This window comes from Mercenaria mercenaria, chromosome 5 (genome assembly GCF_021730395.1).
Source record: "Mercenaria mercenaria strain notata chromosome 5, MADL_Memer_1, whole genome shotgun sequence".
Taxonomy (NCBI): Eukaryota; Metazoa; Mollusca; class Bivalvia; order Venerida; family Veneridae; genus Mercenaria; species Mercenaria mercenaria.
Window position 1 is genome coordinate 28,565,362 of NC_069365.1, and position 125,108 is coordinate 28,690,469.

General features: G+C 33.5%; 1 protein-coding gene and 2 long non-coding RNA genes across 3 annotated transcripts; all 3 read right to left on the reverse strand.

Moving 5' to 3' along the window:
• Nucleotides 1–15,261: 15,261 nt before the first annotated feature.
• On the reverse strand, nucleotides 15,262–28,199 carry LOC123558244 (gamma-aminobutyric acid receptor alpha-like). Its single transcript, XM_045350122.2, has 7 exons — nucleotides 28,073–28,199; nucleotides 24,140–24,360; nucleotides 21,778–21,860; nucleotides 20,519–20,659; nucleotides 20,012–20,164; nucleotides 17,399–17,637; nucleotides 15,262–15,549 (listed from the first exon to the last, which is right to left on the reverse strand). The coding sequence occupies exons 1-7, from the start codon at nucleotides 28,187–28,189 to the stop codon at nucleotides 15,262–15,264; spliced, it is 1,242 nt and encodes a 413-aa protein (XP_045206057.2). The 5' UTR covers nucleotides 28,190–28,199.
• A 799-nt stretch (nucleotides 28,200–28,998) lies between these two features.
• On the reverse strand, nucleotides 28,999–56,083 carry LOC128556949 (uncharacterized). The gene is made up of 2 exons (XR_008370932.1): nucleotides 55,551–56,083; nucleotides 28,999–29,103 (listed from the first exon to the last, which is right to left on the reverse strand). It is a non-coding gene; the product is annotated as an uncharacterized LOC128556949 (long non-coding RNA).
• Nucleotides 56,084–104,141: 48,058 nt separating this feature from the next.
• On the reverse strand, nucleotides 104,142–105,140 carry LOC128557458 (uncharacterized). Its single transcript, XR_008371165.1, has 3 exons — nucleotides 104,947–105,140; nucleotides 104,630–104,737; nucleotides 104,142–104,346 (listed from the first exon to the last, which is right to left on the reverse strand). It is a non-coding gene; the product is annotated as an uncharacterized LOC128557458 (long non-coding RNA).
• Nucleotides 105,141–125,108: the final 19,968 nt, after the last annotated feature.

Sequence of the window (125,108 nt, forward strand, 5' to 3'; positions counted from 1 at the left end):
GTGGATCATTTAGAAGCATAGAACGCAATCAAGTTAAATGATAGCAGACTCGGTTTGATAGGGTCTTTTCATGAAAGGACTTTGCAATACCCCTAGCACTGACTTAAACACAATTCCATTAGAGTAAAATGAATGTGCTCTATGATCCCAAAAGATCAGATGATCAGAGCAAACACGACGCCTTACTCTATCTATTTAAGCATAAACAATAATCATGTAACCACATGACGATGCTAGAACCCTTTAATAATCAGACTGCTTAAAATATTTGAATTGTACTTACTTTCAGAAATAAGCCTTTGTAAATGTTGGAAAATACTTGCAATCATGGAGAAAGTCCTAATTAGAAACAAACTAGTACCACAGTCTTCTGTAGCTAAAGAATATTTAATTTTATGGTTTCTAATAGTCTACCGAAATGCAGATTTAATTTCGTGTATTTTTCTTTTCCTGTAAACCTGATATTTAGAAGGTGAACTGGTGAGCACGCTTTAAAATCGTTATAAAACAAAAGCAATTATTATTCTGAAAATAAAGAATAATAAATGGCTTTAAACGACGAATTAAACTACATTTGTGATAAACAAAAACCCAAAATTGAATTGAGACCTCAAAAGAGCGCCGATTTCCTCAATTAATATTTACGGCATTCTTATCTGTCAGTGACTCTACTTCTATCTACGTCTGTCGTATATAATATCCCTTATCTGTCAAATTAATTTTACCCAATGGTGAAATATACAAACTGTTTGGCAGCATGCGATGTTTCTTATGTATACATGGTATAATATGGCAGAGGAATCTAGGAAAACAAACATTTAGAGAAACATAACAATTTATTAATATAGTTTTAGCCGTCAACAAATTATTCATATCGATCCATTTAAATCTAGTTTTGTTGACGCTAAATAAAAAACAACTACATGTTTACTTGGCTCTAGTTGCATGTGTAGCTATCATAGAATCATATATCACATAATTTCCTGATAAATTTGAGACCAGAAAACATAGAGATTTTGTTCCGAAAAACAAACATGGAAATTAAAACACACTCTGCGGTTAAGCTAATAGCTTTGATTCCTCTGGGTAATTGATACTGGGCTGTACTACAAATTGCTGTTACCAAAAAGCGCACTAGTGTAACAGTATTGGACGCTGTGTCCATTTTTAGTTAGGACGATGCTTTATGAATTAAAGGCAAATTAAACGTCTTTACTCTCTGAATGACATCAGAGGAATGGTTCGGGATGATCAGATTGGTGGGAGAATTACTAGGGGTAACTCATTCACATGATTGGTAAAATTCCCAGAAAATTGCTACATGCAGGCAGTGTTACAACAAAATTTAAGCAACACACCACATTACTGGAAATTAATCTAGATACAAGACATCATTGTGAGGAATACTGTTGAAAACAAACACACAACATGCTGACTAAAACAGATCTCGCTACAATAATGAGGAAAACTCTGACATCTTTGAAAGTTTCCTGTGATATTATCAGACGAAAGCAATGTGATAGTATTGTTACTTTACCGAAACTCTGAAACTGCGAATAGACAAAATTCAATACTAAAATAAATTATATACTATAATAAAATATTAACTGTCGTTTGTGACCCTGTCAGCATTTAAAAACATATACATTGTTAACGTGAATGACTGGTATTTATAATTTTTCATAGTAAAGGTCAGATATTGAACTGTTCCGACAAATAGGTATCTTTCTCATGGCATGTACACTAGGCGACTGCCATTACAACTGAAAACATACCTGTTTAAAGAAAATCACTTTGATAATACCATTGCCGCTATTAAGATCATTTCATATCTCTGGATGTAAAACCTAACACCAGGCTGACAATATTTCAAAGACAGTATTTTTGTGAACGAAACAGTAAGAATATCTTACATTTTTGTATGGGAATCCTGAATTAACATCAAAATGAGTTATAACAAATGTAAATGAAAAGAACTTAGCATCATTTATTTTTATACACAGATTATCAAACATATTTTGTAATAACATGTGAATAAATGTACAGATAATATATACAAAGGTGGATGTGAATCCATGTTATTCTAGGGGTGGTTATCACATATTGTAAGATACCTGTGATCATTGATTTAGAACAAAACGAAAGATATATTTAATTCAGAATTTTATACATCGGGTTAAGTTCCATTACCTCTCATGAACAGACTCAAAACAAACCGAGTCTGCTATTATTTTGCTTTGTTGCATTCAATGCTTCCAAAGGATCTTCTTACAGATTTTATTAACTGTAACAACAGCAATCTTTAAGTGCCGTGTGGCGGCCATAAAAAGTTATATTTCTAGTCCTTTGGGATCAAGGAGTCCTTCAATATCTATGTCAAAGAGTTCCGCTTATCCGGTGCTAGCGGTCGTGAGGGATGTTGCACTTTTCATTATCTCTCATGAACAGACTCAGTCAAACCGAATCTGTTACCTTGTTTGGTTGCATTCTATGCTTCTAAAGGTTCTTCATATAGATCTTATTAGTTATCTCATCTTGAACATAGTAAATATGACTATTTTTGAGCTAATTTATATCGCACTCACTTTCCAGATGGCATGGCTGCCAGGTGTGTTTGATGGCGTAGTTTAAATCCCTCGTGCTCTTGTAGACAACTATCTATCCATGCACTGATAACATATTTCTATGTAAAAATGGGATAAAAATCAAATACCTTGATGCTTGCTATTGTTCCTTGTAATATATTTCTCGATTAAAAAGGTTGTTTTACGGAAAAATCATAACTATACGTTCATTTGAAGAAACGAAACCCAAACTTTCTTGTTGTGTGTATATGACACGTTATGACATTATTTCTGTCTTCGGACGTTTATTTATCGCGTATTTGTTTAAATACACATCTTTAAGACGTATTGTAAAGAGCGTACTTTATTTCGCTTTATTTATTCTATAATTTGTAAACTGCAGTATCAAGAAAACAATCTTCCACTTGTATGCAATATCAAGACTCCAGATATTAGAAACTGGTAGATAAAAATAAAATAGTTTATCCGCAGTACCCCAGTCTCAACCTCCCGATGTAACTCAGACGCAGTTAAATGCTGATTTTTTCATGTTTCAGATATATTGTATAGGATCGCTGCATCAGACGTTCACTGTAGACATGGTACATAAAAATAAAATAATAATTGATGAAAACTGTAGTGCGACAAACTTTCCGCATGAGGATCCCCACATGAGGATCCTCGCCTTGGTTATCACAAATTCAGGACAAGCCCTTTTTATATTGATAAAGGCAAACTTGAAACCTGACTGAACATTACAAAAGTCAATACCAAAATTCGAAGTATGATTTTCCTGTCACCCTGAGAAGTTGTAATCACAAATAATGTCATCTATAGAACAAACCAGTTTTACTTTATGTAATGATAACAGATAAAATCTAAAATCAGATCATTTCAACCAATTCAAATGCTAGTATGCTCGGTTTGTTTGGAGTCTTTTCGTCACAGATAATGAAATGTGCAACACTCTTATTACCCCACTCCCGACGCCCTTGGCTCCAGCTTAAGTGGATTTTTAACAGTAAAATTGAATGGACTCTACGACCCCAAGTGCAAAAAGCATAAATCAAATTAGACTCTTACAAGGAGCTTTAAATTTCAATGAAAAAGATATTTGCTTTTAAAGATTATCCTACCGCTGCCACGGAAAGCCTCTGTGTAAAGTAATGTTTTACAGACAGAAGGAATGAAGACTTATTACTGTTTGCAAACTTGTCCCAGATAAATTTGAACTGGTCAAAGCAGCATGGCACCACAGTTTATATGTTTATTTCACAAATGTGCACATTTGTAATGCTGTCTAAATTCGTACTTCCAAATGAATTTACTCATCTAACATTTATCGAAATCTAGTTATATTCTATAAGAAAATTCATTTTGAAGTCTGTTGTATGATTTTAGATAGCATTAGAAGTCTGTGAAATAAACAGGGCACTAAATGTTACACAATGGGAACACATGTTTACATAAGTGTTGTCTCTCAGTTTATCACCATTCAGCTAATAATTTATATATACATATGTAAATTGTATGAGTAATAATGATTTCCCGAACAGGTCATCCATACCGGCTTACTTAGATAGAAGTCTAATGGATATATGGACAGCTTCCAGATAGGTACAAATTTCTCTCTTGATTTCATTTTTGTAAAGTTTGAATAACATTTTCCTCGGCAACCGACTGCTTCAAAAGTTGAACTGTTGCTTATTGTGAAGTTTTATTCAATTAGCACAATCTAAATCCATAAATCTCGATGATAGTGATGTCTACAGGGCTTGAAATGGCGTATGTTGTACGAGCTGGAGCTGTAATAATAATTGTGTGGTATGCATCATTTTTAATTGTACGCCTAAGTTGCCTCGTCTACAGCAGCCTTTAGCATTTTACTATAAATTGAATAACAAGTCTGGTGCTTCTTGGCATGCATAATTGAATATTAAGCTAGAAACTTTTTTATTTGATCAATGACAGGATCCTAGAATTAAATTGAGTTTTGCCATAGGGTTGTTTAAATAATTGTATTATACAGGGGACATAATCTTGTTAGGAAGATTCTGCTCATGTGGGTATTTATCTAAGTCTGAAGATATAAATGATGTGTATTATTTTTCAGTGCTATTCGCCTTCTATGACAAACACATCTAAGCTCAAATACTTATACACAGCTGATGGATTGTTTTGTAAACAAGTGGCATACGTTACAAATTACCAAATATAGTATTTAACAAGAAAACAGATTTTGGGAATGAAATTTCAAAACTTAAATTACTAATGATGAAATTCTGTATTGCATTAATTCTTAAATGTGCATTGTTACCAATTAAAGCAAAACTGACAAATCAGTAGGCACGGTCCGTCACTCTGTCCACAGCTTCATAGAGAATAGTTATTCTGAAACAATCGATGTCATTCCATGATCATAAAGCTATCTTGACGTTGAATTAAAAAAAAGCATTTTTGTGCCTCTCTAAAAGCCTAGTGATTCTAAATGTCTACATTTTCAGACAATACCAGCAGAAATGACCCAACGTAAACCAGCAGCCTTTAAAACAGTTTAGATCCAAAGATTAAGCTTAATGTTTCTCTCATTATGACATCTCTCTTAAACTTCATAAAGTAAAATTTATGTTGTATATATATTTTTTTTAATTTGTATTGTTACAGCCATTTGGTATTTTGTCAGTATTTTATAATTACTTAAAAATACTGGTTGAAAATTAAGTGTACACTCAGAACAATATGTTGTTAATGAAAGCTCATTTCAGAAAAAAAACTGTGCCGTCATACGAATTGAATCATTATATAACCTATGACTTTGAACAAAACGGTTACTGTCCAATCTGAAAAGAACATTTAATATTTGCACAATCTTTAACCATTTTCTAGCAAAATGCAGTAAGTACACATCTGTATTCTCATAAAAATGGAATTCAATCTTCTAAATTAGAAAAAGTGGACAATCTACAGGTCGCTCAACACGACAAAAATGAAAAGGTTACAGGCTCGGTTTGATTGAGCTGTGGAAATGTATGCTACCGTCCATGCCTTCACCTTTACGTATTTGTGTGACTTTTTAAAAATGGGGAGTGGCAGTAAAATGAACAAAATAATATCTTTGCGTGATTCTAATTTGATTTGCTATTAATTGCATATTGATCTGAATGTGTGCATGATTTGCAAAAAGGCTGTTGTCAGTAAGTTTTGAGATATTTGCAAAATAGACACCGGGGTGTTAGCTGCTTTGTTCAGTATATGAAGGCTTTTCTAAGCGATCTAATTAGTCAGAAATATACAGTTTGTCTTGGCGTACAAGTGTTTAGATGTTATAACGGGAAAATGCATAAAACAACTTTCTGTTGGTGACACTATTTTAAAATCGTTCTAAACATCAAGAAAATGCAATCATTTCAATCTGAAAACGGTTCTCTGCTGTATCGTCTAAAAATTAAAGACATTAAAACAAAGCGAGTTAATGCCTTTATGGCACTGGTCCGTTTTAACATGATTATGTACATGTAAAATCCAAGTAGAAGGTAGTTCTGGACGTTTGAAAACAGGAAAAGATGGCGTAATGTCAATTACGAGTAATCAAAGTTTGTGCTTACGGCAGCATAATTCAAATGAAGAATAAATAACGACCTGTATGCTACAACAAACGGTAACGTTTCTATCTTTCTTTATATTAAATATATAGACAAAAAAGTTAAAACGTGAAAAAACACAAAATGGTTATATAATTAAATGAAATTTCTCTAAATTGAGCACTTTTCTATATATTTCCTTCCATCAAAAGAAAACCGATATGTTGTTTCTGTACACAAAACATGTCATAGAAATTATCATTCGCCCAATATGAAAACTTTATTAAGGTTAATATTTTAAAATAAATCTGGCAAAGAATCGAGCACACGACCTTATCTTCCGAAATGTCCATTAAAAAAGTTTGATTTAATTAAGTTCCAAACTGCCGAAAAAATATTGATCTCAACATGAGACGTTAAATCTCAAAACGAAATCCTTGAAACTAAAAAACGCGCATACTGTAAAAACATATAGCAGAAGCTATGCATACAGCTGCGTTAAAATGTATAAATATATTGAAATAATTGTCACACATTTATACCAAGATTTATAGGTTACTTTATACTAATTTATTTTAGGTCGATTATAAAACAAATTCTTGAAAATATATTAACCACTCTAAACACTTCATTCCTGACGGAATCTGTTGTCATGTGGGGACGAGAGAAGAGAAGCCAGTTTCAATTTCAATGCTACTGGTATCATTTTTCACGTTTTTGGTATGATGCGGCTTGGGATCGCGATCGAATCCACGACTTAAGCACCCGAAGCGGACGCTCTACCACTAGGCTATCGAGGCGATAAAATATAAAGTGATTTCATAGAGTACAGTCTGGCAATACGCCATGTAAATAAGGAAAGGTAAATGCCACAATGTGTTAATGACATAAAGGTTTATCTTTTGAATTTTAAAAACAAATATTCATTCATTATTACTAAAATTCAATTGTTCAGGTTCATCTGGTAATGTATCAATTGAATTATTCGATTATTAAACTGAAAATCGACAGTCTCACACAATACTGTTCTTCCCAGGAATGACGTCTTCGCATGTATCGGTACCGATATACACCGGGCACACTCGTTTAAAAAGAACCAGACTGCCTATTGGCAAAGAGCTAGGCTTAGTTTTATGGCCAGGCCTTAATTGCTGGATTTCTCTATCTGTTCTGGGAACTTTCTCTACCTCTGTCCCTCTGGTAGGTCACTCTGTGTCTGTACTAGTAGCAAATGAACTGGCGCCCTGAGTGGCTGCATATGTACTTTGCTAAGATCATTTGAACATGTTTATCACGAAAAGGGCACTATATAAAGCTGGTATAATAATTATAAATATAAATGCATGAAGCTTCTTTTGAGCTGTGTAAATGCATGTTTGTAAAGAAGACAAGTTGTCAATTTTGACGTGACCTTAATAGTGTTAATATTGGACCTCAATTAATTTGATTTGATCCATGAAATGTTATATATCGCTAGGTTGCCAATCATTACATTGCTGGTAACTCTGCTCTCACCAACACTGGCGTTTAATCAATGGAACGTTTTCCTTGATTATATAATGACGTGAGTTTTTCATTTTCTCGACATTTCATTTCTGTTACAAGAAATTTCCTAAAAGACTCGATCAAATCAAGTGTGCTTTTATTTGTTTATGTTTCAGTCTATGCTTCCAAAGTTGACTAATGCAAGTAAAGTATTGAACCCACATCGACACGGTGTTAACTCTTTGTAAAAACGAAGCCCTAATCAATCTAACTGTTGCTTTAAAACAAGACCCCGCCCCCAAAGAACCCCACGTACTGTCACTGTATGGTCTTATATTACTCGTTGTTCTTTCAATCTTTAAACTTATGTTCATTGTAAAGAAAATCAAAACTGGACAACTTAGATCTAGAAAAAAAAATCACCAGTGATAAAAGAGCAAGAAAATGGAAGTAAAAAATCCCAACAAATTACCTTAGGGAGGGGATACTGTTTTGGATACAAAGCAATATTAATAAAAACACAAAATATGAGAAACTGACTAAATTCCAAATTTAACCTCAAAATGAAAAATAAGACATGTGCATTACATTCATATAAAGTTTCATGACGCCACGCCAACTAAGTTCTGAAATAGGTGCTACACAAACTTAAAGGCCATATATGTATGTTTTTTAGTAAATCAGGTATCATACCCTGGTCTAACTGAATAAACCCCCAGCCAAAACCCTGGGTGTACAAATTCCCATGCAGAATAACATTCCTATAAAGTTTCACCACTCTACGTCAAAAACGTTCTGATGTTCATTCCGAACAAACATTTAGTCCAAAATATATGCATATTTTAAGTCAATGACTATAATTCTGGTCTTACTGTGTGAAATACGAACAAAACAAAATGTGCATAATATCATATGCTGAATAGCATTCCAATAAAGTTTGATGGATCTATGTCTATACTTTTAGTAATATCCACGACATAAATTTTGTCGGACGGACAGACGAGCGGACAGGGGCATATTTAAGTGCTACACCCTCTTCCCCCAATATTTTTCTTTGAGGGGAACAAAATATAGATAAAAAATTCAGATAACACTGATTTACCTGATACTCATTGCGTCACGTGATAGGTGGATATCAATTACTGAAAAGACTTTAACAGCAGGCAGACTTTTAGTGGCGTCTATACTTCCCAAGTACAGAGTTGTAAATAACAAATATTAAATCCAGCATCACAAGTTAACGTTAAGTTTACTTTAATGTTTCAGAACAAAGCACAGTTTACCCAATAACTTTTAAATTGTAGTTGTATTTTTCATCTTATTAATATATGTAAACCTGTTTACTTTCCAAGCTGAAACAAATATTCCTATTTTACATATATTTTTTATCATACTTAAATATTAAAATCCAGTCTCTCATCAAGTTTAGTTTTGGAGAAATAAATTGTTGAAGTTTCAACTGTCTGTATAGAATATTAGTAATCAACGGATGGGCTATCGCTTTACCTACAGGGTATAAGGATAACGTTTATTTACACTATTCTGTGACTTGGAAACACGGTGGTGGTTAAGATTGAGGTGTGATGCGCACCATAATCCGGGTTAAGGTCCACAGTGTTGTTTTTGTCACTGACCGTTGATTGTCTGAAACCTGCCACGGTAATAATAACGAGTGCGTATGCTCACCAAATATGCGGAAGGCAATAAAGCAGAGGTTTGTATAGGGATTAACGAACTTTTGATAGATGAGGGCGATGAAGAGGGAAATGACACGTAGACTGGATCGACAAATAGCTTGGGTCGACTTGAATGACGACAGGTTAACTGGGTTGACCTACAGACTGTTACACAGAGACGTTCAGGAGGACTGTTGAAACTACTAACACCCGCTTGTTTCGATTTGAACGGAACTCACGTACGTATACAGTTACAATATTGAATAGAATCCATGATTCTAAATGACCAGAAATGAAATAATGTCAACACTGACTTGAAGTACTGGGCGACATTTTATGGCCGCCGCATAACACATAAGGCTGTTGTTGTATCAACTATTCAAATTTATAAAGAATATCCTTTGAAAACATAGCACTCATCAAATCAAATTATTCTAATGCCATGTGCAATCCCATTTACATACTTAGCATGACCTTGAGCAAATGTTTATGATATTTGTGACTTTTTCTCGTAAATTTATTGTTGATTCAGGCAAGTTTACGCCTTTTTCAAATGATAGTACGCTTAAATGAATTCTTCGAAAGTTGAAAAGCACAGTGTACGTTTGGTGACTTACCTCTCTACAAGTAGTCGCTACACTTGCCTTGTTGATTGTGCGATGACTTATAACGTTTAAGACTCCATTGTGCTTTTCTCCTAAATCATACAAAAACAAACGGAGGAAGTAGAACTTTGCCCTAAAAGTTAGGCACTTACTTCGGACAATTGTTGAGAACATTGGTGTTCTAATACCTCAGGTTGACTCTATTCATATGTTTTACTTAGTACAATCAGCGAGTAGTTATTACCACCGTCATGTTTAACTTTTGAACTTGCTTTTGTCCGTTTCGTAATATATATTATATATACTGTCTTGTATGTTGATGGTGTTACCTTCTGTATCCCCAACCCCACTTTTACGCCCCATCTCAGTTTCCTCAATGTATGAGGTTAGGTACTGATCATATTCCGGTTGGAGCTCACAAAAATTGGTGAGTATGTCATGGGCCGTTCCTGGGTGGTGCCTCTGTGTTTCATTGTTTGTTTGTTTTATCCTATTTGTCAGTTTGTTTTGCTTCGTCTACGTGTGTGCTCGTGTACGTGCGTGTGTTCATGCGTGAGCATTCGTGCATGCGTTTCGTGTTTGCGTTTTAGCGTGTGTACGTGTGTATTCGTCTAGTGCGCGTCCAATCTTACACTGCTGTGGTTTGTGGCCAAAGGAGGCTGTGTGTTTGGAACCAAGCTTTAAATACTGAATATTCATCCTTGCTTTACCCCTTCCCTTTCTCTACCCAATGTCCATTTTGATATTTTGCATACAATTAAAATGTACTTGCTGGAGTTTTAAAGCAATCCGTCTGCTACATCTTTCCACTACACTTTCTATTTGAGCTACTTTGCAATGTGTAGCTCTGTTTACTCTGTGTTTCCAGGGAATCTATACTTACCTTTTAATTGTATTAGTAAACATATGATTTGAGCAGTTTGCTTTAACTCTGATAAGCAAACGCTTGTCTGCTTGATTAAGACTTACCCTGCTTAATTTCTATAATGGACTAGTTCATCTTTCAATTCGGACAGTACCATTAACTGTTGAAAGGGGCGCTTACCAAAAAGATACTGACTGAATGGTGAACAGTGCAGACCAAGATCAGCCTGTCTAGTCGCAAAGGTAGAATTATTTGCCGCCAGCAGGCTCAGGGGGTTAATATACTTATACTCTCTTTCTTTGTAGTTGGTCGTCATGAAAAAGGCAAGATATAAGGCGAATTTTTGTAATTTCTTTATTCTGTAAATGCATACAACCATGGTGTGTTTCATTCAAGTTTATACTTCTGCATAATAACCCATGTTAGATTCATCGAATGTCTCTGTCCAGATTTAAATGTGTTGTTTAAACAAAATTACAAGAGGTTAAAGAAAAAAGGGGAGTTTAATGCCTTGACGTGTAAACAGATCTGCAGCTTAAGAATTTATTATTATTTATCCTCAGTGCGTGATATAGTACTTCATGCGGTAAGATTTATGTCATTTTTTTTGGATAAAAAGTAGTTTCTGGGCCGAAGTAATAACGGATAAAATACTAAGTATTCAGTAAAATACTTTTTGAAATTATAGTAATGTGTTAATTCCACTGTAAATGATTGCTACTAAACAGAAGGAGTTTTGTTCTTATTTTTTAAAGGTACTAAAAATAACACAGAAAATATTGCTGATCTATGGTTTTTATTGTGTTTCAGCTTTTTAAGCTTAAAATATAAATTTGAATCTAACGTATGTTTTTTTAAAGAAATACAACTGAAAGGAAATATGTAGATGATTAAATACCATATTTTACTATCAAATCAATGAAATATGACAACCTTGTGATACTAGCGGAATCAGTCGATTTTTACATTCGTTATTAACAGTAAAAACTGATACAACAACGTAATACCGTAAATCTTGATAATGTCATTTAGTGATTTAAAGGGTTTGCTAAATGGATGTAATCTGACAAAACGTTGACAGCTAGAAAACAATGTGTCCAAGTGTATCTTGATTGATGTCTTCCGTTCAATACAGCATCAGAGATAATCGAATTTATGAATAGCCGATCTTTCTATAATAGAGAGATATTTATATGCTGCTTCTATTTGGTTCCCGAAAAAGTAATACTATTGATGAGAATTTCTGTTTTCAAGGAAAACTACTGAGAAACTAGTTACCAAATGTTTCTTTGATGCATTTAAAGATTTAAAGGCAATGGCCTCCAGGTTTTGGCTAAAATGATATTTCTTTTAAATTGATGTTTGGTCATATTATGAACATTAGAACATGAGTTTTGTTAAATGCCAAAAAAAAAAAAAAAAAAAAAAAAAAAAAAACCCCGACCGCCACGGCAATAAGATTTTAATGCGTTCTTGACCGATCACCACAGAGGAGTATGTTCCTAACAGACGTTAAAGGTATAATGGTTCGAATTTTCATGTTTAAACAATACCCAGTCTTTTAGTGATAGAACACATTTAGACTGTGCTATCCGCACATGTATACAATGTGTAACTATTTTAAATTTAATGTGAATACTGTTGATACACATAAACTTGTTAATCTTATGTTTACATAAACTATATGAAGTAACTGTTAATGCTTTTAAATATAACATTTATCTAACATAACTTAACATTACTAAAATAAACATTTATAATTAAGACTTAGCCTTACAGTTTGAGGAAAAAAATCAAACAACACCAAATCATAGAAAGAAAAAGGTTGTTTCACATGAAAATTGAACAGCATATAAAACGTGTATATTACTCTACACAACAACTGTCTGTTTATTGATATATACATTGAATTCCGAAGAAAGGCTGCATAAAAGGGCTGCTCTTTCGGACAGTTCAGCGCCTTTAAAACTCACCATTTTCAAAGAACTCTTACATATCTCCGTTTCGATGCATTAGCAATAATGTACCAGTGCTGAAATTTCACATAACTCGGTTGAACGTAGTTTTCAGCAATTGTTTAGTTTTATTTCTTTACAAATGGAATTCATTTTAAAGGGGGAAACATTTTGAGAATATTTCAAGTATCCGTCGTACGGGACCGTACGGCAGAACATGTAATGGTCAGGTAGATTGTTGGTAAAGATGTTGTTCGTTTATCAAATATGATATACTCCTAAACCTTAAGGCAGTTTAACTCCGGTACCAGGTTACAAACACGTTTCAATTTTGAATAGAAAAATCAATAAAAACAACTATTTCTTACGTGTTTCTGTAACATATAATCTGTCAGTAACTAAGCCCTCATAAGAATCATATTTATAATTTTCTGATATCTAAAAATCTTCTTTTGCTTTGTATTCGTTCAATCTGGAGGTCAGTGACTTCAAACATGAGGTAAAAATGTTTTGAAATGTCAAGTAATAGTACTACTTCATAAGGCTTTTACATTTATTTTATTCGATATTTTAGAAATTGTATTACTTGTTTTCCATATTTCCTTACAAGACATTTTATTGTACAAATAGGTCGTATCTGCTATATCTACATTAAAACGCATGTTTCAATAACTAGTAATGGAATGCGTCTTCTTTGATACTTTGTTACAGTTGACCGTCTACCTAGCCGGTTTAATCATTGATAATTGACCGCTTAGCTATCGTACCTGACAAATGAACTCTCTCATTGAGTGAGGATTTTACAAATCCCTTAAATAGTTTCATACTAACGTTTTCCGGACGGATGGACGCACGCCCGGACGGACGAACACATCCAAATTTGTATCCCTACCGCATAGCGGTGGCATAACAAGCCAGGCCTTATCACCGTTATAAGCATTTGTCCTACCGCATATAATATAACCAAACTATGTTGAGATGGCCCACATGAAATATTTTTCGTCCAAGGTGTTCACACTCCACTTCGTCTAACTTCGCAAATGCCGAATAGCTCAAAGTCCGTAAGTTTTAATACGTTTAGCTTTCCTTATACCGAGGCCGAAAGGCGAAGGGGGACTGGAAATGGCATTCATCCGTCCATGCATGCGTCTGTCCGTCAGAGAAAATTTGTATTACACATATCGCAAAAGGTATTAAACGACCGTCTTTGAATTGTATGGAAATGTTATTCAGCCATAAGAATTGCGAACCCTAGGTTTTAGTGCATCTGAGCACAAAATGCTCACAGTGAGCTATTGTGGTAGCACTGTCTATCGTCCGTCTTCGCCCGTCGTTCACAATTTTGCTGTTAACACTTCAGAAGTTAACATTTTAGCCCTATCATATTGAAACTTAGTCTGAATTGTTGTGTTCAGAAAATCTTGGCAATTTTAAATTGGGTCATCTTGGCTCAAACACTAGGTGTCTAGGTAGAGTCATAGACACATCTTGTTAACACTAAAATTTGATTTTGACTACTGGATCTATATTAGACCTGATCAGAATATTTGTCTTTATAGCATCTACATCAAGTTAGTTTGAAACTGGATTCAAAGTGAAATCGTTTATATCGGACGACGAACGACGGACACTTGGCAATCATACTAGCTCACCTTGACCACTTTATCTCAGATGCATAGCTTATAATGTTGAAGAACGTTTTAGTAAAGTGTAATGACGGTAGGTCTCAAACTATAATTCCGGCCTAATAAGCCAGACCTTATAATCATTATAAGGTACATGTATATTCCCTACAACACATTATGTAATTTAATAATGTTAAGATGGTCCCCTTGAAAATCGATCGTTTCAGGTTCGTCATAATTCGCAAATGTCTTTTATCAAATCTTCAGAGTAATTGTTGCCTCTTGTTGGGTATCTTCGAGTATTTCAAGTCTGTGTCTTAAATCCAATATTTTTATTAGTTGTACTATTTTGAATGTACATAATGTAAGTTAATGTCTACTGCAGAAAGGGAATTCTATGCCAGCTATATACATATACATGTATATCATAATGTGTGGGTCGATTATTTAAGAAATGGAATTTAGCAGAATCATGTTTTAATATATCCGTGCAGTCTGATCATGATCTGCATGTTCGCTATTCAGCCAGTATATTTTTGGTAAGCATCCCTTTTAAAAGTTAATGGTACTGTCCAAACTGAAAGATGGACAAGTTCATTATAGAAATCTAGCAGAGTAAGGGTTAATATATGACAGAATAATTTCACATAGTTCTGCTATATTAATCAAACCTAGTAGCACTATTCTTGGCGCCAAATAGTATGTTGGTAAGTGGGGCTCGTTTTGATTTTAGGCTGATTACGATTGTTCTCTTTGTACTTGTAATACATGTATCGACGTTTGGCCAATCATATATTTCGTAAATCCAATTAGTTGCAGTCAGTAGATTTGGCCAACTCAGAAATATGAGCAGGACTTGGAAAATGCAAAATAACAATACAATTTTGATATATTTTATCAATTTGCTATAACAATTGTGACGTATCTGATAGATATATACACCAATATAATATGTTAAATGCAAGGAAAACCACAGGAAATATAATTCTTGACATTTTATCTATTTTACTAACACTGTTCAGACCTAGCACATTGCCTAACATGCTGGAATGAGGTACGTTTTTCGTTCCAAAGAAACAGTTCCAACACTTAAATAAAGCTGATTGGTTTGGTGTACCGTTTTTAATATAAACATGTCTTTTATGACCATTCTCTCTGGTTGTTTCTGTACTGCTGTGTGCTTCCTCGCCAGACTAAAGAAAAAAAGAGATAAAGGAATTAACAAAACCTTTATCATACCTTTATGTACATAATAGTTATGTAAATGTATCATTACTGTAGTTCACATTGGATTCTGTAATTTTCGGAACTGTCAAAACCTCTCACAGAATTAAGATGAAATATTATAATTTTATCAAAATATATCAGTATGTCTAACAAATAAAACAACTGAACTACTCATAGCTTAATAGGCAGAGCGCACATATACGCACCGCAGTTCGATCCCTGGACGTATGTTCTCCGTTACTATTTTGTGAAAGAAATTTTATCTGAAGCATTTCGTCCACTACGTCTGATTCATGTGGAGAAGTTGGCAGTTACTTGCTGGGAACATATTAATACTGGTGTAGAATCCAAGAACACTGGTTAGGTTAACTGGCCGCTTCATGTTACATAACTGAAATGCTGTTGGTAAACAGCTCTAAAACTTGGACTAAGATATAAAACTCCACCTTTTTTTGTACCGTTGGAATACGAGGAGTGTTCGAAAAGTATTGTGTACTGTGGTGAAACGCCATTTCCACGAGGAATTTCACGTCGATGTTTATACAGCTGATTACCTCTATTTAATATTTACACAATGGTATATACATGTATCTATTCAATAACTACTTTACCAAGTTGTCGCTATTTCAGTTTAGACAGTCGTTGACCACTGTAGCAAAAATGGTTGGAAAACGAATAACAAATACTGAAGAAATGCAGTAATATATAAAAGTTCGCAGTAAACTCGGTTGTTCTTTGAAAGAGCTTTTTGCCGAAATAACCCGTGTTTATGGGTCTAGTAAGGTGTCTTATAAGACGGTTCGCAGGTGAAAAAAGAAATTTGATTGTGGTGTAGAGTCTGTTGAAAATGACCCAAAATCATGTCGGCCAAAGACAGCAACGTGTGACCAAAATGTTCTGAAAATCAAAAAATTATTCAAAATGATGCTCGGTATATTGTACGCGATATTGCACGCATTGTTGACATTTCACTATCAACAGTTCATTTTATTTTAAAGAAAATCTTGAAAGTTAGAAAGATTTCTGCTAGGTGGGTACCCCATCTTTTGACTGACGACCAAAAACAAAAAGGCTACGTGTTGAAACTGCCTAAAGATTGCTAAAAATGTTCCCAAAATACGACAAAAAGGTTTTTGCAAATGTTTTTACAGGTGATGAAACCTGGATGCATTATTTTGAAACTGTCAGAAAGGTTGGGAACAAAATATGGGCCACCAAACATAGCCAAAGGCCAATAATTGCAAAACGCACTTTGAGTGCAAAGAAAGTTTTGTATGGCATATACTTCTCCAGCGAATGTGTAGCAGTACAGATTCCAGTAAAAAAGGGTAGAAGTGTGACTGGTAGGTACTACCGTGACGTTATCTTGAAAAAAATAAAGAAGTACTACAAGAAACGTCAAAAAGGTGTCAAAAAAGGTTCGACTGTTGCCAGACAATGCTCCAGCGCACACCTCTAGTACAGTAACACAGTTTTTGAAGTCGGAGAGAGTTACTGTGCTACCACATCCACCTTATTCCCCAGATCTGGCGCCATGCGACTTCTTTCTGTTTCCAAAACTGAAAAACTTCCTTTCTGGTCGTAGATATCAATCGCGACCAGCTCTCGGTTCTACTGTCCATCAGTACCCCGTAGTATACCAATATCAGCCTATCGTTACGCTTTCCGAAAATGAATCCATAGACTAAAATTATGCATTTCTCACCACGGGGAATATTTTGAGGGCATGAAATGACATCATACACGTTTCCATCAGTTTTCAAGGTTTCAGACCACAATACACAATACTTTTCGAACACTCCTCGAATATGATACCTGTTCTTCCAAAATTTCCTCAAGTTCCACTTCTTTAGCTATATATCTTGCAAGCTGTGGTCCCTCACCACATCCGAACTTTGTGTAATAATGGACCGCAGCAAATTGGATGATTGTAGCCAGGACAAATACAAAACAAATGGCAACGTAGATGTCAAGAGCCGTTGAGTATGATACCCTGGGCAGATCGTTCCGGTTGTCCAAACCTATAAACGTCATCGTCAGAACTGTCATTGTACCTTCGTTTCGGAAATAAAATTGAGTTATAAAAGTCCAAATTGTAAATCTTTGCGTGAGGGTCGTTTGCGTGGTAACTGTGTTCGGCTAGACGCACTTGTTTGTATACCCAGAGATACGTTCAATTTACGTGCAGTTTGAAGTATTGACACAGTGTTTGCAGTTTACACTTTGACAGAAGATTTATGCATTTATTTATCTATTTATTTATGCATTATCGTGTCATTAATGTACACTAGTCAAATATACATACTAAAACAGTGTGAAGTGCACTTACATGAGACACTTTCTAAAATAAACCAATCTATCACCTTTTAAAACAATATTCTTGTTGCAAAAATATAAACATGAGGTATTTGAAGGAGCATGGAATCTAAAATATTCATGCTCAGTAAAAAACAGAGCAATCATAAAACAACGTAACTTGAAAATATAGAGGATATTTGTTAATTTCAGTGTATGATTGAAATATCTTTCACGAGTGAACAACAGAGGCACTATTTTCACGAGTTGTATAGCCAAGAGTTAAAATATAATTGATAGTGTCAGGAGTGAAAGATTTTTTAATCTAACATGCAAAACAAACAATTTTTATATCATTTTTTGACGAAATTTAACAATTTTATAGTTTCCCACCAGTGAAAAATACATTTGATATTTTTCACTGTAAAATACAAGATATACTTCACTCTAATATTTCGATAATTAACTAAAAAACATGTAATAAAATATAAGAGCCGCGCCATGGGAAAACCAACATAGTGGCTTTGCGACCAGCATGGATCCAGACCAGCCTGCGCATCCGCGCAGTCTGGTCAGGATCCATGCTGTTCGCTTTTAAAGCCTATTGGAATTGGAGAGACTGTTAGCGAACAGCATGGATCCTGACCAGACTGCGCGGATGCGCAGGCTGGTCTGGATCCATGCTGGTCGCAAAGCCACTATGTTGGTTTTCTCATGGCACGGCTCATAATATTAAACCAGGTCCCCTACACAACCATTCTACTAAAATTAAAGGAACATTAACTTATCAATGAGAAAATACTCGCAAAAAGCACTGGCACCAACCCAGAAAGACAAAACCACTAGACTGTAAACCCTACTTCAAGGTATACTATAAGAACCTCGACCATGAACGGAAAAATATACTAAACCATTTCAATCGTGCATTTCTCACCTAGAATGCGTAGTTCGGTGAATGTGTACAATGAATTTTAGTTATTATAGTATACCTAGGGTTAGGGTATTACATATACAGTGGCATTTTTCCTGTCTGGTGCCAGTGGCTATAAGCAATGCAATAATAACGTTTTTAATATGTAAGTTGTACGTAAGTATTCTTCACAGTTTGTTAAAATGAGACATATAAATTTTATATTATCTTATCTCCTAAATTAACTTTTCCAACAGTGTTTGAAAAGCCTTTGCAAAAATATTTTGTTAACTTTTTCATTTACCATTTGTTTCACAATATATTCAACCAATTACAATTTAATTAAGGTAGTTCTGCACGTTTGGATCAAAATTTTTTCTACAATGTAGATTTTGATTAAACTCCAATTTTTCAAAACTTCATCATATACCTAGAAAATTCAGCAAATAAAAAAGATAGGGTCGTGTGCTTGATTTTTTGCTAGGCTGGTTTGAAAAAATTTGGACCTCACGCAATATTTCATAATGGGAGTCTATGGGAAAATCATAACTTTCATAACATTTTCGCGAATAGAATTTTTTCTACAATGTAGATTTTGATGAAACTTCTCACAATTGTAAATAAACACATTGCCTATAATTTGGTGAAATAAAACGTATAGGACCGTGTGCTTACTTTTGAGATATTTTACCATGATTAAAGGGAACCGGGCATTTCACGTTAATTTTAAGAAATTATTTTGATTTTTTTAACGTGTCATATGTTTTAATATCATATTTTGACTTTAGAAATATAGCAACAGTGCCATTATAACAAATTTACTCACATGTTTCGATTAATTCATAAATTGAGCCGCGCCATGGGAAAACCAACATAGTGGGTTTGCGACCAGCATGGATCGAGACCAGCCTGCGCATCCGCGCAGTCTGGTCAGGATCCATGCTGTTCGCTAACAGTTTCTCCAATTCCAGTAGGCTTTAAAAGCGAACAGCATGGAGCCTGACCAGACTGCGCGGATGCGCAGGCTGGTCTGGATCCATGCTGGTCGCAAAGCCACTATGTTGGTTTTCTCATGGCGCGGCTCAATTGATTTTCATTTCCGTACGCCGAATCCAGGCTTTATTCTACGTTTTCCGGATAAATGACGTTACGCCATCACTTCCGGTTTTTCAAACGTGCAGAACTACCTTAACTACAAACATTGTCATTTTCAATGAACTCACCAAGCGCGATTCTGTCTGATGTTGCCTCTCTGTTTATCCAGAAAGAAACCCATGATAGCACAACAAGAAGGCAGCATGGTACATACACATTAATTAAAAAGAACCCCATATGTCGCCGTAGATAGAAGTGTATGGACAAAACGGAATGCGGAGCTGAAAATCAAACACGAATAGCATTTATTATCACGTAAAGTGTGAATTATTCCAAGTATCATGCGTTTGCCAAGATATTGTCTTTTCTTTTTTAACATACGAATATCTCTTAAAGAATTTTCTCAACAAAAACGATGACATTTTCGTGCAACGTCTAATAACGCGGTATTCATAATTAATGTTCAAATGCAACTTAAATTTTCCATGCAATTCTTATTTTTAAAGAATTTCATACATAGTATAATATCATGATGCAATCAATAGTAGCTAATACGACATTTAAGAATAGACTGCGTGACCAAATACTAACAACATAACTGTTAATACAGACGTTTGCGCAAACGAAAACTATACCTCCTCTGAGTATTGAAGTTGAGTTAAAGCACGGTGCTTGGAGCAAGTCAAACTGAGACAAAGTCATATCAGCTGCTATTTCAACCGACTTCTGTCGACCAAATCGCCATTCGTATACTACTTCTTCTATGGAATAGGCAACTGAAATAAATACATCTCTCTTTATATCCGCCTTAATATTAATACTTAATAAAATTACTATTAAAGTATACAATATTCCTTTTAATATGTATTTTTGTATATACATTTGGAACACACATACATGTTTCGGTATAAGGGGCTCTACATTTAGAAGTGGCTTCTATCACCGAATCTCTGTCTTTGGTTCTGTTCTGAATTACCTGCAAACACACGATCTGCGTACAAGATCATTAGCGAATTTAGTGATTATAGCTTTGAATTCAAGTTTATGCTTTGACATCATATGTGAGCTTAATCATGTGGGTCTTTTTATTGTGTTAATAGAACTGTTTAGGTTTTAACTTGAACATTTCGATTTGGGTTATTCTAATACTCCCGCTTTCATAGCTTTGGGAAGTGTTTAATCTCCCTTACAATGCAACATAGCTGTTAATTTGCCATAACTATGAAATAAAAAAGGGCAAATAAGAGTTATCAAAAGTTAACAGATTCCGAAAAGTTACATTTAGAAATTATATTATTTTTATAATTGCTTTAGGATTTGCCTGAGTAATTTCTCAGACTTCTATTCTTATTCTTATCATTGACGTCTGTATCACCTAAATTTGCAGAAGCGTAATCTCTCGAGACAAACAAGCACACTTTTGGCTTGCTTCTAGCTTATTCAATTCACGGCAAACTATGTCTTGGCAGATCAAACTGCTTACACGGGCTCGGACGGCCGCTCATATAAGCAACAAAATTTCAATGTGAGGCATGACAATTTGTGCACTGACATAGTCGTAAATATAATTTGATAACAGTCAAATTTCAAAATCATTTAGATTTTGACTAGCTTTAAAGTACAACTGAAGAGACTGTATCATTGTAGATTGTATAGCTAAAACTGGTCTGATCTTATAAATTTACTCGGTTCTATCAAAGCATGCAAAATGTTCATTTGTGCAGTGTTGGATGACCAGTGGTTTTACACTTTCTTTATTTTTGCTGGCACATTCGCAGATAAACTATGTAAGGAAAGAAGCATTCTTTTTTTAAAATGATATTTTGTATATAAAAAACCCCTATTTTCTATTCTATTCTTTAATAGAGCAAGGATATTACCAAGAGAGACTTACAGCTTCCCACGTAAAGTTGGCACCGTTGCGAATCTAATGGATACTTCTCAAGTCGCATTTTGCATGTTGCTTTAATGGTCAGTCTGAAACTCACAGAAACAAAAAATCTATAAGAAAATTTCTTGGGAACATAGAACACAACCAAATAAAAATAACAGGAGTCTCGATTTGATTGAGTTTGTTCATAACAGGTAATAGAAGGTGCAACACACTTCACGACCTCTTTCACCGGATTAAATTCAATGTACACCATGACCCTAAAAGACAAGAAAGATAAAAACACCGAACTCAAGATTAGAAGACTTTTTGCAGTCACCATATGGCATCTTAAGACTGCTGTTATAATAGTCAATAAAGTTGCAAGACGATGTTTTGGAAGCATCGAACGCAACCAAGCAAAACGATTTGATTGACAGGCAATTAAAATGTGCAACACGCGTAACTCCATTAATGTAATAAAATCTATAAAAATATCTTTGGAAGCATAGGACACAACCGTAGCACCCCTCAAGCCCCCTATTACCGCTTGAGTGAATTTCTACTATAGTAAAATAGGATGAACTCTATGAAATCCCAAAGAACTAGAAATATAACAATACGTACAAAAAAACGGAGGACTTTTACAGTCACCACACAGTAATTAAAAACTTGTGTTATGATTGTTTATAAATCTATAAAAACATCCTATGTAAGCATAGAACACAGCCAAGTATAATAATACCACTCTCGGTTGGAATGTACAGTACCCCTAACACCTATAGCACCGGCTAAATCGGAAAACAATTATTTTAAACCGGAGTGTAATCCACGATCCGAAAGGGCCAGCTAATGAAAACATTGTAAAAGGTTTGTTTGCACAACAGAAGCAGGAAAACTAAGAATAAGCACATATATATACAAGTTGCTTTGCGCTAAGTAAAATGTTTGATAAAAGTAAATGATGAAAAGAAGATTAAAATTACACTGTATGTCAATGTCAATGACTAGTCTATTCATTAACTGAAACCACATGTCTTTAATACATCTCGGTCATTTTTTATGACTTATATGTTATGGCCCTGATAGGGGAAATCCCTATTTACCTTTGACTTCAAAGTGTGACCATGATCTTTGAGCTAGAGGTATAGGTGTTGTGCATGACAACTGTCTCATTCTGGAAAACGTATGTGCGGAAAATATTAAATAATAAATATGGAGTTATGGACCACACGGATTTAACTTTGACCCCCAAGTGTGACATAGACCTTTGAGTTAGGGATCTGGATGTTGCGCATGCCACATCGTCTCATTATTGGGAACCATTGTGTCAAGTAATATTTAAATCCCTTGATGGATGACAGAGTTATGGACCGGACATGAAATAATACACTACTGACCTGTGGCCACCAAGTATGAACTTGACCTTTAACCTAGGGTATGGGTGTCGTTCATGACAAGCTGTCTCATTCTGGAAAACATTTACAAAACTATTAAAATTCCATTGTGTATGTCAGATCAAAAAACCGGACAGGCAAAATAACATATGCATATGGAAAATATGACCTCTAAGTGAGACCTTGACCTTTAGATTATGGGTCTGGATATTGCATATAACAAAACATCACATTATGGATACATTTGTGCCATGTAATATTAGAATCCCTTCATTGATGACAGAGTTATGGACCGGACAGGAAAAACACTACTGACCGTTGACCTATGAGTGTGACCATGACCTTTGAGCTACATGCACGTTTTTTGCGCATAAGACATTGCCTGATTAACGGGAACAGTTTTGTAAAGTAATATTAAATACCCGTGAACGACAAAATAACAGACCGGATACGAATTCGGGACGACCAAACGAACGGATGGACAGGACGAACGGATGCTGCAATTACTATTTATCGCACCCAAATTGGTTGGGGTTGGGGGATAGGTGGGGGAGGGGGGTGTTAGGGGACATCGTATGTTTGAATATTGGCTGATATAATTTTAAATATAAGACCAAAATAATTTTTTATTATGGAAGTCTGTGCGAAAATAACTCTTCTGGCGACATGTTAGATATTCTAAGATGTCTTATTTAACTTCTTACTGTTTTAATCTTAATAATGCCTATTATACGAAGAAGTAAAATATAAACCCCCATGTACTCATTTTTAGCTATTTGCCAATGGTTAAATATTCATTACAAATCAAGTTAGATTTATGAGATAATTTGGAATTATCTTTATGCGTTTATTATATAATATTATACGACAAAAATGTTGTTAATATATAATGTAGTCAGTGATTTTCTAATTCAATAGAATAAATTGTGTATTGGCCTTTGAAACATGCAGAAGTGCTTTAAACCGAAATTAAGTCATTGTATCTTTACCTTTGTGAGTATAAAACAGAACCGTCTTTGTTAATGCGGAAGAACTTATTTGGCATTGGAACCATGTGAACAAAAGATTTTCCGCCATTCAGGAAGACAGTATCAGGGTACCACAGACGTTCTAGGAATTTAATGTTGAGCGAAATATTTGGAAGTGACACATTCAAAGCAAGCCTTTCGTCCACCCAGAGTTGCCGAAAATAGCAATCCATGGAGTAGTCCTGAAAAACATTTGTGTAGGAAACGTGACATTTGTGCCAAAAAAATTAGCTTTAACCTATACTTTTCAGTAAAGAGTTTCTTCCTGGTAAACTGCTGCACAAAAGCATATTTTGGTTTTTTCTTTTCCTTTAATATGTGGCCTGGCGAGGACACTTTTAAAGATCGTTAAGAAACAAAAACAAATCTGAAAATATAAAAGAATTATAAATATTTTGAAACCGTAAAGATCACTTGAATTACACTATGAGCATTTAGCGCTATTTGAGAACAAAAGAAACCCTGATTGAACTGAGATCTCAAAAGAACGCGCTGGTTTCTTTCATTAATAAGTACGGCATTCTAATCAATCAGTGAATCGACTTCAATCTTCGTCTGTCGTTTATCTCTTGACTGTCAAATTAATTTTACCCAAGGGTGAAATATATAAATTGTTTCTAGAGTGAACAGGCAGCATGTGATTTTACTCATAAACGGTGTAACATTGTAGAGGAGGCTGAGAAAACACATTTAAAGAAACATTACACACTTGATCCGTCCAGAAATGATGCCATTTAAATATAGATTTGTTGACGCTAAATAAAGTTCTAGTCGGTTTACTTGGCTCAAGTTGCATGTTTAGCTTCCATGAAACCGTACAACACGAATTTCCTGATAAATTTGAGACGAGAAAACATAGAGAGATTTTGTTTCCCAGCAAAGACATGGATATAAATTAAAGCATAATCTTTGGCTGATAGGTTAGATCCCTCTGGGTAATTGATACTGTGATGTGCGAGCAAATCTATTCCGAAGTTGCCAATAAGGGCATTACAGTGTTTTGATACTATATATCCATTTCTAGTAAGGAAGATGCTCTTTGTATTTAAGAAAACTTAGTACTTATCTACACACCAAGTAAGCCTTACCTTTGCTCGAAAGAAGAAAACCTTGCAACACACTTAATGTTTGTGTATAAGATATATACAGAGAAAATATATGAAACCATATGATTTTGATGTAAACTCCTATATAGTATTTTGTAGAAACTGCAATTGAACTTAGTGCAATACACCATTGATGTATACCCCTTGTTAACTTACTATATATTATTGTTTTCTCAAGTGGATATTGTGTATCATTTTTTACAAAAAAAGTGTAAGGTTAATTACTCAATAGTTACACACATATTATGGTCCAAAGATAAATAAAAAAGAAATTTAAGGTATAATCAAATAAGCTGCTTTTTTCAATGAACATTTCATGTGATAATGCTAGATATAAAATTCCAGTACAGAAGCGGGTACAATTAATTATTAATGTAGCTCATATCCAACATTATGATATGACACATCATTAAAATAGAATTAGTAAAAATATTAGTAAGTGTACTTTTGTAAATTTATTGGCCGCCCTGACAAGGTGGATCTTAGACAAATAGTTATTAAAAAGCAATAATGCATGTCATTATAGGAAGTAGAACGTCTTATTAAAGATCATAAAAAGGAGCTACGCTTTATAGCGCAGCGTTTAGATTTGTAAATACAGGGCGGAACGGCGTACTTGGAATTTAGACAAGCTTAAAACTGCCACCTCAAGCACGCGAAAACCTATTTTTTTAGCCCAGAAATACGAAAACAATGGATTACTTTCGTTTTTCCCCGCCGCCTTCCTCTACTTATTATTTTGTGAATAACAGGAGATGCAAAAGTAACATTTTTTTTTTCATGTCATTTCAAAACCTTTTCCTGAACTTGATTTTGAATGATATCTCCGACAAATCCTTCATATTTTGGTAGATTTTAAACATCTGTATTCACTGATTAGTTTTTATCAATTATTTTTGCTTTAATGTTTATATATTTTTATCTTCTGACATGTTTTATAGATAACAAGTTAACTCATGACCATTCAACAAGTAGAGCATTGTGTTCTCTCTTCTAGTAAGGGTAATAAAATGTGTTTACTCATTATCAGAGACATACTGTGTGTTTATTCATCTTGCTTTTTTTCACTTTCCCCAGCACCCCTACCCTTTTATCTACACCTTGCCATTTTGGTGCATATAATTAAAATGCATTTGTCCTTTTGTTAGATTTTTGAAGCAACCCGTCTGCTATGTTTTTCTTTTTGTTTCGGGCCTATTTTGCGATGCATGGTTCTATGGCTGCGTTTGGACGGGAAATCTACCCTTAACTTTTATATGTATGTATCTTAACAAAAAATAAGTTGATGTCTTTTAAATATCCGTACTTAATATGCCAGCATTATTTATATCAAATTCTAATTCAGACACTCAAAATTCGAGATAACATATACTTAGTTTTAGAATGAAAATCCCCATTATTATGAAGAAAAAAAGAAAAGCCATGTTTAATATCACATTTCATTCTCTAACAAATTGGAAAACACGTGTTGGGTTTTGTTTTTCTATATAATAGAATAAGAAATAAGACCTGCTTCACTATGTTTAAAAGAATTCAGTGTATATTTAACGAATGTACTTATTATTATATTGAAAATGTATATTAGACGGGACGGTCAGATTGGCAGGTGAATTGGTAGAGGTTCCTCATTTAATCTTGGAAAAATACCTACACGCAGATAGTGTTAGAACCATATTCTTATTCGTAGTCTTTGAAATGTCATTAAGTGTTTTCTGCCTACGGACATTAATTTCTAAATAAGCTACTTTAAGAAGTACTTCAAAGAAATTACTTGGGTTCGCTTGATTTATTTTATAATTTGTAAAATATGGTATGCAAGAAAAATGATCTGTTTTACCATCAGTTAGGAATATCTGACTGTCGGGTAACTGCTTTGGTGGTAACTCAACCAACAGAACCGTGTTACCGCCAAAACATTTTCCCAATATGACTAAAGTACTTGATCTTCTAAATGAAGATCTGAGAAAGACCCATTCACATTCTTCTTCTGTATATTTTGGATTTCCAATATTGCTTTTTTTATTTTCGCAAATCTATTTTTATTTGAACCAATCAGACGACTTGTTCGAATGTCAAAGAGTAAGAAAAGTGTGCAGTCAATCTAGGGCTCGAACCCGGGATATCGTTTACAGAGCACGTGGCTTACCGACTGAGCTAACCGGCTACCTAACATATTACGACATAAGAATTGTTAATATCAAAAATCAAGGCTAACTATTGATTTGCAAAATGTTGTATGTTAAGCTCTGATTGGCTAGCGAAAGGGTCGTGATAACGAGGCTATCAATAGCTCGTTCTCAGATCCAAAGCGTAGCGTAATAGGAGAAGTACTTTAGTCAGATTGAACATTTTCCTATCCGCAACTACAATACGCCTTATTTCCACGATGCCGTAAGTACATTTTTGGCAAAATTGAGATTTTAGTGTCACAAGTTATGTCTCTATGGTCTCTGTATGATGGTGAATTTGTGGCCTTGTAGAACTAATGTAAACTGGCTAAATTTTAGTTCAACAAGTCTGTATGTAGTGCAAAGTCATTGACACTCAATTCTTTAAACGTCGTTTTCTAAAAACTATCAAAAAGCTAGTTACGGCAATGTGGAAATAAGACGACATATTATTTAAAAAAAAATTAAGTGAATTGTAATAAGTATGTACAATATCTGAGAAATGGATCACAGAATACACAGCATTCCAAATGATTGGATCAATCCCTGCCTATAACAGCTAAATATTGTGTATGCAGTTAGGTTGACATACTTGTCATAAATAAAGCGTAAACACTTACCATGCTTCTTTCACTAACGGGACCCATTGAACGCACCAAAATATCTGTTTTAATCACCAAAGGTTTTTCTAGAAATAAAATTGACTGTATATTTGGACATGGAATTATTAATATCATACATGAAACACAAGTCTGATTGCATAGTTCTTTTTCCCCAGCAGTGGTTAGATTAAGAACAGTACGACGAGATTCAGACTTTGAATACCGCTCGAATGCCGCATTACCCGCTAATAAAATTAGTCTTTGATGTACATGTAAATAAGCGTCTTGATTATCACATGTTTTGTTATACAGATTCTCAACATGCATCACCTTTTCTTGTAAAGATTTTGAAACAACATCCTGAAGTTACAATCACGAAATATCGCTGCGCATGCATCTGGCCTTGCATTTTGTTATAAAAGTAAAATGTATTTAAACTGTGTTAAAATGCATATAACGGAAGTGGTCCTTAACTTGCCATAATGAAGTTTCATTGTATAGTATAAATAAATATGAAAAAAAACTACATTTTTGAATGATGTTAAAAAAGAACAATATTCCAGTGTGCTGCAAATGTCTGAAAACGGTTTAAACGTATATATATACATATTTTAATGTCAGATATTTTTAATAACAAACTAATAAAGATTTACAAATATTTTACATCAACTTTGTGAGAGAAACATTAAACATCTATATTTTTCTAAATTATTAATTCTCCATATAATATGTACACTCAGTTATAAGATTACAAAACAATCAATAAAAATAATAGTAGACTCGGTATGATTTAAGTTAATGAAATGTGCTGTACCTCTCGCGTATCCTAGCCCCGTCTTGAGCAAACTTCCATCGTACTATGCAGTATCAAGACTGCGTCCAGATATTAAAAAGTAGGTGATAAAAACAAAATTCTATTTCACAATACAGTCTTACCGCCGTACCCTGGTCTCAGCCTCCTGTCATAACCAAGAAGCAATCTGTCCAGTTCGAGGCTGATATTTTCATGCTTCAGATATGTTGTACAGGATACCTGCATCAGTCGTATACTGTAGACATGAAATATAGAAATAAAATCAATTAATTACCACCACGTTTCCTATGAGGAGGACCTCGTTTCCTTCCTCCTCATGATGCAATGAGCCTTCGCTTTCTTTATCATATATTCATGACATTCGTATGTTCTGAAGCAGCTCAGCTTGGGTACAAAGTGTACAAGTCGGATCCCGTTTAGTTAAACAATGACAAGATTGATTGAAGCCTATTTAAACTACAATGTCAAAATTCGAAGTTTTTAATACGTATGGCTCTGAGAAGTTTCAGTCACAAATAAAATACGTCATATACAGAACAAACCAACTTTTACTTCACCCCATGAAATGTAACAAATGAAAACTTTAGCCAATTCAAATAATTGCAGACTCGGTTTGTTTGGAGTCTGTTCATCACAGGCATAAGGGCCTAAGCGGAATGCTATTATAAAAATGAATAAACGCCACGATCCACGATCCCACGATCCCAAGTATAAAAAGCATTCTTAAAAGAATTCATTATTTTTGTTCGTTAATTTGAAGTAAAATAAGACATTTGCATTTCCCGTCGCTTACAATTAAGTACTGCTTCATTTTGAAATCCGTTGCATAAATCAAGATTACATTAGAAATTTGCACCTCTGTGAAATAAACAGAAAAACTTCATGACTCACTACATTTTGCATTGTACATAAAGAGAAAATATACGTTGTCTGGCTGTCAGTATATCGCCATTCACCTAATAGTTTATTTGTATATATGCAAGTTGTATGATTAATGATGATTTCCTTATCACCACATCAGGTTACTTCGGCAGACTTAGAAAGGAGTATTATTTTCTCAAAGGTGTAATGAATATATGAACATTTTCCAGATAGATACAATTCTGCCTTGTTTAACATTATATTCATTTTACTAAACATGCTTCGCATCGTCTCTTCAGCAACATTTTCCTACTTGTTATGCTGACGAAGTCAAATACACGTCTGTTATTATTCCTGCAGACGTCTGTGATTTCTGTATTAGATCCAATTCCAGAATGCTGCTGCATAAATCTCTTTACTTAACATGAAAATACAACACTTCTACCCAAATATTTTATTACGTTTTAAGAGCTAAGTTTCGTGATGTTGCCGTAATGTTATTCGAGACTTAGTGTTTCGTCTGTTATAAGCCATTCCGACATTCAAATAACGTAGATGTTCAAACAAATCTTAACTTCGAAAAACACCATAAAGATTATAAGTAATAACAGACACCCTGGAAGCACTGCAAACACAGCCACAGCAACACACCGCAAAACATGCCGCCCATAAATACAAAATTAGCCGAAAGATATAGCAGAAGTACTGCTTCAAAACCCCATCGCCAAGAAACGATAAAAACATGAGAGATGGGCAAAAACAGGATAATGTCAGAGTGAGAAGGCGTAAAATGGGGCCGGGGAGTGTAGTTATCTTATTCCACCAACATACAACATATGATACGTAACATATAAAATGTTACGGACAAGAAGAAGGTTGGAAATAGAGACACCACCAGTAACCTTTTTAAAGAGGGGGAGGTTTCGGACATGCCTACCATACACTAACCGTACATTTGTCGCTTGTTAGGCAGGCCATTGGAAATGAATTTATTCATGTCATGATAAAGTATAATCGAGAAGGAGGGGTTTTTTAACTGAAAATTTTGTTCTATATAATAATTACAATTATATTGTATTGTATAAAATATTTCAACTTAATTTTATAAAAATCTGAGTTATTGATTTCTTAATATTTAACTTTGGTGCTTGCTGAAGGTATATCTGAAGACCTTTTGGTTCTAGCTAGTTAAATATCGTAAAATGTATAACGTATTGTGAAAAGTGTTTTTACTTAATGAAAAATTGTCCATGTTTGTCACTATAAAAAATGTTAAAGACAATTTTGTTTAAGCTGCTGAAAATATCAATGCATAAATTAAGATTGTTACAAAGTTTATTTTCAGAAAAAGTTACATTCTATCCAAATCTACAACATATATTCCAGTTTTAAATTTACAATATAAAATGTTCTGAAAAATGACAATTTTAGTCGCAATTATTATCACAAAGCTTTAAACTGTGATCATTAAACTATTTGTAAAAACGTTAACATATTACGACACAGAAACGTGTTAAGATTACAATAGAAATATGTTCTGAAGTAATGGAACATTTAGCAAATCTAATCACAAAGTTACAACATGTATCCAATTACACCAGACCTGATTTCGGATCTAAAGTTAGACAACATGATTTTGTGTCTCACTGTCATGAATAAGTTAACAAAAAAGTAACTGATTATTTAAACATATCTTAAGATTCGGATAAATGGTACATAAGAGTGATGGTGCATATCATGTTTCTATTAAATGTGTTTTGTATTTATTGAGCTTTTTGAGCTGAAAGTCTATATTCGTACGTTAAAACATATGTTTCTATAATGCCGTTTAACATATCAGATTTATATATGTCATCTTGTTTCCAACTTTAAATTGTTTGTATCTTCTGTTTGTTGTTTGTGGTTAAACGTACACCGCACAAATTAGGTATATGACTTCAGTCGTTGTGGGCAAAAGAACCCAAGCGCCCTTCAGGGCATATTTCAGACATTAGCGGGCACCTGGGTAGAACAGGCTGGTTTGCTTTATCACATGAAAGCATTCTTTTCTCAAGTGTTGTTTTGAAACCGCAGAGGTGAGGGAACTATGCTTCTCTCTAAAACTAAAAACATATCAAAAATAGTTCAGTTAAAATGAGCGTTGAAAAGCAACTAAATAAGAAAAAATAAACTGTTTTGAATGGAAGTTATATTCATTTCATACTTTTTCCTGATTCAAAACATAACATTACTTGAATGCATGCGTTTCACAATATTGCCAATTCTTTTATACAATTAAAGTTAATCGTTTCCAGGCTTTAAGTGCCGTGTGGCGGCTGTAAAATGTCTCCCCGTATTTCGATTTAGTGCTGTTATAATTTCTTGTCGTTTGGGAACATGGAGTCCATTCAGCATCTCTGTATAGACTTCAGCTTAAGCCTGCGCTAGGGGGCGTGGTGGGTGTTGTACTTGCAATTACCTCTCTTGAACAGAATCAATCAAATCGAGTCTGCTATTATCTTGCTTGGTTGTATTCTATGCTGCCAAAGGAACTTTTTACAGGTTTTATTACTGTATTTTGGCTCTAACATTTGTGACGTATTAGTCTGTGTCGAATTGTAATCGTGGAGAATTTTTCCATATTCTGAAAGGTTATATTTCTATGAAAGTTTATACGTCAACTATTAAGAATTCCATTGGTAACGTATTTTCGTCAATCAGTATGGCGGCCATCTTGAATTTCACAAAAGCTGCCATATTTCAGTAAGATACCATTATATATTCACTCTATCCTTCAAATAAAACTTTTTTTTCTTACTAAGTCATACAAATTATATTTCTTAGTTGTAAAGGCTTGTATTTCTAATGTTTATATGTTTAAGTATTGAATTTTATACATAATTAATATAATCCTGAAATGCAAATTTAGGTAGAAAGTCTTCTTTCTTTATACATCCAATTTTTAAATGGTAAATTGCAGGCATTCTTTAAAATGCTGCAATGAAATACCTATTACAAAGAAAGGACTTAAAACTGAAAAATGACAAACGTCTGCCCAACAAAGCAAGATTAACGGCTTTCCAACCATAGGTATACCATTTTCAGACCTTTGTACTGAATTCTGCAAAGTCATTGAGGACATGTGTACACTATTCTCTAGATTTGCTTTATTTATATATACACACGAGTATTCCTTTGGTTTTCTTGTTACCATAACGTGTGATAAGGATTCACGACGTAGCAGGTCACTGGCACCAGACCAGAAAGAAAATGCCTCTGTCCTGTTATACCCTACCCCTAGGTATTCTATAAGAACCATGGTTATGAACGGGAAAGTTCACTAATCCAATTTAATCGTACATTTCTCATCTAAAACGCGCTGTTCGGTGAATGGGTACCTAGTATATTGAACAAGCGATAATTTATCTTCCATCGTGCACCAGTCACATTATCTCAACATTCCATATTGCAGAGATGATCCACATATTTTATGCTTTCGTCAGCGCTACAGAAAAAACTTGCGTGAACTCCCCTAATGAACATCCGGTCTAGAGGTCACGGCAGTGTGCACATGTCTGGCGAAATGTAAACAAACAAAAACAGAATGCAAAATATTCACAGTTTTACGATAAAACAACTCAAAATGATGAATGAAATTCATTATTATTATTATTATTATTATTATACCAGATTTGTTGAGCGCCCTTTTCATATGTAATATACGTTCAAAGGCGCTTTACAATTAAACATGTGACACATCGCAGATATGTAGGAAAATAACAAAACATGACATATGCAATCACAAAACTGAAACTGAACAATTTGATTAAACGCCTTTTTATAAAAGATATTTTCAATGGCGTTGTACATAATAATAAAAAACAATAGTTATTACAACAATATCATAAATGAGCAATGATAATATTTAAAGCCTTATTGTAACAAACAGCCATGACCACACCCCCCACCCCCGAGGTCGTTTTACCCCTATTACCAATACCAGTGCTTTAAACATCTGGTACGCCCAGACGGGCTGCATATAGTGGTTCAACCTCCCGGTAAATGGTGCCATCATGTACTGTTTTAGATAGAAATACCACACATTTCAAGTGAAACTCAAGTCTTGCGAAAAACACACACATAGAACGTCATAACCCTTAAAATGTGACATGATGAAATAAAAGGTGGATTGTCAATTTAGTTAATTACATGATGAATTGTACAGTTAAGAGACCTTCGTCAGCGACGAATCAGTTGCTGTAGTTCTGTATTACAAAAATAATGAGTAGAAACAGTCACAGTTGGTATCTATGTGTTGTAGACAATTTTGAAAAGGTGTGTTTTGAGAGCTCTTTTGAATGAATTAAGTGATGAATCTTTTCTGAGATTGTCAGGGAGAGAGTTCCATAGTTTTGCGGCGGCAACCCTGAAACTTCTATCCCCGTAGGTAACCAGTCGACTTTTTTGTGGCACAAGGGTTGTTGCTGCATTTGCTGACCTCAGATTTCTAGTTGGCACGTACACCTCCAATAAGTCTCTCATATACACCGGCGAATGTCCATGCAAGGCCTTGAATGTTTGAATGAGAAGTTTGTATTTGATTCTATCTTGTATTAGAAGCCAATGAAGATCTTTAAGAATTGGTGTTATATGTTCAAAACGGGTTGTTTTCGTAATAAGACGTGCAGCTGTGTTTTGGACATTTTGCAGTTTGCTAGTTGTTGATTTTGTCACGCCGTACAAAAGAGCATTGCAGTAATCTAATCGTGAGGTCACAAGCGAGTTTATCAGGGTTTTTGTGGCTTCAGTTGTCAAATATGGTCGAATATGACCAACGTGTCGTATTTGGCCGTAGCATGTTCGAGTCACAGAATTAACATGATGGTCCATGTGCATGTTCGAATCAAGCGTAGCACCAAGGTTTCGAACAGTTTTTGATGGTCTTATGCTCGATTCGCCAACTTTCAGTTCTAGATTTTCAACATGTTTGGAGTGTTTTTGACTCGAAAAAAGAATTACTTCATTTTTATCTGCATTCAATTTTAACATGTTTGAATTCATCCATGAGATGATTTCTTTTAGGCATTGTTCAACTCGTGTGATTGTGGCTGCCTTTGATACTTGGTCAACTGGTTTAAACGATAGATAGAGTTGGGAGTCATCTGCATAAAAGTGGTGGTTTAGACCGTGGTTTCTACAAATGGACCCGACAGGCTTTGTGTACATCGTGTAGAATTTTGGGCCTAGAACAGATCCTTGAGGAACACTGAATTTCATAAGGACTGGTTCAGAGAGTTTGCCATCGATGCATACTGTTTGGTAGCGGTCTGTTAGATATGATGCCACCCATTAAAGGGGTTTATCGGCAAATCCAAAATTAAATTCGAGTCTGTGAAGAAGGGTGTTATGGTCAATGGTGTCGAATGCAGCCGACAGGTCCAACATCACAAGTACTGTGACGTCACCTTTGTCAAGGGATTCGAGAATGTCGTTCTGAACTTTTAACAATGCGGTTTCAGTTGAATGAAATTTTCTGTATGCTGACTGGTTTATTTCATGTAATTGATTGTTCGTCAAATGTTCCTCAATTCTTCTGTTTACCACTTTTTCAAGGATTTTTTTGAGAGGAATGGCAGATTGGAAACAGGCCTGTAATTCTTGAGTGTGTTTTGGTCAAGACTTGGCTTTTTTAACAATGGTCTTATTCGTGATGTTTTAAATGATTCTGGCACGATTGCACTTTCTAGAGAGATGTTAACAATTTTCGTCAATATTGGGAGAAGTTCGTTTATACAAGATTTCAAGAGCCATGTAGGAAGAGGGTCTAATTCACATGACTTATTAGCTGACTTTTGAACAAGCTTTTTCACCTCCTCCTCTGTTGCTGGACTGAAACCAGTCAAACGCGCGGTATCACATTGTGATATGCGTCCGTCTTTTGGAGTAAATGATTCATTCTGATCCTTCGTCTTGGATATGATTTTGAATTTGAAATCATACATTGGTAACATCTGTTCTGTTTATTTAATTCATTTTGCACATTTATGGTGCATATACACATTTTATCGTACACGAGTTGTAAAATGACGTCTGACACATTTTCACATCAGCCAATCAGATTGATTTTGTAATCTAGACCGGAACCTCACCAGGGAAGTTCAAGCAAGTTTTTTGTGTAACGTTGAAAAAACTATAAACTACGTATTGTTTTTCTAAGATAAGAAGTGTTGAAGAAATGTGGCCGGTACACAATGGTAGATAAATTACCACTTGTTTAATATCCATAGTACACATTTACCAAACTGCATGTTTCAGGTATGAAGTGCGCGATTGAAATGGGTTAGTATATTTTCCCGTTCATGACCATGGTTCTTATAGAATACCTAGGGGTAGGGTATAACGTGTACAGAGGCATTTTCTTTCTGGTCTGGTGCCAGTGTAGCAGGTATTACATGTATTTACGTCAATATAATAGCAATAGCTATTAGGGCTTATTCGTGTTATTGGAAAGTTTGGTATTTCAGTCAACTTGAAAATATATCAATCAAAATAATTAAAACGCTTCCCGTTGGACATATTTCTATATAATAAAATATTGTACAAATGGTTTTAGAATTAATTCTATGTGTTTGCCTGAAAGTGTATGTGTCAAGAAAAATGTGTAAACATCTTGAAAAGGAAGTACTTCAAATTTCCATTAAAATTTATTTTGATGAATTACAATATTAAATAGCATTAGTTATTGGACATGCTTCCATTCACTTTAGATATACATCAAAGAAACTGCCTTTTAAGCTTTTAAAATGATATTCAACTCCCTCACATCAACATCTTTCATAGCATTGACACGTATTCAGCAAACGCTCTCAAATGATACCGGCTATGAATCAGTGTGGTAATGGTGTAAGGCATTGATCGAATTTTTGAAAATGTGTTCTCTTAGATAATCAAACTCACACATTGAAATTCCATTTCTGAAATGGGCAGTTTATATAATTCCTCCAGCTTAACCATAAAATGCATAAGATGAGCATTTGGAAGCACAGATTGCAAACAAACGAAACAATTAGCAGACTTATATACCTTTTTTTAAAGAAATATTTTAATTGTTTTTCTAATGTTAAATGATAAATTTCGTATAGAATGGGATTAATTATTTTAAAACGATAATATTCCTTAGAGATAATTGCACAAAAATGACAAACCCTATTATATATGCAATGACATAATGACAATATGGCAATTACAGGTCCGCAATGATTTATTGTTTTAGTATATTGAATAAACACACAATGAACAATACATTTTACACAGTTAAACATTGAACAAAACATACTGTTACTTCTCTTTTTATTTTACATTGATGAACTACATCTGTTGGCAGTTCTTCTCTCAATTTAATAAAAAGCCTGGTGCTTTTTGATATGAGTAATTGAATATTACGCTAGAGGTTTCTCCATTTGATAAATGCCAGGGTCCTAGAATTGAGTTTTGCCATAGGGTCGTTCAAATAATTGTATTATAAAGATGGCGTAATTTTGTTTTGAATCCTGTTTCCACAACTTCATGAAAAATAGATATTCCGAAACAATTAAATGTCATCCTATAATCGTAAAGCTGTCGTGACACGTTGCATTTTTGTGATTCTCTAAAAGCCTTATGTTTTTGTTTGATTTTAAATGACTGACAGAAATGATTTTTTTCTGTTCAATGTAAACAGACAACCTTTTAAAAAGGGTGAAAAATGAATTGATAATAAAAAGTTGAGATTCATTCTGTTATTATGTCCAGTTTCGTAAATTATATAGAGTAATTTGTATGATCTTTGTATCGGTTTGTATTCATATATTCTGAACAAAACAGCTAGCATTCATTTGGTATTTTAGTATTTTATCTAACAAATATCTTAAAAGTACTTTTTTGGAAATTTAGCATATACTCAGAACAATATTTATTAATAAAAGTATAAAATTCCAGAAACATCAAACTGTGGCATTATATGAGCCGCGCCATGAGAAAACCAACATAGTGGCTTTGCGACCAGCATGGATCCAGACCAGCCTGCGCATCCGCGCAGTCTGGTCAGGATCCATGCTGTTCGCTTTCAAAGCCTATTGCTATTAAGAAACTGTTAGCGAACAGCATGGATCCTGACCAGACTGCGCGGATGCGCAGGCTTGTCTGGATCCATGCTGGTCGCAAAGCCACTATGTTGGTTTTCCCATGGCGCGGCTCATATGAATTTACTCATAATACGACTTCAATTCATTTTTGAAAAGTCACAAAATACACAAACATTGAAAGTCATTGGGGGATGAAAACGGTAAGGTCATTTTCATGTCCTATTCAAAATAGCATTTAATATTTATACAAACATAACCATTTTCTAGCAAAAAACAAAAGGTACACATCTAATTCTTATAAATGATATTCACCGACTCTCTGAAAACACAACTTTTGTGTGCTTTTTGTGACTTTTTTGGTAGTAAAATGAACATAAATATATCTTTGCGTGATTCAGTTTTGTAAGTTTTTTTTTATATGCTGTTAATAACATACTGATCTAAATCTATGCTGCATTTGCAAAAAAATATATTGCAAAGTTAGCTGTTTTGTTCAGAATATATAATCAATCTTATTAGCGGACAATACAGAGTTTCTCTTGACGTACATAGATTTTCAGATAACAAGCTTTAACGGGAATATGGAAAAAAATAACGCTTATAAAATTTTAAAATCATTCTAAAGAACATGTGAATGCTATCTTTACAGTGTGAGTAAGATTTTCTGCTAATATCTGATAATTATAGAGGTAAGGAAAAGCAAATATATTGGTTATATGGCATTAGCCCGTTTTAAAGTTAACACGATTATTTAAATGAGAAATCGAAGCTTAAAGTAGTTCTGCACATTTGAAAACGGGAAGTGATGGCGCGGCTTCATTATCCCGCGAAACATAGAATAAAGCAAGGATTTATCAAACCCCTCAAAGTAAAAAGACAAAAACACAAATTCCCTCTTTTCTACAAAATGAAAAATCATTTAACTCTAAAGTATCTTTCTTGCTTGGTACCTGAGACTGTTGCACAATCATCCGTATACAATCTTAGAAATGCCAGTGATACTAGCAACCTGCATCGTCACACTCAACTCTTTTCGGACTCCTTTCTGCCATTTAATGTAACTACCATTAGATCACAGGAATTCTCTCACATTAAGCATCTACAAAAGACGCCTTTATTCTTATGTACTGAAAGTCCCATGTCACTATTACGCAGGTAAACGTAAATACTAGATTCTTCATGGCAGACTTAGGACACACTTTAGTTCTGTTAATGAACATCTAATTTCAAAAAGCATAGTAAACAGTCCATTGTGTGTATGTGGTGAGGTAGAACATAGATATCATTTCTTTTTCAGCTGAAGAGGACGCACAGATCTCCTAAATAATATAAGCACACTAAATAGTTCAATATTTATACATGTACAGAACTATATACAGAAAACAAAGAGATTTGATACGTAGTTTGAACACTTAATGAACATTAATACCTGTTATAATAGCTTCGTATCCCAGGTTCTATGTTATTCTAGCTCTATCATATAGCTTTAACAAAAAACGTTTCAACTCCATATATCTAAAGTGACTTTCCTGACCTATTAACGGGGCCTCCGTGGCCGAGACTTCGAATCACTTGCCCCTCATCAGTGTGGGTTTAAGCCTCACTCGGCGCGTTGAATTCTTCATGTGAGGATGCTATCCAGCTGGCTTACGGAAGGTCGATGGTTCTACCCAGGTGCCCGCTCGTGACGAAATAATGCACGGAGGGACAACTGGGGTCAAAGCATCAAAGCTGGAAAGTCGACATACGACTTATAATTGTGTCAGTGCGACGTTAAACCCAACAAAATAAATAAATGACCTATTAACCTCATTTCTTCTATTTCGTTTCCTTCTTTCCTATCCCAGATACATAACAAAATTGTTACAGTTTAGCGGATTTTAGTTTATATAAACAGTTCAAATTTACATCCAAAAATGTAATATTTTTCCAACCTACATTATACTTCAGTTTGACATTAATACTAGTATATGGATAAACGAAGTAACTTCAAGCAGAGCATGTATGATGAATTATTTATTTTGTTATTGCATTATGTATAGGGAGAGAGTTTCTAAAAAAGCTTATGCTTATATAGCTTCCTACTGTTGACACGTGAAAAAAACCCAACCCAAATTGGTCATAAATTTACCTTGAAATTTGAGAATCTCTTTAATCATAATCAGATATCTGTAAAAAACGGCCCTATAAATGAAATGAAAAATAGTACGTTAATTTACGACTTTGAGAAGTTTCATTAATATCTACATTGTAGATGCGTTTCTTTTCGAAATTGTCATTTCCTCCATACACTTCCGTCGTGCAAACTTTATAGAAGTTCTTTTTTTATCAAATATAATCTAGTTCAAAAACAAGCACACGACATTGTCTTCTTTATTTACTGAATTTCTAAGATTCCACAAAGTGATTTTATAAAATTCCATATTGTGAAAAAGATTTTTATTTGAACATGCAGAACTTCATTAAATCTGAAAAAGAAATCCTCGAAACTAAAAACGTATTTTCTTCACCAAAATAAGGCAGAAATATTTAAACAGATGCGTTCAAAAATGTTTATAGAAGTTATAATTTTCCATGTTAACCATAAATACTCATTCCTCAGTACTAAAATGTTACAGACATTTTCATTTATTGACGTTCTGTTAATGTATCAATTGAATTATAATCATTAAATTGAAAATAAAAAAAATGTTGTCCCTTTTACTTTCTACAGAAGTATTCGGTTTTGAACAAAATTCCATTGGACTGTATGAATGTATTATTTTAACATTTTGGCACAGAATAGGCTAAACAGCAAGAATTTGTGGACACGTTGTCAGTATATTGACGTGACCTTAATGCTGTTAATATAGGACCTCAATGAATTTGATTTGATCCCTGAAACGTTATATATCGCTTAGCTGTCAATCATTTAAATTGGTGGTAACTCTGCTTTCAGCGATACTGGCATTTAATTAATGGAATGTTTTTCTAGATTATCTGAAAACGAGAGGTTTCCGTTTTCGATACTTTTCTACGTAAGTGTAATTTATGTCATGCAATCGTAATATTGACATTTCTATTTCAGAAAATAATGTAATTTGTACAAACCATATATAGATTTCCAAACAAAAAGGGTTTATGATACCTATATTTTATTTTTTGACAATTTATAGACTTTTATTATAGTTTCTGGTCCCTTAGGAGCATGGAGTACATGTAATTGCTCTTTAATAGAATTCTACTTAATCCGGTGGTATAGGCGTGAAGTATCTTTCACGTTTCATTACTTTCCATGAATATAGCCAGTCAAAGCGAGTATGCTATCCCTTGTTTTGATTTCGTTTATACTTCAAAAGGTTTAGTGACAATTGATCTATTGCAGATAAGGTACTAAACCAGCACAGACACGGAGGTAGCACCTTGCGAAAGACAAATGCCGGGTCTCTCCAATTGTTGCGTTTAAACAAGATTAAACAAAACCCCCACTTATTGTCACTGCCATATATTACTTGCGCACATTTTCAAATTACGTTCATTGTAGAAAATTTATGAGGAAAATATTATTTGTGATAAAAGATTATGGAAATGAAAGTAAACAAGAATATCTTTAAAAAAGATACACGGCCGCATTAATCAATGCACACTTTAAGATACGAAACGTGAATGCTTCCTGCATTTTAATTATTTGATATACGATCGGATATTTATAAAGCTACAATCACACTGCCCCGGATGGGCTTGCGGATTAGTTCCGGATAGCATCCACAACGCATCCGTAGAACTCCTAACTCATTCGTAAGTCATCCGGTGTATCCGTTCAGAAATCGGGGGCATCCGGGGGAAGGGAAGGGTTCAAAGTTTAGAACATGCTCAAAATTTTGCCACGGATAATATATCGGTAAGAAATCCCTAATAAATCCGTAACAGTTTTGAAAAAATCCTAACAGATCTTAATAGATCGTAACAGTCCGGAAGACAATCTTTGTGGTCAGAAAATTACAAGATTTTACGGTTTTATTCCAGTTCTAATAAGATCAATTAAGGTTCTGTTACGATTGCAATAGAGCGTTATGACGGTTTCTCGTGGATTGGCACGGTTATTTACGATTACATTATGGTTTTTCAGTATTGGTTTAGGTTAACTTCCAGATTTTACGATTTCTTGCGATTTGCTAAGGACTGTAAAGAATTAGTTAGGCTGGCACTGGAACCAGCTGTCAGACTGTCGCTGATACTGCGCTACCTGACTTCTTGCGAATGCTACAAGTCAGTGATGTATGGATTCAGGGTGGCAGGCAACACTGTGTCGATCATTATCCGAGAGGTCTATTTTTGTGCGGTGAAAAATTAAAAAAATCCTAAAAAAAATCAGTTAGCACATTTTTTTTTATATTTTCTAATATAGAAAATCTGGAAGGATAAATTATTCAATAATTTTACATTGCTAAAATTTTAAATACTGAAAATTCTTTATATTTTCATGACAAATGTCAAAACTTATTTTTGCCCAACTTTGACACATTTATGCGCTTTAATCTTTGATAGTCCAGAATGTGCTAAAAGGCTTCTAACTGTATTGTGATAAGGTCATTGTGACTGATTTGATAATTTAAATGTTAAGATTTTAATACTTGAATCTTTTATCTAATTGTTATATTCTACGGATAACCGTGTGAAAATTGTTATTTGTTGACTATGTGGTTTTCAACTGAAGAAAAATAAAGAAGATAATCTGGAGCTGTGTTATATTATTTGGATACTAAGTAATGCCATAGTGCCTTAGTACCTATAACATACATAAAATTTTTTCGGCATTGCACTATCAAGCCATCATCGAAGACTTCATGGCAGAGGTGGCACAGACTCCCATAACACAAAAACAATGTTTGGCAGTTGCTGAGACGTTTGAAACCAGGTGGCAGTTAACATATACCCTCGGCGCTTTAGATGAGAAGCACTAAGCCATTGAATGTCCTCCAGGTGGTGGATCGGTCTTCTACAATTACAAAAAATTTCATTCTATTGTGATGATGGTCCTTGCGGATGCCGAATACAAATTCCTGTGGTTGGATGTCAGGGGAACCTGGCGGAGCATTAGACAGACAGATATGGAATGCTTGTGGACTCAAGCAGTGTGTTGAAGAGGGATAGATGGACATCCCCCCTGCAGCACACCTTCCCCAAGATGACAGGCCCGTGCAGTACTGGTTCATTGATGATAATGCGTTTGGGATGAAGACCTGGCTCCTCAAACCATTCGCCAAGCGGGGACTCACCGGGGAGGAGATTTTCAACTACCGCCTCTCCCAAGAGAGAAGGGTTTTAGAGAATCCTTTTGACATTCTGGTCCAGAGATTTAGATGTTTGCGCACCACTCTCCCACAACACCCTGACACAGTGGCCAAGATTGTCAAGGCGTACGTAATGAGTTTATTTCAGTATTCGCTTTCCAAAATAATAATTGCGGGGTTGGGGCGGTTACTGGAAACATTTTCTTGTGAAACTGAAATGGGGTCAGAATGCTTTTAATATTTTTGATATTTATATCCCCCACAAACGAAGTTTGGGTGGTACATAGGAGTGAGCTTGTCGGTCCGTCCGTCCGTTGGTGTTTATTGTTTCCGGACAATAACTCATAAAAGACTTGACAGATTTAAATAAATCTTGGTACCAAGGTGTAACATCATAAAATACAGGTCAAGTTTAACTTTGCCAACAAATCACCATTGTTTTTAACTTAAAATTTGCCAAACTCATGGTTTCCGGACAATAACTCATGAAAGGCTTGGCACATTTAAATAATATTTGGTACACAGATGTACTGTTTGAAGAACTCTGGCTGAATGATGATGGATACTGGAGCTCCAGCGTTCCAAGTGTGTAATGTCCGAAAATGTTCAGCTGCGTCAGTAACAGATTGCAGCAGAACGTAACACAGTCGTAAAAGGTCGGAAGAAATCGCAGCGACCCGTAAGAATCCGCAGCGCATTTAAATTTACATCCGGCAGACAGTGGGAAAATCGCAGTTAATCCTCAGCTAATCTGTAGCTACCAGTATTGCAATTGTTACGACTTGCAGTGGACCGCAAAAAATCCCTAAGACCCGCGTACTCAATTAGCCTCCTCTGTCTTCTCAACTCAGTCATCCGTATCAGATCCTAAATGCATCCTCAACAGACCATAACAAATTCGCAAAACCCATTTTTTTCTTACACATTCGCGGATCAATCCGGGGATGGGAATCCGGAACTCATCCGCAGACCTATCCGGGGCAGTGTGATTCAGGCTTAAAGCAAAACAAAATATAGTTTTTAAAGTACAGTTGTTGGACGAGTTGACTGTAAATCGTTTACGGGAGATCACTCCGTATCAGAGTGGCAGAGTCGAACTCTGCCGCAGGGGATTCAGTTTTATGATGTTGTACAAGCTATTTCCACAGGAGCCTTACAATGGATTATATATTGTCTAACAATACAGCTCAGAGCACCTGCACACCCCTTATGAAAATATTATCTATCCGATTAGGACACCTGTGGAATATTTCAGCCACCAGTCAATATCTACAGTTTTAATCAGCTGTTAAATGACCTTCACCCCAGATATAAATAGGAAGTAAATATGAAATCAATGCCAGCCTGCGACCGGAAAAACAAATTTTCTTCGGTAGGAGGGAATCGGAGGACTGGTTGACCAGGGGTTAGGATACTACGAAGTAATATCAAGACACACAAAGTACTAGTGACTAAAAGAATAAATTGCAAATAAATCTTCCCGCTGGTGTTTGTGCTGATGCTAAATGATATTTCAATACCATTTCATGACTTATAGTATACATTTTGTGATACATGCGACACAAACATTTAGGGCCCTCTATGAAATCAATGGTCACAGCACTTCTTACTGGATAAAAAACCCAAATCATTAATTTACAACTTCATTTGTTGGATAACATTCCTTTAAAGTTTCACGACTCTAGGACAAATACCTTTGAGATTTGTTTGGATTCTTTCTGCATAATCTTTACAAAGTCAAGCACCATAACTCTGATTCTACTGAACTATATATGAATAAAACACAATGTGCGTAGCTTCTTATGCTGAATAACTTTACTATATTGTTTGATTACTCAATATATTTACAGATAAACGCAATATAAATTTAACCGGAGGGACAGCTGTACAAACAGAAGCAGATCTAAGTGCTCATTCCTTCTTTGAGTGAGGGGATACAATATAGAAAAAATCAGATAACAATGTGTTAGCTGATACTCATTGCGTTACTCACATGGCTATACACAAATACTTCAAGTGCAGGCAGGCTTTTAGTCGGGGCTATACTTCCCAAGATCCAATGTTGTAGATAACAAATATTTGACCAAAGGTCTTTAGTTTACATTTTCTCTAGTAGTTAAGACATGTTAGCAAGTACAAATGTAGTACATTATCCCATATATCAGCCATACATCAGCATTTATGGAGAATTTCAGAAGGAAGAAAGTATTACATGGCGCCTATTCGTTTCTTACCATTCTTATAAATAAAACTCCTTTCTGCCAACTAGTTTAGTTTATGATGCATAAATTAAATTTACAAGAAATGTACATGTGTGAATTATTAAAACTTGTAGAAATGAATAGTTAGTTGTCTTCTGTGTAGCTAAAGTACAAATACAAAGTTTTTAGTGTTATATTTTTATGTACAAGGTTAAACTGCTAATGGTAGAAATTTACATTTTCTATGCATTTAAATCGTCCTTTATTGTAACCTGTCTTTGGAGAAGGACAGGATGACATATAAGTTTGAATGGTTGAAAGTTTTTATTTATTCAAGGTTATTACATTTCTAAGCTAACAAGCACATACTGGTATTTTAAACTGTCAGATTCTTTATATGACATATGTCCTTGGATTATATGAATAACAATGTTTCAAGGAAAAGCATACTGTCACATTTTGCGTGATTGTCTGCCTGATTTACATGAAATTTTTGGTAAAACATATCTTAAAACTTCCAATCCATTAATTGAATATTATATGATTCAAATACGACCTCAGTGGGAACAAGGAAGCTAAGAAACAAAGTGATTTTTATTTCATTTAATTTGGGCACTTTAATGTGCCGATGTACTGCTTCTCAATTTCATCAATTTATTTTTCCAACAATTTTCATTTTTATATTGAAATAGCTTCAAATACTTTTAAATGTGTTTGCATATGTTGCATTGATATTTTTAAAAAGTTCATAAATAGTTAATAATAATATCATTGTTTTATTTACGCACTGAGCGTGACCGAGTAGGTACTCGTAGAAGTTATATATATGGTATTAATTCCAATGGTCTCAGCATTTTATTTGGAATTACCTCAAGTTTGACACAAAACTTATACTTGGTTAAGGTGTTTCATGATAAGTGTAGTGTCAAAGCTTATTATACATAACCTTTATATACATTTTGAGAGTACTAACCGATTTGAAACGTTTTACTTTGGTAGGTCATCTATGTTACACTTGCAACGTTTTATGTATTTCCAATGTTGAAAACTCAGTTTTCACCGATGCTGGTATTTTAACAAAGGCCCAGTTGTTCAAAACTTTCGTTAAATATTTAACAATGATATTTTTATTAAATAGCTTAAGGCTCGTTAATTATTTTGTTTATTTTTTCTGTTTAACTGTTCGGCTATTTAGAATTTTTAACAATAAATTTTTTTTTAAATTAGTGAAGCTACGTTAAATTTTTCGTTAAATATTTTCGTTAAAAAATATGTTGTTGGTGAAATGTTAGTAAAACAATTCTGTTGAACTATGCAATTTTGCAATAAATTTAACGCAAATTTTAATTCACCTAAGGGAGGTACTTTAAAATGTTTGTTAAGACTTAACGAAGAAATTCAAGATGGCAACCATGTCAAGATATTTCCCAGTTATTTTCAAAACTTGTGTATTTCACAACATTTCTTTGAAACACAGAACTGAAACTTGTTTGTATGGTTTTATCAACATTTCTGATGATTTCATGTCATTTCATTTTAGCTTTGAAGGACTGACAACACCAAACTCTTCAGGGTCAAGCATGCTATGTACAGTATAGTATGTAAAATAAAACTGATGTAAGATAGGTATTTATAAAACAATAAACAAATATTTCATCGTAATACTTCCTGAACTTCTCGCTATATTAAGGTTAATATGCCAAATAAATTATTGGAAAAACCAGTAATGCATCTGATTAGTTCAGAAACAGATGTTGATCTCCACTTCCTTTGTACTTATTTGCAATAGTAAGCACGAACTCTAAAACAAATAACAACAAATTTTGAAGTTTCTTACTACAATGAAAATATGACAAGGAAAAACGATTGGCAAATACACAATGCCTATTAAACATTTATTCATAAAAATCTCTATAAAGTTCAAGTGCACACCTTTCTTTATTTACTGAAATATATTCGATTTTTTTTTGCTTACATCATACTCAAAATAAAAAAGTGAATGAGGTCCTGACAAAAGGAACTCAAAAACTCATTCTTTTGCAATGGCCCAGCATCTTAAATGTTCTTTATTCTGTATAAAGCTAACCTAGGTGTGCACTATGTTTAATCTTTATTTCTCTTGCATAAACTGTTAATACTAATGAAAAACATACATTTGAAAATGAAACATGCTTGAGTCGTATGCTGTATTTATAAAGGGAGGTAATAAAAATTGTGACTTATTGCACTTAAATGCCAACTTTTAGAAGTATTAAATTCTTTGTAGTCCAAATAAGCCTTGTATAATAAATATTTTAAACATTTAGCTATAGTTTTTATTTAAATTTATCTTAAAAACTCTTTGAATTGCCAAAATAAATACAATATATGAACAAAATTGTACGAATATTAAGCGGTCTATACTCTACGCGGCATTTATAAGCTTCATTGTGTCTGAAAGGGCGGATGGACCGTAATTAAACTTAAACAACTGAACTTCATAAATATTAAGCATCTTTAAATTACTTGCAAATTAATTGTTTGGCTAATACTCTACAGAAATTGCGTAGAGGTAAATTTTCTTCACCATTTGGCTTCAAAATTCTCTTTAACGGCGTGCCTGTTAGCCTGGCTCCCTGGCTGCATGGTTATTTTTTATATAAATTCTGCAAGCAAAATAAGAAAATCTTAAACCTCTAAAATAGCACATTTTATCTGATGGCTGAACCATACCTATGTTCGAAGCCAGGGGCAATAAAAAATGACAATGTAGAAACAACCTGCTGGAGTTACTTCCCTCTTAATGAATAAACTTAAATATATGTAAATAAGAACAAACATAGGGACGGGAGCCAGTCTACATGCCTGGTGACATGCCGTCGGTCCGTACTCCATACTCTACACAGCTAAATGCTATACTGTGTCTGAAAGGGAGAATGGACCCTTATTAAGCATAAATACTGACTGACTGTTTTTCTGTATATCATGCTGAGATATGAAACAACATGCATTTTAAAGTTCTTGTGTGACCAAAAAGGATGGATGGCCTTAGGTTTGTTTTATCATCTGATACGAATTAAATATTGGGCGCCATGCAAGTGTTTTTCCCACATCTTCGGTACGACACAACAAGGTGTCAAATTCAAACACACATAACCATTGAGCTATTGAGGCAATATATCTCCTGTAACTGTTTATTTATTATTCTTTATTTTGATGTCCATCTGGAAGTAGTAAGTGGTTGTTTAAAACAGGTGACTGCTTCAGACAAGTTGAAATAAGAACATAAAGTCAGTTTTGGAAGTTAGCTGATTGGCTGCTAAAGACAAGTGGCTGCTGAATAGATGGCCATTTTGACCGGTTCAATTGTAGTCACTTTCAAAATAAATTTTGAGTATCTGTACAAACATACTGGCAAGTGTTATCAAGGGGGTTAGAGGTAGATAAACCACTAGACCGATAGTAAAGAATTTGTCACAAATTTCAGATTTCTGTGATTTTCTTTTGTTTTCTGTAATAGTGAGAAAATTAATGCCAGGCTTTTTTTTACATATATTGCCTCAAAGAACTGATGGTAATATTGGGCCTAGGATAATATAGACTGGCTATATTCACAACTTTAAAGATATATCATAGTCTAGGAGCTAGTATATGTAAGATGTTGCAGGAAGTTTAGAGAGAACCATATGCATTACCTTAAGATATTAAAAAATGGTTACTGTATTAATTCAGAATATTTATTAAATCAAATGCTGCCTTTTTTGGGATTTTATTTCTCAGAAATATTGCATAAGCATAACCTTGATTACTATAGTTATTATTACATTTTAAGCACAAACTTCCCACAATTGCAAATCAAGGAATGTGCTTTTCCCCAAGTCTTGATTTGAAATTAAAAATGCTGTAATATGTCTGCTCAAAGAGATATAGATAAAATAGTACTTCTTAATGACTGTCATGTGAATTAGATTATCACACATAATATAATTCTGACAAATGGTTACTTTGTTAGATACTAATGATTTAGATTTACCCAGAAATCTGTGTTATAGGCTGAACTTGGAAATATTTAGGCTGTTAATATACATACTTTCTAACAATATAATTTTGATATACAAAATTTAAAAAGTTTACAAACTTTGTTCAGTCAAAAGCCTTTTACATATAAATCATTGTTAATGTTTTAAATCATAAAAAGAGAAGCTATGAAATCAAGATCATGACATGCAAAATAAGGGGAACAGAATTTAGTTGAAATATTTTCTCTTAAAAGGAGAAAGCAGATATAGGATTTGAAGTGCTGTATTTCTACAGCTAGAAATTAATTAGTTACTGGAAATAGTTTAAAAATGTTTCTCTTTTTTATCTTACATAAACTTTAGACACATAGAAAGCTTTAACTTTGTAAAATTACAGCTGTTTCCTAGACATGTCACAGGCTACCACTGGCAAAGTATCTACCTTCTTGGAGTTTGAAGTTTTCCACAAACGTTACTACTGATATCAATTACATTTACTGCATGCAAATGATCTGGTGAAAGGAAAATTAATTCGGACTTTTTACAGAAGGATAGTTCCATTGAAACAGATACTCTGTTTTGTTCAAAAACATGTAGGAAAAACATGTCAGTCTGCTTCCTTATGATTTATCTACTGAATAGACATTGGTTTAGTCGGATATATGTCTCCAAGTAGTGTGACAGGATTTGAGAGCATGATAAATATAATGAAAAAAGGCATAGATTTCCAGTTTCACAGTCTGTTGTCCATTGAAAAAAGTAATAAGAAAGCAGAAAATAAAAATCATTTCAGTATTGTTTTTCATACAATTAGACCAGGAATCTTTTATCTATATTTTACAGGGTTTTTTTTTATCTTTTCATTTGTACTTTTGAGAATTATCAGATGAATGATATAGTACAAATATGCCAAATCCTTATTTACTTTGTCAAACAAAGTTTGATGGTAAAAATCCATGGTCACGTATTAAATCAACACCATTTAGCAGAAGAAGCTCACATTTCATGATCTTATATACTTCCTATAGTGGCCTATCTCTGCCACTAGATAGCTAGGTAGCTATCACGATAAAATTGAAAACTTTCCAAAACATTTGTGCATTCTCCTGAAAACATTTCAGCAAAACATAATATTATCTAGATATTTAATTTGTTTCCTGAAAACATTTTAGCACAAAATTTCGCGTTAGTGCTTGAAACTGCAACGAGTTATTGATGTTGTAAGAATTTGTGATATACTCTTGTAATTAATAATTGAGCAATAAAATATGTTTAAAATAAATGTAATTGAGTTTACTATCAATTTACATGGTTTTGCTTATACATCCAAATGATCCTCTTATCTGATTTCATTAACACTCCAACACGAGTTTAAATTGCAACCACACTGCACAAATAAATCTTTTTCAATCTTAATTTGTTCAGTTGAAAAATAATATCTTTCGGTAGAAATGTCATGTTAGCGGTTAATACGTTATCCCATCCTTCAGCATTTTATAAAATATATGACTCTCATTTGGAAGCACAGAACGCCACCAGGCAAAACACTGAAACATTTAAACCCACTCACGCCATTTGCAACACGTTTACCTTATGAGGAATAAATTTCACAATGTAACATTTAGGTTCCTGGTACATGAAAAGTACTTTACAAACTGTTAAATGTTTATATCAACTATTAAGCGAAATGTTTCATTTTTTTTTAATATAAAATAGCTAGAACATCGTAAGTTCGTAAGCAGTATATTTCGTAAGATAATGCATTTTCTGCATTGTGCTTGAAATGAGGACACAGACATTTTCGTCATGTGCCATGCAGTTGGAGAATAAAGCATATCTTTTGAATAAAGCATATCTTTTGCTTAGTTTGAAGATAGCAGACACAAAAATACCAAATAGAAAATAAATAAAATCGATTTGATTCGATTTGAATTGGAAAAGGGTTCTGAAAAACTGATATGAAAACTATGTTAGCCTTAACTTTGACAAAAACAAATAAAGACTGAGAGTAATGATGGACTTTTTGCAAAATATTAAACTGATATTGCAATTTTAAAACTTAAATTAGGGAATAGCTGAATAATATATAATTCATACAGTCATGTGATTTAGTTTTGATATTCTTTTGCTTTCAATTGAAAGCTCGTGTTTGCTCCGAAGTTTTGCGGTGACGTACTGAATTCCAAAATGATCTTGAACTTTTAAGAGAGACTAGAACTTAAAATACGATAACCCTGTAAATTATGCCAGACGGAAAAAAAAAGTTTTTATCATATTGTGATCGTTTGCAAAACTACCAAAAATTAGTTTTATCTTTTGAAAAAATGATAATAATGTACCAACCTTTATTATAATTTGATATTCTATACTTTCTTCACCATACATTGTTTATTTCGACACTTTGCGAATAAATTTAAAATGTGTGATTGAAAAACTCTTAGTATAACACTATTTACACGCGCTAATAAACATATATTTGTTAGTTTTAAACATGTTTATTTCATAATGTACATTTAATTTATGCATGACAACTGACAAATATGCTCACAGTAGGAAAAGGATTGGAACGGTAGAATTAACTTACAGATAAATTACAAACAATGACGGCAGGCATTGAATATACGATCTTAAATACATTACATTGAAATAAGCTATTTTATTAAATTGTGAAACTGAAGAAAATGGTGAACAAAACAATTTTGAAATGTTGTGATAATAAGTATGTAAAATTTATTTAGTAATAATCTGAAATTTACTTAGCATAGCTTCATTTTTGAGCAACAGTAACTATGTCTGGTGTAAAAAGTCATTAGTTGTTTTATAAAATTGCGTACTGAATATGAAATTATTATCACAAATGCTAACTAGCAGGAGATAATAACAAACATTGAAGAATTATGTATTTGTTTGACATTATTACATTACATGACCGTGATTACGCACAGGTAGGTATCAAATTTGTTTAAAAATTATTATTACACAAGGCGATGTTTCTTTTGAATGTGTACATGAAAGTAAAAGTGTGTTACAGTTATCTTAAACGGCGGCAACTAAATGATTAAAAGCTGGCCAAGATTGGTCAAAACATTTGAGTACAAAAAGTTTTCGTCCATGCTTGTTTAGAAAGTTGAAACACATCGATGCTCCTTCAGAAAGCTCTGCTTGTGTAATAATAACATATAATACTGTACAGAAAGTTACTGAAAATCTCAACTAGATGGATGAGTATACAATTCCAATTCATTTTTCAACATTGTTCATTGGCCGTGACAGTCAAATTTGTTTCTATCATATTTATAATGAAATAAAGATCGGGCTTCAATTTTTGTTTCAAGTTCCTCCTTAAATTCATAGCGAAGACGATATGCATTACAAGTTTCTAGACATTAAATTGCAAAAACTACTACAAATAAATAAATCAATAAGAATGGCATATGACTTAATACAATTAATACAATAAGGTTTTTTTTTCTTGACCGAGATTATGTTAGATTTCAGAACTGAGGATTTTTACCTCAAAATATCTTAACACCCGTTTATTCCTTTCAATTAGGTGATCGTGGCGGCTTGATTTTCATTTTCGGCCAGATATAACGATATTTAGTAAGGGCAAACGTTCAATAGGATAAGTCACAAGTCAAAGAACGCGTCCATACATGAAACACTTCAACCTTTTGTTAAAAATATTCAAGAAAATCTGTTAAGGAGGTAGGTTACCTTGTTACAAGGGTAAATTCAAATTAGTTGAACCGCAGCATCTTTTTGTATTTCGTGTAAGTTGAAGTTTTAACTGCTAAAATCTCAGTTTCGTTTGTCTCTGTCCCTTCAAGTTCAATTTTTATCCAGGTTTGAAAAACATGACCCTCCAAGGGTATTTCATATTGAAAGAAGAAGGAAAATACGGATATTTAACACTTTTCAGTGTATTTTAGTTTCATTGATATCCGTAGAAGTCAGCATAATCTATAATTGTACTAGTATGCACGTTAGCTTTCTAATATAAGCTTAAAATGTATATGTCGCGGGGCTCGTGTTTCCATGGTAACGCATTTTCTCTCATTTTTAAACAACTATGTATAAAAATAGGGGTTTTCGACGGCTTCAGTGCCATTCTGTTAATGACCAACATGGAATATTTGGGTAATATTATTAGCAAAATACCAAGCACTATACATGGTACTCTTATTTTTCTTAAAGTTTAAAGTAACCATGCCAACAGAGATGTTTATAATGGCTTATATCTTGCTTTTTGTCGTAATTTCTTATAAAATAATATTGAATAAGATTATCTTTCTAGTTGATGTAGCTTTAAAACATATTATTTCTAACGTCAGTTATATTTTCGTGTAATCTGCATTTATTCAAACAAATTTCTAAGCTTAGAATACTTATAGCAGTACCCCTCGCCTGGCATTTTTCATGGAAAAGTCGTTCAGCATGCTACTGTTATTCTCATGGATATTGTTGAAATGAAAATAAAAAGCCGAAGCTGTGTTTCTTAAATAGACTAGTGTCAACGCTTTTGAATTTTACATTTAGATACATAGGTCACGGGCTTCATGGTAACATCAGTTCAATTCAAGAAACCACAATTTTCTACTGAAATTTGAACAATTTTAGATCTTGGTTTTAGTATATAAGTAACAAATTATAAACGGAACCTGAAAAATAGGTATTACAAATCAAACTGCTAGATTTTTTATTTGAAAATGGCCGTAACAAGTAACCTCTCACCCAACTATATTTCAAATAACATTGGTTACCATCATCCATTTTCTTACATTTCGCATTACATTTCAATATAACTACATAAAAGAAGCTAAATATTGATTATTATTCAGAGCAAAAGACTCATAAAAAATATTTCAGCAAATAATGGTTATTTGAAAATAGTTTGAATAAAGAAAATGCACAGAATTACGTACTTTCAATATAAAAGCTATAATTTTGCGCGGTAACTGACACGTACCGTCATGACGTAAATGTCGTCATTTTAAGGCAACATTGTTTTTAAGCGTTTCTGCGGCAGTTTATTCATTATTTCTGCATTATTAAACCATAAAGCGTCAGATCGAAGGCAGGTCTATGATTTGTTTTCAGAAGAATAGATCTACAAACACATTTAGTTTGTCGTAAACGTCGTCGTAAATCGTCACGTTAGCTTCCGGTTGGACATGCGCACATACAAATATAAAGGTAACCTACCTCCTTAATACAGTCAAGTCTGCTTATGTCGAAACTTGTCTCTCTGAATACTTTGACATTTGATGAACAGGTAAATATTTTTCATCATTCTCTTATACATCCCAAGGCAATTTAAAACAGATGAATCGTAGTATATTCCTAAAACAAGGATATTAGGAATTCTATAAATGCACACTCTAGCCTTAAGCCTTACTTTCTCTCATTGTAATATGTACAATATTAAGTCTTTATTTGATATACAGCTGTAAGCTAGACAATTAAGTGTGACGAACAGACGGACCTACGGACGGAAATATGTCCGGACTGCATTTATATATAGCAACTGGTTATGAAACATTATATACAGTTCCCATTAAACAAGATGTATTTTCATCAACTTGCTGAGCTTGTGCTTAAAATCTCTGTAAAGCGTGTAATAGTCAACATCTAAACCTGATTTTATTTTGTGCTAATTCACGAAATACCGTGTTTTATCATTGAGTAAAATACTGCTGGTAAAATATTTTTAGAATTTTTATAAGGTATATAATTTATCAGTTAACTATTCCCTTAAACATTAATCATCTAAGTTACATTGATAATAGTTTTGTGCATTGTAGTGTTTTTAAACTTATGAAAGCTGATCATCAGGTAAAACAAAACAAAATGAGTATAACAATATTAAAATGTATTGCGCGTTGTGTTACTTATTAGCAAAAGAATTTACTATAGATTTTAACTTATAAGGGGTAACCAATAAACTTGTTTGCAAAATAATTGCTAATAGCAAAAACTATATGATCTGTCGCATGGGCCGTCTAGCATTTCTTCTACATATAAACGTATATTTTTATATTGAAAACCAGAGAGGATAAATAGATAGGCTTAGGTTACTGTGAAAAAGAAATAAAATACTGTATCAGTTATATTTGGTTAAAATATTGTATGTTAACTTTTACTGTCAAAATAAATTAATGCGGAAACTTTTAGATTTGTATTCTTGCGTTATTCTACAATAATAATAATAATTTTTAAACTGAAAATAGCCAATTAACGAACTTACTTGAATAATAAATAAATCCAGAGGTTTGATGGCATTTTTCTACCAGTGGAAAAGCTTTTCAATACTGTCTAATAGCTTGATTCCAGTCCAATAGACGGAGAAAAAACATTCCTTTCCTCGTTGAGAAAGCCAATACGCTTCCTGCACCAATACTTGTATCCACATAATGTCTCCAAGTCTGTTGTTGTTAATCCTTTGTGTGAACATAAGAATTTGAAAATTGAGATAAAAGATCAAGTTAATTTAACATCTCATGACTTTAGTACTACACTTACGGGAGGAAAGGGAGTCATTTATGCAGTCATTTATGCAGAAGTTGACTCAACTGTGATTTATTTATTCACATATTATATATTTTAAGGTCTAATTTGTTTGTATCAATATTAGATTTATTATAATATAGAAACACATGATTGTGCAAGTTAAATTATTTTTGGTTAGACTTTTTACAACGCATTTGGACATCGCGTATATATTTTTTGCGCAATTAAATGCAGTCGAATAAAGTACAAATTACAAACTATATAGAAGTAGTTAACAATGTCAGAAAAGGTATACATGTAGACGCGCTGATCATAAAACCATTAAAATCTGTTTGTAACATAAATACGTTCCAGGTTGTGAACATTTTGTGTTTATCTTGTAAAAATGCGTCTATTTGTCTGCTTTTGTAAACATTCTCAAGGAAGTTGATTATTTTTGTCAATATGCGATATATGTATACATCTGTCACTATAGTAATTTTCTATTTTCGGATCCGTCATTGTGTGCAAAATATCAATCCCTCTGGTAAATGTAGTCTGAGACGCCAAGCAATTTAATATCTTCTTTACAGCGTGATCTATTCAGGCTCACAATAAATGAGTTGTGAGTTGGCTATTCATCGTTTAATGAACTATCAGAAAATAATACGGTGTCGAGAAATTGATGTATATAAATGTAATAAGAACTACGCGAGAGAAGTTTTAAGATAATTCTGATTTAGTTAAAACTATGTAAATAAAATACAAAAAAACCCCCAAAAAAAAACAAAAAAAAAAAAAAACAAAAACAAAAAACAAAAAAACGCGAATTTAGCTCTTTGTATTCGAGACTATGACTAAATAGTATCTAAAACTGTACCTTATGCCGGTAATGGTTGCATCGATAATTGCTAGGCAAGGTTGCAACAAAGCATCATCATGGAACTTATGAAACAATAAAAAAAACATGAGCTCTATATCACAACGCAAGGCAAACACATCAAACAACTTGAGTTATATATACCAACTAAAGTAAACAAGTCAAGCAACAACAGCTCTTATCACCATAGAACGGAAACTAATCGAGCAGCAAAAGGTTTATGTTTCAACGCACAGGAAACAAGGCGAGCAACAAGAGCCGTATATCACAGCACAAAGGAAACAAATTGGGTAATAAGAGCTCTTTATCAAAACGTAAAGTAATCAATAAAACAACGAGAGTTATTTATCCGAATGAACGGGAAACAATAACATCAACAAGATCAATATGTCTAATATAAATTAAAGTATATAACTTAATATCAGTCTCAGTTTGAATGAGTCTGTTCATGAAAAGTAATCAATTGCAATGTTCCTCAAGCCTTCTTTCCCCCTACCCTATCACCTGCTGAAACGGAACTCTATTTTCCATGACATTGAATGTTCTCCAAGATCCTAACGGACCAGAAATTATAAAACTGAGTCCAAGTAAAGGGAAACCTCCGCTATAAAATCTTTAAACCTTAAAGGAATATCCATCCACAGAAGTCATAGCGTAACGACAATTATGAATACAATGTACGATGGTGAACACATCATTGGGAACTTCTGCAAACTATAGGATGCTTCAAGTCAATCTTTCATCAATAATGTTTTGGACTTTAGGTCAATTGAAGGAATTACTAGAAACTTTTTAAAATTTTGGGCCTTGTCTTCTGATCATCAGGACGAGATGGACTATTATTTGTATATTTCAAAGAGCTACCACTAGACTATGTCTATGATTATGTTGTTCGCATAAGTTGAAGAAAAACAAATAGCTTAATATAGGGATGGCAACGTATATTCGTTCATTACTGATTCACTATTCGAATATTTAACATTTACATATATTTTCGTCTTGAAAGAAATGAGGTAACGTATAACCAGTACGGTAACAGATAAAATTAATGTATTTAAATGATTAAAAACCAATTGTCATTTGATAACTAACACATTGCGCTCAGTTATGATTATCATAAATTCACTTTTCACTGATAAATAAAATGCAGTGCAAAAATTCTTTTTTTAGTTTTGATATTTCCTGATTTTCAAGATGATGTCGTTTCGCCAGTATTTATTTTCTTATTTTCCGTACAATCAGTTTTTGAAGACGGGGTTACGTACATATTTTCTTAACTATTTTCGATAAAGTCTATATCGTTTGTAGGTAAATCATGTATCTGAAATCCTTTTAAAGAAACCTATCCTTAGACTTATCACGTAAAGCAAAAACGCCAGAATTTTACCACAGTGCATTCAACCGTGTGGAAAAGATATACTTATGATTCATTCATTTGCATGCTCATATTCTGATAGCTATTCAAATTTCCGTTCCAACCATACTCATATTTTATAGTAACCTCTTTGTATGGAAGCCGTGGAGGGCCACTTCTGAGTTTCGACTTATGTTTTTTTTTTCAACTTTTGAGTTCAATCTGACTAAAGTACTTGATCTTCTAAACGAAGATCTGAGAACGGCCTATTCACATTCGTCTTCTGTATATTTTGGATTTCCATTATTGCTATTTTTATGTTATCCAATCAGACGACTTGTTCGATTGTCAAAGGATAAGAAAAATATGCGGTTATTCCAGGACTCGAACCCGGGACCCCTCGCTTACATAGCAAGTGGCCTACCGACTGAGCTAACCGGCTATCTGAAACATTACGACATAAGAATTGTAAATATCAAAAGTCAATGCTACATGTAGATTTGCAAGATGTTGTAAGCTAGGCTCTGATTGGCTAGAGAAAGAGCCGTCAGAACGAGGCAATGAATAGGTCGTTTTCAGATCCTATGCGTAGCGTAATAGGATATGTACTTTAGTCAGATTGCTTTTGAGTTATGACTTTCGACTTTTGACTTTTGACTTATGACTTATTATTTTTGACTTATGAGTCGCGTATTTGTTCCACGTGCATGCCTCATGATGGTGGACAAGGAGATATCAGACTAAGTAAGTTCATTTTGTCTTAGTTTTTTTCCTGTATTATTAGCGAAATAATTGAAAGTGAATTTTTGAATGGTAGAACAAGTTAAACGTAGAATAGAAAGGAGAAAGAGGGAAGAAATGGGAATGTCTCGGGGTTGCTAAAAGAATATCTTACATTTGGCTATGTATGTCTGTACATGAGTGAACATAATCATGTTACTCTGATCAGCAAGGGCTGGGTTTCAAAATAGAACAGTGTCCAAGTCAATTACGAAATTTCGCAAATTATTAAGAAGATCGTTTCGACAACGGTTAAAGATTCTGCATTCAAAAAAGAAGTGGAAATTAGTTTCAGCCTGTCCACATTGGTACAATGGTGTGAGATAAATATCTTTTAGGTAAAGTTGTTGATTCAGTTCACTGCATTTGGTTCGTAGTCGTGTATGGAGCACCTGGAATTTCCTGTTTCTTTGGTAGCTCCGGAGACAATGTGAGCACATTCATTTTGAATTTTGTCGAGTTGATCCATTACATACTTGGTACAATTGTCCTACACTACGTCTGCGTATTCGAGTATTGGTCTTATGAGAGAAATAAATATGGTTTCAAGGGAACGACGGTCAAGTGAGAATTTCAATTTACGCATTATGTATACCCTCTTCTTTTCTACAATGAAGTTGATATGAGAATGACATCAATAATCATTTGACAGGAATACGCCAAGATGTCTATGTTCAAAGACCTCGGGAACAATCTGGTTTAACATTCAAAGAGGAGAATGAAGTTGAAAATTTTGTTTTCTTGAAATTACACGGGTTTCTGATTTGGAGGGATTGAATGTTACAAGCCATTTTTCTGCTCATGATGAAATTGTTTGGAGCAGATTTGCCTCAATGTCCGGTTGCTGAACTATGATATATAGTCTTGTATCATCAGCAAACAGGCTGATGCATGATCTAATTTGTCATTGATAAAGATAAGGAAAAGAAGAGGTCCGAGAATTGAACCCTGTGGAACTCAGCTTTGAGAAATGCCAGTTAGATTTGACTCCTGGCAGAACAACGCATTTACGTCTATTTAAGAGAGAATCTTGAAACCACATGTGAGGAGAACCTGTGATTCCTGCGAATTTAGTTTACATAGTAAACCTTTGTGCCAGACTTTGTCAAAGGCCTTGCTAATATCGAAAAAGACAGCACGAACTTCTAGACCGTTATCGATCGCTTCACAGAGAGTATCGTATATGAAAACAAGTTGATTAAGCTGTACAGGAGTAAAAAGCAAGAATCATGAAGATGGTTAAAACATGCTTGAAATTGAGGTGTTCAAGAACGTTTTCAATAGTGTTTAAGAGATATGTTGGACGATATAGTTATTTAGAAAAGTGGCATCATCTTTTCCTTTCACGTGGCTGGCACAGTAGAAAGTTGAAATGAAGCATTGAAAAGGTCACAAAGAGAAAAAGATGGTTCATGAGAAACCTCAAGTAGAATTCTGTTGCTTATACCATCTTTGTTTCGAATCCACTCTGTAACTCTTGAACTGGATTTTAATAAAACTTGGCACAAATATCCACCATATCAAGACGACGCGCACTGCGCATGTTTTGGATGGCTCGCTGTAATGTCAAGGTCACACTTAGGGGTAAATGGCCATATCTTTGGGCGTATATTGCTCCGCATTGTGGTGCTCTTGTAATCTATTGCTATCGTGAAGGAAAGTTCACGGTCGGCAACTGTCTAAAACAAATCTTCTATTTTAGTAAAGTACGGTGGTATGAACAGAACGCACACTTATGTTTTGCTGTTGTTTTTTTTTCACTTATCACCAGAAGCCACAATAAGATGTCTTGCGACTGAACCAGAGATTTTCAGCTTACTTCGGCGCGTACTGCGGGTTTATTATAGCGGTTTTCTCAAACTATATAAGAAAGTTATGCATCATTTAATAGTGGCATATTTAACATCCGGTTTTAATGCCGTAATACTGTTTCTATTCGAAATAACCTTCTTAGAAGACAACGATGATGTCAATTTATAAAATTTATAAATATCCGTTTTATTGTACATGTGTATGAATTACCAAATAATAGCGTGGGCGCATTTTTGTTAATTTTGCCCTTTTACCTTTACTTTTCATCGCTTTTTGTATCTATTCAAATCTTTTGACTACCTTATTTATGAACAAGAAGCTGGAGGTCGCAAACTTTTTCTTCTTTATTTGAAGTGCTGCAGTTTATTTATACGCTTGCTGTGAAATTCTAGCTAGTTTTCGCTAGCAGTAAAAACGGCTGTTGATTCAACGATCAAAATACCCTCTTATCCACGATTTGAACCAATAATCTCCTGGTGAGGAGACGGACACTCCGATGCAAGAAGTTCACCTATTTTACATCTGGCGATCCCTATGCGTAGGGGATCACGACAACATATGTTACCAGTTATTTCTTGATCAAAGAATGTATGTAGTTTATATGGAAACATGGAGTCACTGTAGTTTCGTATTAATGCACTCGCGACACTAAAATGCTACTGTCCCACGCACATTTTTATATGCAACTCGCAAGATACGATACGATGCATAACATGAATTGCACCGTGCTAAAAAATAACACACGTGGTATTATATATTCTTAATCATTTCAAACCATACAAATTCAGTTTTATACTGTGCTGTAATTCATTCACTTTTTCCGTACAGTATGAATTTTCAAAGCAATTTAGACCTTGAGTGTTCACGAGTTATTATCTTTATCAAGTCCCATAAAGCCGAGTATCTACACATACCATAAATGCATGTGTTCGAAAAGATATTTGACTAAATAAGCTGGCTCAAAGAAGTATAAAATACAGCACTTTGGCTGGATGTGACGAATGACAAAACGGAATTGCCCAAATGATATCATTGGAGATGACCAAGTCAAAAATATAATAAGTTAACATTTCTATGCATGAACTGCCCATAAAACTGGCTTATTATCGAAATTTTGACCTGGGAAACTTGGGTTTGAGATTGAAATTTTGAGAGCTAGTTTTACCAGAACTTGAAGATTAAATTAAAATTAAGACTGACCATCCATATTGATAGTCACTTAAAATAGTCATGAATTTAGAATTTAAAATTTAACATGCAGTTTTGATATAAATCATGACAAATAAAGTTTCATTATCGAACTCACCTGAGACTCAAACTGTTTTAAAACAGAAGTCTAGGTGTTCAATCTTGAGTGACCCCCATCCGAAAAACGAGCCTGTCTTGATCATTTTCAAACTCTGATAATACGAAGCGGCTAACCCTTTTTATTTACATACATGTAGCTAACTGAGGATGATAATTTCGTAAAACTATGGTAATGTATCGGAGCTCGTTCCGACGGGGATGAAAGATACATGTATGAGAACTTATGTATGTTTAGAGAAAGTGTTGAACTAGATTATTCAAAATGTCTTATTAATAATGCATTCGACTTGACTTTTTCGAATGTCTCTCCGAATGTCTAAGGTCTCTCAGATATGAATTAGCCTTGAGCTTTTCCAATGTCTATCCGAATGTCTAATGTCTATCAGATAGGCATTCGACTTGCGTTTTTCGAATGTCTATCCGAATGTCTAATGTCTATCAGATAGGCATTAGACTTGTGTTTTTCGTATGTCTATCCGAATGTCTAATGTCTATCAGATAGGCATTCCTCTACTTTTTTCGAATGTCTCTCCGAATGCCTAATGCCTCTCAGATAGGCATTCACCTATTATTTTCGAATGTCTCTCCGAATGTCTAATGCCTCTCAGATAGGCATTCGACTATTCTTTTCGAATGTCTCTCCGAATGTCTAATGCCTCTCAGATAGGCATTCGTCTATTTTTTCGAATGTCTCTCCGAATATCTAATGCCTCTCAGATAGGCATTCACCTATTCTTTACGAATATCTGTCCGAATTGCTAATGCCTGTCAGATAGGCATTCGTCTATTTTTTTTCGAATATCTCTCCGAATGTCCAATGCCTCTCAGATAGGCATTCACCTATTATTTTCGAATTTCTCTCCGAAGGTCTAATGTCTCTCACGTAGGCATTCACCTATTCTTTTCGAATGACTCTCCGAATGTATAATGCCTCTGAGGTAGGCATTCGTCTATTCTTTTTGAATGTCTCTCCGAATGTCTAATGCCTCTCAGACAGACAGGCATTCGTCTATTCTTTTCGAATGTCTCTTCGAATGTCTAATGCCTCTAAGATAGGCATTCGTCTATTCTTTTCGAATGTCTCTCCGAATGTCGAAAGCCTCTCAGATAGGCATTCGCCTATTCTTTTCGAATGTCTCTCCAAATGTCTAATGCCTCTCAGATAGGTATTTGCCTTGACATTTTTGAATGTCTCTCCGAATGTTTAATGCCTCTCTGGTAGGCATTCGCCTATTTTTTCGAATGTCTCTCCGAATGTCTAATGTCTCTCAGATAGGCATTCGCCTTGACTTTTTTGAATGTCTCTCCGAATGTCTAATGCCTCTCAGGTAGGCATTCACCTATTTTTCTCGAATGTCTCTCCGAATGTGTAAAGCCTCTCAGGTAGGCATTCGCATATCTTTTCGAGTGCCTCTCCGAATGTCTAATGCCTCTCAGATAGGCATTCACCTATTTTTTCGAATGTATCTCCGAATGTCTAATGCCTCTCAGATAGGCATTCGTCTATTCTTTTTCGAATGTCTCTCCGAATGTCTAATGTCTCTCAGATAGGCATACACCTATTCTTTTCGAATATCTCTCCGAATGTCTAATGCCTCTCAGATAGGCATTCGACTATTTTTCGAATGTCTCTCCGAATGTCTCATGCCTCTCAGATAGGCATTCGTCTATTCTTTTCGAATGTCTCTCCGAATGTCTAATGCCTCTCAGATAGGCATTCGTCTATTTTTTTTTTCGAATGGCTCTCCGAATGTCTAATGTCTGTCAGACAGGCATTCGTCTATTCTTTTCGAATGTCTCTCCGAATGTCTAATGCCTCTTAGATAGGCATTCACCTTTTCTTTTCGAATGTCTCTCCGAATGTCTAATGCCTCTCGGAGAGGCATACGTTTCGAATGTCTATCTGAATGTCTAATGCCTAACCCACTGCCAACTTCACGGACCTAAAAACGTATCTTTATCGTTATTTAACAAAATTTTATAACCTCGTGAAGTAATCTTCTTTTTTTTTGCCCTTTATTTCAGTATATTTTTTTAGTGAAGTTGTCCCCTCGATTAAGATCGGTGCTTTATTTTCTTAAAATACTGAACTATGGTTAAAAGTTCGACGTAGTAACCTCTCATATAATTCTTCCGTAAAAGATTAAACGTGATGTGACGCGACAGAAAACCACTGTAAAAGTGTCGTTTACAGTGCGTTGAAAAAATTTTTTTGATTATTTTCTTTATATGTTGATGAAATATAGGGTTCAGGGATCAGTCGCAGTCCCAAAGCACTGCATAATATACACCACAGTGATAGGGCCCAAAACATACCCCAGAAGATGTTTTATCTTATTTTTACGCCGACGACTCGAGTGTAAGGCCAAATCTGAGTGACCTAATGTATGTCTAAAACTACGCAGCCATCAAATTTAAATCTTAATACGCCTACCAGGTGTTAACCTGTGACGAAATAATGCACTGAAGGTGTAACATTAAATATTATATACCTTCTCAAATGCGCTCATTTGATTGGTCAAAATGAGTGCACGCGCGGGTCCGCAAAAGTGATATTGACCCGCAGAAGTGATAATAACTTGTGATATCAATTTATCTTATGTGTATGAACTGTGGGCAAGTGAAATGCGTGTATTTGAAGACATATAATATAACAGTTATAGACTTATGTTTTGGTCAATATCATTTTTACAGGTCCTTACCAACACTTATTACATACTCGTTTCTATTCCCCGTTAAGTTACCATGGTACCGGAAACGTCAATATTTTTCCATATACTGACGCCTGAATTTCATATCGGGTGCGTGACGTAATTCAGTGTGTGTTGTTGCACTATTTATTTTTCTATTTAGTCCGGTGTTGTCAATCCTATTCAGGCTATTGAACATATTTATGATATTTACATGATATTTATACGTGTAGATGTGTATGTAATAAAAAGGTTATAATCTTTGCATCGGAAAATATGCACTTGTTCTTCAGCGGAAGAATATTGCGCTCCTAAAGTCGAGCAATATTTCCGCTGAAGAACTCATGCACATTTCCCGAATAATATTGACCCAGTTGAAAAAAGACCCAACACGTCCTTTTTCAAAGTTGAGAATTACCCCTTTCTGCACTTCAACATAACAATTTGATCAAAAGGTCATTCTTCAACATTTGGAATTGACTCTGCCAACATTTCAACATTAAAATTTTATCAGAACAGAACGGAAGTTTATTTACAGAAAGACTTGAACATTAGATGTTCATCGTCATATATATATATATATATATATACATAACAAACATGCATGATTATAGCGGAAGGTTAAAATATATATTTCATGGAAATAATATGAACACAAATATACACGTACAATAAATATGAATACTGATATGTTTTATGTAATTTATTCAAATACTGATATTTTGTTAATTAATTCTATTAATTAAAACAGTTTTTGCATAATTTCGTGTAACAGTTCATGCTTAAAAAAATACTTATAATTTAACTCGACATATAATAGGATCGGTTAATAAACAAGAGCTGTCTGATGACAGCGCGCTCGACTATTCGAAGAATTGATTGAAGAATGGGGTCAAAATATTTCCATAGATTTTCAGACAAAAGAAAAAAATGGATTAAACAAAAAAATGTTCCTGTATTTGTGGATTTCGATTAGTCTTGCACTAAATGGCAATGTGTGACCATGATGGCAAATATGTTAATTTATATGTTAGGCGAAATATGGACATGTATAAATTTTTTTAACTAATTTCTAAGTCCAAAAGGGCCATAATTCAGTAAAAATAGTTGACAGAGTTATGTACTCTTGCCTACAGATGGAAATCATGTTGATAAACTAGTGTTAAAAGTTTCAAAGCCACAGTTCAAATAGTTTTGACAAAACGCTCACTTGTAAGAAAAACTGAACAAATTTCAAAGTCCAAAAAGGGCCATAATTCAGCCAAAATAGTTGTCAGAGTTATGTACTCTTGCCTACAGATGGAAATCATAATGATAAATGTTTAAAGTTTAAAAGCCATAATTATGTCAAATAGTCTTGACAAAACATGGACATATACAAAACAGAACCACCAATTTCCAAGTTCAAAAAGGGACATAATTCAGCCAGAGAAGATGACAGAGCTATGTACTCTTGCCTATTGATAGAGACTATAATACTGAACAAGTTATAAAAGTTCCAAAGCTATATGTCAAACACTTTACACAAAATATAAACTGGTATGAAAAACTTAACCAAGATTTCTAAGTCAAAAGGGGCCATAATTCAGACAAAATGCTTGATGGAGTTATGTACTCTTGCCTACAACTGGACATGGTGATGGTAAACAAGTGTTGAAAGTTTCAAAGCTTTATCTCAAAAGACTTTGTCAAAATGTAGACTGGTACGAAAAACTTAACCAAGATTTCTAAGTCAAAAAGGGGCCATAATTCAACCAAAATACTTGATGGAGTTATGTATTCTTGCCTACAACTGGACATGGTGATGGTAAACAAGTGTTGAAAGTTTCAAAGCTTTATCTCAAAAGACTTTGTCAAAAAATGAACTGGTACGAAAAACTTAACCAAGATTTCTAAGTCAAAAAGGGGCCATAATTCAGTCAAAATGCTTGACAGAGTTATGTACTCTTGCCTATAACTGGACATGGTGATGGTAAACAAGTGTTGAAAGTTTCAAAGCTTTATCTAAAAACACTTTGTCAAAATGTTGACTGGTACGAAAAACTTAACCAGGGTGTGACGCCGACGCCGACGCCGACGCCGTGGTGAGTAGGATAGCTCTACTTATTCTTCGAATAGTCGAGCTAAAAACATGAGAAGTGAAAAATCATTCTTAAATCCTGTATGATGAGATTAGTCATACATTGTGACTTCAATTATATCTTATCTTTGTCAAGCAATCACTGGTGCATAACACATATCAGCAACGAGATGTTCCATAATACATTATTATAGGTCGATATCTTTCAACTTGCGCACCCCTTGACCCTGAATATTCATTTGATTAGTTCAGACCTACCGATAGGTAATTTTTCAACGGTAATTTTAATGCACATGCTTTTCGTGAAATTAAGTAGCATAAGATGATGAGATTTTCAGCATAATTATACTTTAATACGTTAAGTATGAAGAAATTGTGATCAACGCGTCTTTTCAAAATTACGGTGCCCCTAAAGTGACATGTTACACACCTTTTTCCACTTAGGTAAAGTGAGACTTTTTTTATTTCGTTTAAACGAAATCATTTTGTTTAAACGAAATAACTATTTCGTTTTAACGAAATAACTATTTCGTTTAAACGGTTATTTCGTTAAAACGAAATCATTTCATTTAAACGAAATCATTTCGTTAAAACGAAATAACTATTCCGTTTAAACGAAATCATTTCGTTTTAACGAAATAACATTTCGTAAAAACGAAATCATACACACCGTACAAAATAGCTGTAATCATAATTTGAAAATGTTCAACATATCAAAAATTCCCTTTTATCAAAATAGGACGGTCCGTATAACACATGTCAACGGGGTGAAGTGCACAAGTTGAAAGTAACCTGCCCATACAGGTATTAACCTAACTACACACAAAAACAAACTCCAGTTTGCAGTGGGCAAGACTTGCTATATTTATTGGACGACAGGCGCATATAATATCTACATGTACGATAACAAATTGTGATAACATAATAGATCTAAGTAGTTTAAAATAATTCTGAAAAGCGTTACTGTTATAATGTATACTGTCAACATAAGTTCAAACGTGCACAAAATAAGCTTAGATCAAAAAGTTTCGATTCGGACTCGCGTTATTTATATCAAGACGGACGTTGCATCCACTACACCACAATGTAAAGCTATTTATAGACTGCGAAATACAGATATAACATGATTAAGGGCGGCTTTCAAGAATGATAAAAATGTTGATGGATCTTATAGCTTTTAATGCTACTTTTAGAGAACGGTATAAGACTTATAAAATACAAGAATATTTTATGCAATTAAATAACTTGTGTACAGGCTTGATGATACATCGAACTTTTCAAACTTGGTTAATGGACGCATCGGCAAATCAAACAGGTTTAAAGGTCCGGTTGTACATGAGCCACGATACGCTGTGTCGTGCTTATCCGTGGTTTAGCGGAAGATCCCGAGCAAAAAGCGCCCTCTGGTGCTAGAACGTGACATGCTACATGCTATGTTGTATTCGGCTTAGAGACATGTGAAGTGCAAACTTAGGGGTATATAGTGGTCAACCGTTCAATTGTTCGAATGAGCATCTTTTCACGAGAAATGTGTATAACAGAAACGAGAAGCAATAACACAACTTATAAATGTCTAATTTTAGATAGAAAAAATCGCAATACGTTAGCGCATTCGCCAAAGTTAAACTGTTTCATCCATACATTGCAGGAACCAGTTTATTTCTTATCGTCTGCGAATATACAACACAAATGCATGCATAATGCACGATGTAAGTTTACCACCTGCCAATGCATCGAATGTTGCATGTCACACTGCAGTATGTCCAAAAACAAGATAAATATTGCAGACCTATGCAGAAGGTCACATGTAAATTTACTAATAAACTACTGATATAGAGATATGGGCATATAAGAATGCAAAATACATTTTCAAATGTCAAAATGTCGATGCCACTGTGTAAAATAATGTCTTACATGAGTACGAAAGCAACATGCAATTTATGACTTAATATTGTTCCATAAACGTACACTTGACATTGGAACTATTAACAATATTACATTAAACAATCATATCTAGTGGTTGTGATAAGGTAAAACGTTTAGAACTACAAGCTGGCACAATTTGTGTCGGACATTAGGTTTACAAGATGACTGAACAGGTTGCAAGAAGTAAGGTTACATATATTATGCTACACTGCTATATTCATTGGACTATATGAGGTGGAAAATTTGGCATGAGCGATACTGTCAGATTCGATATGAATAAATTAATACCAACGCTCAACGGATCAACAAACTACCTGGAATTTCTTACCTGATTCTGTCAAACTATTCTATAGGCCTATATAAGTCCATTTCCATCTAAAACTTTTGTCAAGTCCTTAAAGAACTTTCAAAATATCTGTGTTAGCATAGAAGCAACAAATTCTTGTAAAACCTTTTGAAGTTTTGAGATTGTTTTCCCTATTTTTTGTTTGTTTCACAGGTCAAAGTGTTTCAACGAAAATATACAAATTATGAGCTGTAAAAGTATCTTCGTAATTTGAAAAAAAAAATCCTACTACCACACCACATCAAGATATTTATTACATGACTCTTCATATAAATCACCGGTCTATAGTTTGTAATATTGACCTATCAATAGCTCTACACTGGTGTGCTGTGTTAATGTCAAAATTTGAAGACATGAAACCTGTGAAAATGTATTTATGACGTCATGTAATAAAATACAAAGTGAGTGGCTTGTCGATAAATTGTCAATCACACATAAAACACTGACAAGAAATTAGTGTATCAAGCAGTGAACCTTAATTTTGCGGAAGGGAGATCAAAGCTCCTCACGTGCTGTAGTACAGGAGACAGATACAAAAAATATAACCCCGTTTGGACTACAGAGACGTCCTATGGACAAGAAACAGAAAGAAAACTTGAAAATCTCAATATACTGGTACTTTTTATTATAAGTGTGTGATGAGAATCGTTGCAAGGTTTCTTGCGTCAGGCGTGAAAGGAAAGAGTCGCACGTATATCTTAAGGCGCATGCATGCTTTAAAAAGCCGTACCTACGTTATTCAATGCGTTATGTATGCTACGAAAAGTCGCAAGTACGTTTTTAAACTTCTTTAAGTCTTTCGTAAACCGAGCGTGCACATATTTTTTTTCAGAGACATCAGTCTGAAAAGGTTACGTCCCATGTTTACTAAATGCATATAAATCAACAACGTTGAAGAAGTTTCGGAAGATGATGTAAGCGCATATGTGCCGATGCGCTCCAAGAAAAAAATCATTTTCTTTAATTTTCGAAACCTCAGCTACGGCCTGTCGGATATGGGCCATGAGGTGTCATCCCGGAGTTGAAAATCTTGTTTGAAAAGAAATCAACTTGGTAAATTAGGAAGGCATAAATTGTAACACAGCACAGCGGTGCGGTGCAACGACCCGGTAAGCCTGATGAACTCGTACAAAACATGTTTGACACAGTCTTACACAATTCACTCATCCTTTATAAATCAATCAACACGTTTTTCCCGAGGCAATGCCTACACATAGCACGTGATTTTTATGACTACATATTGTTATTGTTAGCGCCAGCGCGGATATATTTAAAGTGACACGTCTAAAAAGGTATGTACAATTTTTCTTCCTCTATTTTTTTTTCTCTATTTTCTTTCTGTTTCTGTCGTTCTTCTTTTTCTCTTTTCTTCCGATACATATATTACTTATTCATTTTGTGTTTACCACATGTTTTTCCTGTGATAAAAATCGTGCAAATTCGACTGTAGTGTAAACAATGGAAACTATTTATAGAGAAAGAGCTTATGCAGCTGCTTTCTCAGTTCTGTGGATTGATAAAAAAGAATAATACATCAGAATTTTCATAGTTTTAATTGATTAACTCGGAGTGAACAGGCTGGTAACATTGCCCGATCGGGCTTAAGACATAAAAAGTGATATTTCTTGAAAAATAATAAAGATATTTCTTTCAAACTTGGTCCATTTATTAAGCATAACATATGATTCTTATCAAGATAGAAGTAACTTTGTTGCCTTCAGTTTTGTTAGAATTACTTTCCTTTTTCAGATTTTTATGATGCATAATTTTTGAAGTCCAAAATAGTTATGTTTTAATGCAATGTTTAAAACAGAAAAGGTTCAATGGCTTTCTATTGCTCCAAACTTGTGCGCCAATACCTTTATTCTATATATTTAGGGTTAATACTTCGTTTCTAGTGCAGATGTATGAGCATTATTTTTTAAACTAACATTTCTCTATGATGTTGTAAGTGAAAGCAGAGCAAAATGTAAACATTCATGTACTAGCGCAATAATTTAGAGCATTAGAAAGCCATGGAACCTTTTTTTTTTGTTTTAAACTTAGCGTTAGAACATATTTTTTTCGGACTTCAAAGATTATGCGTCATAAAAATCTGAAAAGGGGAAATAATTCTACCAAAACTGAAGGCAACCAAGTTATTTTTATTCTAATTTGTATAATTTGTTATGCTTAATAAATGGACCAAGTTTGAAAAAAATAACTTCATTAGTTTTTAAGAAATATTACTTTTTATGTCGTAAGCCCGATCGGGCAATGTTACCAGCCTGGTGAAAAGCATCGGGAGAGAAACCATGATTATGCTCAAACTGACGTAGATATGATGGAATTTCCGCGTGTACGTGTTCCTGTTTTCTGAAATGAACTATAACTATGGAAATGGCCAAATTATGTTTTGTGCAAATGTATTTTTACTTGGAAAATTGTTGATCGCGCAAACAACCTCGCACCCATGGAAAAAGTGTTTTTGGGGGCGCATGGTATAGCTTCCTGCCCCAGGCCCATCCCCTGTCTATCATCAAAATGTATTGTACAAAATTCGAAGAAAATGTTTATTTGAAACTTCCTTATTACTTACTGAATAAAACTTTTACAGCGTCTTTTGACAAATATCAACAATATTTTGGTCAAATTTCGAGGGTTTTCTTATCCTAGAAGTGAAAACAGTCAGTATAGAATCTTTTTTTGTAAGTTTGGTCGTGAGTTTTTCTACCGATTGCCAAGCCTTTTGTATAAGTGTTGTTCCAATGAAAACAAGTGTTTTAAAATAACTTTGATAGTTTTAATTGCAGGTGAGACATGTATGTTTAACAAAGTCTTCTTTCTTTTTTAGGTTGTGTCTTTGTGGCAGAGATAAAGTGGTGTATATAAGATCATAGATGGGTCCACGTGGTTTCAGATTTCTACTGTAGGATAAAAAGGTGCGTATGTTGTCTTACTTTCTGTGTTTGAAATTTCTAAAGGCAACACTACGATAAATATTTGTTTCTGTTTTTACACACCCCTTTCTGTATTTCGTATCCTTATGCTGCGTTTACACTTAGCCACGATGTCCACGATGCCCACGATTTAAAGAAAAGCTCGGAGCTCCACGATTTATTGAACGATTTTTTTTATTTCTACGCTTTGTTACTACCTGCAGCGTTTTATTACGAAACCATCACGATTCTGATTGAGATCTACCACGATTTTTGTTTTATTTCTACGCTTTGTTACTACCTGCAGCGTTTTATTACGAAACCATCACGATTCCGATTGAGATCTGCCACGATTTTTATTTTATTTCTACGCTTTGTTACTACCTGCAGCGTTTTATTACGAAACCATCACGATTCTGATTGAGATCTACCACGATTTTGTTTTATTCCTACGCTTTGTTACTACCTGCAGCGTTTTATTACGAAACCATCACGATTCTGATTGAGATCTGCCACGATATTTTTATTTCTACGCTTTGTTACTACCTGCAGCGTTTTATTACGAAACCATCACGATTCTGATTGAGATCTGCCACGATTTTTTTTTTATTTCTACTCTTTGTTACTACCTGCAGCGTTTTATTAAGAAACCAACACGATTCTGATTGAGATCTGCCACGATGTCATCACGTTCTCTCAAGTTCTCTTACGATTACCACAATATGGTATCACACTTTGTCACGTTCTGTTTAGATCCCTCACGTTATCAAGTTTTGTTAAGCTCTCCTACGATTTATGGCCACTATTTGACCAAGATTGACATGTTTGAGCACGATTGGAGTATAAATAGGAGTCATGGATCATCTTCACACTCTTTTCAGAGATTCCAAAGAGGAACGAGATATGCATCAAAGAGATGAGCAAGATGCAATTTCCATCATGGTATGCCTATAATAGTTACTCGTCGGCAGCAGCAACAAGGGACGGAAGTGTAAAAGTAGCATTAGTAAGGTAAACGAAAATCTAGATAATGATATAAAATGAATGACCGACGTTCAACTAAATTAATATTTGACCAATATTTGATTTTTAGCTCATCTGATATTTGGGGGAAAAAAATGATGAGTTATCATCACTTGATCGGCGTCGGCAATATCAGATTTCTTGGTTAAGTTTTATGTTTAGGTCAACTTTTCTCCTAAACCACCAAAGCTATTGCTTTGAAATTTGTAACAGTTGTTCACCATCATAAGCTGACCCTGTTCATTAATAAACATAACTCTGTCCTGCTTTTTGCAAGAATTATGACCCTTTTGAACTTAGAAAATCATGGGTAGGACAATTTTTCTCTTATACAAAAAAAAAATCAACAAAAAAGTTGGTTGTCGAGGCGTTGCCATGGAAGTAAATACTTTAGAATAGTTTTAAAGCCCTGCTCCCGTCCTACCTTTTAACCTTGAATTGTCACTAAAAAGCATGAAAATCCTGACTATGAACAGTGGTGCCTGTCAAAACAGTCTATTTTGTATAAAATTCTATATGAAATACCTGTGGTTATGCGTGATAAACTGTGGCACATGGCGGTTAACTGTTTCCTATTGTAATCATGGGTTGCATACACACAAAGGAATTTGAATAGCAGCGTAGCAAGGCTTTAAATAAAAAATGAGATCAGCCGGCGCGCTTAGCTCGATAGGGAGAGCGTAGGTTTACGGATCGCCGGATCGTAACGGGGCGTATGTTCTCCGTGACGATTTCAAATTTTGTTGAAAGACATTGTGTCTAAAATCATTCGTCCTCCACAATTGATTCATGTAGGCAAGTTGGCAGTTATTTGCGAAGAACAGGTTTGCACTGATCATAATCCAGGAACACTGGTTAGGTTAACTGAAATACTGTTGAAAAATGGCATTAAACTCATAACAAAAAAAAAAGAAGAGAGATTTAAGCAGAGCAACATTATGTTTTCTGTTTTCTTGCTATGTAGGTTGTGTTCAAGTGACAAAAAAGTTCAAGATCAAAGAAACAGATCACGGGTGGATGTGTTTTTCAAATATGGAATATTAAATGTATGTATTTTACCACTTTTTATCTGGATTTTTAAGGCAAAACTGATTTATTTTATATTTGCTTCAGTTCTTACACATGTCTTTCTGTATTTTATACAATCAACAGTGTTACTATGGAAACGTACATCTACATTCTGATATAGGTGCTATAAATGAATGACTGATTCTGTAATATTGTTTATGGATTGCCTTCATTGATTTTGTCTTTTCGTCCGTCCGGAGCCATATCTAGGAAATAGTTGGGAATATTTATATAAAACTCCATATACATGTTCACCACTATGAGTTTTTGCGGCCCGCCAAGTGTCAGTCAGACTTTATATTGAAATTTAAACAGACTTTAGATCATAATGTGGTTGTGTACACACGATTTCGTTCAGATTTCTTTTGTAAACTAAGAGTTATTGCCCTTTAATAGTAAAAATCCACATATTTGTACATAACAAACTTACCATTTGGTAGAATTTCTGGTCACCCCTTACCTTGATCACACCCCCCCTCCCCCCCCCCCCCCCACAAAAAAAAAAATTCCTTATTTTAGATTTTTTTACAAACGTCATATACATGTTCACCACTATGAGATTATTGGGCCCATCAAGTTTCAGTCAGATTGCCCAAGTAACACCAGAGTTATGGCCCTTAGAAGTTGCTAGTGCTAACTGTATAGGGTACTTGCAATTTCTGCATCATAACTTTTGATATATTTGACCTAGATCTGTGAAACTTAAACAAAATTTAGAGCACTATAATGTAGTTGTGCATACACAATTTCATACGGCTTTATTTTTTGTAAACTAAGAGTTATTGCCCTTTAATTATCTAAAAATCTACATATTTGTACATAACAAACCTACTATTTGGCAGAATTTCATTAAATTTCTTTCATTTCTTTTCCCTGAACATTTATTATTAACATGTGAAGTTGTTCACCCACACCTGGTCACCCACTTGCCTTGGTCACACCCCCACCCCGTCGCAACACCCCTTCTCCCTACACACCCCTTAAACATTTTAGCTCCACACTATTCGGAGAATAGGGGGGCTATACTACTCACCCCGGAGTCGGCGTCGGCGTGACCCTTTTTGGTAAGTCTTTCGGCAACCTTTGTTTTTCTGTCATATCTTTGTTACTATTGCTTATATCTTACTGTAACTTCACATAAACATTGTCTAGTGTACAAACAATGTATGAGTAGGGGCTGAGCCCATTATATCCAAGGTCAAGGTCACCAAGGTCTTATACTGAAGTTATTTTTAAGGTTAAAGATTTTTGTCAACCTTTGTTTTTCTGTCATAACTTTGTTACTTTTGCTTATATCTTACTGTAAGTTCTCATAAACATTATTCGGCATACGAACATAGTATATTCTGGGGCTGGGTCCATTATACCCAAGGTCAAGGTCACAAAGAAGTTATACATGGAATTATTTTCATTTTATTTTTTTTCAAAAGCTTTAATAGACAAATCTTTGGTACTCTAAAAGGTAATGACTTGAAATTAAAAATATTTGTTTATAATCATCATCTGCATGTGTGGTTACATACCCCATAACTCTGACTGTATTTTTGATAGAATTATGCCCCATTTATACATATATATTTTTTTATTTTTGATTTCTTGATGTAACTTAAATGCAATATAAGATAAAACTTAAATATATCTATATCACCATCATCTGCATATGTGATAAAAATCCCCATAACTCTGATTTGTATTTTTAACCAAATTATGCCCCTTTTATACTTAAATTCTTTTAACAGACTTCGATTTCTGGACATATCTTTGGTACTACATAAGATAATGACTTGAAACTCAAAATATATCTTTATCATCATCATCTGCATAATTATGTTGTAACAATCCTTATGACTCTAATTTGTGTAATTGATGGAATTATGCCCCTTGGTGTATCTTCCTTTTATAGAAGAGGTCTCTTATTCAGACAAATATTCATTTTACTGTCAAATCCCCAAATGGTGGAGCGCGCTGTCTTACGGACAGCTCTTGTTTTTTCATGCCTTACTTTAGATTTTTTTTTCAAACCTTCCATGAATATTTATCAACATGCAAGTTGTACCACTCCCCCACCTCGCATTTCAGTTAACTGCATTTTATTTTAAAAGCTAAGCTTATTACAGTAACATCCCATTTAAAATAAATTCTTTAGTCAGGATCAAAGTATCATACATTTATTATGTAAATTGATTTTGACTAATGAAATTATTATTAACATCCTGAATTTCTTGCCCGATATATTTTTTGCCATTCCTCACCACAAACCCTTTCGGCTGGGAATTCCAATTCATTGAATTTGCTTGTTTTTCTTGCATTTTAAGGTGTGTTTTAGTGGCAAAGATCAAGCACAACATACAGATCATGGACAAAGGTGTTGTTAGATCTGGATCACAAACGGTAAGCATATTTTCCTATTTTCTTTGTCTAGAATTTCTGAAAGCAACACTAGAATTAGTATTTGTTTCCGTTTTTAAGCATGCCTTTTTGTGCCGCCATGCGTGGTGGGCGCATATAGATTTGGTCTTGCCCGTCCGAGCGTCCGTCCGTCCGTCAGTCCGAAGTTCGTGACGCGCATAGTTAAAAAAGTATTTGATATAGATTGATGAAATATTGCACGAGTCTTTATCATGATATGAACTTGCGCACCTCCTATTTTTATGCTCCCAGCATCTACTGATGCGGGGCATATAGTGATTGTCCTTTCTGTCCGTCCGTTCGTTCGTCCGTCTGTCCGTACGAGGTTAACAAAATGGGACCGTTTAATCTAGCATCAATACCCCTTACTAGAATGACTTGATACTAATGCAGATGTAACCTGTGACCATTCCTCATCTTCAGACATCACCTGACCTGAGTTTGACCTTGATCTTGAACTTGACCTCGTGTTAGTCTTAGGTTGATTTGTATCGACAAGGATGCCATCGGACGTTTATTGAGCGCAGCTTCTTGTTTGTCTGGCTCCGCCCCCTGTTTTTAGAGTTATGACCCCTGAAAAAGTCAGAAATGCACATTTTCACCTTGTGACACTCCTAGCTCAAAAGTATTTGATATACATTCATGAAACCTTGCATGAGTCATAATCATGATATGAACTTGTGCACCTCCTATTTTTAATACCCGCCACAAGTGGTGGGGGTTATAGGAATGGTCTCCGTCCGTCCGTCCTTCCGCCCTTCCGTCTGTCCTTCCGCCTGTCCGTAACACTTTCGTGTCCGCTCCATATTTCCTAAAGGATTTTCATAAAACTTGGGTCAATGATCACCTCATCAAGACGATGTGCAGAACCCATGAGCCAGCCTTGTTGGCTCAATGTCAAGGCTACAACTCAAGGTCAAAGGTTTGAGCCTTCCACTTTGTGTCCGCTTTATATCTCCTTAACCCATTGAAAGAATTTTATAAAACTTGGGTGAAATGACCACCTCATCAAGACGAACTGCAAAATCCATGAGTCAGCCATGCCAGCTCTAGGTCAAGGTCACAACTTAGGGTGAAACGTTGGAGCCTTCTATTTTGTATCCGCTCTATATCTCCTAAACCCCTTGAAAGATTTTCATCAAACCTGGGTCAAATGATTATTTCATCAAAGCAATGTGCAGAACTTATGAGTCAGCCATGCCGGCTCAAGATCAAGGTCACATCTGAAAGTCAAAGGTTTGAGTTTTCCATTTTGTGTCTGCTCTGTATCTCCTAAACCCTTTGAATGATTCATATGAAACTAGGGTCAAATGATCACCTCATTAAAACCATGTGCAGAACTTATGAGGCAGCCATATCGGCTCAAGGTCAAGGTCACAACTTAGGGTGAAAGGTTTGAGCCTTCCATTTTGTGTCCACTCTGTATCTCCTAAACCCCTTGAAGGATTTTCATCAAACTTGGGTCAAATGATCACCTCATCAAGAAATGAGTCAGCCATGTCAGCTCAAGGTCAAGGTCACAACTCAATGTCAAAGGTTTGAGCTGTGTATCTCCTAAACCCCTTAAAGGATTTTCATGAAACTTGGGTCAAATGATCACTTCATCAAGACGTTGCGCAGAATTCATGAGTCAGCTGTGTCAGTTCAAGGTCCAGGTCACAGCTAAAGGTCAAGAGTTTACCCTTTCACTATCCGTAGCACTGGCGGGGGATTTAGCTGTCTTTCAGACTGCCTTGTTTATTTTGGTCTGCCCCCAATTTTTAGAGTTATGGCCCCTGAAATAGGCAAAAATGCCCATTTTCACCTTGTGACGTGCCTAGCTGAAAAAGTATTTCATATAAATTGATTAAATCTTACATGAGTCTTTATCATGATATGAACTCGTGCACATCTTATTTTTTGTCTAGCTCCACCCCCTAGTTTTTAGCTCACCTGAGCACAAAGTGCTCGGGGTGAGCTTTTGTGATCGCTCACCGTCCGGCGTCCGTTCGTCCGTCCGTCGTCCGTCCACACTTTCCTTTAAACAACATCTCCTCATAAACCACTAAGCCAATTTCATCCAAACTTCACAGGAATGTTCCTTGGGTGAAGCTCTACAAAAATTATTAAAAGAATTGAATTCCATGCAGAACTCTGGTTGCCATGGCAACCGAAAGGAAAAACTTTAAAACTCTTCTTCTCAAAAACCAGAAGCCCTAGAACTTAGATATTTGGTGTGAAGCATTGCCTAGTGGACCTCTACCAAATTTGATCAAATCATGACCCCGGGGTCAAAATTGACCCCGCCCCAGGGGTAACTTGATTTTACATAGGAAAATCTTAAAAAATCTTCTTCTCAAAAACCAGAAGCCTTAGAGCTTAGATATTTCACATGTAGCATTGCTTAGGGGACCTCTACTAACATTTTTCAAATCATGACCCTGAGGTCAAAATTGACCCAGCCCCAGGGGTCACTTGATTTTACATAGGAAAATCTTCAAAATTTTTCTAAAAATAATCCAGAAGGCCTAGAGCTTAGATATTTCACCTTTAGCGTTGCCCAGTAGACCTCTACAAAATTAATTCAAATCATGACCCCGGGATAAAAATTGACCCCGCCCCAGGGGTCACTTGATTTTACATAGGAAAATCTTCAAAAATTTTCTAAAAAATAAATCAGAAGGCCTACAGCTTAGATATTTCACATGTAGCATTGCCTAATGGACCTCTACAAAATTTATTCAAATCATGACCCCGGGGTCCCAGGGGTCACTTGATTTTACATAGGAAAATCTTCAAAAATTTTCTGAAAATAAACCAGAAGGCCTATACCTTAGATATTTCACATGTAGCATTGCCTAGTAGACTTCTACAAAATTTGTTCAAATCATGACCCCTGGGGTCAAATTGACCCCGCCCCAGGGGGTTACTTGATTGTACGTAGAAAAATCTTCAAATTTTCAAAAAATAAACCAGAAGGCCTAGAGCTTAGATATTTCACATGTAGCATTGCCTAATGGACCTCTATAAAATTTGTTCGAATCATGATCCCCGGGGTCAAAATTGACCCCGCCCCAGGGGTCACTTGATTTTACATATGAAAATCTTCAAAATTTTTCTAAAAATAAACCAGAAGCCCTAGAGCTTAGATATTTCACATATAGCATTGCCTAGTAGACCTTTGTTCAAATCATGACCCCCGGGGTCAAAATTGACCCAGCCCCAGGGGTTACTTGATTTTACATAGACAAATTTTCAAAAAAATTCTAAAAATAATCCAGAAGGCCTGAGCTTAGATATTTCAACTGTAGCGTTGCCATGGACCTCTACAAAATTTATTCAAATCTGACCGGTAAAATTTGAACCGCCAGGTCACTTAATTTTGACAATAAACATCTCAAAAATTTTCAATATAAACCTAGAAGCCTAGACTTAAAATATTTCACATGTACCCTTGCCTAATGGACCCCCCCAGGGGTCAATTGATTTACATAGGAAAATCTTCAAAAATTTTCTGAAAATAAACCAAAGGCCTAATCTTAGATATTTCACATGTAGCATTACCTAGTAGACTTCTACAAAATTTGTTCAAATCATGACCCCTGGAGACAAATTGACCCCGCCCCAGGGGGTTACTTGATTGTACATAGAAAAATCTTCAAATTTTCAAAATAAACCAAAGGCCTAGAGCTTATATATTTCACATGTAGCATTGCCTAATGGACCTCTACAAAATTTGTTCGAATCATGACCCCCGGGGTCAAAATTAACCCCGCCCCAGGGGTCACTTGATTTTACATATGAAAATCTTCAAAATTTTCTAAAAATAAACAAAGCCCTAAGCTTAGATATTTCACATATAGCATGCCTAGTAACCTTTGTTCAATCTGACCCTGGGCAATTGACCCGCCAGGGTCATTGATTTTACATAAAAATTTCAAATTTTTCTTAAAACCAAAGCCTAGAGCTTTGATATTTCACAATACTTACTGTGAACTTGTTCAAATCGTGACCCCCGGGGTCAAAATTGACCCAGCCCCAGGGGTCACTTGATTTTACATAGGAAAATCTTCAAAATTTTTCTAAAAATAAACCAGAAGGCTTAGATCTTAGATATTTGACATGTAGCTTGTTAGTAGACTTCTAAAATTTTTTCAAACCCATGACCCCGGTTATAAATTGGCCCCGCCCAGGCGTTATTCATGTACATTGAAAATTTCTAAAAATTTCGAAAAAATCATTCAGTTTGACATTTGAAACATGTAGCTGATATTACTCTGGTGAGCGATCCAGGGTCATCATGACCCTCTTGTTTAGAGTTATGGCCACTGAAATAGCTCAAAAAGTATTTTATATGAATTGATTAAACATTGTATTAGTCTTTGTCATGATATGAACCTACGCACCTCTGTTTGTTGCTGTTCATAAGTTATATAATATTTCAGTGGTCAGACCCAGTATTGGTGTTTTAAAGTATAATATTTCAGTGGTCAGACCCAGTATTGGTGTTTAGTAAGTTGTATAATATTTCAGTGGTCAGACCTAGTATTGGTGTTTAGTAAGTTATATAATATTTTAGTGGTCAAACCCAATATTGGTGTTTTATAAGTTATATAATATTTCAGTAGTCAGACCCAGTATTGGTGTTTAGTAAGGTATATAATATTTCAGTGGTCAGACCAAGTATTGTTGTTTAGTAAATTATATAATATTTCCGTGGTCAGACCCAGTATTTGTGTTTTATAAATTATATAATATTTCATTGGTCAGACCCAGTATTGGTGTTTTATATAATATTTCATTGGTCAGACCTAGTATTGGTCAATTTAACATTGTACTCGCAACAAAAAATGAAAATTTGATTAAAAGTGTTGCCAGTTATATATTCTATGCTTTCACGATAAGAAAGTCATTGTTAGAATAAGAAAATATACAAGTTTGATTTACTGAATTATTTACATTATCTGTTAAACGCTCGTTAAATATGTACATTTTGTTGATGCTATTATTAACAGGGAATATTTTATACAAGGAACATGGTCTGGCAACAAGTGAAAGAAAGGAAAAGTAAAATAAAACACTGTAGACTTTGACAATTAAATATGACTCAAAAAAGAAATGTTTTTAATACCGTCATACCTAAAAGTACTTCCGGGTCAGTATGTAGTACACTATTATCTTTTGTCTTCTGCAATAATAATGGAGTTAAATGTGTTTTATGAGCAAACTAGAGAAAGAATAATGGAATAATGTGAAAATTTTGGTGAAATTGGATGTCTGAGGTGGGATGGGACCCCAGAGATCAAAAATATGTAAGATACAGGAGGCTTAGGGTGAAATTTCCAGGATCAATGCATAAGGGAACATGGTCACTCGGGTGGAAATAACTGAAGCACAGTTATAGGACCAAAAGTTTTGTCATAATAACATGTAATATATGTCTGCCTATTCAAGCCTTAGCACTAGCCTTCTAATTTCGATTCGTTTAAGGTTAGTCTAGTATCATACTATAAATATACATGTTGCTATTTGTGTAACTTTAAGCTAAAGGGCTTAATAGCAGATTTGAGTATCATCAATCGTCATAGCAATAAAATGTTATGTTTAGTATGACATAAATTGCAGTTTTAAAGTACATCCAAGATGACGCTGTTTAATTGTAGACTATATTTCTGTTAAATTTTGTTTTGTAATACGCCACTGAATGGCATTTAGTCTGGGGCAACGTATGTCTGTATATTTGAAGGTGTAATATCCCAACAGTCGTACTTTGATAATTGCTATAGAGAAAAAATATCTGAAGTTCTACCAGCGATTTGGATGCTATATTTTCTGATATGTTTGTATTTAAATATTTGATACCCTTCAATTGGGGGTGAAGTTTGAAACCTCATATGTATTCATGTCTAATAATGTTTTCTATGTATAACTGAAATCCTAAGGAACTCAAAATGAACATACAGTTCCGTAATTGAAAATGTTGCTGTTATATATTGTTCTAATATACATTTTATGTACTCCTGTATAACAAATAATCGTCTAGATTTTTTGTTAACTAAAACGGTGCATTATAACTCAATTGCTTCTATTTAACATGATATTGGCCGGAGGCCTGAATCATTATGTAAATAAAGTTGAAAGTTAAAGTTGAAAGTAAGTTATATAATGTTTCAGTGGTCAGACCCAGTATTGGTTTTAGTAAGTTATATAATATTTCAGTGGTCATACACAGTATTGTTGTTAAGTAAATTGTATAATATTTCAGTGGTCAGACCCAGTATTGGTGTTTATATAAAATTTAAGTGGTCAGACCAAGTATTGGTGTTTAGTAAGTTATATAATATTTCAGTGGTCAGACCCAGTATTTGTGTGTAGTAAGTTATATAATATTTCAGTGGTCAGACCTAGTAATATTGTTTAGTAAGTTATATAATACTTCAGTTTTAAGACGCAGTATTGTTGTTTAGTAAGTTAAATAATATTTCAGTGGTCAGACCCAGTATTGTTGTTTTATAAGATATATAATATTTCAGTTGTTGTTTAGTAAGTTATATTATAATTCAGTGATCAGGCCCAGTATTGATGTTTAGTAAGTTATATAATATTTCAGTGACCAGACCCTGTATTGTTGTTTAGTAAGTTATATGATATTTCATTGGTTGTTTAGTAAGTTATATAATATTTCAGTGGTCAGACCCAGTATTGTTGTTTAGTCAGTTATATAATATTTCAGTGGTCAGACCCAGTATTTGTGTTTAGTAAGTTATATAATATTTCAGTGGTCAGACCCAGTATTGTTCTTCTAACAGTTATATAATATTTCAGTGGTCAGACCCAGTATTGTTGTTTAGTAATTTATATAATATTTCAGTGGTCAGACCCAGTATTAGTGTTTTATAAGTTACATAATTTTTCAGTTGTCAGACCCATTATTGCTGTTTTATAAGATATATGATATTTCATAGGTTGTTAAGTAAGTTATATAATATTTCAGTGGTCAAACCCAGTATTGGTGTTTTATCAGTTATATAATATTTCAGTGGTCAGACCCAGTATTGTTGTTTAGTAAGTTATATAATATTTCAGTGGTCAGACCCAGTATTGGTGTTTTATAAGTTATATAATATTTCAGTGGTCAGACCCAGTATTGGTGTTTTATAAGTTATATAATATTTCAGTGGTCAGACCCAGTATTGTTGTTTAGTAAGTTATATAATATTTCAGTGGTCAGACCCAGTATTGTTGTTTAGTAAGTTATATAATATTTCAGTGGTCAGACCCAGTATTGTTGTTTTATAAGTTATATAATATTTCAGTTGTTGTTTAGTAAGTTATATAATATTTCAGTGGTCAGACCCAGTATTGTTGTTTTATAAGTTATATAATATTTCATAATATTTCAGTGGTCAGACCCAGTATTGTTGTTTTATAAGTTATATAATATTTCAGTGGTCAGACCCAGTATTGGTGTTTTATAAGTTACATAATATTTCAGTTGTCAGACCCATTATTGCTGTTTTATAAGATATATGATATTTCATAGGTTGTTAAGTAAGTTATATAATATTTCAGTGGTCAGACCCAGAACCGTTGTTTAGTAAGTTATATAATATTTTAGTGGGGAGACCCAGTATTGGTGTTTTATAAGTTATATAATATTTTAGTGGGGAGACCCAGTATTGGTGTTTTATAAGTTATATAATATTTCAGTAGTCAGACCCAGTATTGGTGTTTTATAAGTTATATAATATTTCAGTGGCCAGACCCAGTATTGTTGTTTAGTAAGTTATATAATATTTCCGTGGTCAGACCCAGTATTTGTGTTTTATAAATTATATAATATTTCATTGGTCAGACCCAGTATTGGTGTTTTATATAATATTTCATTGGTCAGACCTAGTATTGGTCAATTTAACATTGTACTCGCAACAAAAAATGAAAATTTGATTAAAAGTGTTGCCAGTTATATATTCTATGCTTTACGATAAGAAAGTCATTGTTAGAATAAGAAAATATACAAGTTTGATTTACTGAATTATTTACATTTTCTGTTAAACGCTCGTTAAATATGTACATTTTGTTGATGCTATATTAACAGGGAATATTTTATACAAGGAACATGGCTGGCAACAAGTGAAAGAAAGGAAAGTAAAATAAACACTGTAGACTTTGACAATTAAATATGACTCAAAAAGAAATGTTTTTAATACGTCATACCTAAAAGTACTTCCGGTCAGTATGTAGTACCTATATCTTTTGTTTCTGCAATAATAATGGAGTTAAATGTGTTTAGAGCAAACTAGAGAAAGAATAATGGAATAATGTGAAAATTTTGGATGAAATTGGATGTCTGAGGTGGGATGGGACCCCAGAGATCAAAAATATGTAAGATACAGGAGGCTTAGGGTGAAATTTCCAGGATCAATGCATAAGGGAACATGGTCACTCGGGTGGAAATAACTGAAGCACAGTTATAGGACCAAAAGTTTTGTCATAATAACATGTAATATATGTCTGCCTATTCAAGCCTTAGCACTAGCCTTCTAATTTCGATTCGTTTAAGGTTAGTCTAGTATCATACTATAAATATACATGTTGCTATTTGTGTAACTTTAAGCTAAAGGGTTAATAGCAGATTTGAGTATCATCAATCGTCATAGCAATAAAATGTTATGTTTAGTATGACATAAATTGCAGTTTTAAAGTACATCCAAGATGACGCTGTTTAATTGTAGACTATATTTCTGTTAAATTTTGTTTTGTAATACGCCAGAATGGCATTTAGTCTGGGCAAACGTATGTCTGTATATTTGAAGGTGTAATATCCAACAGTCGTACTTTGATAATTGCTTTTAGAGAAAAAATATCTGAAGTTCTACCAGCGATTTTGGATGCTATATTTTCTGATATGTTTGTATTTAAATATTTGATACCCTTCAATTGGGGGTGAAGTTTGAAACCTCATATGTATTCATGTCTAAATAATGTTTTCTATGTATAACTGAATCCTAAGGAACTCAAAATGAACAACAGTTCCGTTTATTGAAAATGTTGCTGTTATATATTGTTTAATATACATTTTATGTACTCCTGTATAACAAATAATCGTCTAGATTTTGTTAACTAAAACGGTGCATTATAACTCAATTGCTTCTATTTAACATGATATTGGCCGGAGGCCTGAATCATTATGTAATAAAGTTGAAAGTTAAAGTTGAAAGTAAGTTATATAATGTTTCAGTGGTCAGACCCAGTATTGGTTTTAGTAAGTTATATAATATTTCAGTGGTCATACACAGTATTGTTGTTAAGTAAATTGTATAATATTTCAGTGGTCAGACCCAGTATTGGTGTTTATATAAAATTTAAGTGGTCAGACCAAGTATTGGTGTTTAGTAAGTTATATAATATTTCAGTGGTCAGACCCAGTATTTGTGTGTAGTAAGTTATATAATATTTCAGTGGTCAGACCTAGTAATATTGTTTAGTAAGTTATATAATACTTCAGTTTTAAGACGCAGTATTGTTGTTTAGTAAGTTATATAATATTTCAGTGGTCAGACCCAGTATTGTTGTTTTATAAGATATATAATATTTCAGTTGTTGTTTAGTAAGTTATATTATAATTCAGTGATCAGGCCCAGTATTGATGTTTAGTAAGTTATATAATATTTCAGTGACCAGACCCTGTATTGTTGTTTAGTAAGTTATATGATACTTCATTGGTTGTTTAGTAAGTTATATAATATTTCAGTTTTCAGAACCAGTATTGTTGTTTAGTCAGTTATATAATATTTCAGTGGTCAGACCCAGTATTTGTGTTTAGTACGTTATATAATATTTCAGTGGTCAGACCCAGTATTGTTCTTCTAACAGTTATATAATATTTCAGTGGTCAGACCCAGTATTGTTGCTTAGTAATTTATATAATATTTCAGTGGTCAGACCCAGTATTGGTGTTTTATAAGTTACATAATATTTCAGTTGTCAGACCCATTATTGCTGTTTTATAAGATATATGATATTTCATAGGTTGTTAAGTAAGTTATATAATATTTCAGTGCTCAAACCCAGTATTGGTGTTTTATCAGTTATATAATATTTCAGTGGTCAGACCCAGTATTGTTGTTTAGTAAGTTATATAATATTTTAGTGGTCAGACCCAGTATTGGTGTTTTATAAGTTATATAATATTTCAGTGGTCAGACCCAGTATTGGTGTTTTATAAGTTATATAATATTTCAGTGGCCAGACCCAGTATTGTTGTTTAGTAAGTTATATAATATTTCAGTGGTCAGACCCAGTATTGTTGTTTAGTAAGTTATATAATATTTCAGTGGTCAGACCCAGTATTGTTGTTTTATAAGTTATATAATATTTCAGTTGTTGTTTAGTAAGTTATAGCTGCAGTAGGTGCAATACATGGTACTTCTCATGAAATATACAAACCATCTACAGAACCACAGGAACAGTACTTTTCAGGTCATAGACAATACCATGCGATTCATTCCCAAGTCATCGTAGATAACTCTGGATTAATTAGGTACATTGAATGTGAGTTTGTAGGTCACCAGAATGACACGCAACAATTCCGGTTAATGCAGCAAATCGGATTGGACTTGCCATTTCCCGAGCAATGTTTTCTCTTAGGGGATAAGATATATCCAAACGGACACCCCGTCATGACGCCTTATTCCAGCACACAACTAAGACGTAAACGAGGACGTCAGCGGCGAAAGTGTCTGAGACTGTATCATTGTATAAAACAGTATAGGGTATGTGTTGAGCAGGCTGTCGCTGAATTGAATTGTTATAGGGCAGTGTCATCTGTATGGAGACAGCGAAGGTCAGCATTATCACGGGTTATTCGTATCTATGCTGGGCTTTTTTGTCGACGCAAAAGAATTGGACTGATAGTATAGGTATTAATTAATAAATATTTTATAGACATGATACGCCTCTGTTGTTATATATTTACAAATATAAATTATTTTGAAACGACGCCTCGTTATCACCTTTATTTCGACCTCCGTGTTCGTTTTCGTCTTAATTCGGAAATGTCAATTAACAAAGCCAAGGCTAACCTTTTCAAGTTTCTTAAACAATTAAGCAATTACCAAGTTACGAAAAAGGGAATTTGAACATGGTTTTGACAAAGGGCAATTATAACTATAATGATAAATGCGGCAAGAGATGGAATATGCCTTCCCTATATCATCACATTCCTTTGTAGACAAAACACGAATTAAAATGATAACTGTACAGAAGTTTATTAGATGTTATACGAACAGTGAAATTATCCCGATTTCAAGCAAAAACAGTCTCAATGAAATCCAGCAAAAAGCATTACATTGATCAAATGTTCGTATTTATCACATTGTAAATGATTAACAACTTGGAAATATAAAACATTCTTGGGTCAAATCAAACGGTCTCATATTTACAGCATTAGGATCCTGCAAATATTGACAAAATGTCTACACATTGTTTGGCCTCTAATTAAACTATAAGAGTGATAACTTCACAAATTCACAAAAATGCATGAAACTTCTTTTAGTTGGATGGTACTTCCCATATAACGCTTGTAGTCTGCTTTTTATTTACGAAAGCGATTCTTTAATTCTTTTAATGAAATAAAATATATTTTCGTCATCCGCCTGTTTATGGTTATGTGAATGCTTTAAAAGGGAAGTACCTAGCATATTATGTGATGTCTGGCGTGTAAAAAGAGTCTAAATAAAACGAGATGTGTTACATGTATGACAAATGGAATAATGGCCCTTGGTGAAAAAATAAACATTTTAAGAAAGGAACGTATTCAGTTAATTTATATAAATGCTTTGAGGTCTTAAACATATTTCTTTTTGTCATCTTTCTTTAGACTGCAAATTCTAGTGATTTTCATTATGACGGCTCTTGACGTTTATTCAAGAATGATTCTTTCTTGAGGACAATCATTTGAGTTCTTCCTGAACATACAAAATTGAGTACCGTGGTATAATCAGTATTCACCGTAGCGTAAGGTAAGCATTTTTCTATAAAGGCTTAGGGTAAGATGTTATGTTAGCAGCTGATTACATACATAAATAGAATTTATTGTAGATACAACATGATGAAGAAGCTAATAAAGTTCACACTTAGAAAAACAAACTGTTAAAACTAAACAAATTGTCAAAATCAAAATGTATATTAAATTGTCCCGAAATTCCTCCAAGTTCATCTTCATACAGTTTCCTTAGGACGGTACCGAACACTTTAATAGTTAGCACATGTCATCGATAATTACTTTGATAAGTCTCTATGGATTGCTTAAATATACTGAAATAAACATGAATATGTTGTGCTATTAGACAACAGGACAATACATTTTAAACTTCCGAATACATTGAATAGCCTAATTTTCCCGTGTTTGTGTACTCTCGAATTGTTTCCATTTTAGACGCTTATATATATTTTATTTCTTGTATTTTAACGTATAACAAAGATTTGTTTGTCAAACTGTGCGTTTTCGGTGAAATACGTGCGACTGAAATGGGTAAATATACGTTATTACTTTCCCATTCAAATTCCTGTATGAAAGGTTTTCTTCTTCTTTTCTTCTTATCTCAATTAAGCTGAAATTTACCGAATGGCCTAACGGCTTGATTTTAAAATCATAACGAAACAAAAACCCATATCAATAATATTCTGAAAATGCAAAAAAAAAGAAGAAAAAAATCCCAGTTGATTTTGTAACCATAAATAGCACGACAAGTATCATACTATCAACATTTCAAGCCATTTAAGAACAAAAGAAAGCCAAATTGAACTGAGATATCAAAAAAAGTAGTTTGGGTTCCTTCATTACAAAGTGCTACATTCTGATCAATCAGAGAACTAACCACATTGTACATCAGTCTTTTATCTCTGGTCTGTCAGAGTAATTTAAATCAAGAGTGCAAAATGTAAATTGTTTCTAGAAGGGATAGACAATACGTGATTTTGCTCATAAATGGTATATTCTTGTAGGGAAGCTAAGAAAGTAAATACATGACAATTTATTGATTAAAATCATCTCCCCACATACGATTCGTATCTGATTTAAACTAATCTCATTCAAACGTTTACTAAACTTCTAGTCCAGCTTAATATGGTTATAATTTTACTTGGCTCTAGGAACATGTGTAGCTATCGTGAAGACAAGAAGACACTGAGAGTACTGATTCCCGAATACAAAACCAAGAATTTAAATAAACACAATCTCCGGCTGGCATATATTATCCGTCCGAGTAATTGATGCTAGACGCATGCATTCTACACATCAGTGTTGGCAATTAAAATTCGAACAAGGGATCACTTTATTTCCATGACTTCCACGTCTGAACAAACTTGGTATCATATATGAAATTTACCTGACTACATAGATGAGTACCAAGCAGTGCTGTTGCTTTTTAAGTTTATCGGAATAAAAGACCACTTGATGCAGTTGTTTGAACATGGTGTTTGCACTAAGTTTCATCTTGTTGATGGTTTACGATAAATTACTGGAATAACTAAATAAACATGCTGGTTTTATGAACATTTGATATAATTATTACTGTTTGCCTTGTCAAGTAGCTCACATTTATTGAAATGGGTGTATTATTTGCACATACCTTACCTTTAGACCATTATATACTTGTCTTAAGTATATATAATATTGTACTCTTCCAGTTCTGTTTCATTAAAATACAAAAAAAAACACATTACTTCGTATTTATTTACATGTATTAACAAGTTTATAATTTAATTTGAATTTGATGAATACATATTGTGTTGTAGAAACTCTATTGAATAAAATTCAAGACATCAAATGTGAAATTTAGTAAGATACGTGCCAAGCTTCTTTAGCGCTAAATAGTTTTGTTTTTAAAATTTACATTACGGGGTCTTAATGACTGCCCCAACTACGAAGCCACTTTACATGACCCTCAGTTCTGAAATTGAGAGACGCAATTAATTGTCCGGACTTTTTCTTTGCATCGAATGAGTAAGAGATGAATAGCCTATACAAATGGTAGGGACTATTTTATATATTACTTAGGACACACTTAAGTAATATTGAATAACGTCTATGATCCCACAACTGCATACATAAGCGCATAGCCATGTACAGCTCTATCATGTGTATGCCCGTCTAGTTTGTTTGATTGCCTTCCTGGAACTTTATTACTTTATTATTAGGGTTTAAGTAAATCATACACTTCCCGATGTTTGTTCTTTATCAGAAAAAGTCGGATATTTGTTGATCTTTAAAATACACCTGTGACTAAATGAATGATAAAGAACAAGCAAATTTTTGGTGGATATCAGCAAGGATGTAGATAATAATCATTGCTTGTTCAAATGCGTATTATCATACTTTGCCTCAGAAATGATATGAATGCAAGAACTATTGTACTATATTTGCCTGTCTTGTTTGCGAAACCAAGATTGAAAATAGATGTATTCTGAATCTACAGGCTATTTCAAAACTTGCCTTTTGTTTCAACTAATTGTAATATTCCAAATATCTATCAAATTTAAATATAAAACTAGAAATAATATTGAAATCAAACATAGTCCGCTTTCTAAATACTGTTATATTGAAGGGAGATAATTACAAAATTCATAAAAATAACAAAACATACATTTCAAATGGAGATCTAACTGTATGTAATATTTCCTTAATTAAATCTCTAACAGAAAACAGAACAGTTTCGTAAAATGTTGCTTAAATGTGATTGACTACCTTTAAATACATGTAAAATAAAACCACAGTTGCGAAAATAGATATGATAGATGTAAGATGAAATATGTGAATTAACCAGTATTTTCAGCTCTATTTAGCCAATTTTGTGAAAAGCCTTAAAATCGACTTTGGGGAATAACTGGTAATTTGCAATACGAGTAATCTATAAACATGCGGGAAATTTGGATTAAAATGTTCTTTGAATTAGATTTTTTGTGTGAACATGCATGTACCGCTAACGGGCACGTTTTCTAACTATACAATACAACTCTGTAGAACGAATACGCGTTCATTCGAACTAAATTTACACCCAGTTGCAAAATTATGTTCGTTGGAATGTTCGCTTTTTCCCTGCAGTCTGTATCCACCTTAGATGCTTAGTTTCAGATAAATAGTACCTTTTTATCCCAAAAATATCACAAAATAATCTTTTCCAATAGAAAATGTCTTCAATTCAACCATCCTTTCTTGTCATAATTATGTTTATATCGTTATTTAGGAGCATTGATGGTAAGAATGATTTTTTTAAAAAACGCTGAAATTGTAAAAATGCGTTTTATGATTGTCACCTAAATGCAGTACGTGTTAAAATGCTACAAAATATTCGCTAACCTTTAGCAAAGGCGGGGGACAATGGGGTTGGGCGGGGGTCCTTACCCAAAGTGTCTGTGATCCTGATTGCCTATTGTATGTTCACAGCTAGTTTAGCTTTTTTTCCAGGCGACATGTCCAATCGATGATGACATCACATATGAAACCATAGGACGCCATTTTGACTTCATCTATTCTCTGCAAGAGCAAAACAGTTTTTCATAAGGCATTAATGTGACTATACTTTATAAGATTTTACTCTGTAGCTGATTTCAAGAAGTATTTTTAAGTTAGATTTCAAAGATCTGTGGCCATTTTGTCTTGTGTTTGATTTTGTCAAGTTCCTTTGACCTTGAGGCAGCTGAGACAAGGAGTGTCGATATAAGGAAAGTTATTTGTATGATTGTGCCAATTACCGGCATCCTCTTGGTTAAGAATTTCGTTCTCCTGTAATCTGTGTCACCGTTTGAAAATTGCTGAAAGTACTGCATAATAAATAAATGAATGAATGAATAAATAAATATTCTTTGATAGGGTTTCTGAAAACTGTCTTTTCATTTTCAGTCTGCAGAAGATCTCAAGTTAAATGCATTAAATACAAGCCAGAGCAAATGACAAGGGCTGTCCAAGCTATAACATCAGGTTTTATAAGCAAAAAAAAAGATCCTAAGGGGACAAAAATATTAGTTACTACTGTGAAGCTAATAATCATTGTTTTGGCAGCATTCAATGCTTTTGGAAAATACTTGCCCATATTAGTCCTCTTTCAAGATGAAAAGCTGTGGGTTCTTTCCTAGAGAAATTTATTCAGCAACGAAAAATGACTTGATGAACTCGGACATTTTTGTGTCATTCTCTAAGAATCTAGTACATTTGTAAACCAGGGGCCGTATTCATAAAGCATCTTAAGTATAAGTATAAGAAATTGATCATTTACTTAAGTATTACTTAGGTAAGAAATTTATTTTACTTAAGTATATTTGTTATTCATAAAACAACTTAATAAGTAATTCTTGGCTTTTATTATGGACGAAAACATTTAAAAAACAACATTAATTTCAGACAGATATACAACATGCACAATTATGTTTAAAGTGCTTTTATCTGAAAAACAACACTTTAATCGTACTCACGATGCCATTTTGTTTTCTGACTTAAGTCATTTCTTACGTATCTTAAGTTTAAGCTGTTTTATGAATAGGACTTAAGTTTTTACTCAGACTTTAGCTAAAATCACCACAAACTTAAGTAAAATATTCAATTTAAGTCAAAACTTATACTTAAGATGCTTTATGAATACGGCCCCAGCTGTAAATCGAATTTCCCACACTCTTGTTTGTTATGGGCACCCACCACGCTAAAGCTTAGAGGCAGATTAATGTCTTTATTCTTTACAGCTTGTTATCAAATACTACTCATGTATTGCAAGCATGTGATATAGGTTTCTTCAGGCCTTTGAGGAAAGTCTGGCAGCAAAACGTCAAAGAATGGGAAGTTTAAAACATGTATGCTATTTAAATAAGAAAGTGTTCCATGCTGTTCTGAAAAAAACACCTGAGACATGGTAGCTTTGTCTCTATAAAACCTTCAAGTAACTGACTTTTCTGACGGTGTAGAAAGTTGTACAACAGTACTCACTGAGTTAAAGAAGATTGAATACAAAACCTTTTTGACACTTTTAGTTCTTTTGCAATTACTGGTTTACGGTCACCTTTTAGTAGCCACTGTCTGTTGTCACCACGGCGCTGTGGCTGATAAAAGTAAATCCATGTCTCATCTCCTGTGAGGAGCTGTTTGTCTTTTGCTTTTAGGTTAAAATGTGATGCACCTATCGGGCTAAAAACGTTCTAAATCTCAAGTGCTTTGTGAGTTTCTCATGAGTTTTCCCCGTTGACATGCCAAGAAAAGGCGCAATTTCGGACACCGTGTACCTGGTGTCTTCACCAATTAGACGTCTTACATTGAAGATGTTTTCTGACGTCACTGTCGTTTTGGACCTGCCAGGACGAGCCCTGTTTTTAATGACTGTCTGAACATATTTAAATATGCACCCGCTTGTAAACAGTTTTCTTTTATACTGAAGACTTTCTATATGAAGTTTGCAGTTCACTAACTATCTGCCTCGCAGGTATTTCTAAAGAAGACTTTTCTTCGCTTTTCATAGCTACATATATTTTGCTTAGCGTACATGGCTACACCTGATACAAAACTAAATATCTGCAAAACGTGAAGACAATTTTTATGAAACTTTGTAGACTTATAAAGGAGTATCACCCATGTAAAATACGAGTTTATTGCCTTTCAAACATTTATGGAAGCGCGGGATTGTCATTATTGAGCAGAATGACCCTCGTTTATTCAACACAACTTTATTTGACTAGCAAGTCGGAAATTTAAAAACAAAACTGTGAAAACTAATTTCTGATGTCATATATCAGCAAGCAATAATAAATGTTTTATTACAACAGACAAAAACTATAAGTGCCGACCGGCAAGGACAGTAGTATAATATATACATGCATTATATATATGCGGGTAAGCAGCGAGGCGTACCATAAAATAGGACTAACACTAGTCAAAATTAAAAGAAATTTATTTCTTAACAGAAATTTACTTATTTTACCAACAGAACAATTGAATCCCCCTGAAGTAAAATATGAGACGCCAGTAAAACAAATGAAATAAACATTCGTTCCGATACAAAAACGTAATACCGTAAATCTTGATAATGTCATTTAGTGATTTAAAGGGTTTGCTAAATGGATCTAATCGGACAAAATGTTGGCAGCTAGAAAACGATCTGTCCAAGTGTATCTGATTGATGTCTGGTGTTCAATATTAGACCAAGAACAGCCAAATAAATAGTTAGCCGATGATTCTAAGAAGGATGGCTATTCTTATGCATTTCTTTCGATACAGCTGGTGCATATTGATGTATATGTGTAAATCAACTGGGGAACTTGTTACCAAAAACTGTTTTAGCTAACGATGGCGTATTCGGACATCCTAATCTCCTTTTCTAAAAAGAACATCACAAAAAGAAAAAAAGCTATCTTACAAACTATAGTAGATTTACATTCTAAGAGGTCTATCCAAAAATTTTACATGCATGTTGTTTACAAACGTCTTATGAGTTTGGATCGTTGTAACACATTACAGTTTGATTTGGTAATTATTAAACGTTTAACTGAAAGAGACTATAACAATACCGTTATGAGACACACCGATTCTCTGGTGTTTAAACCCTTTCAAAATTGAACGATACGCTTTCGGCTTTTATTGTGTCTGTCGAAACAATAAGACCCAATAGAACAGAGCTACCTTGATTTTTTGTCTTCTAGCCTATTGCAATGGGCCATCTAACGATTTGTCTTATTTAAAGTATTGAAATACAATCATGTAATTTATAAAAATTTATAAGAGCACACCACACTATCTGTTACCATTGCTTGTGTAAAGGATTTTAAACTTTTACTAACTTACAATTCCATGTGCCAAAGTAACATAGTAGGGGTTTAGAATGAGCACCATAAAAAGGTTTAAACACTCAGTTTGTGGGTTTTTTCATTGACCATTCCAAAACGGTGTCCAGCTGTGTTACTTTATGTTTTCGTTTTGTCCTCGTTGCTAATATGTTACACTTTGTCCGTATGTAGTTGTTTTTTTCCCTTACATTTTGGAGGCACCCATGCATAAACTGCTGTTAGTAACGGTTTGAGGAGTATGCGTTCCAGGATCGTGGTTCTTCTGCTGTTTATGCATAATTATTTTATATTCTTTTAGGCAAGGTATATGTTATATCAATTTTCGTACTTCCCCCACATTATAAGAGCGGTTTGTTATCTACGTTTAAGAAACAAATGGTAGAAAAGCAGATATCTAGTTCAGTCATCGTCTTAGATCTAATTTATCTTAAGTGGTAATATTCTAAATGCAATACAATTAGCTACTGCAGAAAGTACCCTGCATAGCAGCGCTTTGCGTATACATTACACATATTGTGCTGTGTGATTTAATAACAAATATACGGATTCAAAGCCACTCTCTGCTTATAATCACATAATGTTATTGTTATAAATATTTTACGAACTTCATTTAGTATTTACACCAAGATTACAAGAACTAAATGACATGATATCGTTTTTTAATATCAATACCAACACTGTGTCTGCGAAATTAAATGGGTTTTCGTATCAGGTAATTTCCGTATTTTATATGTACATGTACATATTATATCTATTATATTACTTTAAATTATAAACAGCCTTAAAGTACGTAAACCAATCATGAATGAATATTTTCAAATGATATTTAAATTATTTTACCTTTATTGCTTCTTAGCCAATATTAGCTTATTTTCTAGATTTTGATATAATGTATGCTCCGTGACCCCAAAGGACCAGAAATTATAACAACACTGAAGCCATAGAAGCACTGCCGAGGTACTGCAAAATCAATTACACTGCCATCCGCCACTTCTTTCGGTTCTATACTTGCATATCTTATTACAGATAGTATAAGAAATATAATAAAATGAGACTTTTTAATGCACTACTTCTTTTCTTAAAGAAGCATATTTAAACGAAGCACGGTAATTGCATGTCGGGAAATCCGAAATGGCGTACACGGCTTTTAACAAATTATTCAGATTATTCTAAATGAAAGTATTTTTTCATCAAAGCCATACAATAATCAAACTGATATTCACTTTTAATGCATGGTTTAAGATAACAAAGCGAAGACAATTCTGTTGCATTTTGATGAATAATTAAACAGAAAGGGAGAGAAAACGATACAAAGGAATGACATTTTGTAAATGGAATTTTGAAATTCAAAACAATTTTAAGAGCAAATAACCATTACCTTAAATCATGAACGTAAAATGCATTTTTGATTAGTACATGTTACAATTTTGAAACGAGAAAATGAGATTTTTTACATTAAAATATGATGATTAAAGCATCTCTGCGCGTTAGATATTGCTTACCTAATCATGAAATGTTTGGAGAAATGTTGACGTGATAACAATAATGTAGCAGCAAATATACACATTTTCACCCTTTGGGGAGCAAATCAACTGCTTTATGGATATCGCATGTGACTTGTATGACACACTTTAATAGTTAGACACCCAAAGGAACCAATCTCATTTTACAATAGGAATTGACGAAAGCTTATAAAAAAGCATGCGTTAGTTCTATAGCTTGTATTTATTTGAACTGTTTTTGCTTTCGAAAACATATATCTACATTGATTCGGCTTGTAAAAGTTTGTGTTGTGTTTTACTGTTGCTGTACTATACCTTAGTTGTTTTTGCATCGATAGAAAGTTCATTTCCAGTAAGGTCCTACAGTTTCAAATAGATTCAATGTCAAGTAACTAATCTTATTTCTTTATCTAAACGCCTTTAAACAAATTAACTCTTAGATTCCAAGGCAGCGTAATATCCCTAGCAGACAGTGAATATTTGTTTGTATGTATATGTCTGAAGAAAGAGCAGATTAAAAAGACCAAGGAAGTTAGTGGAATTACTAATTTGAATTTAGGCCAGCTGTAAAAACTGTTACATTGTATGAGCCACACCATGAGAAAACCATCATAGTGCATTTGCGGCCAGCATGGACCGAGACCAGACTGTGCACCCGCGCAGTCTGGTCAGGATCCATGCTGTTCGCTTTCAAAGCCTATTGCAATTAGAGAAACCGTTAGCGGACAGCATGGACCCTGACTAGACTGCGCGAATGCGCAGGCTGGTCAGGACCCATGCTAGTCGCAAATGCACTATGTTGGTTTTCTCATGGCGCGGCTCATATGATAATGATGTTTATAATTTGCTTCATTGTCTCTAAATACCTGTATCGGTGTATGACCTGCCTTGTAACATAATAGAGCATATTTTCTATTATATGTATTAAATCTTATAAGAAATATATTCTGTTCTTGTTAAATATACTTATCTCAATAATATCCAAAATTCAACGCTTCACAATTTCACCTTGACATGACAGTTACATCTCTGAACAAATCAGTGATTTTCTAGTTGATATGGGCTTTTTGACCGATCATTGTTCACATGACACTTAAGAATACTTGACAATGAATTGTTCTTATGGCCGCGCAATATTTTGAAAGGATATGATAAAAATTACTGAAGTATTCAGGTATATATATTTCAATACATTCTAATAAATACCAATTCAATCTAAGCTACGAAGAGTTTTAGCATAGAATGCTTTAACTTGATTTTCTTATAGATTTTTATATCTCAATAACAGTCGTTTAGTACTGAGTGGCGACTGTAAAAAATCTCCCCAAAATTGTATTCAGTGTTGTTGTATTTTTTTCTCTCTAAATTTTATACTTATACGAATTCCAGACATCTTGACTTCTTCCTAGCTTTTCTTGAATACATCTCCGCACGTGTCTGTCGTCATTTCTCAATGGCAAGTTACCATTACGTTGCTTTGTTTTCAGATCTTTTGTAACAATGTCATGCTGACATTCTGCTAATTTCGTAGACTATTAAACACTTCCAACTTAAAGATATTATCTGGCATATGAAATATCGCTTACTTTGCCTATTACTAATTTAAAAAAAAAAACGTGGTTATTTCGAATCATTTTCAGGTATTTCAAATTACACATGTGACCATTACGGACACGAATCACAATTTCAAGAGGAAAACTTCGAAGGCATGTTAAAACTGCAATGCTAACTTCATTAATAAATGCAAGACTCACGTGGTTTTTTTTTGTGACCAAATTAAAATTGTCTTAACGTTTAAGTCCTCTCACAACATTCGTCTTGTACTCATACGATGCAGCAATTTCCCGAAACGGTATTATCTTCTGATAGTTCATTAAACGATTCCAACTCACAACTCATTCATTGTGAGCCTGAATAGATCACGCTGTAAAGAAGACATTAAATTGCTTGGCGTCTCAGACTATACTTATCAATAGGACTGATATTTTGCACACACTGATGAATCCGAAAGCAAAAGATATTGTGCATCTATCGCATAATCAATTTCTAGGAGATGTATACAATAGCAGGCACATAAAGACATTTTGCAGGATGGTTACAATACTTTCTCGTTCTGAAATTGATCTTATTAGAATTGTATTGGTTTAATGGTCAAAATGTATAGATGTACACTTATTCTAAAACCCTTCCAAAACATATATGCACAGTTAGGTCCAAACCCATCCTATATTACTTTTGGAAAGGTATAGTGCAGGTAATATTCGAAACTTCATCAACAGTTTTAAATAATTTATACTAAAAGCAACCTTAAGTGACCGCCACAGTAAAACGCTAAGAAAAATGCAGATAGACATAGAATGATAAGCCGCTGGAAAATTAAGTCGCTGAAGAAAGCCATACTTCAATATTTTGTTAAATATTTCGTTCATGTCAATTTAAAAAAAATCATTTAATGAAAAGTTAGCCATGTTGCTGGTTTTTTCCTTCAGATACACACATTCTAGGTTCTTTAACCTATAAAGAACAAATGCGGAATACATTGATCATTTAATCATTTTGGGATTTAACCCTTACTAATGATACCATTCGTCACTGATACTGACTGATACCTAAAAGCAAAAAGATATTCCCGGCTATGGAATATTTGACTACGTACTGCTTAGTACGGGAAATAAGCAATCAGCCATCTAACAAATGGTGCCAAGGCTGTAATGCAACACAACAAAATCAATCGTTTAGAAAACTTGTCGTTTTATACTAAAATTCATTACGGTTTTAAAAAAAAACTAAACGATAGAGTCAAGAGTTTCATAACAATGATAAATTGATCAGCGGTCGTAAGCAGAACTGATATAAGGTTGGAATAAGGTACTGGTTTGAGTGGGATCGCATTCTTATAAATTCTCGGAAATTTAGTCACATTTGATTGATTCTTGACAAAATTCTCCTGAGAAATCAAATGAAAGGAATTAAAGTTTAATTATTGATTCATGCAATTTAAAAAAAGAGCACCTACTATTGTAATGATGAAACTTTGTTTCATGTTAAGTTCCTTCTGATAATATAACTCATATAATATTTAACATATTATCTGAAAATAAAATTAAACATTGCAATGTTTAAAAAGATACCTTGCAATTCACTAAAATCTCTCTTACTTGATTCCTTGGTATGTTGTGTTACTGTATCTAAAGTTATAGTCATTTTCAATGGCTTTTTGTTACTATTTGTAGTATGGTATATTATAAATCGCTAAAAAGTTGACTCCTTGTTCCCGTATAATGTACTAAAGTTGACCTGTTAACTGGTGGCCAGTTGTTTCCTTTTTAAGGTAAAAATTACTGGTTTATTTGTGTACATAGGCTCTATACGGGTTTTTTTTCTAGCTGACATTTTCGAGAATATTCCTTGTTTTAACTACTGCTCAGTTTCTATATATTTTTGTACCACAACACATATGGACTTTTCTAATTAGCCTCCGAACTTTAATCAATCAAACCAAATCAAACACATCTGTGTCAGAAAGAATTAAAGGTGATGTAGTGGCTACACATTCGCCCCTAAAAAACGGCGGTTCTTATTACCCGCCGCCAGAAGGCGGTGGGTTTATTGGTATGCTAAATTTTTTTTCGCGTGTGGGATATGGAGAAGGTCACGTGATAGGTTCTCGATCCTGTACAGATTTTGTTATTCGTAGATGTGTGATACACTAATACTTTATTTAAATGATAAAATATTCTATTTATATTTTTATTATTTTTAAAGAAAAAATAAGAAAAACATTTGGGTCACGTGTCAAGTTGCGACCATCTTCGTAACACACCGTAAGTTACGACCCTTTCGTATGACCGTGACCTAATTCACACGGTCCTTTTGTTTACTTTTTTATTTCTACACTTTTCGCCTTTCATGTGGTACATTTGACTTAGAGACAAGAATTTTATAATTTGGGGAATTATGTTTTTACTTAATATTAAATTGTAAGAACAGGTTGATGTGTATGACCTCATCAATATATGTGTACATAACATGTAAACAAATAACCAGCTGTTCAGTGAGATGATAACCTTTGATATATAGAGATATGTAAAGTTTGTTGAGTAAATGGAAATGTGTTTACATTACTTCTGTTAGGCTTCTGGTTAGGAAAGTGTGGTTAGTTTGCATAACCTATAGATATTAGATTTTTTAGGATATACTTTAATATATTTAGATTGCCATGACCTGTGGTTGACCCAAATTGTTTTTGAGATCATTAGCTCACAAAATATTGGTCACAATAAAAAAGGACATTCATTATGACTGATCTGAATATACATTTCTGGCGGCGGAGAAACGTTTGACTTGTTTATTTTTTCTAAGAAACAAAAATGAACAAAAGTTAATACTGATCATGTCCGGATCATGTTAGACTTCATTGATCTTAGATAATTGCATAAGTTAGATAATAAAGTTACTACTAGTATGTGTGACAGTCTGGTTAGGATTATCTACTAATAAACTTAGATAATGTGGCAGCTGACCTCAATTCAATCGACACTGTTAATTTTCCAGTACAGGTAAATCCAATATTTGCTTTACAATGGATCTATGACGGATTATCTTTGAACATCCCTGGACTTATTGGACTCAACTGCCACATTATCAAAGCTTATTAGTAAACTGCAAGGGTTCATTATGGCATTAATTTTCCTGAATGAGAAATCAACATAGTATGAAATAAATTATTTTAGGGTTAGATAACAGCCAAATGCGTGACCACTTGCAACATAATTCGTTTTTCACAAGCGACCCATAGTTCAGTATTTTATATTCTATGACAATTCCTATATATAGAGTTTCTTTAAACTTTGAACATTGAAGGACAATCATCTAAGAAACAAAAATATGTAATAAAAGTCATAGGTCACAGGTTTGAAAAAGAATTATCTGCTCTTGAAAACGGCAGTTTCCCCAATTACTTAGACATTTAATTTGAGCATTTTGAAACGCTTATCATTCAGTTACGTCCCGTTTTTATGTCATAAGTTTAACATTAAAGCATTTAACTGCAAGCTTTCGAATTTTGCTGCTTTGTTCTTTTTTCAGCATTTCAGTATTTTACAGATACATGTACTTAGGTTTGAAAAATTCTTGTTCAGTACGCGAAAATAGATGACAAATTAGGGAACATGTTGCATGGGCTTTTGAAAATTTAAAAATTTACCTTTCATTTAATAAGAATATGAAAATGTGGTAATTGAGCTCGGATTTACGGTTTACCATATCTTTGTCATAATATTGGTTGACAGTGTAATAAATTAAATCGTCGGAATTCAGGAAAAGTTCCCAGAAAAACAAACGGAGGCAATATTTACTCTTATTGACGCTTTCGCTCATATGATCTCATAGTCAGTTTTCCGATATTATGATAGTTGCAAGCCAAGTTAAAGTTATTTTAAAATTAGGAAGCAAACCTGCGGAAAAAATATAGGGTGCATCAGGTCAACAACACAAATCAGCGAACAAAGGGCAAGATCCTACAGTTGGCATAAAACTATGGAATCGGAAAAGAGGTGACTTTGTTAATTATGATAATGTTATGATCTACTTTTGTGGAACATTATGTTCATGGGCGGCTGTGCTGTGTCTTAAACGATGTCAAGGATACTGGGAAACGGAAGATAATTAAGTTTGATTCGTTTCTTGCAGGAGTTATGGCTTGGGCTGAAGTACCATTTCATGACACTAAATTACTCGAATTGTCAAAACATAAACTAATATGAACTACAAATACTATACATAATGTTTAAATGAAATTGTATCTTATCTTGGATTATGAGAGGAATACATGGTCTGTCTTCATCAGATCTTGCTTAATATTTGATTTTTCGTCAATACGCAGCACCTAGTCATACATCCAAACAGACATTTGACTATTTATAAATTACAAAAATTAATTTAGCAAAGCAAACAATTTATCAATATAGTCTCTTATTGCATCTCCAATAGCGTCTTGTAAAAAGAGTCCTGAAGAGGTGACTGCAGAAATGCACTTTAAAATGCTACAATGAATTAAAATCGATCTTTACTTAATGGAAGAAACTGGAGTGAGTGAAATTAAGTTGCTATAAAATACAAATCATTGAACACATAGTCTGTTTGTGATGTGTTCAAATATAGATTTACCACCTCTCGTAGGTGTCTTTAGTAATTCTTTGCCTTAGGAAGTTTTCAGTTGATCTTTTTATCCCAGATATTTACGATTACTAGTAAACATTATTTCAACGGTGAACAAAATGGAACTGCCTTTATACATGAATGAAATGAACTTCATTATAATCTTTTCCGAGGCTATTCTTGTTGGATCTTCGTTCTTATTTATATTACCATAGAAATACATTAATTTCCAGTTCAATGCACTTGCGAGTGCTATAGGGTATTAAAGTTTTATAACACAATATTCCAACGTTGTTAGCTGTACTTGTCACAACTGTTATTCAAACAAATTTCGTAACGAAATCATTTAGTGATAACTTTTAAGTGATTTTTCTGCAATATGCGCGTACCTGAAAAAGTTCTCTTTATAGCTTTTTATATGGATGCTTCAAACAATATATAAACGATAAAAATTGAAAATAAGGAATGAATAGGTTTATTATCTGTTTAACTGAATATGTGTTGTTTTAGAATACAGGAGATAGAGAAATCTATAAGAAAATCCTTAGAAGCATGAACGGAAACAAGCAAAATGAAAGAACATTTGGTTTGATTTAGTCCTTTCCTTGGAGACAATGAAATAAAATGTAAAAATAGATCTTTTTAAGCATAGAATGCAATTAATCAAAATAAATGTTTACTCGATTTGACTGTTTATATATAAACGAAATGCCCTACCACTGGCTAGGGATATTATTAAAGATTTAACGGACTGTACGACACCACAGAATTAGAAATATAACATGATCGGGTGGAGATTATTTACGGGCACCACAGGGCACGTAGAGATCACTGTTGTGATATTGATAAAATCTGTTAGAAGATCTCTTGGAAGCATAGAATGCCACGAATTAAAATAATAGCAGACTCAGTTTTGTTGAATCTGTCTGTTTATAAGAAATAATGAGACATGCAACACCCTTCAAGCTTCTCCTTGCATTGGCTTAAGTGTGAAGCTTTTTCGGAAAGTGGTGTCCGACCAGTTACTTTGACATACATTGTCAGATTTTGAAATTACTCGGCCCAAATGACCGCCGCTACAAGATGACATACAAGAATCAAAGGTCCCTGTCACACTTAGATGTCCCGATATTTACTTGATTTCTCTTGTCCAGTCTATAACTTTGGTATATATTGATGTGGATTTACTTACTGTATATAATCATTTACCGTAACATGGTGACGCAGTATGTTACCTGGCCTTCTTTATGCCCTTTGGTTAAATAAATTAAAGGAAAAGATAAGACGAGGTGGGTTCGACTATCCGGTTTAATGTTCATATTAAACTAAATGATCTCAGTGCTTGTATATTTAGAAAGTAACACTTGCTGTAAAGTTCTATCAAAATCAGCTTGATCATATACATAATCTTGTACAGTTTCTCATTTAAAATCCAACTGAATGTGTACTGTAATCTGGATCTCACTGATCTCTCTAATCTCCCAGATCTCAAGCTCTGAAAATAAGTACAAGTGCACTCAATACTTTTGCAAAGAGATCATTAACATACAAGTATACAACATATATTTAAACTATACAATAATCATAATTATTCATTCATCATGATACATTACAACTTCAATACATATAATAATCATCAAGCAATGTAGCACAATGGGTGCTGGTATTTCCTGTCTAGTGGCCGGCTCAATGGTTATTTAATTAACATAAAATAAGTAGAACCCATGAAATAACAAAAAGATAACAATATCACATAGTTTACATATAAAACTACATACCAATTGTGGATTGGGCTCTTTGTTGACCTCACAGACACACACACACACCAAAAATGTCCTTTCTCAGTCAGCTGGTTACTGACACTGCCACCATGTGTTACTATAAGACTGCAAAACAAGGTGTACAATAGAATAGAAACAGTGATGTCTTAGAATTACTGCAACAAGTTAATAATATACCGCCATCTTAGAATTCATCAATCATGTCAACAATGCATGTACATGAATTAAATATTAAAAGCACAATGCAATTAAACACAGCTCATTTGCAACTTGTCTAATAAATAAATTGCAAGGCAACAAAAACATTTCCTAACCTCAAAAGAATCCAAAACTCCTCCATGAACATAAACTATATTATAATGGAACAATTCCACCTGTCCCCTTGAAAACATGTCGGACAACTGAATAAAAAGCGGGGTCATGTGACTAAAATTCATATAACAGCGGGAACTTATTGTAATGCTTGACTGGTTGCTACTAAGAATTGGTCAAAGGGAAGCAACTTCTGAATAACTTAAGATCCAGAATAATCCACCTTGTTACAAGTACATGATATTTTTTTCTTGTTCAGTCCTAAAACAATATAACAGGACGATGTATCCGTTGAAAGTTTTATACATCCAGTGCAAATTCAAGGACTTACTAAAGGTTCAGTTAAGAAGTACTTTTGTCAAAGAATCGTTATCCTAAGAACGCACACTTATGTGTCCTAAAATCAGATATTGGGGGCATGCATGACCTATGGACTTATTTCCAATTTAGTTTCAAGCATTATCTTTTCCAGATTTTAGCGCAGGTTTCACATTATTATAATCGCCTTTGAAACAGATCAATGCCAAACAACTAATAAATCTGGTTTATCTTAGCCTCATTAATTCTTAGATAACACGGCAGAGAATCTTCTTCACGGAACAATGATAAATGATGAAGCAAAGCCGACAAAACGATACATGTATTAACATAATTTTGATATTATCAACGGTTTCACAAGCTTGTTACCATTTGATAAATGATGAAGTATTCTATGCATATTTACAGCTTTAGGAATCAGTTTTCATCCAGATAAGTATGTTACAGAGTATTTATATTGAGTAAATATGATAAAGCTTTACTATATATAGATTATTGTTTCAATATTGAAAAAAATAAAGTGTATCCTAGTATTAGTTTATAAGCATGTATTCTCGTAAAAAGTATCTGTATGGTTCCGGCTTTGTTAATTTGAAGAATTTTCTACAATAGTGTACTTTTCAGACTGATAAATGATCCGGAGAATTACAGAAATTGACAACTTACTAAACAACAATACTGGGTCTGATCACTGAAATATAATATAACTTACAAAACAACAGCTGAATTATTATATAACTTATAAAACAACAATACTGGGTCTGAACAATGAAATACTATATTATTTATAAGACACCAATACTGGGTCTGACCACTGAAATATTATATATCTTGCATAACAACAATACCGGGTCTGAGAACTGAAATATTATATAACTTACTAAACAATAATACTGGGTCTGACTACTGAAATATTATATACCTTATAAAACAACAATACTGGGTGTGACCACTGAAATATTATATAACTTATAAAACACCAATACTTGGTCTAACTACTGAAGTATTATATAAATTTCTAAAACAACAACTGAAATAATACATAACTTAAAAAGTAACAATCCTGGGTCTGACCACTGAAATATATAAACTTATAAAACACCAAATTTACTGGGTCTGAGTACTGAAATATATATAAACGTACTAAACAACAACTGAATATTATAAAACCCTTCTAAAACAACAATTACTTGGTCTGACCACGAAATATTATTAACTTACTAAACAAAAATTACTTGGTCTGACCAATGAGATATTATATAACTTACTAAACAACAATATTTGGTCTGACCACTGAAATATTATATAACTTATAAAACATCAATAATAGGTCTGACCACTGAAATATTATATAGCTTACTAAACAAAAATACTGGGTCTGAGCACTGAAATATTATATAACTTACTAAACAACAATACTGGGTCTGGCCACTGAAATATTATATAACTTATAAAACACCAATAATGGGTCTGACCACTGAAATATTATATAACTAACTAAACAACAATACTGGGTCTGACCAGTGACATATTATATAACTTACTAAACAACAATACTGGGTCTGACCAATGGAATAATGTATAACTTACTAAACAACAATACTGGACCAGATCACTGAAATATGATATAACTTGCAAAACAAAATAAAATATTACAGGACTTATAAAACAACAATACTTGGTCTCAACAATGAAATATTATATAACTTATTCAAAAACAATACTGGGTCTGACCACTGTAATATTATATAACTCATCAAACAACAATACTGGTATGACCACTGAAATATTATGAATATTTATAACATATAAAAACACCTACTGGGTTGACCACTGAAATATTATATATAAATTACTAAAAAACAATACTGGGTCCGACAAATGAATTTTTATAACTATTATAAAACAAAATTTACTGGGTATACCCACAAAAATTTACTATATAACTTATAAAACACCTTTACTGGGTCTGACCTCTGAAATATTATATAACTTTCTAAAACAACAACTAAAATATTACAGAACTTATAAAACAAAAATACTGGGTCTGAACTATAAAATATTATATAACATATAAAACACCAATACTAGGTCTGACCACTAAAATATTATATAACCTATAAACAACAATACTGGGTCTGACCATTGAAATATTATATAAATTACTAAACAACAATACTGGGTCTGACCTCTAAAATATTATATAACTTATCAAACAACAATACTGGGTCTGACCACTGAAATATTATGATATAATATATAACATATAAAACACCAATACTGGGTCTGACCACTGAAATATTATATAACTTACTAAACAACAATACTGGGTCCGACCACTGAAATATTATATAACTGATAAAACACCAATACTGGGTATGACCACTAAAATACTATATAACTTATAAAATACCAATACTGGGTCTGACCTCTGAAATATTATATAACTTACTAAACAACAATACTGGGTCTGACCACTGAAATATAATATACCTTACTAAACAACAGCTGAAATATTATATAACTTATAAAACAACAATACTGGGTCTGAACAATGACATATTATATTATTTATAAGACACCAATACTGAGCCTGACCACTGAAATATGAAATAACTTACTAAACAATAATACTGGGTCTGACTTCTGAAATATTATATAACTTATAAAACACAAATACTGGGTATGAGCACTGAAATGTTATATAACTTATAGAACACCAATACTGGGTCTGACCCCTGAAATATTATATAACTTACTAAAACAACAACTGAAATATTACCGAACTTATAAAACAAAAATACTGGGTCTGAACAATAAAATATTATATAACATAAAAAACACCAATACTAGGTCTGACTACTAAAATATTATATAAATTATAAACAACAATACTGGGTCTGACCATTGAAATATTATATAACTTACTAAACAACAATACTGGGTCTGACCTCTGAAATATTATATAACTTATCGAACAACAATACTGGGTCTGACCACTGAAAAATTATATAACTTATAAAAACACCAATACGGGGTTTAGACCACTGAAATACTATATAACTTATATAACACCATACGGGTGCCCCTCTTAAAATTACATAACTTTACTAAACAACAATACTGGGTCGACCACGGGAATATTATATAACTGTTAAAACAACAATACTGGGTCTGACCACTGAAATATAATATAACTTACTAAACAACACCTGAAAAGGTTATATAACTCATAAAACAACAATACATGGTCTGAACAATGAAATATTATATTATTTATAAGACACCAATACTCGGGTCTGACCACTGAAATATTATATAACTTACTAAAACAACAAATGGAATATTATATAACTTGTAAACAACAATATGGTCTGAACACTGAAATACTATGAAATATTTTTATAACTTATAAAACCCGTACGGGGTCGCCATTAAAAATTTTTATAAAATTTTTACTAAAACAACAATGAAATTTTTTTAAAACTTATAAAACACCAATTCTGGGTCTGACCACTGAAATATTTATAACTTACAAAACAACAATACTGGGTCTGAACCACGAAATTATATATAAACTTAGTAAACACCAAAAACTGGGGGACTGACCACTTAAATTATTATGTATAATTTTTACTAAACCCAATACTGTGTCTGAGCACTGAAAAAATTATATAACTTACTAAACAACATTACTTTGTCTGAAATATAATATAACTTACTTAACACCAATACACGGCCTGATAACTGAAATATTATATAACTAACTAAACAACAATATTTGGTCTGACCACTGAAATACTTTATAACTTACTAAACAACAATACTTGGTCTGGCCACTGAAATATTATATTACTTATAAAACACCAATACTACGTGTGACCACTGAAATATTATATAATTTATAAAACAACAATTTTGGCTCTGACCACTGAAATATTATATTACTTACTAAATAACAATACTGGGTCTGACCACTGAAATATTGTATAACTTACTAAACAACATTACTGGGTCTGATCACTGAAATATAATATAACTTACTAAACAACAGCTGAATTATTATATAACTTATAAAACAACAATACTGGGTCTGAACAATGAAATACTATATTATTTATAAGACACCAATACTGGGTCTGACCACTCAAATATTATATACCTTGCATAACAACAATACCGGGTCTGAGAACTGAAATATTATATAACTTACTAAAGAATAATACTGGGTCTGACTACTGAAATATTATATACCTTATAAAACAACAATACTGGGTATGACCACTGAAATATAATATAACTTATAAAACACCAATACTGGGTCTAACCACGGTAATATTTATTTACTTTCTAAATAACAACGTGAATTATTACATAACTTAAAAGTAACAATCCGGGGTCGGGACCACTAAAATATATATAAATTATAAAACACCAATACTGGGTCTGAGTACGAAATATTATATAACGTACTAAAAAACAACTGAAATATTATATAACTTACTAAACAACAATACTGGGTCTGACCTCTGAAATATTATATAACTTATCAAACAACAATACTGGGTCTGACAACTGAAATATTATATAACTTACAAAACAACAATACTGGGTCTGACCACTGAAATATTATATAACTTAGTAAACACCAATACTGGGACTTACCACTTAAATATTATGTATAATTTACTAAACGCCAATACTGTGTCTGAGAACGGAAATATTATATAACTTACTAAACAACATTACTTTGTCTGAAATATAATATAACTTACTTAACACCAATACACGGCCTGATAACTGAAATATTATATAACTAACTAAACAACAATATTGGGTCGGACCACTGAAATACTTTAATACTGAAATACTAAACACCAGTACTACGTGTGACCACTGAAATATTATATAATTTATAAAACAACAATTTTGGGTCTGACCACTGAAATATTATATTACTTACTAAACAACAATACTTTGTTTGTTTGTTTGTTTTGGGTTTAACGCCGTTTTTCAACAGTATTTCAGTCATGTAACGGCGGGCAGTTAACCTAACCAGTGTTCCTGGATTCTGTACCAGTACTAACCTGTTCTCCGCAAGTAACTGCCAACTTCCCCACATGAATCAGAGGTGGAGGACTAATGATTTCAGACACAATGTCGTTTATCAAATAGTCACGGAGAACATACGCCCCGCCCGAGGATCGAACTCACGACCCCGCGATCCGTAGACCAACGCTCTACAAACAACAATACTGGGTCTGACCACTGAAATATTGTATAACTTACTAAACAACATTACTGGGTCTGATCACTGAAATATAATATAACTTACTAAACAACAGCTGAATTATTATATAACTTATAAAACAACAATACTGGGTCTGAACAATGAAATACTATATTATTTATAAGACACCAATACTGAATCTGACCACTGAAATATTATATATCTTGCATAACAACAATACCGGGTCTGAGAACTGAAATATTATATAACTTACTAAAGAATAATACTGGGTCTGACTACTGAAATATTATATACCTTATAAAACAACAATACTGGGTCTGACCACTGAAATATTATATAACTTATAAAACACCAATACTGGCTCTAACCACGAAAATATTATATTACTTTCTAAAATAACAACTGAAATATTACATAACTTAAAAAGTAACAATCCTGGGTCTGACCACTGAAATATTATATAACTTATAAAACACCAATACTGGGTCTGGTACTGAAATATTATATAACGTACTAAACAACAACTGAAATATTATATAACTTACAAACACATTTCGGGTCGACCTCTGAAATATTTATAAAACTTATCAAACAACAATACTGGGTCTGACCACTGAAACATTATATAACTGATAAACAACAATTTCTGGGTCTGACCACTGAAATATAATTATTAAATTACTAAACAACACCTGAAATGTTATATACTGATAAAAAACAATTTCATGGTCTGAACAATGAAATATTTTTATTATTTATAAGACCCCCAATACTGGCTTGACCACTGAAATATTATATAACTTACTAAACAACAATACGCGTCTGGCACTGAAATATTATTTTTAACTTACTAAACAAAATACTGGGTCTGACTTCTGAAAATTTTTATATAACTTATAAAACACCAATACTGGATATGAGCACTGAAATATTATATAACATATAAAACACCAATACTGGGTCTGACCACTGAAATATGATATAACTTTCTAAAACAACAACTGAGATATTACATAACTTAAAAAAAATAACAATCCTGGGTCTGACCACTGAAATATTATATAACTAATAAAACAACAATACTGGGTCTGACCACTGAAATATTATATAACTAATAAAACAACAATACTGGGTCTGACCACTGAAATATTATATAACTTACTAAACAACAATTGAAATATTATATAACTTATAAAACTACAATACTTGCTCTGACCACTGAAATATTATATAACTAACTAAACAACAATACTGGGTCTGACCAATGAGATATTATATAACTTACTAAACAACAGTACTGGGTCTGACCACTAAAATATTAAATAACTTATAAAACATCAATACTGGGTCTGTACACTGAAATATTATATAACTTACTAAACAACAATACTGGGTCTGACCATTGAACTATTATATAACTTACTAAACAACAATACTGAGTCTGGCCACTGAAATATTATATAACTGATAAAACACCAATACTGCGTCTGACCACTGAAATATTATATAACTAACAGAACAACAATTCTTGGTCTGACCAGTGAGATATTGTATAACTTACCAAACAACAATACTTGAACTGATCACTGAAATATAATATAACTTCCTAAACAAAATGAAATATTACAGAACTTATAAAACACCAATACTGGGTCTGACCACTGAAATAGTATATAACTTACGAAAAAACAATACTGGGTCAGGCCACTGAAATGTTATATAACATATAAAACACCAATACTGGGTCTGACCACTGAAATATTATATAAGTAACTAAACAACAATACTGGGTCTGACCAGTGAGATATCATATAACATACTAAACAACAATACTGGGTCTGACCAATGAAATAATGTATAACCTTCTAAACAACAATACTGGTACAGATCACTGAAATATGATATAACTTACTAAAAAAAGTAAAATATTACAGAAAATTATAAACAACAATACTGGGTCTGAACAATGAAATATTATATAACTTATCGAACAACAATACTGGGTCTGACCACTGAAATATTATATAACTTATATAACACCAATACTGGGTCTGACCTCTAAAATACTACTTAACTTACTAAACAACAATACTGGGTCTGACCACTGAAATATTATATAACTGATAAAACAACAATACTGGGTCTGACCACTGAAATATAATATAACTTACTAAACAACACCTGAAATATTATATAACTTACTAAAACAACAAATGGAATATTATATAACTTGTAAAACAACAATAGTGTGTCTGAACACTGAAATACTATGAAATATTATATTACTTATAAAACACCAATACTACGTGTGACCACTGAAATATTATATAATTTATAAAACAACAATACTGGGTCTGATCACTGAAATATAACATAACTTACTAAACAACAACTCAGATATTATTTAACTTATAAAACAACAATACCGGGTCTGAGCACTGAAATATTATACAACTTACTAAACAACAATACTGGGACTGATCACTGAAATATGATATAACTTACTAAACAAAGTAAAATATTACAGAACTTATAAAACAACAATACTGGGTCTGAACAATGAAATATTATATAACTTATCGAACAACAATACTGGGTCTGACCACTGAAATATTATATAACTTATATAACACCAATACTGGGTCTGACCTCTAAAATACTACATAACTTACTAAACAACAATACTGGGTCTGACCACTGAAATATTATATAACTGATAAAACAACAATACTGGGTCTGACCACTGAAATATAATATAACTTACTAAACAACACCTGAAATGTTATATAACTCATAAAACAACAATACATGGTCTGAACAATGAAATATTATATTATTTATAAGACACCAATACTCGGGTCTGACCACTGAAATATTATATAACTTACTAAAACAACAAATGGAATATTATATAACTTGTAAAACAACAATAGTGGGTCTGAACACTGAAATACTATGAAATATTAAATAACTTATAAAACACCGATACTGGGTCTGACCAATGAAATATTATATAATTTACTAAAACAACAAATGAAATATTATATAAATTATAAAACACCAATACTGGGTCTGACCACTGAAATATTATATAACTTACAAAACAACAATACTGGGTCTGACCACTGAAATATTATATAACTTAGTAAACACCAATACTGGGACTGACCACTTAAATATTATGTATAATTTACTAAACACCAATACTGTGTCTGAGCACTGAAATATTATATAACTTACTAAACAACATTACTTTGTCTGAAATATAATATAACTTACTTAACACCAATACACGGCCTGATAACTGAAATATTATATAACTAACTAAACAACAATATTGGGTCTGACCACTGAAATACTTTATAACTTACTACACAACAATACTTGGTCTGGCCACAGAAATATTATATTACTTATAAAACACCAATACTACGTGTGACCACTGAAATATTATATTACTTACTAAACAACAATACTGCGTCTGACCACTGAAATATAGTATAACTTACTAAACAACATTACTGGGTCTGATCACTGAAATATAATATAGCTTACTAAACAACAGCTGAATTATTATATAACTTATAAAACAACAATACCGGGTCTGAACAATGAAATACTATACTATTTATAAGACACCAATACTGGATCTGACCACTGAAATATTATATATCTTGCATAACAACAATACCGTGTCTGAGAACTGAAATATTATATAACATACTAAAGAATAATACTGGGTCTGACTACTGAAATATTATATACCTTATAAAACAACAATACTGGGTATGACCACTGAAATATTATATAACTTATAAAACACCAATACTGCGTCTAACCACGGAAATATTATATTACTTTCTAAAATAACGACTGAAATATTACATAACTTAAAAAGTAACAATCCTGGGTCTGACCACTGAAATATTATATAACTTATAAAACACCAATACTGGGTCTGAGTACTGAAATATTATATAACGTACTAAACAACAACTGAAATATTATATAACTTACTAAACAACAATACTGGGTCTGACCTCTGAAATATTATATAACTTATCAAACAACAATACTGGGTCTGACCACTGAAATATTATATAACTGACAAAACAACAATACTGGGTCTGACCACTGAAATATAATATAACTTACTAAACAACACCTGAAATGTTATATAACTGATAAAACAACAATACATGGTCTGAACAATGAAATATTATATTATTTATAAGACACCAATACTGGGTCTGACCACTGAAATATTATATAACTTACTAAACAACAATACTGCGTCTGAGCACTGAAATATTATATAACTTACTAAACAATAATACTGGGTCTGACTTCTGAAATATTATATAACTTATAAAACACCAATACTGGATATGAGCACTGAAATATTATATAACTGATAAAACACCAATACTGGGTCTGACCACTGAAATATTATATAACTTTATAAAACAACAACTGAGATATTACATAACTTTAAAAAATAACAATCCTTGGTCTGACCACTGAAATATTATATAACTAATAAAACAACAATACTGGGTCTGACCACTGAAATATTATATAACTTACTAAACAACAATTGAAATATTATATAACTTATAAAACTACAATACTTGCTCTGACCACTGAAATATTATATAACTAACTAAACAACAATACTGGGTCTGACCAATGAGATATTATATAACTGACTAAACAACAGTACTGGGTCTGACCACTAAAATATTAAATAACTTATAAAACATCAATACTGGGTCTGAACACTGAAATATTATATAGCTTACTAAACAACAATACTGGGTCTGACCATTGAACTACTATATAACTTACTAAACAACAATACTGGGTCTGGCCACTGAAATATTATATAACTTATAAAACACCAATACTGCGTCTGACCACTGAAATATTATATAACTAACAGAACAACAATTCTTGGTCTGACCAGTGAGATATTGTATAACTTACCAAACAACAATACTGGAACTGATCACTGAAATATAATATAACTTACTAAACAAAATGAAATATTACAGAACTTAAAAAACAACAATACTGGGTCTGAACAATGAAATATCATATAACTTATAAAACACCAATACTGGGTCTGACCACTGAAATATTATATAACTTACGAAACAACAATACTGGGTCAGGCCACTGAAATGTTATATAACATATAAAACACCAATACTGGGTCTTATCTGACCACTGAAATATTATAAACCTTACTAAACAAGAATACTGTGTATGACCTCTGAAATATTATATAAGTAACTAAACAACAATACTGGGTCTGACCAGTGAGATATCATATAACTTACTAAACAACAATACTGGGTCTGACCAATGAAATAATGTATAACTTTCTAAACAACAATACTGGTACAGATCACTGAAATTGATATAACTTACTAAACAAAATAAAATATTACAGAACTTATAAAACAACAATACTGGGTCTGAACAATGAAATATTATATAACTTATAAAACACCAATACTGGGTCTGACCACTGAAATATTATAAACCTTACTAAACAAGAATACTGTGTATGACACTGAAATATTATATAACTTACTAAACACCAATACTGGGTCTGACCACTTAAATATTATATAACTTTCTAAACAATAATACTGAGTCTGACCACTAAAATATGATATAATTTATAAAAGAAAAACACTGTGTCTGACCACTAAAATATTATGAAATATTATATAACTTATAAAACACCAATACTGGGTCTGACCAATGAAATATTATAAAATATTATATAACCCTACTACATATAACTTACTAAACAACAATCCTTGGGCTAACGACTGAAATATTAATAACTTATAAACACCAATTCTGGGTCTGACCATTGAAATATTATATAAATCATAACAACATTACTGGGTCTGACCATTGGATATGTATAACTGACTAAACAACAATACTGGGTCTGACCACTGAAATATCATATAACTTTTCAAACAACAATACTGGGTCTGACCACTGAAATATTATAAAATATTATATAACATATATAACTTTCTAAACAATAATACTGAGTCTGACCACTGAAATATGATATAATTTATAAAAGAAAAACACTGTGTCTGACCACTAAAATATTATGAAATATTATATAACTTATAAAACACCAATACTGGGTCTGACCAATGAAATATTATAAAATATTATATAACATACTACATATAACTTACTAAACAACAATCCTTGGTCTAACGACTGAAATATTATATAACTTATAAAACACCAATTCAGGGTCTGACCATTGAAATATTATATAAATCATAAACAACATTACTGGGTCTGACCATTGGAATATTGTATAACTGACTAAACAACAATACTGGGTCTGACCACTGAAATATCATATAACTTTTCAAACAACAATACTGGGTCTGACCACTGAAATATTATAAAATATTATATAACATATAAAACACCAATACTGTGTCTGACCACTGAAATATTATATAACTTACTAAACAACAATACTGGGTCCCACTACTGAAATATAATAGAACTGATAAAACACCAATACTGGGTGTGACCACTGAAATACTATATATAACTTATAAAACACCAATACTGGGTCTGACCTCTGAAATATTATATAAGTTACTAAACAACAATACTGGGTCTGACCACTGAAATATTATATAACTTATAAAGCAACTATACTGGGTCTGACCACTGAAATATAATATAACTTACTTAAAAACAGCTGAAATATTATATAACTTATAAAACAAGTGAATGAAGTATTGCCATGCAATACAAAGTCCCCTACTTGAAGGCACCTAATTTTCTCTACTGCAGTATAACATCATGAACTGATATCTGTCAATGATGTATAAACAATATTGTACTATTATATACAATATGTTATAACAACACACCTAGATTAAAATGTGCATATATAAAAACCCGTTGTTGTTTTCATATTGAAATGTTTTTGCCGATTATAAAAAAGTTATCATATAAGTTATTTATAGTACCAACAAAGGGAAATTAATATATATATAAAAAAAGAAAATCTATATAACATAAGTCCACAAGAAACTCTTTACCAGGTAGAGATAGGTCAAAATACACCTAACAAGAGCACCGCCTTGCGGGTGCTGACGCTCATCTGATTTTTTTTTGTGTAATAGAAATATTGTCCTACCCATGATTTTCTAAGTCTAAAAAGGGCCATCATTCTTGCAAAAAGCAGGACAGAGTTATGTTTCTTGATGTTCAGTGTCCACTTATGATGGTGAAAAACTGTTGCAAGTTTTAAAGCAATAGCTTTGATAGTTTATGAGAAAAGTTGACTTAAACATAATACTCAACCAAGAAAATGATTTTCTAAGTCCAAAAGGGGCAATAATTATTGCAAAAAGCAGGATGGAGTTATGTTGCTTGCTGTACAGGGTCAGCTTATGATGGTGAACAAGTGTTGCAAGTTTCAAAGCAATAGCTTTGATAGTTTAAGAGAAAAAGTTGACCTAAACATAAAACTTAACCAAGAAATCTGATATTTTCTAAGTCCAAAAGGGGCAATAATTCTTGCAAAAAGCAAGATGGAGTTATGTTTCTTGATGTACAGGGTCTGCTTATGATGGTGAACAAGTATTCCAAGTTTCAAAGCAATAGCTTTGATAGTTTAGGAGAAAAGTTGACCTAAACATAAAACTTAACCAAGAAATCTGATATTTTCTAAGTACAAAAGGGGCCATAAATCTTGCAAAAATCAAGATGGAGTTATGTTTCTTGCTATACAGGGTCAGCTTATGATGGTGAACAAGTATTCCAAGTTTCAAAGCAATAGCTTTGATAGTTTAGGAGAAAAGCTGACCTAAACATAAAACTTAACCAGGCAACGCCGACGCAGACGCCGACGCCGACGCCGACGCCGACGCCGACAACCGCTCAAGTGATGACAATAACTCATCATTTTTTTTCAAAAAATCAGATGAGCTAAAAATGGATGTAACATGCATGTTGTACCGCAGAAAAGTGGTCTCGATTTTTCTCTACGGCCAATAATAAAAAAGTTACAATAAAATCTATTTATAGTAAAACAAAGGCACGTAATTCTAAAAACAAGGGTGCCTCATGGTGTTGAACACTTGGTCCATGTTACATCAAAATCCCTCAATGCATGAAGAAGAAATGCTCCAGACAAAGTCATTCTTGGATTTGACATTTGACCTCTAAATATGACTTTGACCTTAGACCTGGGGACCTGGTTTTTGCGCATGACAATCCATCTTATGTTGGTGAACATTTGTGCCAAGTTACATCAAAATCCCTCCATGCATGAAGAAGAAATGCTCCAGACAAAGTCATTCTTGTGTCTGACCTTTGGTCTCTAAGTGTGACCTTAACATTAGACCCTGGGCTTGGGTTTTGCGCATAACATGTTGTCTCATCCAGGGGAATATTTGTGCCAACTGATATCTAAATCCTGTTTTGCATGACAAAGTTTTAGACTGGACAGGAAAAAAATCCTACTGACCTTTGATCTCAAAGTGTGACCTTGACCTTTAAGCTAGGGTACTGGGTTTGCGCATGACATGTCATCTCATCATGGGAAATAATTATGCCAAGTGATATTTTAATCCCTTGATGGATGACAGAGTTCTGGATCGGACAGGAAAAAAAATTATTGACTTTTGACCTCCAATTGTGACCTTGACCTTTGAGCTAAGGGTCCGGGATTTGCGCATGACACGTCGTCTCATCATGGGGAACATTTGTGCCAAGTAATATTAAAATCCCTTAATGAATGTCAGAGTTATGGACCGGACACGAAACAGACCCTGTTCATGCTATGTTAACATTTGACTGCTAAGTGTGACCTTGACCTTTGAGCTAGGGGTCTGAAAGTTGTGCATATCGTCTTATGATGAGGTACATTTGTGCCAAGTAATATTAAAATCCCTTCATGGACGGCAGAGTTATGGACCGGACAGGAAAAAAGCCCTGTTGACTTTTGACCTCAAATTGTGACCTTGACCTTTAAGCAAGGTGTCTAGGATTTGCGCATGACACGTCGTCTCATCATGGGGAACATTTGTGCTAAGTAATATTAAAATCCCTTCTTGGATGGGAGAGTTATGGACCGGGCAGGAAAAAAGCCAAGTTGACATTTGACCTCCAATTGTGACCTTGACCTTTGAGCTAGGGGTCCGGGTTTTGCGCATGACACGTCGACTCATCATGGGGAACATTTGTGCCAAGTAATATCAAAATCCCTTCATGGATGACAGAGTTATGAACCGGACTCGAAATTGTTGACAGAATGACGGAAAAGCGCATTCCTATAATCCCCGAAACTGGTTTTCAACCAGTAGGGGACTAACAACAATACTGGGTCTGAACAATGAAATATTATATTATTTATAAGACACCAATAATGGCTCTGACCACTGAAATATTATATAACTTACTAAACAACAATACGGCGTCTGAGCACTGAAATATTATATAACTTACTAAACAATAATACTCAGTCTGACCACTGAAATCTTATATAACTTACAAAACAACAATATGGGGTCTGACCACTGAAATATTATATAACTTTCTAAACAATAATACTGAGTCTGACAACTGAAATATTCTATAATTTATCAAACAAAAATACTGGGGCTGACCATTGAAATATTATGAAATATTATATATCTTATAAAACACCAATACTGGGTCTGACCAATGAAATATTATATAACTTACTTAACAACAATACTGGGTCTGACCACTGAAATATTATATAACTTATAAAACACCAATTCAGGGTCTGACCATTAAAATATTATACAACTTATAAAACACCAATACTGGGTCTGACCACTAAAATATTATATAAATTATAAACAACAATACTGGGTCCGACCATTGAAATATTATATAACATACTAAACAACAATACTGGGCTTGACCACTGAAATATTATATAACTTATAAAACAACAATACTGGGTCTGACCAATGAAATATTATATAACTTACTAAACAACAAATGAAATATTATATAACTTATAAAACAAAAATACTAGGTCTGACTATGAATTATTTTATAACTTACTAAACAACAATACTAGGTCTGACCACTGAAATATTACATCATTTATAAAACATCAATACTAGGTCTGACCACTAAAAAAAAAAAAAAAAATAAATGCGGTAGGCAAAATCACAAAACTGGAGCGACGATTAATCCTTCAAAATGACAATCGGGATGCTCCAAGACCCAGGCCTTTGGCAGCCGATGTCAGAAATGCTGCTGGTCTAGACGCTCGAGATGCTGCAGGTGGCCAACTATCGAGCGATTCCGATAACGACGACGTAGATGCGCCACTGGCAGCACAACAGCCATTAGCAGTACAACAGCCGGCAAGGCAACTAGTGGCACCTCAGCTAGCAGTACCGCAACAAGCTGCAAGGCAGCCAGTTGTACCGCAACCAGTAGCACCACAGCAAGCTGCACCACAACCAGCGCCACCGCAGCCACCACTGCCGAACAGGCGTCAAAGGAGAATTCCACTGGCCGAGCTAATTCGTGAAAATCAAATGGACTATCAAAATTGCATCCGAAATAAATTGCCAAAGCTTCTTCGGGAGCTAGGTGTACCAGACTCGGACTCGGATAAGATATGTAATAAATAAAGATATTAAAACTGAAGGTGTTTATTTTTTCAATGAGTTTTCAGCATTCAGTAAAAAAAAAAGATATCCAAACTAAAAATATTTTGAGACGACCCTCCCCCACCAATTGTCATGTTCTCCGACCTTTGTATTCGTCTTCGTCTTAAATCGGAAATGTCCAATAGTGCGATGGTTTTAAAACTATTACAGTCGTTTTCTTGAAAAAAAAGGTAAGTGGTTTCATAGTGCTCACACATGTATTTATTTAAGCTGCTCAGATAAACACCAAGTCGGTGCGTAAATAAAAAAAAAATTCCGCAACAACTCATTTTATAGATGTAAAGTATCAAAACAATGTAAATTTAAACGTTTCTTCCCGACATTTTTATAGGATTAATAAAATATCATGTAAACTTAAGGAGGTAGGTAACCTTACTATTTGTATGTGCGCATGCCCAACCGGAAGCTAACGTGACGATTTACGACGACGTTTACGACAAACTAAATATGTTTGTATAACCATTCTTCAGAAAAAAAAAAACATGAATCTGCTTAATGGTTTAATAATGCGGAAATACTGAATAAATTGTCGCAGAAACGCTTCAAAACATTGTTGCCTTAAAATGACGTCACTGACATAATGACGTTACGTGTCAGTCACCGCGCAAAATTAATAGCTTTTATTTTGAAAGTACGTAATTCTGTGCATTTTCTTTATTTGAACTATTTTCAAACAGCCATTATTTGCTGAAATATTTTTTCTGAGTTTTTTAGCTCTGAATAATAATCAATGTTTTGCTTCTTTTATGTAGTTATATCGAAATATTATGCGGAATGTATGAAAATGGATGACGGTAACCAATGTTATTTTGAATACAGTTGAGTGAAAGGTTACTTTTTATGGCCATTTTCTAATTAAAAATCTGGCAGTTTGATTTGTAATACCTATTTTTCAATTTGCGTTGATAATTTGTTACTTATATTCTAAGACTAAGCTCTAAAATTGTTCAAATTTTAGTAGAAAATTGTAGTTTCTTGAACTGAGCTGATGTTACCATGGAAACGAAGTGCGTGACCTATATATTTAAATGTGAAATTCAAAAGCGTTGACACTGGTCTATTTAAGGAACACAGCTTCGGCTTTTTATTTTCATTTCAACAATATCCATGAGAATAATAGCAGCATGCAGAACGATTTTTCATGAAAAATGCCAGACGAAGGGTACTGCTGTAAGTATTTCAAGCTGTGAAATTTGTTTGAATAAATGCAAGTAACACGAAAATATTACTTATGTTAGAAATAATATGTTTTAAAGCTACATTAACAAGAAAGGTAATTTTATTCAATTTATTTTATAAGAAATTACGACAAAAAGCAAGATATAAGCTGTTTTAAACATCTTTGTTGCCATGGTTACTTTAAATTTTAAGAAAAATAGGGTACCATGTAAAGCGCTTGGTATTTGGCTAATAATATTACCCAAGATTTCATGTTGGCCATGAACAGAATGGCACTAAAACCGCCGAAAACCCCGTTTTTATACATAGTTGTTTAAAAATGAGAGAAAATGCGTTACCATGGAAACACGAGCCCCGCGACATATACATTTTAAGCTTATATTAGAAAGCTAACGCGCATACTAGTAAAATTATCAATTAACCAGACTTCTACGGATATCAATGAAACCAGATTACACTGAAAAGTGTTAAATATCCGTATTTTCCTGCTTCTTTCAATACAAAATACCTTTGGAGGGTCATGTACTTCAAACCTGGATAAAAATTGAACTTGAAGGGACAGAGATAAACGAAATTGAGATTGTAGCAGTTAAAACATCATATTACACGAAATACAAAAAATTGCTACGGTTCAACTAATTTGAATTTACCTTGGTAACAAGGTAACCTACCTCCTTAAAAACATTCAATGTTTAAAACGGTATTTTAAGCTTGTAACACTCTGACGTCGTTGGTTGAATTTTCCTCAATGTTACGGGAAATTCAGTGTACATATATATCCACGCTTTCTGCGAGAGAAGTAAGATTTCAGGTAAACTTTGCAACTTGAAAATTGTTGAGGACATTAGAAACAAGCTGGGCTTGTGATCAACGGATTATCACTGGAAAGCTTTATACCAGTCTCATGAAAACTGCTAAACATATATTCCACATTGTTCTTTGGAAATCATTTACAATGATAAATTGTCTGATTCTGATTTACCAAATTTTCGAGACAACTACTTCAAGGCTGATGAATAAGTGATTTATGGGAATATTTATCATTGTGGTCAATGTCTGCAATAAAGATGATATAGTACAAGTAATTCCGCTAGACTGTTTGTATCTTCTGTTATGGTTATATATGAGAGGCTTTGTATTACATGACGTAAAATTCAGTTCGTTTTTATGTATGGTTTGCAAGTAGTATTGAGATAGACACTTGAACTATAGCACCAATGATAAAAACTTGAAACGTGCAGGAAATCTTTACATGACCATTCGAATTTCAAAAGAAATTGATCCCAATATATTATATATATAATATATATATATATATATATATATATAAATATTATATATATATATATATATATATATATCAATTTTTAAGATGACAGCCATTTTTACTTGAATTTATTACAAATTTAACCTCACGCTAAAACTGAAAATCAGCAAGGACGAATCTAGATATCATATTACAATATCCGGAATGTTTCGTTTCTTTCGCTACCTCTTCAGCAAGATGGAATATTTGAGCCGAACCACGAGAAAACCAACATAGTGCGTTTGCGACCAGCATGGATCCCGACCAGCCAGCGCATCTGCATGCTGTTTGCTTTCAAAGCCTATTGCAATTAGAGAAAACCGTTAGCGAACAGCATGGATCCTGACCAGACTGCGCGGATGCGCAGGCTGGTCTGGACCCATGCTGGTCCAAACGCACTATGATGGTTTTCTCATGGTGCGGCTCAATTATTATTATTTTTATTTTGCACGATTTGTCACAAATTTAATGTGAAATTAAGCTGATAGGCTTTCTTTGTTTGCCAAAAAAAAACAGCTTCAGATTAATAACAATAATCAAAGTTGATGTAAAAGACCATCAAATACATTGTTGTATCATCAAGCATATGTCGGAATAAGCCATAAGAAAGTAATATCTAATTATTGTTAAAAACATATAAGCTTGGCAGGAAAACAAGAACATCGTCTCATAAAAGCCGGTAGTGTTGTGTTTTCATAAAAGCAAACTATGGATTGCAAATCTTTATGACGTTTCTTAAGAGACATCTATGACGTGTATTACAATGATGTCTTTATAACAAGAAAAAATAACATATCATCTTTTTGAAATGTGAATTCCAACCATAATCCAACGGATAAAGAACTAGTATTTTAGGCATTGATATTTTTGTTTATCTAGCAATTGTATTTTCTGATCTTAATTTCATGCAGTCGGTCGTCGGATACCAAACGTATGTAACTGATTTACATAGTAATAGCGGACAGGTAAAGATTGTGAACTGGTGATATATTAGTAAATGTGCTACGGCGTATATCTGACAAGTACATTAGAACAACTGAACTCTAAAAACTCTAAAAAAACTCTTAAATAACTGTTATTGGAAATTCTTGGTGTACTGGACTACTTTCTGTGTATATATTAAAACACAAGAGAAGTTTTCTGCATCTGTGACATAAACATCTCTGCAGATGAGTCTGGACTTATGTATATATATCTAACAAAGACATAGATCAATTAATGCTTGTGGAATGTTAAAAGAAACATCTTACAGAAAAACTGAACAAATACAAAGCGAGAACAAACATATAATCATATACAGTCTGGCGTCGTCTTAGAAACATAAGTTGTGAGGTCATCCTGCTCAATGATCACAACATATCATTCATAATTCTTTCCATG

What these genes read in the sequence shown, in the direction of transcription:
- LOC123558244 (XM_045350122.2), bottom strand. Translation starts at nt 28,189, where the DNA reads ATGATATTAATAATTCCATGTCCAAATATACAGTCAATTTTATTTCTA. An exon ending in CCAACTTTACGTGGGAAGCT is followed by an intron (nt 20,660 to 21,777) that starts GTAAGTCTCTCT and finishes TATTTATTTCAG; the next exon opens with TTGCCTATTCCATAGAAGAA. An exon ending in AGGAAATTTTGGAAGAACAG is followed by an intron (nt 15,550 to 17,398) that starts GTATCATATTCG and finishes TTTTTTCTTTAG; the next exon opens with TCTGGCGAGGAAGCACACAG.